A 138,985-nucleotide genomic window follows, 5' to 3' on the forward strand; every position below is an offset into this window, starting at 1 on the left:
TTCTCATCTTTAATATGAAGCATTCAGCTCTCTGGACACCAAGTGTGTTGTCCAAGTAGAGCCAACTTGTACCACACAAGCTATGTTCTCACAAGAATTTAAAGGCAGACAGACATACTGTACAGGTGTCTTACACCTAGTGTAGCATATAGGAGATTTTTAGAGTTCCAGTATGTATTTTGTGTTGTGCTGTACCTGATGCATGGGGAAATCTCAATACAGACAGGTAACAAAACCGCCTTTTTGGAAAGATGTCTAAGGGTATTAGAAGGATTATGACAAAAGAATCACATCAGTCTTCCTACTGAAAAGTGGAATGGCAAATTTTGCTTTCAAGCTGTACCTAGCGTACCTTAAATTTCTATCCTGATCTTTGTTTCCTCTTGCTCTCACGTTTTAATCTCTCTACAAGATGGACATTTTCTTGCTACTTAATTTTTATTCAAGGTCTATTTTGGTTTGACAGAATCCACTTTATCCCTACATTTCTTAACCTCTAAATTAAAGTCTTCTTTGAATTCCTGAATTCTTCCACTTAAATTCAGGCCTCTAAATGAAATGCTAAGCTAGATGTAAAATTATTTTGTGCTTCCCTTATAGTCAGTGGAGAGACAGGCCAGTAATATCTCAGCTTCTGTGTGAAGACATCCTTTTCAATTCATTGACTGTAATGAAGTAAACTAGATGACTATGTTCCTAACCTAGGCAAAATCTGTGAAACATCTAAATTTATGGGAGATTCTTCTTAGATTTAGTCAGTTTTCTGTCCCTTATGTATATCACCTCTCTCTTTTCTTTTTTTCCTTTTTTATTTTTAATGCAGTTATTGATATTCTATATGCTGAAGTACTTTTCTAAGATTTACTTTATGGAGATCTAGTTTCTTTTCACCTTTGACCATGCTTCATAATGGGGGCAATGATTACTGGTAAACACTGTGTTGATTATAATACGACAGTTCATCTGGATCCTACAACTGTTATTATTAATATTTAGGAAGTTAGGGTGAGATCCTTCTGGTGATATGCAAATGTTTAAACCCTTGCTAATCACCTTTAGTCTCATGATATAGTTAAGGCAAAAAAATAGATTTTTCTTATAAAGCCATATTTATGGATTTTAAGTGTGTACTTTAATGTGAAATGAATCACATTCTCAGTATGCATATCTTTCAAAGGGAGAGATTCAAAATTAAGGGAAATTCATTTCAATCCTGAAGATGACTTTCATACCTTTTATTTCTTTAAAAGCATTCAAAACAATATATACATAATATAGCCAGGGATCTTAATCAAATACTCAACTGCACATAATTTTGATCAAGAAAAATTGCTTTTCCTTTGAAATGACTTGCTTTTTTTTTAATCCATGACACCATAATGCTTAAGGCTAATTGATCTTTCCTTTCTTCCTTCTCACCTCTGCCCACAGTGTGCACACATAAGGAGTTATGTTCTACTCACATTTCTTGTTTTGTCATGTTATTTTTAACTGTCCTTGGATTCTTGTTCTGAGATACTGTCTAATATGTTTTGAAGCCTTCAGCATTTAAATGTTTTGTGTCTTTGTTTTCAGTCAAAAAGTAAAGATGAGTTGAGTTTAAAAAACTCAGAGTTAAAATTCAGGAATATTCTAAAAAAAAAAAAAGGATTGGTGAGAAAATGTGAAATAAATAATGTAAAATAAAAAAGGAAGAGAAGTAATATAATTGCTTATAGCAATTGTTTTGAATAAATGAATCGCCATTGTACATATTTTCAAATGATGCTTGGGCCCATAAAAAAATGATGAGGAAAAAAGATTCAGGAAGCCTCTGTGGTCAGTAATGCTCTTGGACAAATAATGTAGAAGTGTGGGAAAAGACAGAAAGAAACCAAATCCTTGCTGTTGTTGATAACAGAGAGGGGAAAGGGGAAAGAGGAAAGGCAGATCTCCCCAGGGACTACTGGATTCCACCTCTTTCAGCTTTCTGTCTTTTCTTATATAGATCTGGCTATTACAAAGCAATGAAGTTGGCTTTAGGATTGATATTTCTTCTGCAGAGGCGTCTGCTAAATAAAAAGGTGTCCAGATACACCAGTTAAATATCCTAAACTGAGACATCAGCAAATTCCAATTTAGCATCTAGGTCTACCTAGAGAGGGGGAGAAGGGCAGTGGTATCTCTGCCAAGTGCAACGAGACCACATGGGGTGGCATTCATTCAGTGATGAGGCTATGCTCCTGGGATGGGGACCGAATTGCAAGGCCCCCAGCACGGCATGGGGGAGTGAAGGGAAAGCTTTTTTCCAACTTCATTCAGTCCCCAGCTCTGACAGCTACTATGGCTTGTGGGAGAAATATTACCTGTGACAGTCAATATGCTGCTAAACTGACAGGCACAGGGCTTCAGCAGTGTAGAGTCATTGGCAGTGCTGTTCAGCTTTCTGCCCATTCCCAGTGCCAGTTAGCACACTGCAGGCAATGCCTCAGGGTGCAACCAGGCACTCCAGTTGACCCCATCAATGAAAGGTGTCTGTTTTGCATCAGGAAGGGCAAGAAAGCTTGGCCGCAAGAGGTCATGAGGCACACATGCTTTCCAGGACCAATACGTGCTCCTTTTTATCTACCTGAGTAGGTGTCACCAGGAGGATGCCATCACTCTCACCCTGTGGGTGCAGAGTTTACCTACATGCCACACAATGTAGTTTGTAGCATGGCCTATGTTACCTCACCTGCATTGATACCAGTGTCATTGTTTAAAGATGTAGAGCACCTCGGACTCCAGGTAATACATTCAATGCTGTCATTGACTCTATTTTCTCAAGGAAATTCTCAGAACAGTTAATGGCCTCACCTACTCCTTGGGAAGGATCAGTGCCTAGGCCTTCATTGAAGCACATGATTTTCAGAATATTCTCATCCTAGTTGTGTTTCCTCATTCCCATAGACTTCTGTCTTCTGGGCATTTGTTCATCGTCCATCAGAATAGTTCTGCCAGCAGTGGGAGTGTGTACGTGACTGTTGCAGGAACATGCAAATTCTTTCCAGTAGTCTTTGCTCAAGAAGAGAGCCTCAAGCAGATATTAATAATTGAATCACTCTGCTAAATAACTTGTAAGCACCTGAGTCATTCATCACATCAATGCTCTTAAGGAAGAATTCACTTCAATAAAACTGATATGGAACACTTAGTCAAAATAATTTTCCAACAATACAGTTTAGGTTAGATGTTCCTTCCCTGCAATGCCTACTGGGAGGAAATGAGATGTATTGGCACATTCTGCTTAATTTCACGACTGTAATATGGGAGCAATAGTCGGACTGGAGAATATTTTTTTTTCTAGAAAACTGTCCAGAGAAATTAACTTAATATGTATTGCCATGGGGACAAGATGTTATAGGATGGTGAGAATCCCATTGCACTTTCAGCATTATTCTTTGATTAACAGCAATCCATATGTTTTGAGTTTTCGCTATTATTTTTGTACCAAAACCAAACATTGCTACTTTACCTGATCAGATCGAGTTTTCTATAAATTGCAGACAAAGACACATAATGGAATGTATCTCATAATTCTTCAAAGACGTTCTCTGATTGGGTCTTAAGTTGAAATTAATAGTCCAAAGGAAAGCATTTAAAACCTCCTCACAAAATAGAGACCTGGAGATAAGAAAAGTAGTGTGAGAAGGCAAGAATTAATGAACAAAGAGGAAGGAAGGAAACATCTTGGTAAGCAAATAAAAGGTGCCACACTTAATAAGAAAAAGACCTCTCTCTCCTCATGCTCCATCTCCAAACTCTCACGTAGACTCTGATAGAAATTAGCACAAAACCATGGTACACGAAATGTGCATCTTCTGTGACCATACTCTCCCACCATCTGACAAGCTCTGAATAACCAGAGAATCACAGAACAGTTTGGGTTGGAAGCGACCTTCAAAGACCATGTAGTCAAATCCCCCACAGTGAGAAGGGACATCTTTAACTAGATCAGAGAGAGCCCCATCCTCCTGATCTTGAATGTTTCCAGGGATGGAATATCTACCACCTCTCTGGACAATCTGAGTCAGTGTTTTACCACCCTCACTGTAAAAAAATTCTTTCCTCTTTTAGTTTAAAAGTATTATCCCTTGTCCTATCACAACAGACCCTGCTAAAATGTTCCCATCTTTCTTATAGGCCCTTCTAAGTACTGAAAGGCTGCACTGAGGTCTTCATAGAGCCTTCTCTTCTCCAGGCTGAACACTCCCAACTCTCTCAGCCTTTCCTCAAAGAAGAGGTATTCCAGCTCTTTGATAACTTTTATGGCCCTCCTCTGGACCCTATCCAACAGATCCACGTCTTTCCTGTGCTGAGGACTCTAGAGCTGGATGAGGTATTCCAGGTGGGATCTCATTAGAGCAGAGTAGAGGTGGGAAATCACTTCCCTCAACCTGCAGGCCACATTTCTTTTGATGCAACCTAAGATATGATTGGCTTTCTGGGCTGCAAGTGCACGCTGCTGGCTCATGTCCAATCTTACATCCACCAGTACCTCTCCTTCTCCTCAGGGCTGCTCTCAACCCGTTCATCTCCCAGACTGCACTGATACCAGGAGTTTCCCTGATTCAGGTGAAGGGAGGCTGTAACAGAGAAGCATCGGAGTTTCATATTTTATTCTTTCATCATAACTAGCCATCTGTATGCCTGTGTTCACATTCACTGCATTGCTTGTGTATGAGGTAGTTTCATAGGCAAACGACATGGGTGGATGCATGTACCATCTGTGGCACCGCTGTATGTTTAATGGCTAGGTCTTGCAATTTCTGTGCACTTAGCTGAACGTTATTCTTTCACATACTGTGTTTTAAGAGAAAAACAGAAATTAATATTATGTTTTCCTGCTAAATGCAAAATGTGTTTTACAAGCAATATGTACATATTTGGACTTCATGCCTTAATTCTGATAGTGTAAAAAAAAAAAAAAAAGTGTAAAACCAGAAATCAGAACTTGCCAAGTTCACAAGAAACACTAACCTCAAATGTTTTCAGTGTTCTTTGCACTCAACACTCTCTCAATTTCATGTGGCTTAAAACTTTATTGCAAATAAGCTCTTTCCCTTTATTTGTCAGTGTCGTGGTTTAAACCCAGTCAGGTAACTCGTTCACTCACTCCCCCCACCTCTTCTTTCCCTCCCCCTACTCCTGGAGGGATGGAGAGGAAAATCAAAAGAATGCAACTTCCACAGATTGAGATAAGAACAGTTTCGTAACTAAGGTATAACACAGATCACTACTGCTACCACCAATGATAATAATGATAAAGGAAATAACAAGGGAAGAGCATACAACACCTCAGCACCAGCTGACCGATAACTCGCCCCCCCAGCCCGACCAAGCACTGACCCATACCTCCTCCAACCCCACAGTCTACCAGCCCTTCCGGCTAACTCCCAGTTACATCCTGGGCATGACGTGCTGTGGTATGGAATACCTCTTTGGTCAGTTTGGGTCAGGTGTCCTGTCTCTGCTTCCTCCCGGCTTCCCCTCCTCCCTGGCAGAGCATGAGGCTCACAAAGTCCTTGGCCAAACCAAAACATCAGTGTTATGAGCTCTGTTCCCAGGCCGAAAGTCAAAACACAGCACTGCACCAGCTACCAAGAAGGAGAAAAATGACTGCTACTGCTGAACCCAGGACAGTCAGCTTTGAGCAGGAAACTGTTTTCTAAATATATGAAGTAATAGGTGGTGTAGAAGTTTGGAAGAGCTAAAATTTACTCTGGGAAATTTTATGTTTGACTAGTATATTTTCTAAAAGAAAGAGAAACTTGCATGTGGAGGAAAGAAAACAAGGAGTTGCCAAGCATACTGTGTTTGAGAAATAATGAAAAAATCTTGTATGATTACTTCTAAGGCATATTCAGTGCCTAATTCACGTTATATGGAATTTCTCAAGTGGGTAGAAATTTATTTCATTATCTGTCCAAATATGATTTTTATTAAAACTCAATCATGTTTAAACCATTATTGCAACAATGAAATTTAGGGGATTTTTTTTTAAGTCTTCCACCTGTGACATTCTTATTAACACCACAGGGAATTCACACCAGATTCTCACTCACTCTACATAAAATGATCAATCTTTGAGGTCAGTTAAACTTTTCTTAATTTTATCCCACAGTAACGTGTGAATATGTTCTCAAATATTCATTAAAGGGGAAAAGAAATTCTTTCTTTGCAGGACTTACTTAGGAACAAACAATACACAATAAACGTTTTCCGAATAGAAAAATCATTAATATAATTGCTAGGTGTTTTATTAGAAGCTGGTTTCAGATGCATTGGGATGAACCATTCTTTGAACAAATCGGGGGTTTTCCCTACCTTTATTTTTTTTCCAGAATATAAAAAAAGACACACAATTGACATCATTTGTGTTTTCAGGTAAAATGAGCAGAGGATATATGGCACACATGTTAAAGGGATGAACCAGTGATACATTTTATACAGCATCCTGGCTCTAATAGAATAAAATTTGAATGTAGCAAAGACAAATTCCCTACCCCAATGGTGTCTTGTTTGAGAATACCACTGTCTCAAGGGATATTCCAGTGTCACCTGAGGCAATTCTGACCCTCTATTTTGCAGTGCAAGTCCAAAGATCAGTGACCACTTCAAGAAACACTAAAATATTAAAAAAAAAAAACCACAAAATATACATAAAATTTCACAGTCTATTTCCTGGGGTCTTTTCATATTTTAATACTAATTAAACTGTATCTGATTGCTATTTTTAATGTATGCATCCATTTCGTAAATAGCATAGATAAAGAATCATAGAATCATAGAATCGTTAGGGTTGGAAAGGACCTTAAGATCATCTAGTTCCAACCCCCCTGCCGTGGGCAGGGACACCTTACGCTAAATCATATCACCCAAGGCCTCATCCAACCTGGCCTTGAACACTGCCAGGGATGGAGCATTCACAACCTCCCTGGGCAACCCATTCCAGTGCCTCACCACCCTAACAGGAAAGAATTTCCTCCTTATATCCAGTCTAAACTTCCCCTGGTTAAGTTTTAACCCGTTACCCCTTGTCCTGTCACTACATTCTATTGAAGAGTCCCTCTCCAGCATCCCTACAGGTCCCCTTCAGATACTGGAAGGCTGCTATGAGGTCTCCACGCAGCCTTCTCTTCTCCAGGCTGAACAGCTCCAACTTTCTCAGCCTGTCTTCATACAGGAGGTGCTCCAGTCCCCTGATCATCCTCGTGGCCCTTCTCTGGACTTGTTCCAACAGTTCCATGTCCTTTTTATGTTGAGGACACCAGAACTGCACACAATACTCCAGGTGAGGTCTCATGAGAGCAGAGTAGAGGGGCAGGATCACCTCCTTCGACCTGCTGGTCACGCTCCTTTTGATGCAGCCCAGGATACAGTTGGCTTTCTGGGCTGCAAGCGCACACTGCAGCCGGCTCATGTTCATCTTCTCATCAACCAACACCCCCAAGTCCTTCTCCACAGGGCTGCTCTGAATCTCTTCTCTGCCCAACCTGTAGCTGTGCCTGGGATTGCTCCAACCCAGGTGTAGGACCTTGCACTTGCCATGGTTAATCCTCTTTTATTAGTTAAATTCTCATGTTAACAAACTGTGAAAGAGAAGCAGATGGCTTCACAGTCAAATATAATATGAGAATATTTATTTAGAGTTTAATTACAGGTGTATCAATTAATGTCTAGAGGAAAAGATAGTTGGCATATATGAGGCTGAGATGCTATTACTAAGAGACAGGTAAGGCTAACCAAAATTTCCCATGGAAAATAAAAAATTCCCTAGTTATCTCTGTAAGAAGAAGACAAATTTTGACCTGTGGACAGTAGATAGATTAGTGACTGGGAGGGAGATCATGATGTGCCATAACTGTGTGCATGCTGATGCTGTGGGATTTTGTATTCAGCACAGTTATGTGATTTAGTTTTCAACTTGTCTTTGAAAGGCATTGTGTAAATATCCTTTAGGTTATCCTACATAGCTACTGAGAGAATACATAGTGCACTGGGTGAAGTGTCTTCCACAGCAAGAACTTCATGTATGATCTGGAGATTATAATGGTTTTATGATGGGGTGTTTACAGAAAGGAGAGAAGAGGTACATTGGCAAGATTTATGTGTCTTGTAAATCCATGATCTAAGGAAAAATCAGTCATTACAAATTACACAGCAGCCTATTACTTCATTCCTCAAACTCGATGACAATCGACAGCACTTCCTTCTGTTCACATTCACCTGAACTACTTCACATACCTCTGGGTACAGTTTACTATATCCTCAGCATGTGAAGCATTATCCTAATGGATTTTGAGAGAAGACTGTGATCAACTCTTACAAAACTACAGTGAAGCAACATCCTGGTAGGCCTGCCCTGTGCTTTTTTAATTAGCTGGAGGTCACTGGATAATCATTTCCAACCAAGCCATGTGAATCCAATTCCTTGAGAATATTGTGAGCATGAAAAAATAATTTAATTTAACATCTGCAACCTAATCTCTGTCCTTGTTCATGACTGTGCATGCTTGGCTCTTGTGCCATCCTCAGCAGTGCCAGCTGAAGAAATGGCTGCTCACCAGTCCTTCCCTCTGCTCTACAGCAGAGCTCATGCTTCCCAGATATGTTTCCTTCAAATCATAGAATCATAGAGCCACAGAATATTTAGGATTGGAAAGGACCTCAAGATCATCAAGTTCCAACACTCCTGCCATGGGCAGGGATACCTCACATGAAAGCATGTCACAGATCACTTGAATTTGATTAAAAAATTAAATTTATGAAGGTTTAATAGTTCAACTTATTTTGGGTGGAGTAACGTGAATTCATTTGAATACCTCAGCTATATGTCCTCAGAGGACAGTAACCTCTGTGCAGGCAGCTAGTGGTGAGCTGGAGGAAGCCACTGTCAGAATGTGACATATTAATAACGTCTTTTCATCTCTTTGCTTTTGGCCTGAGTCTGTATTCCTGATCATGTGTTTCTCTGTTAAAACTACAAGAATCATATGCTCAAAACAATTTTTATATAAATTAAATAGAGTATGAATTTAATATTTGCAATATTCCAGAAAATGGCAAATCTCTTCCAAATCACTCAGTCCAAAGCATTGCAATCAAATTCATATGTTAATATATTACATGCTAACAATACGGTTTATGGAAATAGCTAAGTCAAAGCAGTTGTTAAGAGATGGGTTGACCAAGTGCACATGGGACGGAATTTTCTGTGGGCATGTTTTCTGTCCTACAAAACCAAGAAACTACAGTAAATCTTCTTGAGGCTAAATGATGATAACCTTAACTACCGACCCAGAGATATGAAAGCTTGTTGATACCCTTTATAACAGAGTAAGAATTGTGTGGGTTTAGGTTCTTGACCACTAAAATTGGTGTATGGGAAGAGAGAGAGGCAATATTTTACTGAGCATTCCCTTTCACAAGTAAAGGTGGGATCATGCCCACATTTCAGTTTCTTCAGTGGTTTGGTGTGATGGGACAGTGACATAGTCTGAATCTAGTAGAGACCAGGATGGGAAAGAGGAAACAGTGAATTAATTGTGTCTCACAACCACAGTGCTTTCTGCCTCACCATTGCTCAGGGCCATGTCTAAATTCAGAGTATGGCCCTGATAAATGAGGACCACTGATGAAATAAGCGGTCATCTGTAGGGTGCCAAAATTTCAAAATTTGGTATTCCAGTTTAATTCCTACAAACCTCAGAATTCTTGGGCACTTGATTCTGGCTTGTCTCTTGTTCACTGACAAGACGTTATAACACCAATGGACTGCAATTGCTTTGTGACCATGCCTTCGTGAGAAGCTACTAACTCAGACATTGCTGAAAGGAAATGACATGCAACTTAGGAAACTTGTTTATACACTAAACACAAGTACGGAAGTGATTTCAGCTTTGTTATTGTTGATAATACTCAAGGAGCGGATACAGACATCAAAAAAAATCTGAATTTCTGTTGAATTTAAAACAGCCATTGAGGCTGCCTCCACACACCATCTCTCAGCTTCAATGGAACCTGGACAAAATGCTCAAATGAAGCAGAAAACCTACTACCATAATTATTAGCAGCAGCTCTCTCTTATAAAACTAGAATGAAGAGATCCCACTGATGAAGGAAAGAATATGGAGATACAGGCAAAATTGTGAAATCCAAGTCAGTACTTACTTCAGGATCAGTTTCAATACTCTCAAAATACTATCTTGCAGAAACAGATTGAAAATGTTTCATTTTCAGTAAATATCTGATTTACCTGAGTTTTTCAATAGCAGAGCTTTTTTATTTTTTAAAATGTGGCAAATTTTCTGCTTGCTCACCTCCCCCAACCATGTCTTTGCTATTATCTAGCTGATAGCTAGCAGACTGGCCCATGTAATGGTGTAAAGGGCTTGTGTCTTTTCCTGTTCTGTTATTGTTCCTCAGGTCCCAGAACCTGCTTGTATAACTTTATATTCCAATCCCATTCACATGGAAAAATCCAGCAGCTTCTTCCATGTCTGAATATTTTAAACCACAACAGTCCCAGACTGTTATATTCCACCCTGCTTCTTTGGCACATGCAGGGCAGAGATGGAGAGTTTATAAACAGAATGAGGGAAGAGAAGGTGGGAAAGAAAGCATCCATAGATCCTTCTATAAATTTAGGAGGTGAAATCATAGTGTGTGTATGTTTATTTAGTTGAGGCTTCCTTTGACTTCATTTGCAATTGTTTATGCAGTTAATGGCAATTGTTTAGATGACTATGTTAAGTACCCTTCCATTACTTCTTTGCATAAGTAAAAACTGCCAAACAAAACAAACAGAATTGGCAGGACATTTCTGGTTGGAATTTCAACCATATAAAAATAAGAAATGGCAAAATTCCCAGGTAGGATTTTGACAAATCTGCTAAGAAGCCTGGCATCTGGACTAGACTCCACAGGATAATACGAATTACACTGTCAGAGGACAAACAGTTCTGTGGTAAAGTATTAGCCTGGATGTTGGCAGGCTTTCAGTAGAATGCTCTGTTTTACTGCAGGGGTCTTCCTGGGAAAGCACCCACTCTTGTCCCTGACTGAGGTGATTAAGGCACTTACCAGTGATATGGGATGTATGAGTCTGAGTGCTGATGAGCTGAGGGAAGAAATTAGCAGTACTCCTGGATCCATTCTAGCTGCTTTGCTGATCTATAAGCTGGCAAGAGTCATGGCTGCAGTCTGTGCAGTCTCCAACCCAGCTGGAGGGCAAGTGACCTCAGGGCACAGAGTGGAGCAATGTCCCAGAGCAGATGGGAAGGCTATCATCTCATCGGGGTTACCTAAACATGAAACAGGCACCTGCTCAGCCTTGTCAAAAATTAGGTGTTTCTGGGCACCCTTGAACCAGAACACACGGACCAATAGATCTATAGGTAAGACAGAAGTGCCATGTGAAGTCATCACTTCAGATCAGCTCACCCCATTTAAATCGGAGCTGTGCCTTTGCCAATAAATCTTCGAGGTGTCCACTGACAAGGTAATTTTCAAGCATTTCAAGCCTTCTGATTAAAGCAACAATACAGTTTCTGCTTGCATCTTGTAGAATCACAGAACCATAGAATAGTTAGGGCTGTAAAGGACCTTAAGATCGTCTAGTTCCAACCCCCCTGCCATGGGCAGGGACACCTCACACTAAACCATGCCACCCAAGGCTCTGTCCAGCCTGGCCTTGAATACTACCAGAGATGGAGCATTCGCAACCTCCCTGGGCAACCTATTCCAGCGCCTCACCACCCTAGCAGTAAAGAACTTCTTCCTTATATCCAATCTAAACTTCCCCTGTTTAAGTTTTAACCCGTTACCCCTTGTCCTGTCACTACATTCTATTGAAGAGTCCATCCCCAGCACCCCTATAGGCCTCCTTCAGATATTATATGGCTGCTATGAGGTCTCCAAGCAGCCTTCTCTTCTCCAGGCTGAACAGCCCCAACTTTCTCAGCCTGTCTTCATATGGGAGGTGCTCCAGTCCCCTCATCATCCTCGTGGCCCTTCTCTGGACTTGTTCCAACAGTTCCATGTCCTTCTTATGTTGAGGACACCAGAACTGCACACAATACGCAGGTGAGGTCTCACAAGAGCAGAGTAGAGGGGCAGGATCACCTCCTTCGACCTCCTGGTCACGCTTCTTTTGATGCAGCCCTGGATACGCTTGGCTTTCTGGGCTGCAAGCGCACACTGCAGCCGGCTCATGTTCATTTTCTCATCAACCAACAGCCCCAAGTCCTTCTCCGCAGGGCTGCTCTGAATCTCTTCTCTGCCCAACCTGTAGCTGTGCCTGGGATTGCTCCGACCCAGGTGTAGGACCTTGCACTTGGCATGGTTAAACCTCATGAGGCTGGCATCAGCCCACCTCACAAGTGTGTCAAGGTCCCTCTGGATGGCATTCCTTCCCTCCAGCGTATCAAGCGAACCACACAGCTTGGTGTCATCGGCAAACGTGCCGAGGGCGCACTCAATCCCACTGTCCATGTCAGCGACGAAGATGTTGAACAACACCAGTCCTAACACCGGTCCCTGAGGGACACCACTCGTTACTGGTCTCCAGCTGGACACTGAGGCATTGACCACAACTCTTTGCATGCAGCCATCCAGCCAGTCTAAACCTTGGACTCACTACCCATATTATTTTGAACTCTAAAAGCTGTTAATGTCTTTGCGGTCAGCTCAAGAAGGCAAGTCGTCTCTTAGATCCCCATGGGAAATCTTAGATCCCCAAGGGAAAAGCACATTTGCTCATACATCCCAGAGTATGCAGGCTGCCTCAGCTGTGAATTTTCCCCACTCGTGCTGCCAAATACGTTCATAAGGCAAGACCTAGCTCCCCCTCCCAGCACTCCCCAGCCACTTCATAAATGTCAGCTCAAGAATGAAAGCAATGGACTCTGGAAGGGGAAGCCAGCAGCTTTGAAGGAGCTGTAACATGCCCATCATCATCCATGCAAAAGTCAGTCAGAAATAATAGCTCCTTAAACATTAAGAACGGCTAACATGTTTGCCAGCTGGTGTGCTGCATCTCACCATTCTGACTGCTTTGCCCCAGATCCCCTGGACATGGCAAGCAGAGTGTTTACAAAACATTTAACTGAAAGCAGAGGATAAGTGACATATGCTAACTGCTGCTGCTAGGTGCAGAGATACAAACACAGAATTTAAAACGGTCCTGCTTTGTGTCTGTATTTCACTGCAGAAATACAGACACCATACCATACAAATGAAGTTTGGGGTGCTGTTCCATGACCAGCAGAGAGGTTTTAGTGTCATTCCTGGCTGCCTTCCTGCATCCCCATTCCTATCTGCAATATCCCACCCTTCCTTCATAATAGCTCAGCTGCTCTTCTTACCCCTTAAGGAGCCAGTGCAGTTGCTAACCTGTGCAAAAAACTGACATTGGTGGGTGTCGTGGTTTAAACCCAGTCAGGTAACTCGTTCACTCACCCCCCCCTTCTTTCCCCCCCCTACTCCCAGAGGGACGGAGAGGAGAATCGAAAAGAATGCAACTCCCACGGGTTGAGATAAGAACAGTTTAGTAACTAAGGTATAACACAAATCACTACTGCTACCACCAATGATAATAATGATAAAGGAAATAACAAGGGAAGAGAGTACAACACCTCAGCACCAGCTGACCGATAACTTGCCCCCCTCAGCCCGACCAAGCACCGACCGATACCTCCTCCAACCCTGCAGTCTCCCAGCCCTTCCGGCTAACTCCCAGTTACATCCTGGGCATGACGTGCTGTGGTATGGAATACCTCTTTGGTCAGTTTGGGTCAGGTGTCCTGTCTCTGCTTCCTCCCAGCTTCCCCTCCTCCCTGGCAGAGCATGAGACTCACAAAGTCCTTGGCCAAACCAAAACATCGCTATCAGCTCTGTTCCCAGGCCGAAAGTCAAAACACAGCACTGCACCAGCTACCAAGAAGGAGAAACATGACTGCTACCGCTGAACCCAGGACAGTGGGGTTTGGGTTATTTTTCTGGGCAACTTTCCTGTAGCTTCAGCCCTCTGAATCAGTTCACTGAGGGCACATTTGATATCAGAAGGGCACAGGGAAACAGCAGGGGTGCTGGCCAGTATGGGAGGAGCAGAAGCATACCGTTACAGAAGCAGTGAGCTACTGGCAAAGTCACCATCATCCTACTGCAGCCTTAGACATAAAAATCTGTGCCACTTACCTCAGGGGCTCAGGGACCTGGGCTCTGACCTAGGTCAGGCATGCAGTGTGACCCAGTCCAGTGGGGCAGTTCAACTCCAGTTTCCTTTGGAAGGAGGCTATCCGTCTTCCCCAGGCTACCTTACAGAATGCAGAGCTCAGCTGCTGTGGTGCTAGGATTGTTTTTTTGAAGTTTCCAGTATGTTTGCTCTCACTGGAAAAGTGTTTTTTTTCCCCTGCTTTTTCTCATGTTCAAAAAGAAGTAGGTTATTTTTAGCTCATATTTCTCCTTTTGAACTTTCATTTGGGACTAGGTCAACATAGGACAATTCTGTTTCGAAAGGTGGATGTCTCAGAAATGATAGGCAAGAAAGAGGCAGCTGACGGACAGTGGTTCTGCAACCCCTGCATTAAGTGTAATACACCACATTCAGAAAAGGACATAGTAACTGCAAATAGAGCTTCTGCTAAAGTGGGGAACTTGGAATATACAGCTCCATATCCACATCATCGTCCATCTGACTCCGGAGACATATATTAAAAAGTTCTGAAGACCTCCACACCGCTGAGGTGCCTGTAGTTCTCTAGGGCAATTTCTGCCATTTCTTCTTTAACTGTGAAAATTCCCTTGGATGATAGGCTATGCAGACCAGGATGTATGATCTGGGGTGCTCTACTGAGACCTTTACATTGTGGTGTGGGGGAACAAGGGGATGTGGCCATAAATATGTGATTACATGGGCAAGGTAGCAGCATAGGTGATGGTTCTGTAGCCATGCTGGGATAGCAGATTCAAGAAAAGAGATGAGTTTGTATGATCAGCTATGTCACTAAATTATCAGGGACAAGATGGGCTAAAGGAAGGGGTTCATCCCTGTCAGACTGAGGTCCTGCACAGGGAAAACTGAGGGGCAGTTTCTGGAGGTGGTTTTTGACCTAAACTGGTCCAGTTCAGGAATGAAGAAAAAAAAGTACTGTCCAATAATATGATTGCGAAATCAGGGTTTTTCAGGCAAGGTAAGTGTCATGTGTTAACTTGCTTCTAAAACCAAATTTGTTTTCTGGGTTCCTGTGGGAGATCAGAGGATGTTATAAACTGAGTCATGCAGTTTTTGGCTTTAGCAAGCACACAATTGATATAAATAGAGAAACACTGGTGAGTCTTGAACAGAAGGCAGAGATTGAGAGGTCTTCTTGCAAGGACTGATAGGAAAGGAAGGCAAAGATGAAGACAAAGATCCTTTCTTTGCTTGGGTTCCTGTATGTTGCATGTTCTTATGCTTTCCCAGTGGGTCTAGAAAAGGAAAATGAAGATACACAGTTTGCTAAGGTAAGGACTACAGGCAGAACTTAAAAATAACTTATTGTGAAAACGAACACAGTGATGTGTTAATGTTGTAGAATATTTTATTAACAACTCTCTGCATTTGAAAAGCAACATTTATGTTCTTAGCTGTTGCTTTTTCTTCCCATCAGAAATACCTGGAAAATTTTTATGATTTTAAGGAAGAGAAAAGTTCTCTCTTGAAATCAAAGAACTTCAATCGCATGGCTGACAAAATCCGAGAAATGCAGTCATTCTTTGGGCTAGAGGTGACTGGGGAGCTGAACCATAAGACAGTGGACATCATGAAGCAGCCTAGATGTGGAATACCGGATGTCCGTTCATACAGCACCTTCCCACAGAGCCCTAGGTGGAAGAAAGAAGATGTGACTTATCGGTAACACACATTAAAGCATGTTTGGCTGTACAGCACTGAAAAGTTTTGTGTACGCTTTCTGCTTTGTGGCAGAAGTGATGCCAACAGGTTCTTTATTATTTATTCCTGTATTTCTCCATATAAAAGCCCCATTCAGAATGAAATGGCCATGAATGTGAGGACTATTCATATCCTTTGCTTTAGGCTTCCAAACAGTGATGAAAATACCAAAATAGAAGTTTGCATTAGTTAGTTAACAGCCTCCTAAATAATATATTCAGTGCATATAAGGGTTATAACTGAGAGTGCATGTTTGTGTTTCTGAAAGACATGAAAGAAAACTGAAAACTTCCTCTGTTATGAAAGCAAATCATTGAAACCAAACAATCTGAGACACATAAATGATAATAACCACTGATTAAAATATTTGACCTTCATACTTTGTGCCCCAGCCACATGTGATATGGTTGCTTTTAATTCCTTCCTCCTTGTTTCACAGGATTTTGAACTACACTCCCGACATGCTACAAGAGGATGTAGAAGAAGCAATTGAAAAAGCCTTCCAGCTCTGGAGCAGTGTGACCCCTTTGAGATTCACCAGGGTCTACAATGGTCAAGCAGATATAATGATATCCTTTGCATCTGGATGTAAGGGAACTCTTTTGCCTGTGTATAAGCATTTTTCACTTTTTCTTACAGACGTGATGAAAAGCATCACCTTTTTTCCCCTTTATTTTTAGTTCACGGTGACTTCTATTCCTTTGATGGTCCAGGAGGAACTCTGGCTCATGCCTACCCCCCTGGCAGTGGGATAGGAGGAGATGCCCACTTTGACGAAGATGAAAACTGGACCAAATTTACTACTTATAGTGGTAAGTAATCTTAAATAGTACATTGTCTGGTTTTTATTATATGACGTGTCTTGAAGACATTGTAAAGTCATAGAACCCATGGTAATAGTTCCAGTACTTATGGAGATGTAAAATGCCAGTGAAATTTATTTCGACCTGGGCTGAAGTTGATGCACAGACTGCAATTAGAGCTCCATTGAAGGAAATGAGATTAGCATGAAACTGCTACATTAGGTAATCATGACATTGTAAGGCAGGAGATTTTCACTCTCAGGTAATGACTTTAAAAGTTGGAATATTGAGATCTCACTTTTTTTTTTCTTCTTACTTAAAGTTATGTAAAACTTTAACTTTTGCAAAAGAAAAAACAATCTTGAGTTGGTAAACATAATTAAATAAAACAGTGAATTGTTCTGGCTTCCAAGCAATGTCCAGGGATGATATTACATCCTACTGGTCTTTGTGAATTAGTTACCAGATTTTGCTGTTTCATTAAGATTGTGAACGATAAATCATGCATGAGAGAATGGAACCTGTATCCCACTATTATGCAGGAGAATTTATTTGTTCTTTGTGCTGCATTTTTTTTTTAGGGTATAACTTATTTCTTGTTGCTGCTCATGAGTTGGGTCACTCACTAGGTCTTGGTCATTCCAATGTCTTTGGTGCTTTGATGTATCCTATATATATGGCCACGGATACAAGGAACTACAGGCTTCCTCAGGATGACATTGACGGCATTCAGGCCCTCTATGGTAAGCAAGATATACATCATTTTTTGGTGCATGATGGGTAAACATTTCTAATGAATTTTACTGACCAGCTAAAATGTATTGAAATTTCTACTGCAAGGATACTGAGGTTTAATTTCCTGATACTTTTGGACAAATGTCTTGATTTCTTTGTGGCTAAGAGATTACACCGGCAAAATAGAATCTGTGGGCTGTATCCATGACAGTGAGCCAAAAGATAAAAGAGCCTTTCTACAATGATACTATCCTATGTCTGTAGTATTAAACTCATCTTCCACAAAAGGGTGGTCACATGCCTTTTGGAAATGGTCTTTGCTCTGCCTTAGTTCCTGAGCACATACAGTTTAATAACTTGTCAAGGCAAAACAATGCTAGAGACCATTTTAACAGTCAGCATCACAGATTAAATTGCCCAGGAACTTTCTCTGGTGTTAATTTCTTAGATGGGTCCTAACCTTAAGAAACCTATGCATTTGGCTCCATATGGCACATCCTGAAGCTCTGCAACGTGAAACTCTAATTCACCTTCCAATTCTACACTTATTTATTTCCCAAAGGACCCCCCAGGGAATCTTCTGCACTTCCAACTAAAGCTTTTCCCCCACAAGAACCAACTGAAATGATACCTGCAGAAGCACCAACTGAAATGTCACCCCGGGAAGAGCCAACAGAAATGACACCCTCCAAACCCCCCACAAGACCAGAGGACTGTGACCCTCATTTGACTTTTGATGCTATCACCACTCTCCGTGGGGAAATACTGTTCTTCAAAGACAGGTAAGCGCTTTCATTTCTAGCAACACATTTTTGTGAGATTCACAAAGGCAAAGCATAATGTTCAGTTCAAGGAATTTATCTTCCCTTGGTAATAAAGGCAGATATTTCTTTCTGAAAGTATTAAAGCAGCTTTGCAAAATTTTTCTAGCCCAGCCAGGCTAGGTGAGTAATATGGTTACTGACAGGTGAGTAAAATGTTTTAAGCCATCATACATCATCACCCATGTCTGTTAAAATTGTGCAAGGCTGAATAATCCCAGTGTCATTCCTGAGCCTGCAGCTCCTTTGCATGCAGCACTGTCCTTACCACACCATCCTGTGTGAGGGTCAGGGAGCTATGGAACATGTCAGACTTTTGGTGGCACTCTGACCTAGGGGTTTGCACTGGACCACTGTCCAGTATTGCCTGTAGGGACCTCCTGCTGCTAGAGGTGTCCATGTTTTGGGCATGTTCCTACACTGGGCACTGTAGCAGGTTGTTGGCTGGGCACATCCACCCTGGGGAGGGAGAACAGCATTTCAGACCAGGACTTCACCCACTTCTTGAGTTGGTAACTGTGTTTTGACTGAACAAGTTCCTTTGATGATGTAGGTCTGATTTCCCTTCTAAAACACATGATGAAGAACTGTAACTTTAAAACTTCATAATTTTCAGGGAAGGGGAGGAAGGAGCAATTCCTCCTTAAAATGGGTTTTAACATGTTTCTTAAGAGTATTTAGTGACCATTTATAGCCAACCTGAAATTAAGAACACAGCTGTGCCTATCTGCATGTGACATGGTGAAGAGAAAGCTGTAATTGTCAACACTACCACAGACAGTACATGTTGTTTTGGGCAAGCCATCAGGGTGCCAGTAAAGAGATCTACAGGGCCACTAGCTCTAGGCACCTCTGGTTGACCACAGAATTGGAATACATGACTTCCAAAGTTCCCTTCTAACCTCAGCTGTTTTGTGACCCCAGAGCAACCTGCAGTAAGGGTAAATATCTATGAGAGGGCAAGTCAAAGTAAAGCACTGTATCCCAAAATAGCTCTGCCTCATAGAGAAGAATGGCTCCAGCACTCAGAACAGTAGATTTAAAGTCCATTTCTGGGCTAAGACAATGAAACGCTGCTATTTTCATTTCTATCAGCTATGTTTGGCGTAAAAGTCCGTATTTCTCAAGCATTGAGCACGACACCATCTCCTCATTCTGGCCATCACTGGCAGCTGGCTTTGATGCTGCTTATGAGGTTGACAAGAGGGATCGAGTGATATTTTTTAAAGGTATTTGTCTTACATTTCCATCAGTCCTTTTTATGAATGAATAAGCTTATAGTAGTACCGCTAATGCCATGCAATAATAATGGCAGTAATGTTATATTACATAAATGCTAACGCTAATGCTAATGCTAATACTAATAGAAGATATTCTTAATATTTGTTTAAATCCATTTACATTTTGAAAATGCTGTTTCTGTCATTAACTAATGCTGCTTCACAACAGCCCTGCAAAATATATCACTCTTTCTGTCAGTGAGAAAGGTCACAGCTGAGACAATCAGTTATTTTAAAACATTTTTAAAGGTGCCAGACACAGACAGAAAATATGTTGAGTTCTAACTATTGAGTATATGACTATGAAAAGTGGAAAATCCAACAGCTCTGAAATTTTCAAACTTCTGTGTGCTCCAGAGGGTAATGTTCTCAGCTGGATATCTATGCTATTTAGTGGCTTTTACTCCACAAAAACTCTGCTGCCTTGATGAAAAGGAGCTCAGCCTTCTCAGGAATCCTAAGTTTTTCTGATTTTCCTGCAGGTGACCAGTACTGGGCTGTCAGTGGCTATAGCATAGAGCCAGGCTTCCCCAAGCCTATTCAGAACCTGGGCTTCCCCAGCAGCATTGGGAAAATTGATGCAGCTGTTCATGATCAAAATAACAAGAAAACCTATTTCTTTATAGGCAACAAGTACTGGAGGTAAGGCTCAGTCCTCTATTGTATAGCAGATTATCAACATAGATTTTAAAAATGCCAAGTTGTATTAGTATTTGTACTTAATTTCATGGCCTTTTGTTGTCAGCCTTCTCAGCCAGTATAAAGCTAAAATTCATGTCTTTTAATGCAACAAAGTCTGTAACACCTGAGATGATAAAAACAACATCCACTTGCTCTTACATTCTGTGATTAACAAACATATGAGCTTTGTTTACTCATCAGCAAACAGTATTACATGAACTTATTTTAAAAGACAATGTAAGTAGACTCTGTCATCATGTCATGCATTCATTCAGTGGCTTTTAAGGGGCCAGAAGTGCTCTCTAAAATTTATAAATAATAAATCTACCAAGAAAGTTATAGAACATTTACTTTTTAATAAACAGCTCAGCTAAGCAGATGTGTTACTTATATTAATTTGTAGTATTATCTTGAAAGAGTATTATTACACCAGAAGTTTACATTCCTCTCATGGGGTCACCTCCTAGATTGAATGTTGTAAAATTAAAATACTCTGAACAGTTATTTAACTTTATTGGTCAGTATAAACCCTGTCAAGCCTTATTATCAGTCTCAAAGAATGGAAGTAAACTATTTACTCTGATATTATGAAAACAGCCTTGCATAGGCCACTAAAGATATAAATATTCACACAGCCAGGATTTATACAGTTCTATGAGATCACAGAGGCTCACAGTTATGGATTTTCAGCTGAGAGTAGCCTTACTTAGTAAAAAATCCACCTGATTTCGACATTGAACATCACATGTTTCTTTCTTGTTTTCATGCAATTTTTTAAATTTAGTTTCAATGAAAATACCCAATCAATGGAAAGGGGATATCCAAGAAAAATACAGGCTGACTTCCACGGAATTGGCCACAGAGTTGATGCTGCCCTGCAGAAAAATGGTAAATAAATTAAAATGTAATTCAAAACAAAAGATCACCAACCAAAGCAAAAAAAGTGTGTTTCAAATACATACATATATATGAAATGTTTGTTCTGATATTTTTTTAATTGCTCAAGAAAATAGCAGATGTATCTCAAAGGGTACACAAAAAGGAAATATTAATTTGTCAATATTTTATCCTTCCAATTCTAGGACATTTCTACTTTTTCCATGGATCAAACCAGTATGAGGTTGACCTCAAGAACAAGAAACTCATCCGTATAATGAAAAGTAACAGCTGGTTTAATTGCTAGAAATACCAAGTGCAAGGCTGTATTTGTACCAGAAATGGTTTTCCATATTCCTTGGTTATAAACAATATTGTTCAGCTGTTACTGTGCACCTGAGTCTGATGGCCTTTGATAATTCTAATTTAAAAACCTTAAAAATATAAAACTTAATGTACAGTTTTAATTTATTTTGTTTTCCAACTATTTATTCATCAAGTTGTTTTTGAGTAATAAAGTGTTTTGCTTGAGTACAGCAGTGTTTTTGTGTCTGGTTCGGCCTGCTGGAGACAAGGCATCTGATATAACCACACACAAGCCTGAACGGTGCCAGGACCCCACCACCATTTTTATCAGGGCTTGTTGTCTGAAGGAGGAAAGTTAGATGAAAGCAGAAGCAGATGAGCAGTTTCTACAGGCAATAAGAAATGCCAAGAGAGGAGGGAAACAAATACACTCAGAAGCAATGCAGGAGAGGTAGAAGAGGTAGGAGAAAATACTATGCAACAGTGTGGGAAGGGCTGTGGAGAGACTGGTGGCTATGGCCTCACCTTCCGTGACCCCAGAGCACAGGGACAGAGGGGTCAGGGCAGGGATGGGGCTGGGTGCCTGCTGATAGATGGGCAACATGGACGTGGGCTGAGAGGACCTGTGTTCCAGAGCCACTGTGGGTGCTGGTGGTGGGCAGAGTCAGTGCAGCAGGACATGAGCAACCAGAGAGAAGAGCAGGTGTCCAGTTTGAGGATGGAGGCAGCATTCAAGCAGAGTGGGAAGTGACTGAGATATAGTCATGGGGTCCCAGGGAGTTAGGAGATTACCCATGCTGAGCTGTGACCATATGGCTTGGGAACGGAGTGAGGGCTGACCCTCCAGCTTGCAATGCTGGATGACATAATGCTGACAACAATCACTTCCCAGAGCAAACAAACCGAAGTGATATGAAAAATAACCCATGATTTTAATGTAACTACACAAGTAATTACTACAAATCCTCCAGAGGAAATTTGGTGAGACACAGACAAAAGCACGTGCCCTTCCTCTATCCACCTTGTCTGGGTGTCCCTCATAAGGCAATAGCTCAATGACTTAAACACCACTTGGGCTGTAAGAAACTTTGGCTGAAGTCCATCCTCTCTTTGAAAGGATTTAATCCCATCTCTCACAGCACTGCTCTGATACTGTGATTTACAAGGAGGTCAGCTCCTCACTATTCCTCTTCATGTGGAAGGATTGGCAAAGGCAGCAAGAAAGGATGGGAATGGCTGATGAAGATATTTTTCCAGTTGCCACATCTCAAACCCTGTTAGGCAGAGGTGAGATTTCCTCCTGGTCTTCTTCACAGAGCAGATCCCTCAGACATCTGGTCAAAACACCTGCCAATATCAGTTTTACGTTCCATCAGAGCCAGAGGAAGCCATGTGTATACCCACAGACCCCCTGTACCTCTTTAGTACATAAGACAGGCTGCTGAGATGCTGCCATGTCTTATTTTGGAAAACCTTTTCTCTGCCATATTCTGCTCTTCATGTATGATTTATACCACACTAGATATGCACTAAGCACCGCTAAAGCAAGGGCTAAAACCAACCTAAGTGAGAAATGAAGCCATGAATCTCAGCAGGGCTTAACAGTCAAGCAGGGACTTAAGAGCTCAGCATTGCCACAGGGGCAGTGGTATACCATGGTGAAGTCATGGACTGACAAGCGGGTGAGCTCACCTGGCGGCAGTTCAGGCAGGGCAGAGACACAGGAAAACTGATGCTGCCCCAATATCTTCCAGTATGTTTCTCAGTACTTGTGTTGTTACACAGCATGTCCAGAAGAAACTTCCGTCCAAGGACTTTAGATGCCCTCAGGGTTAGGCAGGGTGCTTGTGAGTACTGCTTGCATATAAATAATGTAGTTAATTCCCTTTGATTTTGAAAGTGCCTATGCACTGACATCCTAACTAAATACTTTCTTGTATGTGAAGCTTGCCTTCAGAAATCAGGCCTTTAGGCTCTTTCAGGTTGTTTGCTGAGACTTGAAAGTGGTTAAGAAGGAATCAGAAAGAACATTTCAGCAATGGTGATGCAGAACACTGACAATGTTTACAGTGACTCACCTTGGCAGTTATATTATTTCTTTTATATAAGGTTGGTACTGATTTTTAGTTATGACCCCAAGAAAACAGCTCAATAAAAATACTCTCACCACCTCCTGTACTAATTAGCTTAAGCTACTAGCATGTGAAAAATAAATTACATTTACTTGGATGTAAAGGAGAATCTAGAAAGTGTCCTGTGTTTTGGTCTATAACATGGACCATAAATGGAAAACAACATAGCATGGATAAGGGGACTAGTGAGATATGTTAACCATGGATTTTTCATCTGTATTTCTGTTTTGCTCATGTCTTAAACTTTAGCACTGAAAGAACATTACCCTTGGTTTAGGAAAAGAAATGAAATTGCTGTCAAATGTAATAATATGTAATTCAGATGGGTTTGGAAACAGGAGTGCTGGAGCTGCCTGTCTACACTTAGTGGTCAAGAGAAGATTCCTTGTAACCATGATTTTGTTAAAACTCAAATGATTTTTGGTGTTAGAGGTCTCTTGGATGCCAGCAGAGGAAATTTGCCCATAAACATAACTTCAAGTACTCATTCTCTATGAATATGAACTTTCTCTGGAGTCTGAAAGCAGTCATGCAAAAATAGAGACACAAAAATCTGTTAGGTCTGAAATTCTTGACTGCAAAGCTGTTGTCCCAAACTCGATCTCTTGCATATGAAAACTCAGGCAAAAATGCCTTAATGACTTCACTGACAGCTTAACAGGATTCTTACAGATTATTAGCTGTGTTAGCTTGTAACAGTGGATATTAACACAAAAATGTCAGTGGCTCAAGAAGCAAAAAGAGTCCAGGGAGCATCTGCTCTCCTGGCCCTTCAGTCACATATACCGGGCACTTCTAAATGCTACAGCAAACCAATGGGTCCAGACCTGGACATCCAACAGCTCAGTGACAAGCATTTGCTCTGCAGCTCAAAGTTTGCTCTAACCCTACTCCCATTAGCAGCAGCTGTTATATGTTGCTTTTGGGAAGGCAAATAAGTGTTTTACACAGAAGTCTTTGGAGATGTTGTGACAGAGATCTTCTCCATTGTCTCTTCCTGGCCTGATTTTCAAGGCAGTTGCTATGATTGCAGAGGAAATTTGGATATATATGTCTACTGATGTTCTCTGTGCCTTGGATTCAAGACCTTGATGGGTAGGTTTTGCGTATGAAGCAAGACTCTACTCAGACAGCATTGACACAAAAAGAAAATGAAGAATTAAACTGCCAGGAGGCCCTGAATGCTCAGCACTGGAGACCAAGGGTGACTTTGTGCAAGCTGACTGGGACAAGAGGAGCCCCATCAGTGAACCAGCATTGCTGTGCTGGAGAACAATGACTGTTATATAAAAGCTAGAAGTTGGACACACTCTTTTCATCTGCAGTATGGTATTTCTGAGCCTAGGTTTGTGCAGCCAGGTCTGGGGGTTTGCAGCACAGCCAGAAAGCTGCCGAAAGCACCAAGTTAAACACTGCTCAGCAGCAGCACAAGCTGAAGCTGCAGGTTTGCAGCACAGAAGCTTTCTTCCTGGAAGAAGGAAAGATAAAGTTAATATTATGGGATTATCCGAATAGTTATAAAGGTTGAAAGAAGGAGAAAGCAATTTTCACACTCACTTCTTTAATCCAAAACAAGAGATTGTCATTGTATGTTGCATTACTTCTGGATTAAGTCACCTCAAAGGCTGATATCAAAGAAGAAATCTGCAGTCATGAAATTTTCTTCATACAGCATATTCTAGGTGACTGAAAAATGCTTGAGGAGGTGATTGATCTTTTGAGGGCAATGGTATACAGTATCAAGAAAAGTGAGAAAGGTTGACAGAGTAGCAAATGGATGTATTTGAGAAGGCTGCAAATCAGAAAACTACAAATTTCTTCAACAGCTTTCTAAATGGTTTTGATGGCTTCTAATGGACTTTTCATTAGAGAGAAAGGTGAGTGAGGAAAATTTATCAAGTCCTATAAGCTTCAATATCACTTCCTTCCTCTAGAACCCTAGAGATGTGGGATGCTAGTGAGGTAAAAGACTCAACGGAGTCAACAGATCCTGCACTGCCAAACACCTGTGGCCTTGACTTAACTTTTGATGCTGGCACCACTTTCTGTGGAGAAATAATGTTCTTTAAAGGTAATTAAGTCAGTTTACTAAAGGTAAAATATCTGGGTACCTTTATTATGCCCTGCAGCATGGAAAAATAACTTTACTAAGAATATCAGCCATTCTAGGCAGGAAGCTGAAGCAGGAAATCAGGGTAAGAGGTGGGAGGCAAAAACAAAGAGGGTGGTCGAGAACTGTAGATAGATAAGGAGGAAGATGACCTTTGAAACAGGGCATGCTATGAATAGGATGGGGAAAGAAGCATCTTCTGAAAACATGGGCTGTTTTCACTTTGGCTGTAAACAAGTCCAGGTGTTTGACACCTGGAAGAGTTCAGCTTTGGCAAAATGCACCACCAAACCTGGGACACTTAGCACCTTCACTGATGTCCTTGCTTTGAGAAAGGGTTTACCAATCCTGTAATAATACCTACTTGAAGAGCCCCTGAAGAGGTGATTTAATATAATAAAAATAAAACAAAAGGATAATTGATTCAGTGCTAGATTCAGACAAAATGGCCTTCTCTAGGGCATGACAGTCCAAAGTCTCGAGAAGAAAGGGTAAAAGAACTGATTCCCTTCCTCTTCATGTGGCAGGGCTGTACTTCCCTGCTTCAGACCTTCTCCAAAATCAACAAGTTTCGACCTCATAATTTGGAGTCTACAAAGCCAGTAAAGTGTTATTTTGCAAAGATCATCAGGCACACCAACTGTTTCTCTAAGCTGGTGTTGGTAACCACAGGGTAGGGTTCTTCCTCAAATCTTACTGCGTACCAGCCATGCTAGGCAGGTCTCTCTAAGCTCCCTTTCTGCATAAGGAAAAAATAATAACTGTTCTAAGAAAACAGTTCATCTGACCTAGTTTAGATGTCCGCATCAAGATGAGAGGCATACCACTGTGGCAATCACTTTATTTCTGTTGACATTACAGGGAGAATTAGGGTGACTAAATAAGGATACATGGCTTGGTTTAGTCAGAAGATCCTACCCTGGTTGTCGTGATGTGGTTTCATGCATTAGTGTGTATGAATGTCTGATTTTATTTAAAACCTGTTTTCTATTTATGTAAGGCATTTTTGGAGCAAATATCCTGCAGACAGAGCAGCCGATTTCAATTCAGTATCTTCATTCTGGCCACGGCTGCCACCTGGTGTTAATGCTGCAAATAAAATTCCTAAAAAAAGGTGAAACTGTCATTTTTAAAGGCAAAATGTTGTCCTTTCATTTTCCTATGATGCTTTTTCAAGTAGCCTTAAGAGTTTGTATATGGTTTGAAAAACAGTAGATCTCTCTCTGTAGGATTCCACAAGCTTTAATTTAGTCCAGTAAGTTCTTGTATTTCAATTGCAAAGATAAAATACTATTATCCAACATAAGGAACATGTCCTTGCCAAAATAAATGTCATTATTTTCCTCTTTTTTTTTTTTTCCTGGAAAATTATCTATTGAATTTAAATATTATAATACATGTGTCTTTCTGGTTTGTGGAAAAATAACATAACTATAAAGGAAGCCTTCCAGTATCTGAAGGGGGCTAAGAAGGATGCTGGGGAGGGACTCTTCATTAGGTGACTGTAGTGCTAGAACAAGGATTAATGAGTTAAAACTTAAACAGGGGAAGTTTAGATTAGATATAAGGAGGAAGTTTGCTACTGTGAGGGTGGTGAGGTACTGGGATGGGTTGCCCAGGGAAGTTGTGAATGCTCCATCCCTGGCGATGTTCAAGACCAGGTTGAGCCTTGGGTAACATGGTTTAGTGGGAGGTGCCCCTGCCCGTGGCAGGGGGATTGGAACTTGATGATTTTAAGGTCCTTTCCAACCCTAAGTGTTCTATGATTCTATAAAGACTGAAATTTCAGTTTCCATAAAATGTGGTACAAAGAACTATACTTTTTTTTTTTTTTTTTTTTGACTCTAGAACTATCTATAGAATGTTTTCAAGTAACCATTTGTCCTGGGTTCAGTTATTTCCATGGTTTGGTTCTGAGTTACCATCTGGGCTTAAACCATGACACCATTATTTTCACTGCATTTTTCCATTAAAAAATTAGCTTTCATGAAAAGGATTGTGCGATTCCCAGAAGATCTTGATAAATGTTTTCATCAACTTTTCTTGATAGGGAATGAATTCTGGGTTGTGAGAAGAGATATCATACTTCCTGGATACCCTCAAAAAGTCTACACCTTTTTTGTTACCAAAATTGATGCTGTTTTTTAAAATGTAAATGAGAGGAAAACCTATTACTTAATAGTGGAAAAATTTTGGAGTTAATATTTCCTGTGCTACTTTCCTAAATAGGAGCAAACATAATCACATTATCAATATCCTGTCATGATTTAAGATGAATTAGTCACATACTTTGGCAATCTCTTTCAGTGTCACAATTGGCTATAGAAGAATATTTGAAAGGGAGTGTAACACTTCTTTTAGCTTTCCTTTTAACTGATTTAATTGTTTAACAATTTTTTTAGTTAGTTGGTTATTTTCATTTGACTGCCTTGAGGAAAAAAAGCCATCTTACAGCTCCACTAGTCAGCTCAGGTAATCAGTCAGAACCTCACCGTTTATACAAAAAAACACATTTCTGTGGGATAAGAAGGAGTATCATACCCTTTTTCCAGCTACCAACAGATAATTTCATAAAGTTGTTGATAAATGCCATGTACTGCAAAGAATTATCTGCTATGCATGGTTAGTATTTCCTCTTTTCAATCCAGTCCCTACTGCTCAGGTTTATGCTCAGGACACGTATTTCTGACAACTGAGTTGCTCTTATAACAGAAGCAGTAGATAACCTGAACTTTTGCAGATGAATGACACAACTTCTCTCTTTCCTGCCACTACAATGCCCAAGACATTGCACATACAGACATCAGACTTCCACATTTTAGTTCAAACTCTCATAGCTTGAGGAACTTCAGCTGAGAAGTTTGGCTGATCATTAAATCTCTTATTGAGCAAAGGTTTCAGAAGGAAAATGCTTTCAGAAGCCTTCTTATCGCAGCACTAATAAACTGCACTTCACTAAAAATGTAACAGCCTGCTATCAGTAACTTCAGTAAAATGACTTAAAATAACTCATAACTCATGGAATTTTTTTTCCTGATAAATATTTCTTACAAAGAGGGAACATGAATGCAATTTTTTAAAAATCTTGCAAATCTCAGTTATGTTTAAGATAAAGTTATCTACCTCTCCTTTAGGTACAATCTCTTAGAAAAAGTATTTAGCAGATTCATGATTATGGCTCAAATACTAGGCATTCTTAGATGTATCTTGAGTTGATATAAACAGAAGCAATTCTTGCAGTGCAACTAATAGAGTAATAATTATGTATAACACATCATGTCTGTCTCAACACTACCTAAATGATACTGAAAGTCTTCAGTGAACTGTTACCTGTTGGAAGGTAGAAGGTAATCAGGTGAGCTGAACTAATCATGAGCTGTTTGCAGTCTTCATTGACACCAGGTTGTTTATAATTTTTCTTAGTTATGACAACAGAAGTCAATCTATGGCCAGGAAGCCCATACTTATAAGAGATGCACTTCCAGGAATTAATGGGAAGGTCGATGCTGTTTTTCAGCATGAAAGTGAGTAACATTATTAATAAAGCCTGTATGAAGTGCTCAGGGTTACAGGGTCGTGAGAGTGCTCAGGCAGAGAGAGAAACTTCTAAATGCTGCTCATAGCCCTCAGGATGACAAATAAGACCTTGAAATAGTCACATAATACAACCATGCATCACTTTACCCCCTTGAAAAATAGTGACAATATACCTTTGGTGACAGCTTCACAGCTGGAAAGGCCAGTGAACATATTGGTACATCTGTATTAATGTTGGTGTGCACGTCACACCATGAAGGGCACCGCTCAAAACACAATGACATTTCAACAACATAAGGTCTACCTGCTATGAACAAAGCTACCACAGCCTGGCCCTCTGACATGAAATGGCACTGCTTTAAGAATAATAATTTGCATTAGCTTTTCCTGCACAAAGACGAATGTTACTTAGACAGGAGGATGCTGAAACAGATTCAAGGGTACGTCCACACTGCCAAATGGAAGAGCTTCTTGGTTGTCTCCTGGCTCCTCATCTCCTGATCACCAAAACCTGTGTATGTTAATTGTTTCCTAGCTTCCTGTAGAATGAGTCTTACACATGGTCCTGGGGATCCTTAACTACAGCCATCACTCCCAGAGCAGTGTTGGAGGCAGATGCCCCAGGCTGGATCTCTCCTTTGCTACCTAGCAGCACCCCAGCAAGCTTGTACCTACTTGTACCTTGCCATGCTCTTGTGCCAGGCTCCAGGCTGTGCAATACCTACTCACATGTGGCTAAAAGTACACCCTTCTGGAGGGTTTCAACATAGTCATTGCATAACAGCAGATATTTTAAACTGCAGAACACACAAGATAAATTTTTGTAGGGTTAGTTCATGCAATGCGTTAAGTGTATTATGCAGTGTGTTTGCTATGGAAGGTGACTGCGCTGCTCTGCACCATTTTGCAGAGGTTACACCTGGGAGAGGATGCTGTTGGCAGCATAAGTGTAGCCAAAGTTTTTCTGAGCTCTTGCCAGATGCTGTTAAAACACACTAATTAACTAATCTTTAACCTGCAATAACATAATTCATCTGTTCGTTGTTTGGTTTCTGTCATTTGTTTTGTTTTTTTCCTTTTTCTTAGACAACTTCTATTTCTTCCATGAACAAAAGCAGTTTGAGGTTGACCCTGGTAAGAAGAGAGTTACGTGCCTCCTAAAGACAAACTTCTGGTTTCCATGTTAAAAAAAATGAAATCTGTAATGGTGTTGGAAAGCATGTAGTACTGCACTAGAAACACTTCTTTTATTAATACATGGAATGTGTAGGTACTCCAGCATTAGTCAGCAAACCTAAGCCCCTGCATAATCTGTGTTTCTGCAAATGACAGAATAGTATTTAACATACTGATGTGTATATATAATAATTAACAGGATTGTTAGCTTAACAGAGAATAATGTAGTTTTTACTTTTGATACAAAATTGTGTCTTCTAGCACCATCTTCTTTTCACTTTCCATGTTGTACGTCACCCTATACACAGCCCTACAAGCCAGCAGTCCATGAGGAAGAGAATTTCTGTTCCTAGAGCCAGGACTAGGTTCAACCATTTTCAGGTATTTCAACGTTAACTAAGCAGGCTGACCGACACTACTGCTAATTACAGAGACAGATGAGAGCTGCAAAGAGCAATCCCTCCAGCTTGAACTGCACGCCTAAGGAAAAAGTGTTCCTTTTCATTACTGACTGGAGAGGCAGACTGAGCAGTTTAAGTTAGACACTTGATTATAGAAGGCTAAGCTTAAGTGTGATGAATCGGAAGCAGAGGAGCACTGGCCCCAGTCATCCCCGACCTGCATCTGCTCCTCTCCAGCTGTGCCAGGGCCACCATCACCGCATGTCAAAAGGAGAGGTTCTCCACCACCTCATAAACTGAGGGATCACTGCCAGGGTGACAAAGATCAGTGGCTAGGGGAAGAGAATTTGGGTCATATTTGAAGGAGACTGCACAACTGAGCAGAATTTAAGCATGTCCAGAGGGAGGTGATTCTCTCATCTGCAGTACTCTATTCAGTTCTGAGGACCCCAACACAAGAGGGATGTGGAGCTGTTGGAGCAAGTCCAGAGGAGACCATGAAGATGATCAGAGCATCTCTCCTATGAAGACAGGCTGAGAGAGCTGAGTTTGTTCAGCCTGCAAAAGGCTCCAGGAAGAACTTACAGCAGCCTTCCGCTACTTAAAGGGGCCTACAAGAAATCTGGAGAGGGACTTTTTATAAGGGCAAGCAGTGATAAGACAAAAGGGAACAATTATAAAATGCAAGAGGGTACATTTAGATATTAGGAAAAAGCTCTTCATTGTGAGGGTGGTGAGACACTGGCACAGGTTGCCCAAAGGAGCTGTAGCTGCCCCATCTCTGGAAGAGTTCAAGGCCAGGCTGGATGGGGGTTTGAGCAGCCTGGTCTTGTAGAAGGTATCCCTGGCCATGGCAGTGGTGTTGGATTAGAAGGTCCCTGCCAACCTAAAACATTCTATAATTGTAGGATAATAAGGAAAGGGCCCAGCAGATTTGCCCACACACAAAGACCACACAAAGCAGAAGAATCAGCCAATGGTTCAGGAATCAGAAAATTTTATTCCAGGTCAGTTTCACACAGGGAGGGTGAGTAGCACAGAGATCCCCTTATCCATGGCTGTGGGGAGCCTCCAGCTGCCTGTGGGAAGAAGACACGGTGCAGGCTGACACTGTCTGTGCTCCCTTGTCCGCAGGTCAATGGCTTTATGGAACCCTACAGAAATCTCTGGCTGTGTGGCTTCGGAGAGAAGGCAGTGAGTGTGCCATGGTCTGGTCTTGTACTTGTCTGGGCCTGTGTAGTTCAGGTAGTTAAATTTCAACTGTGTCATGTCACTGTCGATATCCTCATTCTCCTCAACAGCATGAAAACCAGCTGCTTATCCAGGCTCTCCGTCTGTGTGGCTGAGGACAGGAGCACACCATGGGCTGGTCCATGTGCTGTCAGGGTTTGCATCTGCAGAAGACAGAACAAACCACACAGCAGCCACACTGGCTCACCATGGGCAGCCCCTGCCCAGGGCTCTGCCAGACGCCATCACTTAACTTTGTGTCAGCGTCCCTATGGAAGGCAGCAAATCTCTCTGCTCGAGAGGATGAGGACCGGAGCACGCCGAGGTTCGATCCTGTCCCGCTGAGTGCCTGTGGCTGTAGAAGAGAAGAGAACTGCAGAGCAACCGCCACTGCTCACCACGCGCAACCCCTGCGCAGGGCCCTGCCACACGCCAAGACTTAACTTTGCGTCCGTGCAGCAGGAGGCGAGTGCCTGGCTGTGTGGCCGGGGTCAGGAGTGCGCCCTCTTCCGGTCCTGTCCTTGTGTGAGCTCCTGGCTCTGGAAGTGAAAAGAGGAGCAGCCGCCATCTGCCGCCCATGGGGCAGCCGCTGCCTCCCTGCCCGGGCCCAGCAGCCCGGCCCTCCCCTCCCTGCCTTCCTCCTGCCCTCTCACCTCAGCCCTGGCTCACCCACCTGCTCTCCTCCAGGCGGGTCTGGCCCTTGTCACCCCGCAGCCCTTTACGCGCCCGTCCTGGAACCTGGGCTACCAACCCCTGTGGAACGGGATGGCCACCGCCAACATTCCGTCACCTAGGATACAGTCACCAACATTCTCTCCCCTGGGACATGGCCAACACCAAAATTCTACCCACTGGAACACGGCCACCAGAAAACAGCCAACACGGGGAGCTCGCTGTCACTCCTGTCTGTGCTGGGACACAGCCTCTTGACCTGGGGCTGTGGTCACCTCACAGGTCCTCACTGTCCTGTTCCACCCCTGTTCCCCTGGGCCTCCTGCTTGCTGTCAGGGCTGGGGCAGAGCAAGATGGAGCTCAGCATGAGGGTGCAGGCAGCTAAATGTGATGTCTAAACACCAGGAGCAGTTCAGGTGTTTGACATCCTGGCCTAGTGCCACCTGGGCTGTCTTACATCCCAGCATCCCATGGATATACATGAAACTGGCAGACAGGAGACAGGACATGGGAAAAACGCATGCCTCTTGAGATCAGGCATGAGTGATACACAAGGGCATCTCTCATTGCACTAAATGCTTATTTTAATTCCATTTGTAACACCTAGAATTCCACTGTCACTTTGAGTTGCTCAAGGATATGGATTAGGTGAATCTCCATTATTTTTGTGGTTTCACATGTATAGCCTTGACTGAAAGAGAACAGAATGCAGTCTCCTGTGACCCAAAGTATTTAGAACAGGACGCAGAAGTAGAGGTTTCTCAAAGCATCTTTGTATCTAAGTCCTTAAACCCTTACAGATCTGTCCTAATAAAATTAAAAAAAAAAAACAAACAAACCTGAAAAGAAGATTCAGAATGGAATTCCATATCCACTTTTACCTATAACTTAACTATGACCACATAATCCACATAATCATAGAAATACCATAGAATCAACTAGGTTGGAAAAGACCTTTAAGATCATCAAGTCCAACCTTTATCCCAAGACTAACAAGTCCAGTACTAAACCATGTCACTGAGGGCCTCATCTGCATGGTTTTTGAACACTTCCAGGGACGGCGATTCCACCACTTCCCTGGGAAGCCTGTTCCAATGCCTGACTACCCTTTTGGTGAGAAATTTTTCATAATATCCAGTCTTAACCTCCCCTGGGAGAGCTTGAGGCCATTATCTCTTGTCCTATCATTTGTTACTTGGGAAAAGAGGCCAGACACCTCCTGGATCCATCCTCCTTACAGGTAGTTGTAGAGAACAGTCAGGTTCCCCCTGAGCCTTCTCCAGACTGAACAATTCGCTTTCAAGAGTACTTTCTCTCCCCAGAAAGAGTATGCAAAAGCTGCTACTAATGTTACAGGTGTCCTGGTGGACAAGCACTTTTATAAATCATGAAGCAGTACTGCAGTTCTGTAAGTCCCACCTTCAACCAGGACAACGCCATGCACAATCCCAACACACAGCTGGGTCTGTACACATGCTCTAGAAGAAGCTTTAATCCCTATTCTTTCCCAGCCTCCCACTGGACAGTTTGACCACATAGTCCTTCCCTAGGCTTGTCAAGAAGTAACAGAGTCAGTAACAGGAGAACAGCTAGCACAGATTAGAGCTTGATAGCTCTACATTGCACACAAAATGGCAGAAGGAAGTAGTGCTGCTTACAATGATTTGGTAAATGGCACTAACATCTACATGATCATCCTAAAAAACAAAAGCACAGCTTCAGCTTTGAAGTCTGCAAATAATACTGGGGAGGATAGAAGAGTCCTGATGTAGCAAAATTAATATGCTGTCTTTAGGCAAAATATTATTCTGTCATTGAACATGTTCTAACACAACAGCAAGTACAAATGAGATTACCTCAAAAATACACACTTCTGCATTATGAATAGGATTACACAGAATCATAGTATGGCTTGGGTTGGGAAGGACCCTAAGAGCATCCAACCCTCCTGCCAATCATCAATTGCACATTCAAAACACCAAAGCAATACAAGCTAAAGGCAGTGCTGCTAAGAAGGAATACAAGTTACACTCTGATCTGAATACAAACAGTAGGATCTTGTCCCATGGAACAGAAATTTTCTTAATGCCAGTACCTGGAAATGATGAAAAAAAAAAAAAATTATTACTCTTTCACAGGTTTGTTTTGTTGGTTGGTTGTTGTTTTTTTTTTTTAATGTGGAATGTGCATGAGGCTTTTAAAACAAAACAAGGTTTTCATACTCAAGAGATCTTAAACACCTGCTGTTAAGGACCTTTGAGCCTTGTGGAAGTCTACCACGGCTGCTAAATAAAATAATAATTTAAAACACTCTGGGAATTTGAACACTTTACTTACTCACTGTGTACTTACATCTGGGAGGCTCACTGTGCCACTTTACCATAGGGGCAAAAATAAACCATAATGCCAGTTTGACAGGCCTGTTAAACCACTCTTCTGTTCCTGCCCATATACCCAAATTTTCCTGTTGACTTTTTTTCTAAATTTCTGATTATGGCGTGGCTGTTGCAAGAATATAGTCAAAATACATCTGACAATCAACTGGGTACTTTGAACTTCTAGAACTTCTGGAAACTTCCTAGCAGAGTAGGGATGACATAAAAGGACTTTATTATTTTAGAAAACATTCTGTAATGTACTGACTTGTGAACTGATTTAAGTGGTCAAATCATGCTGAATTTCAAAGGAAATGGAATACAGGTCTTTCCCCTGCTGATGCTACTGCTGAACTCATAGCACAGCTTGTAGTGAAAATGCAGCTTGTAGTGAAAATGCAAGTGATTCCTATTGGAACGAGAAAAAATCTGTAAGGAAATCCATATAGTTTTGTGCTTTGGAGAGGTCTCTGAACAATAATCAAAACTACCTGCTTATACCTGAATAAACTCTGGGAGATAAGTGGATTGAGAGCAGCAACATGGAGAAGGACTTGGGAGTGTTGGTTGACAAGAAGCTGAACATGAGCCATCAGTCTGCTCCCGCAGCCCAGAAAGCCCACCACTTGCTGGCCCGTATCAAAAGGAGCGTGACCAGCAGGTTGAGGGATGAGTGGATTTTTGGATCTGTGAGACAGACATACAGCATCTGTCAATTCAGTACTGCTGACAATAATATCTCTGCTGCTGAAGTCAGGATTCACTTGGTAACCATGTGACAGGGCCCATAAGTATTCAGGTGGACAGCTAGCAAAATCTAAGGTCTTAGAGATGGTATGTTTTATGCATGTAAAAATCTCACCGAGAACCCACTGTCCCACTTCATTAGACAACTTCCCTGAAAAAATAAAAAAAAAAAAAACCCAGAGAAAATATAGTTCTTCTATTTGATTCCTCTTCTCCATGAATCACAGAACCACAGAAAACGGTTGAGGCTGGTTGGACCTCTGGAGATCACCTGGTTCAAACCTCCTGCTCAAGCATAGTCATCTAGAGTTGGTTGCCAAGGCTGTAGGTGGCTTTTGGAGATATGACTTTTGTATGTATCCAAGCAGGAAGACTCCATCACCTTACTGGGCAACCTGTGCCAGTGCTTGGTCACTCTCATAGTAAAAATGTGTTTCCTGATGTTTAAAGGGAATCCTCTGTGTTTCAGTTTGTATCCATTTTCTCTGGTCCTGTCAGGATAAGGCAATTGTAATTTTACATATAACTGTATTGTACAATTGCAATGAAATACTTCAACATGCTTTCTGGAGTTTTTTTCTGATGCATTTTTAAAACCCCTGGTAGCAGGGCTACTTAAATGAGGAACTCCAGGATGGATCTAGACATTGAGAAAGTTATATCTGAACTCTGCTCAGGTCCAAAACACTTGATGGCATTCTCAGTCTTGCAGGACAAATACTGCTGCCATAACCTCCTATGGAGGTGGCAACCAAGACTGTTGACCAAGCAGAACTTGAGTCAAAATTGTTGGTTTTAATCACAGTATCCCCAGAAAAGGAAATTAGTGGCCTACTAATTAGTAGTCTGATATTGCCAAGGTCAGTGAAGCAGGTTCAAGTCTTCTAACTTGAATGCTTCTATTGAATTTTGTACAAAATATTTCACTGCTAATATTTGTTCCTAATTATTCACCTCATGCTATTCTTGATTTCTGATTCTGGTTTTCCTTTATGTTTCTGATATGGCTTTTTTGAGTGGTCTCACAACTGCAACACTTAATCATCCAATGTCTCAGCTGTAATAGTAGAAGTAAAAAAGGTGCATAAATTGATTGGCTCACACATTATAGATTTTTAGTTCCTTAAGAAAGTCCTGTGTTTGGGTGTTTTTCTTCAGTAATTCCCACTGATGACCCTCCTCTAGAGTATCTGTGTCCTCCATAGCACTGTCATTGTGGTTAGTTCTGTTATTTTAAATGTGATGATCTTTCTAACTTTTTTTTTCTTAGTCTTACTTTTTCAGATGGGATAATAGTTCTCAGAGCAAAACTGGCTTCTTCTAGACCTTTCATGATTGATTGTTTTGTAGTTTTCTGGCTCCCAAATACTTATCTGACTAGTTCTTCCTTGTTTGTGATGACTTCTGATTAGTTGAAACTCCTTCCTATTTCACTAACACAGAAGATCATACCAACTGTTGAATATGAAGTCTTGGACGTGTAGCTAAGTAGAGCTTAACTGACGGTTTACTACTGTCTTAATATAATTTAGCTGGTTTACTGTTGGTTGTTGGTGTCTTTTTTTTTCTTCACAATTCTTGTTTTGAGAATCTCCGTTACTACTGACGAGTCAGCCTCATCATTTGAGTGAAAACAGGCTTCTGAATAGGGCATTGAGGTATTTGATATCCTGTGTTCTTCTGAGATACAGTTTGAAACCTGGACTCTGATTTGATATGTTCATTTTGTTATACTCAGTCCAAGCATTTAAGTTATGGTTTTCTCAGTCTTCTAAACACATCAGATTTTTCCACGCTATAGCAAATTTCTACACAGTTTATATGGAAAATTGGGTTAAGACAAAAGTCTCTTCTCAAGGAACAGGTTTATCATGTGACTCTTTTTGCTCTAGAATTCAGATCACAAGCGTTATTTTTTCTTCAATGTTTTATTTCTGACAGTCTTTCTTACTTGTTTTACCACTTACTTGTGGTTTTCACCATCTCATGTTGGAGGACATTTTGCCAGCATCTGAATGTATCTTTTTGCCTTTGTTTGCTAAGGACTCCATAGTGTGTCCATCAGACACAGTCCAGGAGGTCTAACATGGAAGACCCAGCACTACCTACACCAGGAAAAAACAGTTTGGTTTGGATGTTCTTTTTCTTACCATTTATTGGTTTTCTTGGTTTCACACACCCTGCCCGGAAGGAACAAATGCACTTTGAAATTATTCTTGGCCAGATTACATATCTATTACTGCAATAGGTAGGGCTGGTGTGGTAGTGAATCAAAGAACTATTGTGTAATGATTTAGACATGCAGAACTAGAAGACCAGAGAGTTACAACCTAAGTAGAACAGACAAAGGTAGCTGATATGTCCTGGCAGAAAAAAAAATAAAATAAAATTAGTCCACTACTGTTTGCACTGTTTGTAGTGAAATGCTTGCTTGGGTTAAGGAAATGCAGGAGGGAAAAAAACATTTTCTTGGTGACAGAAGCAGCAGATTTGTGGTTTCAAAAGTGCTGAAGGCAACTCAGAACTGCAAAGATGCATCTCTCAGCTGCCAGTGTTATTCCAGAGAAAATAATAAAAGCTGCCAAGGTGCAGACTTTGTTCCCAGATGATTCCCTGGCAGCCTCTGAACTGCCATCTGGCTGGTCTCCTATCAGTTCGTTTGTGTTTGCTGCCTGTAAGCAAGACAACTGCCCTTGTAGGTTCACAAACAGCAGCAGTCTGAGATGTGTTAGAGTTGATGCTGTGCATCTGACTGGGGGCCATGAGTCCGTAGCCTTGTATGCCCCAAATGGTCCAGAGTGCCAGAGCATATGCAGATTTGTTTTGTAGATTAGTGTGGAGACACTGATCTCTTCCTGCTGCCTATTTCAGGGCAAGTTTTACATCTGGACAGCTTGTATGACAACCACTAAGTTTAGAAGCAAAGGACTTAAAGCTGGTAAGGTTAGCTCTATAAGGTCTGTCTACCATCAAGGAAGTCATTCCTGGGACAGAGTGGAGCAGGCTCCCAGCCCAAGCAGCAGATCACCTGCCTAATGAAGAATGTGATTTGGTTTCCCTGTGCATTGAGAAAACAGGTGCTTGGCATGGAAAGTGGCACTCCTTCCCTTCTCCTCTTACTGAAATCATTGATGATGCCATGTCTGAGACTGTGCAAGTCACTGAGGTGTAACTCAGGTACTGCCCCAGTCTGTGACTTGTCATGTTGAATTGCTTTTCTACAATAGAATAATTAGGACTGATTCAGCACCTGATATCCTGAGCCTTATCACGGTGGATTTCGGACTTCAGCATGGCTTGAACTATACCACTGTGCTCCTAATAGTGCTCAGCACAAAACTGGCTCATAAATGGAGTGACTGACATTCTCTTGGAGCAATATAAGCAGCATCTCTATAAAGGAAATGTTTAACATTTGGTGTCATTAAGCCATGAACTTTTGCAAACTTTAAGACATCTGACTTGGAGGGTTGCCTTTGGCTTCCTCATCTCAGTATTAAAGTGTACTTGGTTCATTAAGAGAAAATTTCTAATGAATTCTCTAACTTCATGTGAATATCTGGCAACCAGATGAATGTTGCTTCACAGTAACATGATTTATATCTTTGACACTTCAGTCTTTGCATGAAAGTGACATCCTCCAAGGAAAATAGCTTGTTTCAGAATAACATTCTGGGTTTGGAGAAAGATTTTTATTTTGCTGTTTCAAAATAGATTGGAAACACATGAAGAGATTAAGATATGCATAAGAGAGTAGAATAGGCATAAAAGTGCTTCCTGCAAGAATGATGGTTGTACTTTGTAGGGCCAACTGCTGCTGAGAAAACAATTGTTAATGTAATTGTTACAAATTACAATATAAAACAATTCTTAGAATTATGAAGCACTGTGTTTATTTTATTTTTTTTATTACAGAACTACCAATTAAACTTCCCTTTTCTACAGTAATTCTGTAGTGAGAGACTTTGATTTAGGGAAATCCCACTACAATTCACCCAGTGAATTTATTTTTTTCATTATTTAGCCAGGGGTGTGGGTGGAAGTTTCTCCTTAAAGAGAGAAGGATGAAAGCCATTAGAACATTTTAAAATGTTATCAGATGTAACTAGGGGAAGAGGGAAATATCCTGAAGAGTCAGATGCAAGCCCTAGGTAAGTGGCGTACAAAGTGGAAATCACTGAAGCAAAAAATTGAGGCTGAAAAGCTCTTCTGGAGAAATATATCTCCTCTTATGCTTCTGCCTAAAAGTCCTTTTAACTCCACTATGTATTGCTAATACAGGGAGACACCAGCCTGTGTGTACAACAGAAAAACCCTTGAAAATGCTGGCGCTTTCTTAACAACAGTGTCAACCCCTCCTCTTTAGGCACCCAGTCTGGTTTTAGCAGTGACTTAGCAGATGAGTCCCAGACCTGCGGACTGATTCTTGGCAACCTCTGTGAGGTATTAATGCTTTTGATCCAGTCAAGAGCTGCCTCTGAAGAACAACTGGGGGTAGGTAAGGGTAAAGTTTCCTTCTTTCCATTGGTTACATGGAGATTTTGGGCAAACTTCAGGCAGGGCCAATGTGTTAGGAGTTGCCCAAATCTGGTAACCTGATAGAGATGAATCTGCACCACCCCCCTAGGTGCATTCCAAGTAGGCCCATGTACACACACATACACACATACACATGTGCGCATAGGTAAACACACACACAAAGATACTCTGGATCCCAAGCAGCTAGGCTTAGGCATTCCATCTATCCAGCAGATGCCCTGGGATATGCTGCTGTCCCCTGTTGACTCAGGCACACACACATAAGGATCTCTCTCCACTGACCCCAGTTCCCACAGCCTCCCTAGCTGCTGTTCATCAATGGCCAGCCCACAGAACCCTGGTCTCTCCAGTGTTCACCCCTGGCTTAAGGCCACTTTTGTTCCCAGCTCCCAACATCCTACCCTGCTCACTGGCTCATTCAACTACAGTGCTTGCACACATACATATGTACCCAGTTGACATGCATGCACCCCAGTCACTCCAGTCATAGCACCACAGACACAGGGGCCTCCAGCCTCTGGTCCCATCCCAGGGGCTGTCACTGAGATCCTCAACACACACCTCTGCACGCAGGACAGAGTCCTGGCCCTGGAAAATAGCTATAATTGAAAGGCCAGGACATACTGTGCCAGTCAGGTGCAGGAGCGAAACTAGGGTCCCACAAGCAAAGTATAGACACCTGTTGGCACTTAGTAAAAATTCTCATGTATTTTGAAGGGTCTCAGTTTCCTTTTGGCATATTCATATCTCCTTCTGTTGGGTTTTGAGGGTTTTTTGTCTGAAGGTAAGTGCTTGAAAAGGAGATGATGGCAATGTTCTAGCTGCTGTACCATGGGAAGAACAGATGAATGAAACCTCTTCTTCCCTCATTCAAGGGAGATGTGCCGAAGAACACGCAGTAGAAAGCCAAAGCAGATGGTGAAATGTGATGTGACTTTGCAGCCCAACACTGTGGAAATTCCCAAGAAGGAGAGAAGCCACTGCTTCTGCTTCCTCTTCCTGATTCTGTTTAAGTTTTTTCACTTGATGACTCTTCAAATGCATAAACAGCTCCCACTTTCTGTTCCTGCCTTGGAAAGTAATTTATTTAAAGTTTCCTGGAAAACAAGCAGATGTCCCCTCTCATGCTCTGCCTGACTCAATATCCTCTTGGTCACATTAAAATTTGGCCCTAGACCCCTTGCAGAACTGTGCAAAGCAGCAGAACCTCTCTGTGCAAGCCACCACACATGAATTCCTGTCTTTCCCATCTCGACCACCAGACACATTTGTTTAATCTGCATCTCTTCTCTTCCTGTGTGTTTAAACATGCCTATGACACCTTCAGAAAATTAAAGAAAAAAGGACAGAGGAAATAAGGAGTTAACTACTCCTTAGGAAAAAAAAATAGGAAGAAGAAAATTCAGGCATTGAATCAGGATCTATAAAAAACAGACTATAGAAACACACAAAGGAGAAATATTTACAGGGAAATAACACTACTTCAGAGACAGAGTTAGAGAAGTAAGGTAACAGTTCACAAATCTCAGGATCATGTGAGCTGTAACAGAGACTTTGGAGAAGTATTCAACACATGATTCTTTTTGTTCATATCCAAAAGTCCGGGTGGATTAAGAATAATCAACAATGAATCACAGAATCACAGAAGGGTTGAAGTCGGAAGGGACTGAGTACTCCAATGCTCAGTCGCTCTCACAATAAAGTTCTTCCTCATGTTTATGTGGAACTTCCTGTGTTTCAGTTTGTTCCCTTTGCCTCTTGTCCTACCACCTGGCATGCTCTCCTCATATATCTTGACACCCTCCCTTCAGATACTTACATACATTAATCAGATCCCCCCTGAGACTTCTCATCTCTAGGCTGAACAGACACAGTTCCCTCAGCCCTTCCTCATATAAGAGATGCTCCATACCCTTAATCATTCTAGTATCCCTTCACTGAACTTGTTCCAGGAGCTTCAGGTTTCTTTTGTAAAGGGAAGCCCAGACCTGGACACAGTACTCCATATGTGGCACTACCAGGGCAGAGAGGGAGGATTACCTCCCTTGACCTGCTGGCAATGCTTTGCCTAATGTAGCTCAGGTACCATTGGCCTTCTTGGCCAAAGGGCACGTTTTGCTCACTCATGGTTAGCTTGATATCCACCAGCACCCCCTAATGCTTCTCTTCAGAGCTGCTTTATAGCAGGTCAACCCCTAACCTGTAGTGGTGCTTAAGGTTATTTCTCCCTAGGTGCAGTACCCTACACTTGCCTTTGCTGAACTTCATTAGGTTCCTGTCCATTCACCTCTCCAGCCTGCCCAGGTCTCCCTGAATGTTAGCACAGCCTTCTGATGTATCAGTGACTCTTCATATTTTTGTATCAACAAGCCTTCTGAGGGTACACTCTATCTCTTCATCCTGTATTGAGCTCCTTCAGAGCAAAACTTGCTCATATATCAGAAAAAAAATTATAGTGGTACATATTTGTATTTCTCCCTAACATTTATGTTTTCCCTTTTAAGATTTCCAAGGAGACTTTACCTCCAACAAGAACCATGCCAAAAAACCATTCTGAAAAATGTCCTTGACAGCTTCCAGCACCAGCAAATATGCAGCCATTTCAGACCATCTCCTCTGGTACTTAACTGTCCTTCCAGTAAAAAACATTCTCCTCTATTTAGGGGTCTGCACGGCAGGTTTCCATATGTGTCTGGGGTATATAAACTCTTCTTACCGTTGGCAAAGGCCTATCCAATACAGTCAATGAAGTATAAAGAGCAATTCTTCTCATCTTCAAGTCCAAGTCATATGGTCAGTTGAATCACTCTGTAGAATCCATTGTCCAAAATGGGAGCTTAGAGACCTAAATAACTTATCTACATGATGAAACACTTAAAACTCATTCCAGCTCATTACTCATTTGCCTATACTTGAGACACCCACCTGGGACTGGCTGCCATGACACAGGAGCTATGCATTCTTCCAGGGCAGCTGGAGGTCAGGTAGGATTCTCTTCGGCATCTCAAATAGCACTAATGCTCAGGCAGCTGAATCCCAAGCCTCATGTCTAACCTTAATCACTGTTGTTTAAGATCATTCTAAAGTCTTGGAGACTGCTTCCCTTTAGGAAAAACCTTTCATATATGTAACAGCATTTGTCATGGTTCCACTCACTCTTCTTTCAGTGAACAGTCTACTTTAGTCTTCCTACTCCAGACTCACAGAAATTCCTGGAGTCCATCCAGCCACAGCTCATCCTCTGACTGGATCCCAACACCCTATTGCAGCTGAGACGCTATCCATTCTGACAAGATTAAAACCATTATTTTACTTACCATGCAAATGGGAACCCAGTTTATGCATTGCAGGAAAATCACTGAGTTTTGCTAGCATCAGTAAAAAAATGCTGAATAACTTTCATACTCAGTTTTTCTAGCATTGTAAGATTGTTTTAGATACAACTATAAGTTAGCTGATGACACCCCTCCTGGAGTTATGATACTGATTATTCCTAGATAAGATCAGCTTTCTGTACTAACTTTTACATTTTATTATTACATATTATGACATGATATGCTATATTTTGTTAAATAGTAAAAAAAAGTATCATGTCTATAGCATAAAGTTATTAATTATAATATAATATGTAATTTTACTGTTATGTGTTATTTCCTATCATTTTGCTAGTTTGTCAAGACTTTGTGCTATTAATAGTCTAAATTAATGAATAAAAAAACCCTGTGAAATGTAGCACCATGTTTTACCTGAAAAGCATTTCTTTATTTAATAAACAAACTACAAAATTGCCTGAAACAGAAGGTTCAGGCAAAATAAGGACAATAACATTAGTTAAACATATTGAGTCACTACCTGATGATGAAACTATCATGCATCATTTTTGCTAATCAGAGGATGTTATGCAACATGAGTCAGACTGTCACTGATCTACAAATTAGCTATATAAACAGAGCTGAGAAGTGTGTTCAATAGCTTAAGACTGAAACTGTGGCAGAAAACCTTAGTCGAGGATGAAGACCCTTTCTCTTCTCCTGTTGCTATATTTGGCTGTCTCTGCTGCTTTTCCTGTGGCTCCAGAAGCAGAAGATGAAGGTAAAACCCTACAGCTTGTGGAGGTAAGTATCTTTTAGTGCATTTCTAAGTTAAACATAAGGTAGTCTGAGAGACAACTACAATTGCAATTCTTGTCGCAGAATATGGCTTGAAAGTAAAAATCTGCCATTTTGCAGAGACAAAGCTTTTCCTGTCAGTCTAGAAAACACATGAAAATTATGTGGAACTTATTTACACAGAAGTAATCTGTATATTGAACTACTTCATTTTTGATGCTGTCAGTAAAGTAATAATAAAACTACCAAAGAATGAACTCTAGCAGCAAGGGTATGTGGCTGTGCAGAAATAGTCAAACTCAGCAGCAATTCACGTTTCAGAATGTGCTTTGAAACTTGTGACATGATTAGTCTCAGTAACATAAGGGGGGAAAGCTGCTTGAAGCAGGGATGTATTTCAACCTTTTGCTGAGTAGATCTTCTATGGAATAGTTTATAAAAAAGGACATTTGTGAGAAAACCTTACGTAGACACAACACTATTTACTGGAGACAAAAACGTTGAAATTTAGTAGGAAGACCTGAGTTCCTGATATCATATTTAGTAGCAAAAAATAAATGGCATGATTTCCAAATGCTGACTGTTAGGTAGTAGTCACTTGCTTTGTTGGGAGTCCTGGCTGTGTGGAGTCTCACTGCCAATCTCTATTTCCTTGAGTGAGACCAGCTATAAGTTTCCTCATAAGTTTTGTTGTTAGAGTAACTAGGCAACGTAAAAAAATATGGAATTAATTATTAATAGTAAATATTGGATTTTAAATACATTTTTTCCTATAAGTGAAACAAGAAATTCAGAAAACTGTATGACAGCTGTAGGTTGTGTCTGACTCTTCACACAAATTCCTGGGAAAAAAAGTGCTATTCTTGCTCCTGGTAAACACAGGACATGTTTATATGGGAATAGTTCAAGATCAATTTTAAGTGTGACTGAAGACAGTACTGATATGCCACAATGATCATTTTTAATCTTTCATTCAGAATTATCTACGGAATTTCTACGATCTTCAAAGGGATCACCAGCCTCATTTAAAAAACAAGGGTGAAAATCCCCTTGTTGCAAAGCTCAAGGAAATGCAGGCATTCTTTGGACTGCAAGTGACTGGGAAACCTGATCTTGACACTTTAGAGATTATGAAAAAACCTAGATGTGGTATACCTGATATAGGGCAATACGTGTTCACAGCAGGGAATCCCAAATGGAAAAGAAATAATCTGACATACAGGTAACCTTTCTTTTTCTGGTTCAAAAAGGTGTAAGTCTAGCATTCCAACTTTGGGAGCTCCCAAGTAAACACATCATGCCATATTTGGACATCTAGAGTGATTAACTGATTTCTGGAAGACAGACACTCTAGAAGGCAGCATCTAAAATGAAGCCGTTATTAATTTTCATTCATGAAAGATATATCTACGATTTTCAATTTTTACATAAGTTATTATTTTTTCAGCTAAAATGTTGTATTCCTAGCAATATATAGTATGTCGGGTTTGCCTTGAAGGATTTTGAATTACACTCCAAAGATGAGACGAGCTGATGTAGATGAAGCAATCAAAAAAGCTCTCAGTGTCTGGAGCAATGTGACACCACTGACATTCCGGAAGGTTGAGGACAAAGAAGCAGATATAATGATCTCTTTTGCTTATAGAGGTAATATTGGTATCTTTATGCATTAAGTTGACGTCTGCAGTCATAGAAGTAATTTAGGATTCTGAGGGATTTTTTTCTCTTCATTTTAGATCACCGTGACAACTCTCCTTTTGATGGCCCCAATGGGCAGCTGGCTCATGCTTTCCAGCCTGGTGAAGGTATTGGTGGAGATGTGCATCTTGATGAGGAGGAAGCCTGGACAAAAGATGGAAGAGGTAAGGACTTTGTAACTGGATCAGTTTACAGTTTCACCTCGTAAACTCTTAACTCATGTGATGCTTAGTTCGTGAGTCTGATTACAAGCAGAAAGTGAGCAAAACTAGCAGAAAGCAGAAATTGTCCTTGGATTTTTTTGGCCAGACATTTTTTAAGTATTCATATAGATGTTCTGCTACAATATTTTTGAGTTGTGATGTTGATAGCATTACTTACAGCCTCCCTTATACATGGAATGTATTTTGGGAGGATGCATAGATGTTTCCCGCTTAATCAACTGTATTCTGGGAGGATGCATAGATGTTTCCCGCTTAATGAACTGTGGTGAACACTGAAATAGATTTACCTTGTTTCATATGATTTTTATCCTACAGGATACAATTTATTCATTGTTATTGCCCATGAGCTTGGCCATTCACTCGGTCTATCTCATTCAAATGATCCTGGAGCACTGATGTATCCAACTTACTCCTACACGGATCCTAATGAATTCCTTCTTCCTCAGGATGACATTGATGGCATTCAAGCCATCTATGGTACGAAAAAAATATTTCTATTTAATATCTCTAACTGGGAGGCTGGTAAACACTAATAGGAATATATTTAAAATTTTCTTATTCCACCAAATGTGAAGTTTAATTGTTGCTGAACTATGAATGACGAAAGAGAAAATTCCTGGGAGATAACTTCAGCTGAAGTCCAGTCCTGCAAAAAACTTATTTTGGAAAGGATGAACACAACAGGTTTTATCAACATTAAAGGTCTGCTTTTAGTGACAGATTTTAGCTGAAAACCATATACCTTCTCATTGCCTGTAAAGAGGGCTCTTAGTGTGCTCATAGACCTTCTGAACACTATATTTCTTCATACTGAAAGATAAAATATTCTTCCTATAGGACAGTCAAATGCTGCTGTGCAGCCGACAGGACCCATAACTCCACAAGCTTGTGACCCAAATTTGACATTTGATGCTATTACTACCCTACGTGGAGAAATAATATTCTTCAAGGGCAGGTAACAACAACAAGCATATGTATTATTACATTAAAATATTCAGCAGTTTTAAAAAAATCTGTAATCCATGATGCAAAACTGTCTTTTTAGAATGTAGTGCAAAGAGAAGGGAATGGAGTAGAAAGAGTCGCTAGAAAACGTATTTAAACAAGCAAGAGATCTCAAATCATTAATCCTAAGAGCCTTTGCTGATGAGAGCAGTGAAGGAAATGAGGGCTTGTAGGCTGTTTTCCAGCTCTTCTGCTGCTGTGGCCACTGCTGCAACAGACTTGTCTCTGAGTGCATTTCAACTCATAGCAAAGCAAGAACATTCATATATCCCTTAGCAATGGGTTTGTGGGTCCCACACTTTAACCTTTCCACTATTCCCCAGTACAAGAGCAGGGATAGAACTGAAAGCTGTGTCACATAGAAAGACATCTGTTAGGCGGTTACTGAAACCAGCTCTTTGTCTGCTTGTCCTACAGAGAAACAGAAGGGCTTATATTCATTTTGCCTGATTTTAACTAAGGTGCTAAAATTAAGAGTGTGGTCACTGTAAATTTCCTTTACATTCAGTGGAGAGGTTTTTCACACTTAGGTACCCTTCTCCCTCTGTTATACTCCAGGAGCTCTAATAATTATTTTGCACTTATGATTGGATAAATTGCATAAATTTTGTTTAAATCAGATATATGCTGCGCAAACATCCCACAAGGACAGCGACAGAGCTCAATTTTATCTCACTGTTTTGGCCAAAGTTACCATCAGGAATTCAAGCTGCTTATGAAAACGTTGAGAGGGATGAAGTTTTACTTTTTAAAGGTAATGAAATCTGAAATCCTCTACTTTTTCTAACCGGTTACTCCCTGCTCCTTTGCAAACTATACAGTTGCAGAATTCAAGGTGTTTTTAAAGGAAGATCAGTGAAACAGAGAATCTAGTTCTCTTCATTTCTAGTTCCTCTTAAGCTCTAAAATATGTCACTTTATGCAGAAGAAATTGTGGTGAATCCAGTTAGCAAATACAGGCATTTGTACAGTACTGTTACTGATATGCTTATTAGTATTTTGTGATACTTTGACCAAAAAAAAAAAAAGCATGTTCACTGAAAAAACAGTCAATCCTTTCCTTTCAAGGTGTTAAATGTCTCAACTTCATTATGCACATATTACAGTACCTGATACATTACAGTACACAATATATTACTATTTCTGAGTATGTTAGAGTATCCAAAATTACAAAGCATTTTTATTAGATATATGCCCTTCTTAATCGCTTAATTTAATGCACATTGTCTAGTTTTCAAAATATTATATGGCTCTAAAATCAAATAATATTATAGGAATCTAGTAAACTCAGTATCCCAGACCAATATGAGTGGACTAGCTCATCAGCCTCCAGCCCTCCCCAGGTTGTTACCTAGACAAATACTTTATATTCATTTGGAAAAAAAAAGTGGTAAAAATACTATCCATACACCTTACGATTCTAATGTTTTACTCATAAAGCTAAAAGACATTTCCATTACCTTCATGATGTAGTTCCAATGAAAGAATTAGAACCATTTTCTAAAGTAATAAACTGAAAGGGATAATTCTGATGTCTAAGACACCCAACTCCTTATCTAATACACAATTAAATGCTCTTTATAAATAGCAAAACCAAATGAAATGTGCTTATATTTTTCAGAGGATAAATATTGGGTTCTCAGGGGATATGACATTGCACCTGGCTATCCTAAACCAATCTATCGTTTGGGGTTCCCGAAGACTGTCAAACGAGTTAATGCTGCTTACAGTGATGAAACCACAGGAAAAACATACTTCTTTATAGCTGACAGATACTGGAGGTAAGATTTTAATGTTCGTATACTAAAAGGTATATTTTCACTTGTCCCTAAGAACTGATGTATTACTATAAAATTCGAGTGTAGTAATGTTTAAACCAGGAATATTCCAGAAATGTAAACAGGATTCTCTGAAAGTTTAAAAATTGCAACAATTTGCTATGAAATGTAACTTTTTCAAAGGACATTTTTCCCTATATATTTGTGCCAGGAGTGTAATTATTTGCAATGGAATGAAACATATGCTCAACTACAGAGTGACTTTTCTGGTAAATTATTCCTTTTTTTTTTTTTTTTCCACAACAGTGGAGCTGCTTTTCAGTGCAATGTTGTGAAGGTGTCCATGTTTTATTCACATTTCAAACAAAATGGATTGGTAGTAAAAAGTGTTAGAATTTAATTTCTCTATGTGATTATAATTGTCCTCCAATTGTACAGTTGGTCATATTTATAATTCAAGTGTAGCCCGTGACAAATTTCAGAGATTGATTTTGTTTAACTATATGGTTGACACTAATACATGTATGTTTCAGGACTGTGCTACTGTCTTATACTCCCAAGTTATATGTTTTGCTTTTATACTGAACTGGATATCCATTACTCATTTTATGTGCAAGTGATGCACAAGGCTCTGGTCAGTCCAGAAAGGCATTAATGAGTTCCTGGCCTGCATTCCCAAGGTCTGTGAGACCCTTCTTTTAGCAAAGGCAGGTTTTTCGAATCTCAGGATACTCATAATGTGAGAACCTTAATACATAACAGGAAGAATCAAAAAGGTGCATTAACTATTCTTTATAAGACTTCTTAGTAACCATAGAGTTGCATACGTGTATGAATTTGCTTTGGACTTTCAAAATACTGTCTGCTTCCTCACAAATTGTAATGATGTTTCCTCTGTTAAGATATGATGAAAACAAAAAATCCATGGATCATGGTTATCCCAGGAAAATAGTCTCCGACTTTGGAATAACTGGCAGAGTTGATGCTGTTTTCCAGAAAGGTGGTGAGTAAAGCATACCTTTAATCTAGGTTTACTTGAATATTTGAGCCTCTGTAGGTAGGATCATTTGTTTTCAAAAAACCTGTTATTAGTCTTAATGAGAAGGAAATTAAAAATAACAAGCATACATGGGCTGCTCATCTTGGGTTTGATTTTTTTTCCAAAATATTAAAAAGAAGTCACCTATGAAATATAACTGTATTAAACATTATTTCTAGGCTATGTCTACTTCTTCCTTGGAACAACTCAGTTTCAGTTTGATCCTCGTTCCAAACGGATTGTTGGACAAATGAAGAGCATCAGCTGGTTTAATTGTTAATTGTAATGTTTTTCCATATGCACAGTGTATGTTTTCATTTGCTAAATTTTTCAGCGTTTCAGGACAATCAGCTCAGGATGAATTTCTGCCCAAACTGTTTGGGAGCATAGCCTTATTTATTGTATACCAAAGATATTTATATAATGTATCACAATTTTACCTGCTATATTTAAGTTTCCTAATAAATTATGGTTTTCATATCATTGTGTCATTTATGTCTTATTTGCATAGTATTTTTATTAATACTTAAGAGCCAAGTCTAGCTTCCAAACACTAGAAAATGTATTCAGGAAGGAAAAGTCAGACCTTTTTCTCAAAGCCAGAGAAAGGAGCAGTCAGCTGGCTCTGATGCCCATCATCTCACACAAGGGCTGGTGAATATTCTGTGGGTAATTAGGCCAGTTGTGGTTCATTAACATCAGTCTACAAATCACCACTTTCTGATCCTCTTTCCCTAGCTTCTACTCTTAGCCTTCCCCTCAGGATGTATGTCTTTGGAACTGGGCCTTTTTGCTCATGTTTTGGGGTTTAGGAACTGAGTTTAAGCCTGGGAACGTAGATTAGAAAGGACCCCTGTGATTACTGAAACAAGTTCTTTGCTATCACACATAGCCACATCATATAACAGACAAATGAATCTCTTTGCTCAAAGCTCTTTCAAGTGCTTAATCCTCCAGTAGTTAGTAAATTCCTCCTAATTTCAGTGGGTTAAAGAATGAAAGTTTTTCTTTAAAAATTAAAATTCTTGGCAAAAAAATATTTTTGACACAAATGGTTCACGAAAAAAAAGCTTGACTTCCCTCTTAACTGCATTATTTCAAATATCCTAAATTAAAATAGTGTTTGAAAGGTTATTCACTTTCTCTTTAGTCTTTGTAGCTCGGCTGATAACACTAAAAGTCATGTGACCAAACAAAAATGTGCTATCTCTTACAACATCTATATTATTCTGAACACTTCAGAGGAAGGTTTCAGCTTTCTGTAATAGAACTAACTGTATTTTGTGGAAAGAATGTGTAACCTTAGAAAAAGACATGTCTGTTCAGTTTTCTTCATTACTTAGCTGTCTGTATTAGAAGTCTGTTGAATTTGATTCTTCATAAAGAATAAGCTTGGTAGTTTTTACTTTTATTAAATTCAGGAGTAAAAATTAGTCTACATACTATCCAACGATAAGAAAATGTATGATTGAAAATTAACCTGAATAGATTATATTCTTTGTAAAACTTAAAAAATTATAAAATAATAAAAAAATAAATTAAATTATAGTGCATCAAAAGCTTTAATGAAGAAGGTAATTTATGTGAATCCTGTTCTCACAAGGTGATATAGATACCAGTTCTTTAATTCAAAACATTAGTAGCAATTCTATTTAACAATATTTTCTTGTGTAAGCCAGTGCTACTGAACTACCAATGATAAATCAAAAATTGGTTTAGAAGCATATAAATCTAAATTGATTATACTGTTATAGCAGAGAAGGTCTACAAACAGTAGACAGGGAAAGATACTATTTCTTATTAGACTAATTAGATATTAAAAAAAAATGAAAATTGAGGACACATGTTCTCTTCAGATATGAAGCAAGAGCAGAAGGTCTCAAGACAATGCCAAAACAGCTCTTCAGACTTAGAGTACATTAATCCCTCTCTACACAAAAATAGTAATGAGTACTCATGGAGCAGAAATAGTGCTAAATGGAAGAAAAGGGTTAAGGAGATGGTTATGTTTTGGAGGAAAGAGAGATAAAGTGTAATTTACAAACTATGGAAGGTGAAGAAGTTAAAGAGAAGATTAAGCTTATAATGGCATATTTTTAGTCCATGCTTTTTGGTATTCTGTGAAGCTCTGATTTTTAGTTGCCAGGAACACTTTTTTTTAGCTTATTTTGTGGGTTTCCCTTAAACAGGAAGACAGAAAGTTCAAAATGAGGTGATTTCTTTGTGAGAAGTATTCCCCATACTTATGTGAGTGAAAATTTCCTTTGTCTGGGTGAGCGTGGGTATTACATCATCCCACACCATTAGGAGGAGGGCATGTATAGTTCTGACAGCTCTTGCCTGCCTGCAGGCACAATCACCACTTTAACTAATTTGGAATCTAAGCGTTGTTTCCAGCTCAGTCCACACAGTCACCTGCTGTTTTCTTACTCCTTTTTAATAACTTTAAGGTCCTATTTGCTAATTACTGTACTATGGCAGAGTACTGTAGCACTCCCTAGTGTCTGGTAACTGGTTTTGTGTGTAGTCATAGCCAATACAGTTATTAACTAAGACAGATTTGCCCAGGCAGGAATCCAATTTCCTAAACATGTTCGGTACATTTGGGGTGCTGTAGGGAATCCAAGTCACCCATGCAGGTATGAAATGGAGAGACCAGCTTCTGTGAGACCAGCACTTCCCAAAGTCCCATACAGCCTGTACTGTCCCTCAGCACCTATGTTCAGGTGGTTGAATCCTGTCCTCACAGGCTGAATTATTTGCTAAAGGTTTGCCAAGAGTCAAACACGTTATTTGAACTATTTGCCACTGGACCATGTTTTTCGCCTAAGCTGAGTAATGATTTAGCTTTGTTGACTCTATGGCAGGATTGAGCCTACAAAGTAGTGGTTCAGTTCAGCCGCTTGAATAAGTATCTAGTGCTGTTAATGTCCCTGAATATTTCCAGTTGGCCTCCAACTACCAGTCTAGAAGCCACATGTCCTCTCTATGTCCTAGGTCACAGCCACCAGGCCTGTGTCATTGTCTCAGATACTCTAGACTGCCTCTAAAGCACAACAAATCACTGTTTAGTCAGCTTAATTGCAGCCTAAGTGTTTTCATGTGATCTCAGGTTTAAGCTTTCTTCGTAGTCTATAGTGTTGGTCAAAATATTTGGTGAGCTCCTGAGAGCTGCACAAATCATCCTAAGTTTTTTTCCTACATATGGTCAGATGAAATGCTCTCTAGATGCCACTTGACCATATTGGTTAGATTTCTATTGATATAATGCAATTTTAGGCAGTTAATTCACATGCAGACACCCATGTTGTGAACACTTATGAAAGCTGGATCCCTGCTGGTGGCGTATTAGGATCACCACAATGCAGCAGTGTAATGTCAGTTGGTACTAGAGATGTGATGAGGAGAGGCAGTGACCTTTCTGGGTTAAAACACAGGTCACATTACTGTAGTCTGTATAAACCAATTCTAGGACAAGAAAGGAGTCACGAGGTAGATCAACATCCACCAACTCTAACTTGTCAAAGACAAGCATTATGAAACCATAACCAGCAGCTGCATATACAGCTTCTTCTTTTCCCAGACCTCAGGGCCAATTATAGGTCTACTTATGAAACATCACTTGCAAAAAAATGTGTTTAGGCCTCTCCCCCACGGGCCATGGGACCTGGCCACTGTGCTGTGTAGGTGGTCAAGTTTCAAAACCCTAATTGCATTTTGAGTGATATAGGCCCCCATCATCTGACACTCAAATGTCTTCTAAGCAAACACTAATGTAGCATGAACTGTTAACTGAAATTAGAAATGTAGTCTAAATTAGCTGCTTAAGCTTCTCTACATTCAGTGAAGACAGAGAACACCTATAGAGGCCAGTTCATCCTATTCTAAGATAGCTGGTTGAATCACTCTCCAGAGATACGTATTTATCCATTTTTCTATAGAAGAATGCTTAGCTAATAAATGTATGAATTTAGGTGCAACTAAACTTAATGTAACTGCTCTCATTGTCTCTATCCTTCCACTGCAAGACAGCAGACAGCTATGGGGACCTGATGGCCAACCACAGTTGAAAAAAGACAACCACTTTTCCCAGTTCAATCTGGGAAATCAATGCCTTGATTTTTTTTTCAAAATTCAATTCATATCAGCCAAAACATGTTTTCCAAATATATGCCATTGGAAAATATATTTGGTGCAAAAGCCATGGAATGGGGTTTTGTCTTTTGTTATTGATACCATATATATAGCACCGTGATCATAACTTCTAGCTTTAAAAAGTTTGAGACAAATAAATATATCCATTCAAAAATATGAAGTGGTTCTCAAAAAAGAAAGTCTGTATTTCTGCATAAACACAAGTCATTCCCATTTTCAGTTCAGCTGAGCTCTCCATCTTAGAAAAATCATTGTCACAGTTTTTATCTCAGTTACAGAACTGAAGAGGATCCAGATCTTACCTTACAATAAAGTGATAAAAGCAAATTAAGGGAAGTGTTCGGTTATTTCGTTTTTTGCTTGCTTGTGGCAACTTTGGTTTGGGGAGGTTTTGGCGGGGAGGGGGGGTGTTTGTTCTTGGTAGCTAATACCATTAATGAATAAATTAAACTAACCAGGCTATATTGTGAAATTTGGGGTAGAAAATTCATCATTAACACCTCCAGCTGGAGAAAAGTTGGCTGCAAGTGACAACAAAAAAAGCAAAAACTCAGAAGCAAGGATTTCCTGAAAAAGCCACAGTCCAACATGAGGGTATTTCTTACAACTGTTTTGTAAAAGTTGAGTACATGCTGTCAGAGCTTCTCTAAGGCACCAAACACCTTCAGCTCCAATTGCCACCAGTGGAAGAGGAAGGTGCTTGCCCAGCACAGGGCGAAATCCCATAATTTGTCACAGTTTGTGTAAATCCTGAAACTTCCTTTATTCTGAATTACTTAAGACAGGAAATAATCACATCCCCTGTGGCTAATGTGGTTAAACTGAAGAAACCTTTTGTAATGAAATGGCAGATAGGTAGGTAGGTAGGTAGGTAGGTAGGTAGGTAGGTAGGTAGATAGATAGATAGATAGATAGATAGATAGATAGATAGATAGATAGATAGATAGATAGATAGATAGATGCATACATAAATAAGTACTTTAGGTAAATGCAGACAGAGATATAAGATTATCCACATTCCTTAGGCTGGATTTATAGGGCAAAATCTTTTTAGTTTATCTGTATCTTGTTTTCCACCAGTTCCACCAGTATAACTTAAAGGGAACACACCTTTTCAAAGAATTGTAGGTAAGAGTTGGGGAGTGATTTGGAGTTGTCATCAATTTTCTGAAACACCAAGTCTCACTTGATGGATCAATTTAAAAATAAAAGTTTCTGCTTATAGTAAATTCTCCCAAAGTGATTTGTTTTGGGTTTTTTTGTTTGTTTGTTTGTTTGGGGTTCATATTCAGTGCATAGTTCCTATTTTCTAGGCTGAGAATTCTGAGGAGTCCCCATACATTTGTGGGCCGCATTTCAAACAGCTGGGTCTGGACAGCTTGGAAGGTTTTGCATTTGTCCATTTGATCTTCCATGAAATTGCTGAGGATCACTAAAATTCAGTCTCAAATAACTAAAACTGAGTGTCGGTTTTGAAATAGTAACCAAGCAGCTTGCATTATTCAAGTGCTAACTGACTTCAGATGTCTGCGAAATTGGATGGGTTTAATCAAGTTTTATTGTGTCAGCCAGCGCAGCGTTATAGGATGTGGGAGGTAATCAGAACATGATAAACTCTGAGTCACTCTACAGCTGACTCTATAAAGCACCCCATAACTATATAAACTGGGATCCAGGAGAGGATGCACGTGGAGCAGAAAGCAGACTGCTCACCTACCAGGATAGAGATGAGAATAAGAATGAAGGATCTTTCACTTTTGCTTTTAATGTGTGCAGCTGTTTCTAACGCTCTCTCTGTACACTCAGAGAAAGACAACAAAGAAGATACAAAGCTTGTACAGGTAACTACATTGTCCATATCAGATCTCTTGAGCCCTTTCTTTTTAGATATAAGCTGCATGTCCCAGATACACAGCAGTTTGCTGTCTTTCTGAGACAATGCTATTACACAAAACTTTACTAAAGTGGGATTAATCTGTACAAACTATAAATGTCAAATAAATAAGAGAGATAATGTTGTCTGTTTCTGTTTGGCTATGATCCTCAGGAAAACATCTGTTTTGCTCCAAAATCACGAGCAGATGCTTTTGCCAGCAAAGCACACAAACAATACCAGTCGTAAGGTATTTGTTTAAGAACATATCAAAATGTGAAATGCAACTGCTTTACTTTTTCACTAGGACTATTTAAATAAATTCTATGCTGTTGAGCCTGATCCAAATCAGCTTGGATGGAAATCAAATGCTGAATCCACATCTGAAAAACTTCAGAAAATGCAACAATTTTTTGGTTTGAAAGTGACTGGAAAACCAGACACTGAGACATTGGAAATGATGAAGAAACCCAGGTGTGGAGTTCCTGATGTGGGTCTCTATGGAATTACTTTGCCAGGATGGAAAAAAAACAAGCTGACATACAGGTAGTATTTCAATAATTGCTTTTTTGAATTAAAATTTTGCTTTTGTGGGTATTCACATGTGTTACAGTTAAATACAACTTCTATAGCAATTGTGTCCAGTTGGGAACACAGAAAGGTTTCTCTTTCCCCAGCTCTTAGCTATGCGTATTCCTGAGAAGGATTTCTGAGATTTGGGCTAGTCAATCACAGTATTTTGCTTGTCATTTACCATTCCTGACAAACATTCTGTGACCGAACAGAAATACCCACTGCACTTTGTACAAGCCCCATTATCTTCAAAATTTGCTAAGACCAACAGTTTGGTAGTCACAGGAACCTGAGGGCATGACTTTCCTCACGCTCAAGAGATGGCCTCCTGGTTAAGGGCTATTTTGAGAAAATCTGATATCATGTACATAAGTATTATTATGAAAAAATATAATTAAGTATTGCATGATTGGTTACATCATGTAGCCTTCATGTATGGTTCTGGAATCGGCCTTAGAGCAGAGACAAAAGTGTAGAAAATCAGGTTTGGGGTTTTTTGTCAACTGACTTCAGACAAGGCTAAAACCGTACTGTGATGCAGATTTTTGAGCAGCTATTTTGTCAGGTTATCACATTCCTCGAACTAACTCAATCCAAGATGAATCTTGGGAGCTACTAGACTGTAGGTTAAGTTAGTTACCTGAATCTCTGTTCATCATCATGACAATATTAGAGATTTTTTTTCTGCAAACACTAAGTATTATTACTTGAACTCTCATATCATAGAATTGTTAACCGCACACCAGATATGACCAAAGAGGATGTGGATAAAGCAATCCATAAGGCATTTGAAGTGTGGAGCACTGTCACCCCACTGATTTTCACTCGTATTCATGAAGGAATAGCGGATATAATGATTGCTTTTGGGACCAAAGGTAATATGCTGACTGCACAAACTATGTTAAAATTAATGTGAAGATTTTGCAGTAGTCATAACATAAACTTTGTATTGTTTCAACATCACCTTATTTAGCTCATGGACGTTGTCCTCGTTATTTTGATGGCCCCCTTGGTGTCCTTGGTCATGCGTTTCCACCTGGCAATGGTTTTGGTGGTGATGTGCACTTTGATGAGGATGAAGATTGGACCATGGGCTCAGCTGGTAGGTAAAAAGGTCTTCTGAAGTGTTATGCAGATGGGTAAATCCCTTTCTGATTTTATTTAACTGAAGATATAGACTGAGATGAAACACAACATTAACCATAAGAGCAGTCTGAGGATACTACAGGCCATCCTCCAACCAGGGTATGTGCAAAAATAACAATTGCAGTGATGTAAATCAGCTTGATCTACTTTAGTTCTTATTTAATGATGGTAAAGATACCAACAGGACAACCCTTTTCAAATATGAATGCTACAGACATGGGCCACTCTTACCTGGGGGTTGCTAGGACCCATGCCCACCAGAGTTTCACAACCTATGGTAAAAGCTTTGACTTTGTCCCCTCCTGACACACACGCGGACACCAAGCTGTGCACTACCACACACTGCAGAGGAAGCACACCCTGCCTTGTGGAAGTCCTCAGAGGAGATTCCCACTACCTAGAAAACATTACAGAAACCAGTGATAATGAAGAGTCTTCACTGATAATACAATAGGTCCAAATATCAGCTAGGATAAGCTTATACACAAAAGAGTTCTCTAAATAATTTCAGCATCCTACCAGGAGCTGGGAGTCTGAACCTGCTGTTCAGGCCTCCCATGGGCTGAGATGCAGTGTGTAGAGCTGACTACAGATGTGTTACACCAGGCTAGAAGAGAAGGGAACACAGAGTGCTCAACGGCCTGTTCCCTTCAATCTCCAGGCTAGCCAAGCAGAACATGCTGCCTCTGACAGATCTGTCAGTACACAATGACACATCTGTCAGTACACAATGACACAACTGTCATTGTATTTAAGTACACACCCTGTTGTACTTTAGACCCTTATCTCATCCCGTTTGGGGGATGGAAAATTGCATAGGATAACTGCAGCAGGCTTGAGGTTACGCAGCATGAAAAGCAAGGAGCTAGCAAACAGAAAGGTTCTGTAAGAGCACTGCATGAGGAGAAAAGGTCTGGGTTTATTGTGGTGGGAAAAAAGAGAAGGATGAGAAGTGGACATGTCATGCTGATAATATGTAGTGTTTTCCCCACACTGGAACTGGTCAACCTCAGTTTTGCTGCTGTTTCTCAACAGCACAGCTCCAGAAGCCAGGCATTGCAGAAATCGGGAGAGTGTGGAGGACTTGTGAGAGGGGAAGACTGGAAATATGTGTGGAAAAATTGAAACTTTGTTTGATTTTTTGAGAAATGGGTATCTTGGCTTCAGCCAGCCTTTCTTGGGCAATCGATGACCAGTCCTCTGCTCTGCCACAGACTTGTGATCTTCACTAAGTCTGTTAACATTGTTGGCTCTTGGTCTGCAGGGCAGATGATCATTCTTTCCTAACTGAGAAAGGCGTGTTACTTAGAGGGATGTATGTTAAAGGAAATTCCATTTTTATCTATTTACTATGCTAACATATTTCACTGGGAATAAGCATGCATAAGCATATTTTAAAAAGCTATTTTATTTTACAAAGCTATAAAGAAACTATACTCTTTCAAGTCCTAATGATAAGAAATTAAATTGTTCTGCTAACATTATATTTTCCCTTGCCTACTTATGATCTCACCTTTCTTTCTCAGATTTGTAGGAGGAAGGCTGATATACAGGGTGACACTTCAGCACCTCAAGTGAATACAAAGTGCATCTTCCTATCCTTGCCCTGGAGAGCTCTTATTTTGTTTTGACTCACTATCTAATTTTCTAGCTCCGCCAGAAAACCCTGCCAGGACATTCCTCAGAGCTGCACCCACATTCACCCCCAGACACTACTCATGCCACACACACATTCAGTAGCTAACAGAAAGAACAGCAGGAAAGAAGGCCAAAAGTCACTCCCTTCTATTGGGGAAGAGCACAAGCCTCGCCTATACAAAAAATATGTTTACGTATATCCATACCCTCATGAATTTCAATATATTCTGTGAACACTGTCACTGAGCAATAGTTCTGCTCTGCTCATATCAGCCGTTTGCAGACCAAACTTAGACTGATCTCATCTCTCTATCTGTTTTTAAGGGTTCAACTTGTTCCTTGTTGCTGCTCATGAGCTTGGCCATGCCCTGGGTCTCTCCCATTCTAATGACCAGAGGGCTTTGATGTTCCCCAACTATGCCTACATCAGCCCTAGCGAATTTCCCCTCTCTCCAGATGATATAAATGGCATACAGTCCATTTATGGTGAGTAAAACTCATGCCTTGAAAATAGAGTAAGCAGGAGAGAAATAATCTCCATCACAAAGTTTCGCTGTAAAAGTATTTCTCTTCTCGTATTATCAAAAGTACAATTATATATGAAAACCTGAATGTTTCTCTAAATTTGGTGTATTCTTCCCATAATGTCTCCTTAGGATCTCCACCAAATGCCCCAGATAAAAGGCCAGCCATCCCTACCCCACCTAAGACTTGTGGCTCCCAGATGTCTTTCAACGCTGTAACTACACTCCGACAAGAAGTCATTTTTCTAAAGGGCAGGTAAATATTGCTATGCCATTGGTCTCCATGAGGTTTTTTTTTCCTTGGTTTCTACAAAGACTGAGTGGTTTGAATGATTATGATTATGGGACTTATGAGACAAATGGATAGATTTCTGTTCATGGAAATAAAACTTAAGAAGTTATGAGTTATATTCATATTTTTACAGGATGCCCTGAAAAAAATGCTTAGTTTTTTCCAAAAAAACATCTCAGTCACAATAAAGCTTTATTCCCAGGTGTATAAATGGTTACACCAAGTAATACATAACTAAATGATGCAACCATTTTCTAAGAAGGTAGTATGTTCTACCATATAGTTGGGCTAATCTATCCTTCAGTCACCTGATCAAGCCCAAAGTCATCTGGGTAAATCATATAGGGAACAGCTTACAGTCAAGCTTATATGGGACCCTGTAACTGTCTTACTATAGGGTACAGAAACAACCTGAATTTTTCAGCAGCTTGTAGCTGATCCCATAATCAATCAGTACCAACAAGAAGGGCAACTCCAGAAAGAAGCCAGAATAAAAAATAACCTTCACTTCCCATTGAGGGGAGTGTTTTCCTTTCTGATGCATCAACCTAGGTAGCTCCACTGACAAGAAACAGCTTGCAAGTCATGACGTCGTTCACATTCTTATACACATATAGAAATGTCTGTGGTTAATGATTTACTTCAAAAACTCTTCCATATTTCAATCAGGCACTTATGGCGAGTCTATCCTGATAACTCAGAAGTTGAGCGTGAATTAATTTCTACCTTCTGGCCAACTCTGCCACCTGGTATTGAAGCTGCATATGAGAACATGAAAGATCGGATCCTATTTTTCAAAGGTGAAGTATGAGACTTTCTTCAAATTTTTCTTACTTTTAATTTTGAGGGAGGATAGGAGGGAGAAAAGGTAGCTATATGTGCATAAAATTAACTTTTCAAATAAATAAATAAAAACTCATGACATTTAATTTGTTTTTCCTACAACCTACACTAAGGGAGTGAATTTTTCCTTTTAGTTTCTGAAAATCACAGGTGAAAATAAATATTTTTTTTTTAATAGGCAATAAATTCTGGGTTATCAGCGGATATCAGGTGTTGCTTGGTTATCCACAGAATATCCACGCATTGGGCTTCCCTAAAGGTGTCAAGAAAATTGATGCAGCTGTTTGTAATAAAAATACAGGGAAGACATACTTTTTCATAGGTGACAAATACTGGAGGTAAGAGGAACTGACAAGTGTTTTCTTATGATTGACTCCAATGTAGTCTGAATAGAATTAAAATTGTCTATGTGATAAAAGAGAAAGTAGACTTTTAAGTAATTATATGTAACTACATAATTATAGCAATCTTACTTTTCATAGGAATTCTTTGACTCCTGCACAAGGAGAAGAATATAGATTTGACTTTTGAGAGCTTAAGGGTGTCCTGAAATAGCCGTTCCAGATATGGACCCATTTTGATGCATTATGCCTGGAAGCTAAAAAAACTCTGGCATGTAGAGAATTTTTACAAATACAATAGACAAAAGTATCTCTAGGAAATAAAGATCTGAAAACAAACCTACTTCAGCAGAGGGCTGGCTGGGGTGGCTTGTGCAGAATTTCTGTGATTTCTGAAAACTCCTAGATTATTTTATCTGGTTTAGAGAGACAGAAGTGATAGTTCATTTTCCTTTCTTTGACCGGTTAGCATTGGAATTGCAACATGATTCTTCTAAACGTTATTTCGACTGTGGTGAGTGATTCCCAATACCCAAATACCAGTCAAACTGAAGCAAAAAAAAAATTTTGGGGAAGCTGATAGATTCCCTCTGAGTGCAAGAACTCCTGTGAATGCCTTCTCCAGGCAACCAGGAGCATATATGGGTCAAACAGACTTTATTGTGACTAATTGTGGGGGTTCTTCAGTGAGACATAAAGTGTTAGCTAGATTTTGTGCTGCATGTCATTTCCTGTCCTTTGTTTTTGATAGTTTTGGAATGAGTATTTACAATATACTTAATTGATACTTTACTGCCTTGGTCACAAGACAAAGGCATGCAAGAAAACCACAGCACGGATTTCTTACTTAGTAACTCCTTATCTCAGTCTCATGTCCCTGTGAAAAGTATTTCTTGTATCCATGGAGAAGTAAAACAAAGGCGTGTTTGTTTGCTTGCATGTTTTTCCAGAGAGGGTTCCTAAAAGCACCCAGATTCAGACCTATCTTATAAAAATTGTCCTGGCTCACTTAGAAACAACTTGATTGTATTAAGAGTTTCCTTTCCTCCATCTAAATCTGTCAGATATTAAAGGACTACGCACAATCATATCAAAGTCTAAGAGGAGTTTAAAATTCATGCAATAAATATGTGCAGTCCTTGTAGCAGGAATCAACCCAGCCAGTTTCCATGCACTGTCTGTCACACTGCTATCATTAAAAGGAGGTAAATCCCATCCCTGCTGTCAAAAATTTGGTATCTTCCTTCACTTTCTCTCACTCCAAATGCTTCCCGGGATCTGTGCCTGCCTTTATCAGTGAACAAGTATCCTCCTTGTTGAAAACCTGAGTAGATAACTTTACTCTCTGTAACCCCATTCAAATCAGTCAAACAAACTACAGATGGTGGATACTTTTCAGCAGCCGATTAATTCTTTGCAGAATTGATGTCTAAACTCTAAAATTACATGTCTCCCTTCATATGATTTAGGTTTGATGAAAACAGCCAGTCCATGGAGAAGGGTTATCCTAGACAGACAGTCAATGACTTTCCGGGAATTAGCCAGAGAGTTGATGCTGTTTTCCAACAAAAAGGTAAATGAAATGAGCTTTTAAGTAAAATGGGTGTACTTGTAAAGGACTTACTTGAGTTCTGGAGGACATTCTGGATGAATGGCATTATTGATATGTCCTGCAAAAGAACTGAGGAGATGCTCTCCTGTGTGTATAAGAGTGATGTTCTCTGCTTTGTCAGAATGAACCTGTTTCTTTTATTAATGCCGTGATGCCTTACTTTTTTATTTCCAGGGTTATTCTACTTCTTCCATGGATCAAAGCAGTGGGAGTTCGACCCTACTGCTAAAAAAGTTATCCGTGAAACAAAGAGTAACAGCTGGTTTAACTGTTAATATCATTAAGCTTTTTTTACACACAACAATTGAGAATAAAAATCATTCTAGATTTCTCAAAGGTTGTTCATATAAACACTACTATACAAAAGAGGCAATAGGACTAGTTTTCCTATGTATCTACTACTTTAATATATCATCATGTCAGTTCTAATGGTACCTCCAAAGGCTAGAATAAAACTGCATTTTTTCTCCTGAGTAAGTGTAATATATTCAACATAATATATCATTTTATACTTCAGATGGGTTTTCAAATATTTTGGCAATAAAAGGTTTTAGGTTGATGTCAACTGTATTCTGCTTCATTTGTTTGAAGGTGTTCCATATTTCTGAAGTGTGAAAGACTTCAGGTTAATATGCTAATATTCTTCCAACATACAATGTTTGTATTTTTATTCTTTGATCTCCAAACAACTTCAGGAGCCAGTTTTTTCATAAATCACTTGTTTTTCTGTCCTCTCTCCTGTGTCTTCCTGTGTCTTCTCCTGCTTTTCCTTGCCCATTTCAGCCTTCTTCTTTTCACATCATATCAGTATGTTGCCACCAAAATCATTCTCAAGCCCCAGTGCCTAAATACATTAGCTCACAGTCTATAGCTATATAAAAACTAGTATTTCATCAGTAACCATTTTTGTGAATCTATGAATGGCATCCTTCAGAAATCAGTTGTGTCCTATTCAAGAAATATAGTTAATTACCAATGTCATGAAGCACAACCTCTGCTCCGCTAACGCAAAGCCTGTGTTTCAAGTGCACGTATATCTGACATTTACTACATATTGCCATTGTGCATGAAGCAAACTCCTTGCAAAATCAGACCTATAAAGTCACAACTATATCCTCTCCAAGTATTTCCTTTACATTTAATTCTGGAAACAGGCCCAGAACCTGCTGCCTGCATGGCAGGGTGTATCTGAGAACATGATCTCATTAGAACTGGCTTGTCCTTCTGCTCCCTAGCTCTCACATATCTGGCTGGTTTACACACCTGTTGCATGTTAGAGTAAAAAGTTCCTTTTTGCTATGTATTCTTACAGTACCAGGCGAACAATGCATTGATCCCAACCTGATCCTTACCTATTTGATTTGGCTGTTTGGTACCATTTGGTACTGCTACATTGCTGATATTGCTATGAGAATCGCACTGGCTTGGTTTCCACCAGAAAGTCAAAATAGAGGCTCAGATATGCTGTTTCACTGATCTACAAGACTAATCAAAATTTAAACTTAGAGTGGAGTGAAATGGCAGACATTTGGGTGAGATTCATCTGACTTAACTGTAGCTTTCTGTCTGTCTTCACATCTAGTCACACAAGTTATAGAAGATGCCTGTACCTAAAAAAGAGGTAAAAGTTCTCTGCAGTGTTACATATCTCTTCCTAAGACTGTGATGGGGCAAACCAATATCTTCAGTCCCTGAAGAAAACATCTCTTTGCAGAGAAAGGCTATCCAACTAGCTTAGAGCAGCTAACTTTCAGACAGCTAAAGTCTGGTGAAATTTATAGTGTCTTTGCTGGGTGTCTGTTAGTTTTTATGTGACATGAAAGAGAAGGACATGCTACTTTTATCCTCTCTGATACTCAATTTTTGGCAAGATACACCAGCAGTTTTTTATGTCACCACAAGCCAGGGATGAAGTTGTTTGAAAGCACCTGATTGGATTGACACTGCCTGTGAAGTGACCGCGATATCCCTTAAGACAAGAGTAGAACATGCTGGAGGCAGGCAGGATGGAGACACTTCCTTACCTATTATTTATTTCCAGCTTCCTTAAACTCTTACCCAGCATTCAGTTCAGTTGTTGGCTGTGTAGAAAGCAGAGTTTAACAGCACAGTCTCAGAAGCTGCCAAGTCACACCCAGGTGTTTATACTCAGATTACTCTTTCACACACACTTTGCTCAATGTTTAATACATTAATTAATTAAACATTAATACAATGTTTAATACAATTGTAGTTTTAGCTGCAAGAAAAGTTTAATCACTGAGTCATCAAGGGGATTATTCAGTCCTTTGTCATACATAGTCAAGGTCCTCTGTCTTCAGATACATAAACAAATATCATAGCTACTCTGTGCTCCTTCTTTTCTCAGGTGAAACCTTGTTTCACACTTTATATGAAACCTTTGTCTTAAGGAAAGTTAATCTTTACCAATGAAATGCTGTCAGTGAAGTTCTCTGACTGGCAGCTTTGATATTCTCTTAATCCAGCATGGGGTGCGTTTTCATGGGTCCCCTGCAAAAATAAAGAAAGCAATGAGCACTGCTTTCCCTGTTTTTTGCAAAGAAGGCCTGAAAAGGCATTCCCTATGCAAAAAGGCTTGACTTTTGATTTGTGATAACAGCTTGGTCACTTAGTTTTCCCTCTTCACTTCTTGTCTTGAAGGAATAAGAACCAGAATAGGAGTGACACAGCAGAAATCCAGTAAATACTAAGTATTTACTGGTGGTCTTTTCCCTCATCTCTGCCAGGAGCCTGGCTAACAAAGGGAAGGGCCTTGCATCTCACCATATCCTCCCACAGCTCTAGACAGTTCCTGGTACCACCTCCACTCTCTTCTGCCACCTATAGCCCCTCATAATGCATATCCTCATACTACATTTAGGTTACTCATACTACATTTAGGTTACTAGCTGAGTAAACACTGTGCAGCTACCCATGGACTGACTAGCAACTGGCCCCCACAGCCCAGCCATTAATAAGGTTATTTCTCTTTTATTGAGCTGCTATTTTCCACAAAACCTCTAGGAACTACACTGTCTCAGTTTGACTTGGCTGAAGTTGGCCAGGACCTTCAGTTAATGTGAGATCAGATGGACACACAAACAGATACACAAAAAAAAAACAGGATCCCATGTGATCGAGCTAAAATTGTTTTCTTGGTGTTTTCACTAAACATCCTTCTTGCCTTCCACTGCACATTTTCATTTGGTTTTGTAATGTCATATTCCTCCTACTGTTGACCAGAGCAGTTAGGAAGGGCAGACAAGGCAAGACAGGAAAGATATATAAAAACAGTGTTTCCAGTTGTTTGATATCACAAAGAAAAAATGCTCATTTGTTTCTTGGCCAATTAATGTTTTTTAGCAGCTGTTTTTCAAATCAATCATAAGATACTGATGATGAGATTGGATTAGGAAATGAGGAAATTATGCATCCTGATGTCAAATGTTGCTGAGACACACAAGTACAGCATTCTCGGTAGATTGTCCTGAAAAGTCCGGCTCGCTTCTCGGACTGCAAGAACCTGGTCTTCTAGCACTGGCATGGGAGTGCTTTATGGACCAGAGTGGAGCAGGAGCTGTCTATAGTAAAATACTTGCTAGAGCAGAGCTTAAACCCCAGCTCTTTCCTTTATGCTTTCAGGTGAAAGCTACCCTGTGCTCTTGGGTAGCAGACAAATTCTCCAAAAGCCTTGAGAAAACTGATGCTGAATCTTTCTGAGGGTTTGCTACCTTAAAGGAAGTAAAAAGACAAAGTGTGAGAGCTTATGTATGGAGAAAGAACTTTTTGTTATATGGATGTACATAACCACTCTTCCCTGACCTTGCTCATAACTCCATGCCTCTTGTGGCTAATTGTCCAAGTTCTGATAACAGAAAAGGAAGCTGCAAGGCCGGTATTTAAATGTTGGTAGGCAACACAGTTTTTGAACAGCTTATAAAGTTTGAACTTTTTTGAACGCTGAACCTTCAGACATGCCAGAACCATACCCAGAGCAGTGTACTAAAACGCAGTGTAGCCACTGCAGGTACCAGACAGTATGCCAGCAAGGACTGCAGATGAGCTGCACAGTGTGCCTGGGTAAAACAAAGAAGAGCACTTCTCTGAGGGCTACAAATACCCCTTGCAGGGTGACAACTCTCAGTGACAGCCATCTCACTGACATTACTGAGTGTATCCTGTGCACATACTTTGTAGAGAGGACCTAAAGGTTTGAGACGTGGGTTCTGTGGTTCTGGCTGTGAATCAGAGTTTTTCATGGTCTGGCTGTATTCATTCATTAAATAAGCTTATGGGGGTGGGTATTGTCTGTTGGGGTTTTTCCTTATGCATCATGCTCTTCATGTGTTTTAATGATGTGCAAGCACTGTGTCTTGCTACCTTCTAGTAAATGAAAAAACATAGATATGTGTGTGTTTGTGTGCTCCAATAGAGGTACCTTGCCCACAGGTGCATGTGGGTCTGTACGGTCTCTCTGGGGCTCTGCAGGCTGCAGGGGCTAAAGGAGTAGGGAATCCCAACAGCTGCACAGAAATTACTTTGTGTATTTTACATTAACAATGCTGCTTGTAGAACCGAGGGCAATACAGCCTTCACACAGCTGAGCAACACAAGGTTTTCAGCCATCAAGGAAAAAGCCAACATGAGCTTTTAAATATTAGACTTTATCAAAGAGTGCTAGAAACTATGTCCTGAAGGACTGAGTCCCCTTAACTGTCAGCAACTATTATGGGAGGTGGTGAAATCTGCTTTACCCCAGGTTGAGAAGGTTACACTGGTTAAGATAAAAAATCAATATCTAAACATGAAGGTGGTTTTGACAGCAAAATAGCTTACAGGCATATGATAAATGTCATTATCAAACAGAAGAACTTTGCAATAAAGATGAAAAATATGGAGTTTACAAAAAGCACCAGAAAACATTTTTCAAATGTGTGTCTGTGTATAATACATATATATATGCATATTTACCTGTAGCTGTGTTTCAGACTATCATCATTACTTTTATAAGCACTGCTTTTGATTTTCACCCAAGATTATAGAGGAAGTGATTTATACCATAAATATATGAACTCTTTTCTTTAAATCATGGTGTAATTTAGCTTAGGTTATTATATTTCTCCAAGCAGCTGAAAAGTGTACTTATCACTTCACACTACCGCAAACAGGATTATTGTGAACAAAACAGGCTTTAAGAGCAAAAGAAATACACATTGTGTAAGGAAGCAAGGAAGGCTTCTCAGGAGAAAACCAAACTCCTACAGGTATGTTCTGGAGCAAAATTCTACAAGTTAAAAAGTGTATGTTTACAGAGATGTACATAAACGTCACCTGGACATGTGTTTTAACGAGCATAAAATATGGAAGTAGAATGGCTATTATTAAAGATGTGTTTTTCATTTCTTAGAGTAATAAACTCTTTCTTCATTTCCAGGATCACAGCACAGCCTGTGTACATTATGAGCTAAAAGACAGGCTTTAATTAGAGACAAAGCTGCTGATTCAGCAAAGCCTTCAGGCTTATGCCAAAATTCAAACATGTTTAAGTAATACTACTTTTGAAATCTTTGACTCAAAGTCCTAATGAAGACATCTGTGCTTATTGTGACTATAGAAGTGTACTGCCATAACAGAGTTCAGACAAAGCATTCAGACATCAGCCATTCCTCGCGCACTTGGCTGTAGAAAGGAGCATTCATACTGTTACATTCAAAATGATCTGCACATGAAACAAGAATGGACTCCACTATCTTCCTTCCCCTTGCAGTCTCCTCAGCTCTCATCCCCAGAGCTTAACCTGCCACCTTGAAAATCTTTCTGCTTCTGCCTCAGGTGCAGGTTATCGGAGGTCTTAATTTTGGGAATCAGTGGGAAAGCAGAAGCCTAAATAAAATGCAAATTGTACCAAAGGAAATACAGAGGTCATTCATTGATTTCTGAATGTGCTGCAGTATATTTTTTCACACATGATATTTCTGTAAGAATTTGGTTAGACTGTGAAGGTCAAATTCTAATTACCTAATTTCCACCTATATCCTTGTGTCTGGGTGTCCTACTGACTGGATTTGAGACTTCAAAGATGTTTAAGCATCAGGAAAATATAAGCCCCTGCAATTTATGGAGAATTTGACCATCATGACCCCACCCTTATGGCAAGTGTGAAACAAAACATTCATGGAAGAAGGATTCTGAGCTTAAAGAACATACTGACAACAGGCAGGAATAAGGGTTTTCTCTCTCAGCGCATCTGTTTGGGGCAAGGGACAAGGGAACTGTAAATTTTAATACTAGGATAAGCATGCCTAGAAAGGCTGATTGTACATTAGCATTTTGGTTCCGAGCAGCGTGGTTTTGAAGTCAGCGTCATCGTCCTCACTTGCCATACACGGGTTTAGTTTGTGTACAAAAAAAAACAAATTTCTGTTGGAGGAAGCTATCTGGGGGGCTCTGCCAGAGCTGTCCACACGCCTAATGGAGAGAGATCGGAACTGAGACCAGAGAATGATCCACAAACCCTGTGGCCAAAGGAAAGTGTTTTAGCACCAGAAGTCAGTCCCAAGTCTCCTACTGAAAGCTTTGCCTGTGTAGCTAACAGCAGGGAGTTGTAAAAAAGATGGATTTAGCCCTCAGGTAATGTTTCTCTCAGCAGCAGTTGTAAAAATGTAATTGTACATGCCTTGGATCATGCTGGAATGTGCTTGTGGTATTCAAAGCAAATAGATCAATACCCATCAGGGTAAATTTCTCTGACAAAACTGTGTTTACGTTTGCTGGCAGTTACCACAGTCACCTGAATTGATAATAGTGTATAAGCCTTTATTCTCTTGCACCTTTTTATTTACTTAGAAATTACAAAATCAAATTCAGCTTTGTTGCAACATGATCCTAAAGTGTCTGGCAGGAGTAAGCATTTAGTTTAACACATCGATTCTGAGCAGGTAAGTGCACTGGGAGGAGAAATCAGGAGACCTGATGTCTGCATGCACAGTCAGGTGGTGTAACTACCCCACATAGGTTGCCTGTCGCTATCTGAAATCCCATAGCTTCTTTTCAGGGCTGTGCTTTGCAAGGTTATTCTCTGTCCAGAAGAACAACCACTGTGTCATTAACCAATCCTCTCTTATAACCCTGCTGGAAAATCAAGAGATTGCTCAGTTTTACACAGAAAGGAACAGAACCAAAGGAAAGAGAAGCTGCTTATGGAACTCTGTGTAAGAAACTTTCTTGGAAATCCCTATGTAGGTTCCACATTCTTGTGGCCGTTCCTTCATCCTATGTTATCAGACCTGTATCTAGAAGTTATTACTGCATTGTATGTGTTATTACTGTGTTATATGTATTACCGAGTTATTTGTGTGTGTTTAAAAATTGAATGTTGGAGTTTCACATTTAAAGAAAAAGCGTCTTGTAAAGCACCAAAAGGGCTGCTTGTAACATAGCTTCAGGCCCTTGCCTCTGCCTTGGGGCAGCTGGGCTTCCCCATCACCACCAGGCAGAAGTGTTCCCTTCTCTGCGGTCTGGCACAGAGACCCCCCGGCTCATGTCATGCAGCAGCTATTCTTATTCACACAACTCAAAGACTGCAAAACAGAGCCCTTTCCCTCCCCAAAATCACCATGTAAAGCTGAAAAATTAAACCACAGCATTTTTGACCTGGCAAGCACACAAAGCAGATCTCTGTTATGATCAGTGGATGGCTGATATCCTTATCCGTTCCAGGGACATGGATAGGGGAACTTTACAGAGTTTACATCCACCCCAATTCATAACCAATCCCTTCTCTTTCTCAAGATTTGAGTGTCACAGTGATTAGCAGCACTTTCCCAATTGGTTTAGATTATTTTTTGTTGTTGTTTTCCACTGCAAACCTAACCCACATTTCTGGGAAAGCAGGAAGATGACAAAGAAGGGAATTGGGGATTACTGCAGATGAGGGGCTGAAGGTGTGTTGCAGCAGGACAAGCATACATATCTAAATATAGGTATTTACAAAAGGGCCTCACTTAGGACCACTGTTGCAGGATGATTGCCTTTAGTCATCAGTAAATTTCCACCCTGGCCGCAAATCAGGTTAGTAGTTACTTCAGTTTTCAAGGTTCCAGTAACAGTGATACTGTTCCACACAAGCTACAACCAAGGTGCAGAATGTTCCAAGGCTGTCAATGGTGACTGATTATTTCCACTCTTACTTCCCACCTTGGCCAAGCAACAGAATTTCCTGGTACAGTCAGTGCTGTTCCCACCTTAGCCATGCATCCTAGTACAGTCAAGGGACATTTAACCACCAGCTCATTACCCAAAGGACAAAGCCTAATGCGAATTGCTGGAACTGTAGAGTGGCCCAGAGGAGGTGGGGTCATAATGCACCCCCACAGTAACTTGCCACACTCTGAAGCTCCTTCAGTAAAATGTGAGAAGTGTTTCAGTGCAAAGGGCCTCATGCCACCAACCTCCTTTTCAAAGATCATAACTGCACAAGTTCTCCCCGTAAGAGAAACCTTAGCTACATGCACAGCAGATTAATCTAACTTGAGTATGGGTCAACTGATTCTGTTGCCTCAACATAAGCATTTAGTGACACTGACTACAGGGTATCCAAGATATCTGAACACATCTGGCAGACATAATGCTTCCTTTGAAGATGACTGAAAGACACAGGTTCTTTCAGATGATGATTCATTTGACCATCCTAGATGAAGATGCTTTTCACAGAATGCCTGTCTTAGGATAAGGTGAGTCATTCCTGGGGGTACCTTACCTCAGTCTTTAGATCAGACCTAAACATCTGAAGAAAGATATCAACAGGACTGCCTATCATCATGAATGTTCTAGTGTTGTGGTCCAGCTATTCTCAAATATATCACATGCTTCTTCCATGTAACCTCTTTACTATGCCCTTGCCTTTTTCTTCAGTAACTCCACAAATACCCATCAATTCCCTTCCATCTCTCCATCTCTATGTATTTGAAATAGAAATCTGTCTATAGACTACAGTGAAGTTATTGTTTAGACTTCTTTGCCAAATTTCTATTTGCCTTAGAGAAAATTCATGCAAATACACTAAACTTGTCAAAACCTAAGTGTTTGATACCGTAGAAAACTCCAGAATTACAATTTCCTTTCATTCTGAATCAAACCTCAATTCAGCATAAGATCTAATTTCAAAATAAATATGCTATGCTTTTTTTATGCTAGTAACTGCCCAGTTTCCATTGCCAAACTTTACTGTGTTCAGCAACACTTTTATTTTTAAATCAACATTTTACACTATACAAACCGTGGGCGATACTCCATTTACCTAAATCAAAACATTGACATGTCAATGAGCAATATTTGCTTGAATTTTTCTGGATTTTTAGAAGAGCCTTGACAAGTATTGTATGCAAAAAGGAAGGCGGCAGGCTGTGGAGATGGCAGCAGCGGCATGACAAGGAATCTTAGAGACATACAGGCATTCCAATGTGTTCAGGTGACCAATGATGTGGACTACAACACTATGAGAGTGACTCAGAGACCGTGGTGTGATGTTCCTGACATAGCAAACTACCAGCTCTTTCCAGGAGAGCCCAGACAGGTAAAGAATACATGAATGCACATGTGTACATGAGGCGATGAGTTGTGGGGTTTCTGTCTTTGGAAATGAGAAGGCATCACATGGGTGATTTAAAAAGGACTATTAGCTTATTTTAATTTATATCAGTATTGCCTCCTATTTGTATTTCAAATCTTTTATCTCCCTTATAAAGTCAGTGGAGACTTTGCAATGAATGTCTGTGATTTTGGAAGAAAGTGCCAGTACTTAGAATTAAGAGAAGACTGCATTATCAAAAAGCATGAAGTAAGTTCAAATGCACATTTCTTCACCTCTTTGAGAAGCACAAGCTTGTTACTGCACCACTCAGTGCGTTGCCTTACATTAAGAAGATTACAAAGTTTAAATTACAGGTTGTCTATCACAAAATTAAGTTATCTGATTACACGTTAATGGCTAAAATTTTCCCGTGGTGCGACGTTTCTGACCTTCTCTGGCTGTCGCTTTATGTCGTTGCTATTACAGAACGCTGCCACTAGATGTCAGACTATGAAAAGGTCCCGCTAGTCCCCACAAACGCGGATTATAAATTTCAGTGTTTTAAGAACTTCCTGTGAAACAGTCCTTGAAATTTACATCCAGAAATCAGCCTATTGCTGAGCTACCTTGGGGAGAAACCATGTGGGATGTCAGTTTAAAATGTGGGAGTGTGAAATGTGAAACCCCACATTACGGGATAAATTTGAGGTCAGTTTGGAAAGTGAATGCTACATGAACAGACTGATAAAACTTGATCCCAAGCAAACTCATTGAAACAAGTATAAAGAAAAGGATCTAATATTACATTTTCAAAACTGGACTAACTCAATAAATCCTGGAAAAGTTATTTCTGGCCTATCATTTTGTAACAGGAAGTGGGAGAACAAAATTTGATCCATATTATCTGTGCCAATAATTTAATAAAATAGCACAATCCACAGTTTTACTGCACTAAGGATCAGAATACATATAGAAACACGTTGCTTATCGTTGTGCTTTACTAAGGAGCCACTGGGTAGCAGTCTTGCTGTTGTTTGACAGGAGGCTATATGACCCTAAAATAGGTGATTGCTGGTTTAATGCTAAGCCCGTCCTGAAGAAATTTGCGAGATCAACACTGGAACATTTATCAGCTTGTAGTGTTGAGGAGAAAAATCCTGAAATGTCTGGGGGACTTACTGGCTCCATGTCCTCAGTAGAGTAAATTAAGCAGCATCAGAGAAGTAACGATCTATACTATAAATTATTAACTTGGTCCCTGGCACAGCTTTGTCCTGGACAAACTAGGAGTTGGACATGATTCTGGAGTCAGTACAGTTCGAAGACTTCCCTCAAGAAGCAATCTGCATGTACCTGCCCTCTTTTGAAATGTAATTTTACAGAACAGGTCTATTTATTTTATTAGCTCAGCAATGGTCAGTGCTTGCTCTTTGCATGTTGATGGCTTGGAACACTCACATGGATAAACTTGACATGCCTGACCATCTTTTCTGTTTATATCATCAGATTTTCTTCCCATCTGATAGGTTGTCTGTCATCTACCTGGATCTTATCCAATCCTTTCCCCTTCAAGGTGCTCTGATAGCATACCCAAGTTTTCATTACCTTTTTTTGGGGAGCTAATAAGGAAAACAAACCTGATTCTTAGAGGTCCAACCTTAAAACCCTGTAAAATATTGCAAAAGTACCAAAGATTATCTCTCAAGCAGACTCTTCAGTGGCTATGGGGGGTGAGAATGGATGCACATTCTTTCTCTTAGATCATCAATCAAATTTTTACTTAAAAGAGGGTAGCTAATGATTGCTAATGATTGGATCCATTTCAGCCCAAGTATACAGTAGAAATCCCAAAATTAATTCTGCTGAGCTAGGACAACTTCTCTCTCTTTGCTGGCCTGCCACTCCAGCTGCTGTGAAAGTAGGGACCAAGGAGACTGAGAATTTATTCTGCAAAAGAAATGAAAGTTCTTTCAGATATCAATCAATCAATCAGCATTCTGCTTAAAGCTCTGACAATCACTGTTTCTCCTGGGCTTTCCAGACTTAAAGTGGTCAGCATGTTTGTACCGTTTTGGAGCAAGACCATTGAAATCCCACATATTGCAGCCAAACTTCACCACAGCCTACCATGAGCTGCTAGTCATGAGGGGAGTCATGCAGGATTTCACTGGACTTGTGCCTTAATAGCACTTTGCTAAAAATAATCAGTCAGCAAAAAACTTTAAAAAACAAAGAAAACTTCCAAACGTGAAATTTAATTTGTGTGATTTTCATTTTTCATCAGGAACTGAGAAATGCCCCAGATTTCATAAATTGGTTGCCATATCCTCTGTGGCCTGTGAGTCATTTCCTAAACCCGTGGCACAAAGAATTATTTTTTTTTTAAGCTTTTTATTACCACTCAGACTCTCATTCTGAGACTCAAAGAGGAGCTACCGCCTGCAAAAATGCCTGGAAGACCAAAGGTAACATGATTGTAGCTGGACTAACGCATTAATCAGTGCTGGGGACTGATCTCCAGCTGTAGATATAGCCAGTATAACTAGATCAAAGATAAATCATAAGACTGATATGACGAAGATACTAGGTTGAAGTACATAAGGCAGCTTTTCAGATGGAGCCTAAATCCTATGGCTAGATCTGTAGCTGGAAATAAAATACATTTGGGACCATTCTCTGACATGGAGGCCAACAGGCATGAAGCAGCTCATGCCCACGCTATTGAATAAACTTAAAGTCCAATATAGTCTTGCTACATCAAACATGGTTATTGAGAATTGTCCCTGACCCATGACATGTCCTTGAATTGTGCCTAGAACCATTCAGAGGGCTGACCTGAAATGAAACCATCCAAGAGCCACTCCAGCAATTTGTGCAAAGGACTGAGATCTAGTGCCTGGGAATTTTTCAGTACCACAAAATTTACTAATAGCAGCAGTAGCCTGAGCAACCATCCATCTCTCTCAAACTCCATCAGACAACAGGCTCACAGATGACAGTGCAGCAGCTTCCCGTGAGGCCCACAATGCAAAATGCTTTCTGCTCATCTCACCTAGTCTCCTTCCTTTTACATCCATTTAGTTAGCTCCTATTTAGTTTGATGCCTGGCAGTGTGACAAGAGAATTTAGATGACTTTGACAAGAATTTCAATGAGGGTTGCAGCCGCTGCGACCATTTCACAAGAGGCAACATAGCAGTGGTTTATAGGCAGCCACAACACCACAATAAAAAGGGAAAAATTATAAAGCAGGATATCCTTTGGAGATTGCTACTGATCCTTCAAAACAGATGTGAAACACATTGTTCTAGTGGTAGGATGAGCAGACCCAAGATTATCTTGGAGATCTGGCCCAGTAATATAGCACAGAATCTTTTTAGACACACGCAAGAGCACATGCATATATATGTACACACATGTGTAATTGTATATAACTTTGAGGAGAATCCAGCCAACATACTACACTTCACAAATCTCTAGTTCTTTAATTCTGTTCTGTTCCTCTTCCCACCCCACACAGCTTTTATCAAAGCTGTTATGGGTTTACTATGACCAAGGCAGCAGCACTTGTTGCAGTGAATTCAGTGCAAAATTCCTATGGCCTCTTCTCGATAGATTGTCTATAGATTAAACCTGCTTTCTGCCAGCCAGATGAAAGTCCTGCAACATCCATCTTTTAAGTATGTTCCACGTATCACATATTCGGATTCAACCATGGAGGAGGTTTGCAGACGAATTAAAAGCATGGCAATGGTCTGACAAAATGTAGATATCTACAGTGTATGTGGTATATATGAATATTTCAAGCAAGACTCCCATTATACTCAGTCTTTACCTGTGATTTACTCCACCCTCTGAATACTAATTCAGACAGTACCTCTTGAACAGAGCTAAAGCCAGATTGTTCTGCATCTCTCCAACCTCCCCAAGCCTGCAGATTTCATAAGCAGAATGAGATACACTCTCACGCCATGCTTAAACACAACGCACAGGCATGGTTCATCAATTCTTGGCTCCTCCAATTTCAGAAGTCTCAATGTTTAGAAGAGCCACAAAATACTTATCACATATTCCAAGTAGTACAAGGCAGAAAATAGTCCTGAAATAAACTGTTCCACTGAAAATCTTCTGTAAATACCAAACCACACCAGAAGAAGAGGTATCCTAAGTCCTAAGCTCTTAATCAGCAGAGAAACTGTTAGATATGTGTAACAGATCTCTTCCTACCGCAAGCACCTTTTCCAACTTCACTACTACTCGTTCTCTCTCCAGGAGGTTGCTGGGGAGAAATAAGCACAGCCCAGAAGCCAGTCTAATCAAACCTGCATTTAAAATAGAATTAATAATCCTTACAATTTTCTAGCTTTTTCTAAGTAGAAGTGCAATTTTAAATACTTACAGTAATTAAGAAAATAAAGAATAAAAATATCTTAAAATTGGTAAATTCATAAGAGAATCAGTGAAAACACAATGAAACATTTTTAAATCTTTGCTTTCCTACATGGTTTTGATTATTTATCTCTCTTTTGTAACATATGGCTTTTATTCTGACATGCCCAAATTATTTTCATTTGCTTTCTTTGTTTTTCCTAATGAAAGCAGAAAATGGTAACTAAAAATTGAAGAAAGAGGCAGTTACTCAGAAAAAAAAAAAAAAAAGTCCATGACTTTTTCCGAGAAAAGATTTCTGGAAAATTCTGACCCACCTGTTTAAAATCTGCTCACACTTGCTAAGGAAATGAAATAAGGATGCATAGTGTGTGCAATATTGTTACAGCTGTTCAAACTGCTGAGCAAACACATTTATTCATTCTAGAGAAACCACATTCAGAAAAGCTATAAAATCTTCATAAGAGGTATTAAATTTATTTTATTTGGTGAATACAGAGCATGTGTATTTTCTGGCATAGGCATGGATAATAAAATAAATATGGAAGAAGTAAACCAAATGTCTGTGCTACTGTAGTTAGTACTTAGCAAAGTTGCTATGGAGATCATCCAAATTTCCTTAAAGACCAGCATTAAACATAGTATCAAAGCTTTTAGTCTGATTGTCTATTTTTTTGACAGTGGGATACTACTCTTAAAGAAAACCAACCATGAACTGGTTTTCATGAGCCTTTCCTACCAGTCCTAGAAAATTGCCGTTATCGTAAATCTAATTATGTTTCTTACTTGCAGTGTCTATTGCTTTCTTTTTAGATCATGCAGTCCCTTACGGCTCCCTATAGATTTTCTATTTTGCACATTTAACTGGCACTTTCAAACATTTCCTTTTCTGTCCTATGTAGTCCATTTTTCTTAAGGTGTGAGAATGTCTAACTGCATCCATGCAGACTATATTATGTAGACTGCACAGTCCAAATGAGATTGCCTAAAGCCAATTCCATGGGTGAGGAGTAGTTAGGTAGCCATAGCAGGGCTACTGGGAGTGAGCAACTGTAAGGCTTGCATGCTTTCCTAAGGGAAAGACAACAGGAAGAGGCAGGAAGGGGTTCTTCATACACCACCAATAGGCTGAAAAGAGCTGCCTCTGCCCACTTTCTAATATTGCATATTCAAAGTTCTCTATCAAAGGCACTATTTAGGTCTCATTTCTTGATTGCAGTGAAGAAGTCTTGCCTTTCCAAAAACATTTTCAAAAAATACAGCATTAAAGCTGGCCCATTTATAATAATTGTTTCCATTTTCAAATCTATGATGAAGGGAAAAGAAAGATGGGAAAAGACTATCCAAAAAGTATTCATAAGGAGTTCAGAGGAACTGGTAGCAAAGTAGATGAAGACCTGGAGATGAATGGTGCGTTTTTAACTACACAGCAAAAAGGCCTGATCCAGCCAGTCTGTACTCCGTGGAGGTAAGGAAGTTACTATAAACACAGTGTCTGTTTCCAAATATAGCATATTTACTGATTTATTTCTGTGATGGAGCTGAATGTGATTTCCTGTCCACCTGCTTTAACAAAGACTGGAATGTATCAGCTACAGATCGAAGCTGTGAAATCATCAGATGATTTCAAAACCCAATTTTAATTCAGCATTTAATTCATCATTTTCCTCCATTAGTTTTAAACTCTCTTCAGTGTTCTACTGAAAAAGCCACAGCTCACAAACCCTGTTTCGATTAGTTGCAAAAAAGTTGCATACATATTTACTGCACAAGTAAAAAAATTACCTCTTTGAGTCTTAAAAGATTACTCATGAAAAATTATCTCATGAAAAATTATTTCATGTAATTATAGCTCCAACAGAAAGCTTTGCGTCTCAAATACCGGACTCTATAGAGATACCATACTGCTGTGACAAGCAAGACTGGGAAATATTCCACAAGTTTGGTTGAGATAATTTCTTGTCACAAGTAGTCAATAAGCCAAATAAGAAAGATACCCTCCTAGACCCTTTATTTGTGAGTAGAGAAGGACTCATCATGCGAGATGTGATGGTAGGCAGCACTCTTGCCCATAAATAGCTGAGTTTAAATTTTTCAGGATAATGAGAAAAAGGGTCAGCAGCACTGCTATCCTGGTTTTCAAGAGGACATACTTTAAGCTGCTTAGGGAGATAGGTAACAGTATCCCCTGGGAATCTGCTTTTAGGGGCTTATAGGTCCACAAGTGCTGGTCAGTCTGTTAGAACCACCTGTTAAAAGCACAGGAACAGGCAATTCCACTGTGTCCTAAGTCAGTCAATCAGGACAGAAGACCAGCTTGGGAGCAGTGAACCACTCATGATGCTCAAGAGGAAAAAATTGCATGATCTCTGGCAGCAAGGTCAGGCTTCACAGCAAGAGCTGTGGTTTGCATATGCAAGGAGAAGACATAAAAAGCTAAAGCTCAACTAGAGTTGAAACTGGCTAGTGTTATGTCAAACAACAACAAAGGCTTTTTTAAGTATGTCAGTAGCAAGAGGAGGTCCAAGGAAAACAACAAACATGGTGCAAGTGCTGTAAGGCATCTTCTGTGAGGGGTGGCTAAGGACTCTGGGTTTGTCTGCTTTGGAGAGGAGGATGAGGAGTGACCTTATTGCTCTCTACAGCTTCCCGAGAAAGGGAAGTGGAAAGGGAGGTGCTAAGTTCTTCTCCCTGAGATCCAGTGACAGGACACATGAGAATGGTTCTAAGCTGCACCAGAGGAGGTTCACAATTGACATTAGGAATCATTTCTTTACCGAGAGGGTAGCCAAACACTGGAACTGACTTTCTAGAGAGGTGTCCAATGCCCCAGACCTGTGTCTAAGAGGCATTTGGACAAAGCTGTTAATAACATGCTCTAACTTCATGTCAGCCCTGAAGACATCAGGCAGTTGGACTGGATGATTGTTGTAGGTCCCTCCCAACTGATATATTCTCTTTTTTGTTCTGCTCTGTTGTGTTCTGTTTTGTTCCATTCTGTTCTGTTCTGTTTCATTCCATTCTGTTCTGTTCTGATCTGTGTTTATTTTGATGTCAGACCTACCATAGCAAAGTGAGTGGTCCACGCTGAACCTATGAATGCTAATAACAAGTGGCAATGTTAATTTGCACTGACATCAGTATTTTAGATTTTTTTTGACAATGAATTTGAGTTGGTTGACAATTGTCAACTGTAGTCAGCTGACTGACTACAGTTAGTGCAGCCCTCATAACCAAGCCTGTGCTACCTGCGGGCAGTAAGTGTTAACAGCTCTGGTATTGCTAAAATCAGATTTCAGCACTGTCTAATGGTGTCACCTCAGTCTCTGAGGCATGCTAGTGGGGTCATAGCCATAACTGCAATGAAGAAAGGAAGTTGTAGCGAGGTGGGTGTCAGTGTCTTCTCCCAAGTAGCAAGCAATAGGAGAAGAGGAAGTGGCCTCAAGTTCCACCAGGGGAGGTTTCAGTTGGATATTAGGAAGAATTTCTTCACTAAAAGAGTTGTCAAGCATTGGAACAGGCTGCTCAGAGAAGTGGTGGAGTCACCATCCCTGGAAGGATTTAATGGACATGTAGACATGGCATGTAGGGACATGGTTTAGTTGTGGACTTTGCAGTACTGGGTTAATGGTTGGACTTAATGATCTTAAAGATCCTTTCCAACTTAAATGATTCTATTTTTCTAAATAGTTAAGGAAGTTCCCATAAAGTAAACAACTTTCAGGAAAAAAAAAAAAAGGTATTAAACAGCTAAGAGCAGAAAGATCTTTTTTAAAAAAAAATATTAATAACTTGTCTAGAGCATGAGAAAACCAGAAAGAGAATTGGTAAGAGCCAGGCAGTTTTTCCTGTGGCAGGTAGCAATAGCTACTGACAGGCATTCAACATAAAACATGTTCTGCAGATGTTCAGGTGTATCAGTCTACACTGTGAGCTCACTGGGGCTCGTATCTCATACTCTCCAACAGAAGGAACAGCTTCTGGAACCTCTGTCTAGAGATGATTGTGAAATCCAGTGGCTCAACAACAAATACACACATGTGGTTTGTCAATAGACATTTTGGCCTATAGATAGCAGTAGGGGCATTTCATGAATGCAGACAGGATGTGGCAAGCATGAGGTCTGAACCCCAGAATTCTTCATCAAGATTTTCCTTCGTGGCAGCAAGTTAAAGATTCATGAGAATAAATTTGTCTGTTCTGTCGGAAACATGTCATTGACATTCAGGCTACATTTAGATAAAGCACTTCAGGAACAGCCTAGATTTGCAGGAGCACAAAGCTCAGCACATACTATAGGAACAGGGTAAATCCTCAGCTTCAGCAAGTTTTGAGGTTCAACAAGGCAAAGTGCCGGATCCTGCATTTAGGCCACAACAACCCCATGCAATGCTGCAGGCTAGGGGAATTGTGGCTGGAAAACAGCTTGGCAGAGAAGGACCTGGGGCTGTTGATCAACAGCAGCTATACATGAGCTAGCTTGCTCCCAGGCAGCCAAGAAGGCCAATAGCATCCTAGCTTTTAGCAGATATATGTTGGCCACCAACAGGAGTAGTGCATTGATCATTCCTCTGTACTCAGCACTGGTGACCTTAAATCCGGTGTTCAGTTCTGGGCTCCTCACTACAAGAAAGACTTCAAGGTGCTGGAGCAGGTCCAGAGAAGGGCAACAAAGCTGGTGAAGGGTCTGGAGAGCAAGTCTGCTGAGGAGCACTTGAAGGAACTGGGGTTGTTTGACCTGGAGAAAACGAGGCTCAGGGAGGACCTTATCACTCTCTACAACTACCTGCAAGGAGGTTGTAGTGAAGTGGGGTCAATCTCTTCTCCCAAGTAACAAGTGATAGGACAGGAGGTAATGGCCTCAAGCTGCACCAGGGAAAATTTAGATTGGATATTAGGAAAAATCTCTTCAATGAGAGCATAATCAGGTATTGGAACAGGCTGCTCAGGGAAGTGATAGAATCACTAGTTGATTCTATGATTCTGTGATTCTATGATCAGTGTTAGCATCTGAGCTTCAGTCTCACCTTAGAAACTCCTGGACCCAGAATATATTTCTAATGAAATTCAATGAGAACCCCTTTCAGACCACTTCCTAAAGACCTGCATTTCCAGAGAACAGTGTGATATAGGGGAAACCATTACAGAAGCTATGACTAGTCAGACCCTTTCCTGATAGAACCAGCAAAATTATTCCAGACAGAGCAGCTCTATGAAAGAAAAACGACTCTTGTGGTTTAAGTGGTCCTATGCAAGACAGATGAGCAGAGCAGCAAATATTCACACCCTCCCAGTGCCTAATTATTGGAGTTCAGTCTACAGCATCTTCAGTCTGACCTTTCATCAACACAATCTGTTTTCATCAAGGAAAACGTGATGACAGAGCAGAAGCTAATCGCCACTTTTCTGTTTTAGTTTGAAACATGGTCTTACAAATGAGGCCTGACACAGTAACTACACAATTATTTGGTTGAAAACAGTGATAAAGGATTTGCATATCACTCATTAAAACAGTGGGGAAGCATAGTTTAAAGTACAGATATTCATGAAGTCTGCTTTTTGATGTCATCATGTTATCACAGTTGTTTGCACTAAAATAAAAAAAAATATATTTAAACATATGTAACTTTTATTCCTTCCTTTGTGCCTTTATATGACAATTACAAATTTTCTTGACCAGAAACTGTTCCAGGCAGGACTCTTTAGATGACTATTGATAGGCTGCCTAATGGATCCGCCTTATAGAGAAACTGCAAACGTGTAAAACGTGTAATTGCACCCAAAGCAATTTAAGCAAGAGCTGCTCTGCTTCTATTCCATTTACTTATATGACAGAAAAAGCCATTCTAACACCCAGAAGAGCCTGAGACCAAGGTGTAAGTGGGCCATAAAGCTGTTATGCCTCCCTCCCTCCATAAGTTCCCCTGTGGAACCTATGCAAAAGACAAATATATTTCATTTCAGATATCTGCAATAGATTGAATGTTTTTTAGTCTTCTGTCCTACTTCTTTTGAATGGATCTTCCTTTCTGTCTACTTCAGAGCAAAGCCAAGTGGCAAAAAGACTAGGATCCAAAACTAGCACAAATTTGTGCCTGTGTGGGGCTACTACAAATACCCTCCAGTTTTGCACATCCAAATGAGAGTCCTGCATATACATCCCTTTATTTTCTACTGCATCAGTGAAAAACTTTTTTCATCATCTAGCACTTTAAGCTAAAAAGTGCAAGCAAGACTCGCCAAACTTGTTCATAAAATTTAATATTTATTGCTGTTATTGAATATAGCAGACATTACTGAGCAATCCTGAAAATCAGCATGTACACACAAGGAAATAGTTGTAATAAATTTAAGAGGCTTGTTCAAGCCACAAAGCTATGAGAAAACACAGTAGCTCTTTGCAACAGTGTTCACAAAAGAATGACTAAGATGAAGGCAGGTTACTTTTCCCGAGATAAGAAATGCAGGTGCCATTTTAACAGATGAATTGTCCATGTCATCAAAATCCTGGATTAAGAGTCTGATTTTTTCAGCAATACACCTAGTATTTACCTAGGCAAATGGAAAACCGTGCCACCATTTCTCCACTGGATCAGAACCCTCTCATACAAGGAAAGCAGGACATTTAATCAGATTTTGGCCTTGTGGATAAAGAAAGGAGAGGAGGAAATAAAATTACTTCTGGGATCATACGCACTAAGGAACTGATTGCTTTGATTTTTGCACATATTCTAGGCTATTGAGTAAAAACATTTTAAACCACAAAAATAACTAAATAATTATACAGAAAATGTGTGTTATAAATTATTAAAATAGAGCTTCTAACTGACACCATTGTAACAGTAGAAAACAATTTTATTTGTGGACTTGTAAGTTAAGAGTTTATATCTTGTATATCAGGTAATTCTTGTAGTTAAATATTTTTGCATGGACTTGTAAATATTCCAAGACACTTGTGAGCTAACTGCATTGTAATAAATCTAGAAAGAGATACGCACTGATGTTCTATCAGCAATGGTAATTTTCTAATTAAAAATTAATTAGGAGAGTAGAGGCTATCTCTTCTTGTTATGTAATTTTTCTTGTTGGGATTTTCAGTGTAATTTTGAGAATTTTAGCATTACATATTATATCTGGGCCATCCAGATGCTATTATTTTCCAATTATTTTCATGCCAAACTTTTTTAATCAAATTAAAGTTTTCAAAAGATTTAGACTTGCACAACAGGATTACATCTTTCCCTGATATTTTGGTTTGTGGCTATGCACAGAGAAGGGTTGGGGTTTTTAATATTCATGACTTATAAAATTGACAACAAGCTTATTTCATCACATCATCAGTGAAAATCTTTTGCAGTATTAGGTCAGCCGTCTATAAATAAGAATGCTTCCTAGTTTCAGTGTGAAAAAAGGACTTATCTACCACTAAATATGTTCAGCAAGATACTCTTCTTTTGCTTTTTGAAAAAAGTACTTCTTGTTCTTGATTTTCTCTTCTGAGAGAATGCCTCAAGGGGTCAGAGTTTTCACCCTGAGACATCAGACTTAAATGCTAGGATTGCAGAGCCGTGCTCCCCCATATAATTTAAAGTAATTTGAAGCATGTTGTTACATGCTTATGTAATAAAAAAAAAATACTGCATAATAAACCCATTATTCATGTATTTCCCTTGTTTTGAAGTTCCTCATACCCTGTGGTTTCTAATCACAGAATCATAGAAAAGTTAGGGTTGGAAAGGACCTTAAGATCATCTAGTTCCAACCCCCTGCCTTGGGCAGGGACACCTCACACTAAACCATGTCACTTAAGGCTCTGTCCAACCCAGCCTTGAACACTGCCAGGGATGGATAATGGCTCTTTTGTTATTCTTGCATAGTACAAAGTTGTATAACTCAGAGAAAATGAAGAGAGCACTGTGTGATTGTCACATACGGAGTGACTTCACTTATAAGACAGAAAAACTGCTTTTGCTGGACAAAGCAGCTGACATCCATCTACCCGGACTTGTGCTAAGCATTCAACGCTGTCCCGCACAACATCCTTGTCTCTGAACTGGAGAGACATACATTTGATGGATGAACCACTCAGTGGATAAAGAACTGGCTGGATGGCCGCACACAAAGAGTTGTGGTCAATGGCTCAATGTCCAACTGAAGAGGGGTAACAAGTGTTACCTCAGGTGTCCCTCAGGGGTCAGTGTTGGGACTAATCCTGCTCAACATCTTTGTCAGTGACATGGACAGTGGGATTGAGTGCGCCCTCAGCAAGTTTGCCGATGACACCAAGCTGTGTGGTTCGGTTGATACGCTGGAGGGAAGGAATGCCATCCAGAGGGACCTCGACACACTTGTGAGGTGGGCTGATGCCAGCCTCATGAAGTTTAACCATGCCAAGTGCAAGGTCCTACACCTGGGTCGGAGCAATCCCAGGCACAGCTACAGGTTGGGCAGAGAAGAGATTCAGAGCAGCCCTGTGGAGAAGGACTTGGGGGTGTTGGTCGATGAGAAAATGAACATGAGCCAGCTGCAGTGTGCCCTTGCAGCCCAGAAAGCCAACCGTATCCTGGGCTGCATCAAAAGGAGCGTGACCAGCAGGTCAAAGGAGGTGATCCTGCCCCTCTACTCTGCTCTTGTGAGACCTCACCTGCGTATTGTGTGCAGTTCTGGTGTCCTCAACATAAGAAGGACGTGGAACTGTTGGAACAAGTCCAGAGAAGGGCCACGAGGATGATCAGGGGACTGGAGCACCTCCCATATGAAGACAGGCTGAGAAAGTTGGGGCTGTTCAGCCTGGAGGAGGGAAGCTGCGTGGAGACCTCATAGCAGCCTTCCAGTATCTGAAGGAGCCCTGCAGGGATGCTGGGGAGGGACTCTGCATCAGGGCCTGTAGTGACAGGACAAGGGGTAATGAGTTTAAACTTAAACAGGTGAAGGTTAGGGTAGCTATAAGGAGGAAATTCTTTCCTGTTAGGGTGGTGAGGCACTGGAATGGGTTGCCCAGGGAGGTTGTGAATGCTCCATCCCTGGCAGCGTTCAAGACCAGGTTGGACGGAGCCTTAGGTGGCATGGTTTAGTGTGAGGTGTCCCTGCTCATGGCAGGGGGGTTGGAACTTGATGATCTTAAGGTCCTTTCCAACCCAAACCGTTCTGTGATTCTATGATTCTACGATTCTATGATTCTATGATTTAAGGGGAGGGCATACTTTTGTCCTCGCTCTGTAAACTTACTGATTTTTCCATTCAGTACTTCCTAAGCATATACTTCAGATAACTTGGTGTATTACTCCACTGATTCAAGAGTATAGTGAGCATACTGCATAAAGGAAAGCTTGTTTTTATATATACCTTCAGAGCTTATGAGGGCTTTTGATGGTCATGGAGACAACTGGCTCATGTGTTTGTACCTGCATTTGAAGTTGACATACACTGTGATGGGAGTGAAAAAGAAATCTTATTTGTAGTGTGAAAAAGGGGGAACTCTGGTTCTTGAGCCTGGTTAGAACAAACCTTGATCACATTTTATTCAAAAAGACACCCTCTATCAAAACAAAAATTCCCTAGCTATTGCTTCATATTTCTTTCTGACTGTAGGCATGTTCCACTTCTCTGTGACACACTCTTACTTCAGCTTTGGAAACTTCTGTCTCTCTTATTGATCAACTGCATGGTTCTTTAAAGATGTTAACTTGCACTTCTTTGCTGTGCAAGAGTTTGACTACTCTGACTTCCCTGTTCAAAGTCCAAGCACATCTGAAGCACTCACATACCAAAACACAAAATACCTGTGCCACCACTTTCCCTTGAGGATGTGCATGAATGAATGACACTGAAAGATATAAGCTACAATTTGCAGTTCTGTACTCAGTGTTTTGAAGCACATTTTACATTACCCAACAGGGCTCCCTGCCAACAGCATCATCTGGTTTAATGCAGAAATTCAAGTATGAGTTAAGGGGTGGAGGGAACACAAATACAAAGCTAATGTTTCTGAACCCAGGTTTTTAACTCCGAAAGAAAACATGAAGTTTGAGGAAACTATAAAGGACACCAAACCCAGCAAATATCTCCTGTTGCATATCACTTTATAGATGCACTCCCAATTAGAGGAGTGTTCTTCCTGAGACTTCAGCTCTGGAAATGCTCATACACAGAAAAAAAATATTTCCTCACAACAGCCTTACTGTTTTCCCTGAAAATGCTTTAGTTTGCAAAGCTAAATAAGCATGCAGGATTTTCAAAAATATGGATCTTCCTTTTAAAAGCTGTCCTGATTCTTCCTTTCTTTATGGCGCTGTAAATTTCATGCAGTCCCACTGGAGCTGAAATAAAACAAGTGGAAGTGACCAGAATAATAAAACCCACCACAGAAAGAAAATAACCTTTAATAGACAAAAATGACTAATTCAATGAATGCAGTTTCTTCTCAAAATCCTCAACACCATAGATCCTCTGCATAGCACCTCAAGCTGCAAACAGAACACACTTTATTTAACATTAGCATGAGAGATACTGTCCACCCTTCCTGGCTGCTGTGCATCGTCAACAGGAAATGTGTAGTCAAGAAATCTTTTTCTTCTTTCTTAGTAGATCTTATGAGGAATTACATCCACCTTGTGTTAAAATCCTGGCCCCATTGAAAATCTCCAGCAAAGCTACTCCTGACTTTAAGAAACATATGATAGCACCTTACTAGATGAGATTCAAGGTCCATGACAGCCAGCCGCAGGTGCTTGGACAGTACAGGGCAAAGCAATATACAATAGGCCTTTAACTGGCAAATGCCTTTAGTGTTTGGACAAATATGCTCATAATTTTATTCATTTTATATCATCTAGGAATGACTAATCCAGGTCCTCAGGTAAAACTAACCTAACATTCAATCTTGTCAGGAGTTCAGGAGAAGTGCTGTGTTCTTCAGAAATGGGAACATAAATACTGTACCATATTCATTTTGGGAAACAAGAACAAATTTTGTAATTTCAGCAGAAACAGGACTTTCTGATTAATTCATATCAGCGGTGAGGAAGAAAAAAGTAATCTCTACCTAAACATGCTTTATGAGAGAAGTGATTTCCTTCTTCTGCCTTGGACTTTCCCCTGAACCCAGAATCCTAAAGCCAGGAGAAGTCTGCAGAATACCTCTTCAATTCTAAATAATGTTCCATTTGTATCTGATAAAGATTTTAAAGAAGGAAAGCAAATTAACCTGTGCTTCTCTGATCTTTATATAGTTCATTCTATGGCTTCCAGCAACCACTGAAAGTTTTCAAATTCATCTGTTTTCAAATCAGACGCAAGAAAAAGGATGTAAATTTTTTTCTTCTTATCTGAGACTTTAAATAAACATACATGATCTGTCTACTGTTTGAATCATAAACTCTGTTAAGAGTGACCTTCAATGTACCGTATTGAAACTTAAACTGTCTGCAACATATGAAGGTACATGGATTCTTTCACATGCTTTATAACCCCTGCAGCATAGAAACTATCAAGTAATGCAAAAGTTTTCAAAATTTCATGTCAAAGAAAAATGATTGAAATAAAATGCATAATTTAAGAATTTCAGTTGTGCTTTCCTCCATTATTAGAAAGAAATCAAAACTGTAAAAATTCAGGGGCTAGCTCAATTTAACAATGTGACTACTACTGTTAATTTTCATTTCCATGATGACATGTTCTAACCGCAACAGAACATTGCAGTTGAAGGCATACTAAATCACCATACCTTCTACCTTTCTATTTACTCCATTGCTTATTAGCAATGTCAATAATTAGGCTATCAGAATAGGCATGATACAGAGAATGGGAAACATGAGGAGAATGCATATTTGTTAAGGAGCCTGTGGCCAATGTGGAAATTCCTAAGAGCTCCTAGGAAGCGTGTAAGAGAAGGGATTAATAGTGAGCTGAAAAAAGGAAGAGACTAATGTGAGCTGGAGGAAGGTTGGTGAAATGGCATCTAACAGCAGTTTCTAGTGAACGGGGATGAGATCAAAAACATCAGATCAGTAAGCTACTAACTTACCCAAGCTAGAGGTTTGGGGAAGAGTGGCTTGAAAGCCCCTCATTACAAGAAAGATATTGATGTGCTGGAGCTGGTCCAGAGAAGGGCAAAAAAAGCTGATGAAGGATCTGAAGAACAAGTCTTATGAGGAACAACTGAGGGAACTGGGGTTGTTTTGCCTGGAGAAAAGGAAGCTCGGGGAGACCTCATTGCCCTCTACAGCTACCTGAAAGGAGATCGTAGTGAAGTGGCTGATGATGTCTCCCAAGTAACAAGGACAAAAGGAAATGGCCTCAAGTTGTGCCAGGGCATGTTTAGACTGGATATTAGGAAAAATTTCTTCACCAAAAGGGTTGTCACGCACTGGAACAGGCTGACCATGGAAGCAGTGGTCACAGTCCCTGGAGGTATTTAAAAGTTGTGTAGATGTGGCATTTAGGGATAGGATTTAGTGGTGGACTTAGCAGTGCTAGGTTAATGGCTGGACTTGATGATCTTAAAGATCTTTTCCAACATACATGATTTTATGGTTCTATGACTCAAACATCTTCATGTTGCCATTTTTGAGATGCAAGGGACTTCCTAAAAGAAAAAAGGACTAAAGCAATATTTGCAATTTGTTGAAGGTCAGATGAAGACATTTTGGAGCAAAGTGAGCAAGCAAAGAGGTTTGCCTCTCATCATTACATGCATGAAGACCAGGCCTGGTTCAGTCCTATGCTGGTCCAGAGCTAATATGTTCCCCAGAGTTTTAGGGAATAGCTGATTCTGTCTGCAAAGAATATTGTGGAATCTTTTTGCTACCTTTCATCCTGGTGTTTCAATATCTGATTGTTCCTGGAGGCACAGAAAGGCTATAGGAAAATAATGGTGTCTGTGGGAATGGATGCAGAAAGACTTTCTTACACCAAGTTGAGCAGGCAAGTGGGAGGTGCCTCTTTCTTCCCATTAACCACAAAAAGAGATTCAATAGTTATTCTAAATTGGACACAGTGTAGATGTCTAAGTGAAACCCACACCCTAACTAAAGGTTGACTTCTATGTATGGCCATAAACATCTCAGTGTTGACTATATTCAGCAGCTAGGTGCCTCTCTGGTGTTCGAGGTGCATAAGGTCTCTCACTTAATCATTTCTTTGGCTAGCTCTTCTAGGTCTCCTCCCACTTAGCACATACAGCAATCTCTTGGTTAAACAATTGTACCCAGCTTGTCCTCCTCCTCTCAAAGTGTGGCCTCAGTAGTAGCAGCTGAAAGGTGTCTCAACCTTGGAATAAGTTCTGAAATAAGGATCAGAAATTGATCCTCCCCATTACAGAGGAAGGTATGACACATGACTTAACATTGTCTACCGTTTGTTTCAGGCGACTGAAGCATATTGCCTATTTTAGGATAGGATTGATCACTTCCTATGGTGTTTGTCATTCTTGCCAATAGAGAAAGTACATGTGACCAGCTAACATTAGAGGAGCACCTTACTCATGAGCTTGTAGACGCTGATGTAGCAACTGGGCAGGGGGAAGTTCCCTATCTAACTGATTCATGCTCATCTGCCAACTCCACTTATGTAGCCACAAAAGAAAACAAACAAACAAAAAAAAAACATGAAGACATGTAAATCTAACTGGCATAATATTAAACGTCTGGGGTCAGAATACAGAGAAGAAAAATGTGTTTTGAAGAATAAAAATGGAAGAATACTACAATAGCCAACAGGACCATTGGGTAAATATAAACATTCTAGCAATTTCTGAGTTTGTATATCTTGTAAGGATCACAGACTTTGTCCATGAACAACTAAAATAAGCTTCTAGGAGAAGAAAGTGCGGATGAACTGCTAAGAATAGAGGTGTAACATCAAACCACACAAGATCAAGGGCTCACTCTCTGTTACTCATTTCACTGAAGAATATGAAGAGTGGGAATAAAGAAATTTCCATGTTGCTTTGTCAGTAGGCTTAACAAGAAGACAGAGAATTTGAAGATTAGTGACCCTGCAGATCTGCGTTGAAGTCATGATAATTTGTCATAAATAAGAAATTACATGTTTAGAGTTAAAATGGTAATTTCCACTTCAATGTTATAAATTTGGCAAAAGGCATTGTTTTAAATTTTAATTAGCATTTCTAAACAGCTGCTTGATTCCTCCTTTTACTCAATGCAAATCAGTAAGTACCCAGTGACTATTTAATTGCTGTTCATTTTGTAAAAGATTACCTGAATTCACATGCAAACAAGCATACATATCTGAAGAATAAAACTAATAAAATGTGACTTTATGTGAAATGGTCTGTGAAGCAGGGAACAGGAAAGAGTATCTCTCATCATTACCTTTGAGTTCAACAAAGTTCTTATCAGATCCTACACATAATTACACTTGTGTATCATCTTTGAACACAAAACTCAATATAATTTGATCACTGTGTTGTTCAAAAGCTTCACTGTTAAGTCAGGAAGCACAACCCATGCACTATGAGCAGTGTGACAAATCTCACTTGACAAACTGAGATGAGTCAAAGTAAACCATTTGGAAGCAAACATAGTTTGTAACTGCATCTTCAATAAGTCTGTGAAGAATGAGCACATTCATTAGCAATGTAATGATCAAATCTAAGTACACTGCAGGTTTGTAGACAGATCATTTCCATAACAAGGTCACTTAGAAATCTCTAGTCTGGGCATATTTGTGTAACTCTTGTCGAATCTGGAGTTGAGGAACTGGGCTGGAAAATTTGATTGGGGAACATGACTAAGATTCAGACTGGGAAATTCAACCCAGAACTCTTTTCCTTTGACCACAGAAGTCTGTCATCCTCACTAAGTGTTGGTTAACTTAAGAAGTCCTGGGATTCTCAGTAGGGAACTGGGGCTTTGCATGATTAGGTCCTAATTGGAGAAAGTGCTTGCTTCACTGTTTCATGTAACACAGCTGCACATCTATTGAATTTTCTGGACCGTATTTCAATGAACAGTTCATTTGTTTCCTCCTTGCTGGGTTTTTAGGGAGGGTAGAAGAGAAAGGATTGTTATTTTTCTCCCATTAAATTTCACTTAAAACCCACTGAACTGATGTGTCCTAATTTCTGTAGATTACATTCTTCTGGATACAATCCAGAAATCAGGGAATAAGATTGTTCTGGGTCTACTGAATAGGGGGGCAGTTAAACAAAACCACTTAGTTTACCATGAAACACATTTGGTTGCAGTAAGTTCATCTGGCACAAATAGTAAATGCAAATATTTTAACAAAAATTGCTATGCAAGGGAAAGTGGGTCAGTGCATCCAATGGGTTGAACTGCAGAGACTACAAGTTAGGGCCAACTGTCTAGATACATCTTGAAGTTGTCATTTTGTGTGGCGTTGGTCTTGTATATACTATCCTTTAATGCACGTAGATAAGCCTATGAAACCACAAGGACTTAAGCATTCAAGCCACATGTTGACATAGCATCTTGAAGTTTTGACAGTCATATTACCTCATTTCAAAGACAAGGAACTGATTATACAAACCTCAATTTCCCAGTCAAAATATCCGACGTTCCCTTATCATTTTCCCAGTCAGGTGCCCTTGGAAAAACCTTACTTTTCAAAGCATACTTTTCCACTTCCCCACTCAGTTTGGCAAACTTTGTCAAGGTACACTTGATCCCATCCTCCACATCATTTAGGAAGATATTAAACAGTGTCGGGCCCAATATTGATCCTGGGGAGCCCACTAGTGCCAGGTCACCAGCTGGAAAAGGAACTGTTTACCACCGCCCTCTGGGTGCAGCCTGGCAGCCAGTTCCCCATCCACCATACAGTTTGAAGCAATGCTTCACAGGTATCCTCAATGCTTGTCTGAGTCCTTACTCAGACAACCCAGGTGGAATACGAATTTGCCTGCAAGTTGGAGGGGCCTGAACTAGTTCCCAGGAATTGATCTGACTATAGAAGATTTTTTTCTTTTTTATTAAAAAGAGGTTGAAGCCCATGTAAGTCAAAGTCTACAGTTAGATTACAGAAATGAAAAAGTAGAACAAGTGTGTCAGCTTCAGCCTGAACCACAGCAGTATGACATTTCTGGTCATCCTTTTACATGTCATGGCTTTAGAAAAACCAATGATAAGCACCGTGTAATTTTTATTTTATTTTATTTTGTTTTCATGATTAACCTTAGATACTATACTAGCAGGAGCTGCATCAAAAGAAGTGTGGCCAGCAGGTCAAGGGAGGTGATTCTTCCCCTCTGCTCTTGTAAGACAACACCTGGAGTACTGCATTCAATTCTGGTGTCCCCAGCATAAGAAGTCCATGGAGCTACTGGAGAAAGTCCAGAGGAGGCCATGAAGATGATCAGAGGGCTGGAGCACCTCTCCTATCAGAACAGGCTGAGAGAGTTGGGATTGTTCAGCCTGGAGAAGAGAAGGCTCTGGAAAGATCTTAGAGCAGCTTCCAGTACCTATAGGTGCCTACAAGAAAGCTGGAGAGGGACTTTTTACAAGGGCAAGTAGTGACAGGACAAGGGGGAATGGCTTTATTCTTAAAAAGGGTAGATTTAGATTTGATATAAGGAAGAAATACCTTGCTACGGAACTGGTGAGGCACTGGAACAGATTGCCCAGAGAAGTGGATCCCTGAAATGTTGGTTGCTCAGAGAGTGACAAAGATGAACAGTCTCAGTGTGGAATCCCTGACACGATTCTGCAGTTCTCTGTCTCCTCTTGGTTTCAATTTTTATGAATGTGAGAGCTGGGGTTTTGTCATCCTTACACACTGGCCACAGAACTAATACTAATTCCATTGCTGTAGAGATGTAAAATGGTAACACGGCAAAAAGGTGTCCTCTTTTGATAATACCTTAAATACTTCACTGCACTGAAATATCAATTTTAGAAATAGAAAATGTATTCATCAAATTGAATATGGTATCATACTTCTGCACTATTACTGGGATTGCCATAGTTGTACACACATAAGCTCACATCTTTCAAAATCTTAAAGAAACATTAATATATGTTCAAAATGTATTTGCACATTAATAAAGTGAAGTGTGAAAAAATGAATAATCATGGTACATAGATGAGCCCTATATAGCTACTACCTGTTCTAGCATGATAGCAGTTTGATGCTGTCACATCATTACCATACTGGTATATCCAGTATAGCTTTCTGCTTGGACCTTTCTCATTCCCCAGTGCATTTGCTTCTACTTGAACTATTTCCTTTGGAATCAACCTGAACATCAGTTTCTGGTCCTGCATTGTGAAGGCACATGTTCCTTTTAGCACATAATATTTGAATATATTTTTTGAGTCTCAGAAGTGCTGATCAGAAGAGAGATGATGAAGCTCTAAGAATGTCACTGTTTACTTTTTGTGAAGACATAACATGATGACATCATTCAAAACATCTATAAAGTGACACAGCTGGGCTTTTTCAGAATTGGCTGAACAATAAAATACCACTGGATGTAGTTCAAAAGCAAGGACGCTTTTGCTCTGTTAGAACATTTCCATTACTATCATCCATAGTAAGTATATGAAATAAATCTGAGTATTTTGCTTCTACAGATAGAATAATAGGAGACACGGGTAGTGAGCATTTTTGGCCAGGGGGAGTGGTGGGAAACGGTTTCTGACAAGCTAGTCTTACAAACTGTTTCCTGAAGCCATGTAATCGAAATCCTTCCTGGGTTATCCTTCAGTGATCAGAGTGATCAGACCATCAGGCAGCGCTGTTTTAGAACAGTCAGTTTCATGGTCACTACACAACAGGAGCAGGGTTTCAAGGCATGTTGCTGAATGCTAATGGGTTTTTTTTTGCCTGTACATTAAGCAGCGTAACATTTTCTTTATATGTGTAGACTCTGAGCAGTGGTCCATTTGTTTGTCACCTTGATTTTAGATTGAAATGCACCATTACCTTCAGACCACAACGAATTCATAGTAAGGGAAAACCTAAACAAGACATTTTGTGCCAGTGTGTTTAAACAATACCTAAAAGTAGAGGACGGTAACTCTTCAGGATCTGATGAAGGAGGGAAAATACTTGCAGCTTCCTTATGTCTGCAGACTCCTTCCCCCACACAAAGGGAATTTCCAGTGTCAGTTTCTAGTTCTAGTGTCAACTAATTTGGATGTACTTACTACCACTTGTATGAGGATATAAAGAAAGCAGAACTTCCAAGACCAGATATAAAATATTTGTATATCATTACTGATATTTTTGGAACTTCCCTTGTATGCAATGATACAGACATGCACCAGGAAGTCTTGAATCAAATAGTCAAAGCACCTCTAAGGAATTCAAGGGACGTGACACCTCTGAACTCTGTGTAACTGCAAAGTGAGGACAACGATACCAGAATAACCACTGTTTCTAAAGGTGTTTGCTTTTCCTGTGTGTTTTAGTAAACAACCTGTCCAAAACACATTTTGAAGTGAGAGGTTTTCTCCTAAGAAAAGTGACAAGAATATTCAACCTATGTCACATTCTCATACAAGCACTGTTGAGGAAGGACAACTTGTTTCAGTTACACAAGGCATAAGCTCCAAAGGAACTTCAAGCACCACCTGTTGTAAAATATCAAAACCCAAACCTAAGTGAACTAAGAAAAGCAGTGCACACAAGTGCTAGATTGCACACAGTGTGTTTCATTTACACAGGCACCTTAAGATGCCTAGTGTTCATCATGAATTTCACCTGTGATTCTTTGGTGGGTAGCAAATAGGCATAACACTGAACCACTTCCCACTGCCAAAGCAGTGTCCCCAGCATGCCAGCTTTAATAGTGCCTCTCTTCTCCCTCCAGCTGCTGTCGTCTCTCCTGTTGTGTCCTGCAGAGCAGGGAGGTCAGCAGAACCAGGCAGGGGATGCTCTGCCCCCAGGGCCTTCAGATACACACATCATCTTCCACCACAACAGGGGAAGAGAACAGATTGGCTTCTGTCTGATATTTTGATCTTAAAAGTGCAATTCTACCAGGATAGAAAGGAATCTAACACAAGCGAGCAGCTTAACGGGAAGGCATTTAAACATGTTACCTAATTCTTGAACTCACACAAATTCTTTTCAATTTTTAGAAACACATATGTTCAACATCTATGAAACAAAACCCTTTAAATGTTGAAATTCTTATGAAGAATCTTAATAAGAGATTCAGACGGTCCTTCAGCCCAGGTATTGTGCCTCTTATAACAGGATTATTTGCTTCTTGCGAGTGACTGCTGCTTTATACTTGACCGTACAGAAAACCAGATGAATGAGATACGATGGGTTTCACATCACACTAAAGTCTGATAGCCAAAATATTTAAATTACATGTTTCTGGTTCACTTCTCCTGAATCAGTTGAGTTGGTTTGAACAGCACAAGGCAAGCAAAATGTACGTTAAGGAAAAAAGCAAAGACTCCTTTTGTAAATATGATTGGGCATTAAAAATAAAAAAGCAAAGATTCCTTTTGTAAATATGATTGGCATAAAGAAGTGAGAATGAGAGAGAATCTGAGAGGGGCATGTCATGAGCATGCTAAACCATGATGAATTCTTGCAATATTTGCTAGGAGACAGACACTTTAGGAGAATCTATTTACCACTGCTTTTAATTATTAACCCATGGCAGCTCTCTACATTGGGTGAAAGAAGTCTTTAATTAGCCCAAAGAATTTTAATTCCCTGCAACACTAGATATTGCTCTTGACGTAAGTAGGAACCTGTTGACTTAACAAGTACAAGGTATTTGAAAGAAAGTCAATTTAACAGGGAATGTAAATCCAAGGGTTAATATCCTCTGGGTTCAAATTACAGTATTTTCTGGCTTTACTGTTTACCTGAGTACAAGAACTGCCAGCTAAAATCTAATATGCATTTTGCTAAAACAAAGGAACTTTTTCCCATGTGACTGATGTCACGTTGTGCTAGGTCACGTATGAGGGTCTGAAGGAGAGGAAATAGGAGGTGATACTGAGATGAAGAGGAATTTTGGACAATGGATTATGTTCCACAAGCTCAGCCATCTACCTCTTACCAATGAGGTGTTTCTGCTGATTTCCATGACCTTTGGATCCTGCCCAGAATGATGACGTAGCAAACCAGGAAGTGTGAAAATCCAAAACTGCTTGTGTGCAGCAGCTAACAACCCGGACACTGAACAGGCACGTTCACATCAACCTTCACTTAAAACTGGTTTTTTTCCACCAAGGATTTGTATTCTGATATATGCCAAAACATTGAAGAAAAATCAGTTTACAACAATTGCTTTAGGCAGGCTTTTTACTGCTTCTTTCCATTTCTTAGCTCAGGCTAGGAAGAAGTTTATCTGCATTTAGGGTTATTTCACATGTTCTCACTAGCTGTCATTTATTAGCCCCTCTTAGCTCCCCATCCATGGTGCTGCTGCTTCTGACCAAAACCTCACATTTCCTTTGTAGTACCCACCATTGCAACATCCTTTCTATCAAACTTTTTTTCCAGTTGTGGTTCTGATTTTAAGACAAATTTGCCTTTCCTTCAGGAAATGTCTGAAATGACAGTACCCCATGAAACTGCAGTCAAAACTGTAACAGAATTCAAGGACAAATGTTTCAGAAACTCTTTTTTTTTGTGTGCTATGAAGAAATTCAAAATAGATCACAACTGTACCTTCTTGTCTAAACATCCTAAGTTCCCTATGTTTGCTTTATTACAGTATATCAGAGAAGGCAGAAATTATTTATCTGTCAAACAATGTAAGTTTCTTATGAAAGCTAAACTATACTTTCAAATGTGATATCAAGCCTCATGGATTTTTGAGCTTTGTCAGGACATGTTCTGTTCAGTGGGGTAGAATTTGACCACTTTCTTGGACAAGTTCACGACACAGAAATTTTTCAGCTTGGACGAATTCTACACTTTCTCTTCTACCTTTGGGGAGAATACAGCCCTTGTACGGCAAGTTCCATTTGAAATGGCCCCCATGTGAACAGTCTCCTCCCCTGTAACACATCATAGCATAATTACATTGAGTCTAGTCTAAAACTGAATGAATAACTTGCTGAGGCCTGGAGGGAATAGCATAATTATAGGTAAGTGGAATATATGAGTGTCCTTGAGCAATATTAGTCCTAGTTAAAACAAATAAATAAATAAAAAAGAGAAAAATCATTAAAGTATGTTTAACTAGTGAGAAAAAAATACATTTCATCTGGAAAATTAGCTCAAGAAACGCATATTTCACTGCATATCCTTATGGAATAAATCCAAGTATTTTAGAATATATGTAACACATTGAACAAAAATCCAGAATGAAGAAGAATGAAGAATTTAGATATGTTAGCTTTGCTCCAGCCCCTCCCCAATAATCCCATTGTTCAGAGTACTTGCACAATGACCTTACTGAAATCCTCTCAATTTTAAGTTCACGCTCCCCTTTACAATATTACTTCCTTCTACTTCCCGTTTAGATGAGAATGTTTAATATTTCTTGTTGTAAATAGTTCAACAAACTGCATGATAAGCAATCTATCATCTCTGCAGGCTGAAAGTACTGAAATTTAACAAGATCTAAAAGAATAAATCTACATTCTGCATTTGGTTCAAGTGCCTCAGACTTACAAAAAGGTGTGAGAGCTCTGGCCTATTCTTTTCTAGTTTTAACACAGATCAGTGTTTAGTTAGTGGATTTTCACCCCTGTTTCACATCCGGGATCTGTCTCTGCAGGCCTACTGTGCACAAACCTTTCCTATGAGCCTCCAGCTCTTCAGGACTCTCTAACACTGCAGGAATGTTCCCAGCAATGTGTTAATGAAGAATTCAAACTAATGAGCCAACTTAGTTTTAGACAAAGTTTTAAGACAAAAATGAAGTGAATGATATTAAGGTCCCTTTGCTGATTTGCTAAAAAGTAACAGCTTGGGAATAGTTAACAGACTGCTTATTTGAATCAGCTGTTTCCATGAGATTTTGATCCAGTTCTTTTGAGAAAAAATAGATATACATAGAATCATAGAATCATAGAATAGTTAGGGTTGGAAAGGACCTTAAGATCATCTAGTTCCACATATTTATTGTTCATATTTATCTAGTTCCACACATTGTTATTCAGTTTTGATGACATTCACAAAGTAATGTGAAGTAAACAAATTAAGTAAACAAATACAAGAAGTTTTTTATATGAATAAAATGCAGAAAATGTAGGATTTGAAAGAGGAGGTGGGTGGCAAATGTGATGTTGAGACAAAGGAAAAGGTTTAAATGTAGTATTGTTTCACATGTACACTTTACTTTGCAGAATATACTAACTGACTCCACCAGTCAGCCATAAATATTGCCTGTAAATGATTTCCATTATGCTTGAAATAAAATCATGGTCATTTTACAATGGCTATAGAGTCACAAAGTGAAAGCAGAGCCTGCTGAGACCACTAACATGCTGCAATCATTACTACAGAGCATAAAGAAGGAAAAACAGAAGTTCCTCAGCCATTTACATTGCCTTCACATTGGTCCAGAAAATCAATGCTGGCCATGGACCAGCAACCCCATTCTTTTATTAAATTCAGCAATGCTCATATTCATAGTTCATAGGAACTATGAGCAAATAAAATTAATTTTTTTTTTTTTTTTCCTAGACTTCATTTACCTTTTCTTCTGACTCTCAAGAACATGCTAACAACTATAACTAGGAAAAAGTCCTGCCTGGATGTTAATGTACAGGGTCATCAAAAGGACACTGTCAGCCTGCAGTTGTTGATCTGAATATTGAGCACTCTTTTGCCTCCATGCAACATGTGTGTATGTATTCTAGAGAAGGTCTTTCACTGTGGCAGCACCTGTGGTACTGCAAGAAAATGCTGCGTGCAATGTCTATTTGGTCAAATAGGACAGTACCTGAAAAATCCCTCACTTGCTTTTGTACCTCAGATCTAAAACTCAAATACTGCAATTCTGGTTATCTTGCTCCTGTCTTCCTAAAATCCAGCTGGCACTTAGAAATGCAGCACCAGTTTTCCAAGGAGAGTGGTAGATAAATGAATGATATCTTTTAACCTGCTGTTCTTAAAAGTTTACGAGTGATATCTTTTAACCTGCTGTTCTTAAAAGTTTACTGTAATAGAGTTTCTGAAGCCTCACCAAGCAACCTGCTGCAACCCCAGATATTCTCGTGTTAGAGCATTTTTCCCATCAGCGAAGATAACTCTGTTCACTGCAGACACTTACTTCCCCTCTGCCACTATGACCCATGTAGCTGTGGAGCAGCATCATGTCTCCCTTCAACCGCTCTTCTCTAGACTTAGCAACCCCATTGCCTTGAAGTTTCCACAGAAGTTACATTTTAAATCACATTCTCATGGCTCACCTCTGCGCTTCCTAATGTTGGTCCCCACCTTTCTGAATGCTCAGTGCACAAAACTGTACGTGAAACTCTCCCCAGGCACATAGCAGCAGAACAATTATCTCATTTGTTTTTACTTCCGGGATGATGTTTGCCTTTTTTAAAAGAACAAAACATTGTTTCTTACTCCTATTCGGCTTGTGATCAACTATTAACTAGTTCCTCATCCTCATGGTAATGATGTGCAATGTTTAACCACAACCACAGCACATGATTTCAATTCCTTTTTAAACTGCAACAGGTTTTGCTGGGTCTTGGAGATCAAATGATATGTTTCCAACTTAAACATGCATCACAGTCTGATTTAATGTGCACCTACAAATTCCAGAAGGCTTCACCAATTCTATACATGGTACCTGTACCTTGAATGAAAGGCTTCACTGAAAAAGTCTCTAGCTGGCTTTGTTTCCTAACTCTACTATTAAAATAATATTTATCTTTTTTGTGTCTTTGTTTATGTCTGTGAATCCTTATGTATAATCTTAATCCTTTACATAGCCCATAAGGACCTGGTATGTCCTTCTATTTATTCCGAAAAGGTACTTAATAAACAATAACTTACTAGGCAAAGCCCCAACAAAATAAATACTGCCTTCCATGTATTTAACTTTCCTTAGGTTATCCTGTGCAGGTTGCTGACATGAAGCCCCTGTTTTCTGCTCAATATAGAAGAGTAAGCTGGGGGCACTCAAGATCTTGTGAGCTCCCACCACTTTGAATGAGACACTAACGTAAATCATTCCAGTTTTTAATAATGTGGCCATATGGAACTTGGCTAGGTGTGTTTTGTTAAGATTTGATACCACAGGTAGGTCTAGTTTCTCACCTGCTCATTTTAAGCATTTTCCATAATTGTCACAACAGAAGTTAAGCATCATAAAAGAGCAGCATTTAAATTCACAATACCAGACTAAGCCAAGGCACTGAGGGAGGGAATGGGTGGTACTACACTAACATCTTAACAATAACACAGTCTAGTTAATGGTTTCTAAAGACAAGGCAATGTGCTTTTGCTGGTAGAAGATAATCTCTGTTCATGCAAATTCTTTCACATAAGGCACCTGTGGGTAGTATCTTTTGCTTACTACTAAACTTCTCCCATCTGTAATGCTGAAATGAAAGCTGAATTTTATTTTCCTTGGTAATATTCAAAAGTTAGTGGCAGCAATGTATCTTTGGCTAGTACAGATGAAGTAAGAAAACCTCTCCTCCCGCTGCAAAGAAGATATACTGCAGTCTCATTGTGTGACATTGGCTAGAAAATTGCTGAAAAAGGTACAGTCATATTCAAGTGGGTTGGCTTCCCAATTCACTGGGGAAGTGGGGATTGTTGCCTTATCTCTGTAAGGATGGTTACATCACATGATGGCTAAACCAAGTGAGGCCTCCACACAGTTCAATCAGTAACTCAGTAAAGCTGCATGAGGTTGCATCCCTAAAATGGAAACAGACACTTTTCAGGCAGATTTATCATTACAGAAGTTTTTCTTCCACAATTAACTACTTTTTTTTTTTTTTGCCATTGAGTGCAGGCAAGTTCTAATCTTTTCTCTCAACAATTTCTGCTCCTATATATATCCAACCATTAAAGTCTCACTATTAATGTAGCATAATATTCCCTTAGCTGCTTAGTGAATTTTTTTACTGCTTGTTCACCATATTAAAAAGTGTATTGCCATCCTGAGGTATACTCATGTCCCACTATTCCATTCATAGCATTAGCCTTCATTCTGGTGTCACCAAGAGCATGATGCACTTTCTCATTTAAGAACTGGCATTATTGTCTGCATTAAGTGCAGGAAAAGCCACCTTTGCTTGACAAGAACATTGACATTATTGAAAGGACTGGTTTTTTTCCTCAGGATTTAGGAAGCTGTCATAATCCATAGTGCAACAGGTACAACAGCCACTACAGAAAACATCCTGCTGTGACCTAGGTAGAGAGCACATCCCTGGTGCAAAACCTCTGGTTCTGATGTACACAAGTGATGAATTTAAACTAATTGTAAACTATAAAAAAACAACTGCATTGTAATTGTGGAACACATACTGGGTTTGTTTTTATGGGGTTGGTTTTTTTTTTTTCTCCTTGTCATGCTAGGTCACTGATCTGTAACTAGTGCAATACAGTCAAACTCCTTTCACCCTTCACAGAGCAATTAATGATCACTACCTCCAGAGCAAGATAGAGAGACAGCAGGCTGGAGCAGGTCATGTTCAAACAGGATGCTGTGACGAATAAATTCTTACTGCAAAGGGCTGTTTGTTTGTATCAAACCCCCCCAGGCTAGTATCATCCTTCCATAAAAATTTATATTTGCATTATGCAAAAATGCAAACTTTACCTGCAACAAACTTTTGGGACACGAAGTGAGGACTGGAGAAAGTCTTAATGTGCAATCATCTTCTGTTGCACGCTAATGTGAAGGAACATAAAGGATTAAAATACACAAAAGCCTATTGTTCCTGACCTGTGATCAGCCATAATCACCTGGCAATGAAGAAAATGTAATGACTTCAAGTTGGTTTCAAAGGCCAGGGCACTGGGTATGCCTCCGGGAGTGTTTCACTCCAGACCTGAGTATGTTTCAGAAACCAGTCCACTGGGATCAGCTGGACATTAAAAAAACTGTCCCCCTTTGATACGGTCTTGAGCCAAAAAGCATGCCACCATGTGTGCGTGTATTAATGCATCTATTAAGCTTTTTACAAATTAGATACTGTTAAACTGCTATAATCAGCTGCAAACCTATCAAGTCTATATGTATTATATAAATTTTGTACACTGTTATAACATGCTCCTTTTCAAATATTTTTTTGGTTGGAAGTAGCTGTAACAATTTGGAAAATTGCATATAACCTAGAGAAGACACCTTCTGAGAGAAAAAAAAAAAATAAACTGAAATGTAGAAAAGTAAAATATTAGACCATAAGGAAAAAAAGCAAATAAAAACCAAAGAAAAAGTAGAGGGGGTGTTCTCATCTCTTTGAGGCAATGATGCAAGAATCTATTGTCTTCACAAGACAAACATTTTTAATGACCATTTTTCTGCCTTTAAATTATATATTCATCATTACAGAGTAAAGACAACAATTAGAGGTCTTGTGGCTGTATCTGATTGTATTTCTTCCTGTAGTTTTGCAGAAAGATCTGAGATAAATGCATCCTAGATAGAGTCAGGAGTACTATTAAAACATGCAGCAACAATAAGAGGGCTCTTTATAACAAAGGATAACAGTCAGTGGGGTGGGAAATAGCACACATCAGGTAAGTAGCAACATCTGAACTGCTCAGTTAAGTGCTCCTGATGGCAGACAGTGGTCAATAGGCAGTCAGAAGCCATAACTAACACAAGCAATTTTAGGAATCCAGTTAAATGCAGTAAAGGTCAATGTTATCCTTCAGTTTCAAAGAAATGGAGTGAAACATAGTAGCTCACATGGGTTTGATTAAGCAACCACTCGGGCTAGTGAGCAGCTATGTGAATAAGTGTTCTAAAGTTAGAGAGGCTTCTTCATGACTCACTCTTCAGCACCCAAATGCAAGTGGTCCTTATTTGGTTATGCAGATTTTTTATGGTTGTATTGCTTTTTAAAGGTGCAAAGTCAAAATCTACCATGCTGGAAAACTGGGCATAACTTAACTTTGTGTGAAACAGGCTGCAGCTCTGTTCAAGGAAGGAAACTTTTGGTGAAAGAATATCTCAGTGGTATAATCAAGTTTACCAACAAGGTGATGTTATTATCTTTGTACTCAGTTACTGGAAATCAGACACAGAAAGGACCCACCCCACACCCAGAGGACCTGTCTGACCAGCAAAGAGCTTCCAGCATGAATTAAGAACCATTTGAATAGAGACAACAGCATGATAATACTTCACAACTTCTATGGGGAAAAAACAAAAGGTGTAAAAGATTTCTTTACCAATGTGTTCATGTATGGCTAATTTCAGTGTTTTGCAATCCTCCTACCTCCAACACACCTAAGGTAAACCAAGCTTCTGCACCAGTCTTATATTCACCGCATTCAAATTCAATCTCACACCTTTTATACCAGAGCATAAACCCCCAGTGGTAGGTAAGTCTGTAATTCTTCTTGAATTGTTTACTGCATGTCAGTTTACAATGAAGTCTATCAGCTCTCTGGTGTTTCAGGGCTGTTTATTTTTTTACAGAAACAGGGTTTTGCAAACCAAGCAAATGCAATATTTTGGTTAATGTTAATTTATGCTCCCAGCACATTTTCCAAAGACATGTAGAGGTTTGTTAGGCCAAGCACAGGTAAAAGCACAAGAAGGTAAAGTCCTGCTGTGTCTACCCTGCCTTTCAAATCCTGGCCTTCACCATCACCAAAGCCCAAGCTCACTGTGCTGGCCCAGCATGTGCAGACCTCAGGATGAGTCAGGAAGAGCTTCAGACATTAGTTTAGGTTACAATTAGGGTGGACAGACTGAATGCAACATGCCTCTCCATGCTGTCACGGCTTCTCTGCCTGCCCTTGAAACACCATTATATGAGCAGTCTGATTCAGAAAGGACTTTGCTGCTTATCAAAGAGATCTGCTGCAGGGTTAAAGGCAGTCAGAGGTTGCCTTAGTCCAAGTACTAAGCTAAAGGTTTTCTACATGAAGGGATATGGTTTTGTCAAGACAGGATGCACAAAAGGCTTTAGATTGCACCTTGGCTCAGTCCTTTAAAGACAGTGTTGAGCCAGACGTAAAAATGAGCAGGGACAGCCAGCTACAAAAAGGGAATTCACAAATGAAAGGTGACTATCGGAGGTTATGCCACTGCTCTTGACCATCAAACTGTGGATCCACAGTGCAGTGAAATGCAGCTGGTGACCTCCTGCCCTCTTCCCTTCCTGTACATGCACTTCTGGAGGAAGAAACAACTGAATGCACTTAAATGTTGTATCTAATGACTTCAATTTAAATTTAATAAAGCAAATTATTGCATGAAAAATTTTGAGGGTTCCACATGTATTTGTTAGCTGGAGGAAAGAGAGACCTGTTCATTGGCCAAAGGAGAAGACAAATTAAAAAATGGAGGATGTCAGAACTAACACAGATATTTACAGGAAGGTCATTTCTCTGGTGGTTTATTGCTCAAGATTATTATTGTAAAAACTAATCTCTATATTTACATCTTTTTCCCACACAATGTCCCAATTAAACTGCTGTAAATACAAAGTCATTAAATGCAAAACAATTCTAGATACTATAAGAAGATGGGAAATTCCCAAGTTGAGATACATTGTTTGATTGCTTAATTATTAATGACTTGGATGTGTTAGTTCTCACCACATCATTTCTGCTGAATTTGAATACCTAATCCCTTCCTCAGGCCTTTCATCCACTAGAACAGTGGGATGTGAGCTAGATCCTGCTGGGAAATAGCTCTATGCACATTGATCCAGCCAAACAGGAGGCAAGAATTGGATTGACTCTCTCCAGTGATGGGCTGATCCAGGGCCAAGGGACCCCAGTAGGATCTCGGTTCCTAGGCAGGGATGACTGGAGGTTTTTACCCTCACACAGCCTGCAAAAGGGATATGTAGCCCTGGAATCCAGGTACCAGAGGACTGCTTCAGGTATAAGATTTATGCAAACAGAGTGCAGAAGCCATAGAGTTATCTGCAAAATTCACAGAGCTAAAGCTGAAAATCAGCATCTGTTTCCTTTTGATAATGGTCTTATTAGAATTAGATTGATTCCTGATGATTTTGAAACTGAAGAAATTAAAATTCTTTTCACAGAAAGTTTTTTATTGTAATTCAAGCCCAAAGTTCATTGAAACCCTCCTCTCTTTTTTGAAAAAAAAAAAAAACAAAACCAAAAACCAAACACAAGCAAACAAAACAAAACAAAAACCAAAAAAATAAAAAACCCAGGGGGGGAGCTGACAAATTTCCATCAGAAAATAAGATGGAGCATGACACCTGTCCTTTGTCAGCAAGCTATTGTGTTTAAACTCTCCTTTTCAGTTTTGCCCACGCCCTGGTTAAAGATACATGTGTGTTGCACAATAGTCTGTCAACTGGAATGGTGCTCTGGTGGCTTTCAAATTCCTCTTGTGTAATATGAGGAAATAATCAGTACCATATGCCAGAGTCATGGAGTTCAAAGTGGTTTAAACACAAGCTCATCTCCTGCCTCCCACCCCCGGGTCCAGATCCTGCTTTACTGCCACAGTCAGACATACAGTCAGTTTTTGAGGAAGATGAACCTGCCTCTAACAGTAAACCAGCTTTTTTTCATTAAGCTTTAAAATTTGGACATTGATGGATTTTCCATAAGCCTACCTAAATGTACAGAAATGATTACAGTGGATATCTCAGCTGTTTTCAGTATCAAGTGGAAGCATCATTCCTTTAGCAATTGTCTGAAAGACACTACTGTGTAATGCAGTCCTCTCGTGTAATTCAGCAGTGTTTTGGTGTAGATAATCTCTCTGAAATCAAAGTCTCTTTGAAATCAAATGCCAGTCAGAAGTACATTGGACTTAAGCTAGTAACCCACAGACTTTTCCACACATGCTCAGCTATATCCATACAAGCTGTCTTACTGTGAGAAACAGTAATGCTGTTTTCCCATTTATCTGCTTTTTCTTTTAGATTAAAAGTAATATGGTCACAAAACTGCACAGCCTGAAAAAATTCACAAGCCAGACTGTGGACTAGTGTTTCCAGGCCTCAAAAACTCACTTCTAGTGGGGTTTGGTGGACTGAGGCCAAGACCAGTGTTGCTATCAGAGGACCAGGGAGGTTGTAGCTGCCCTGCTCAGCTGCCAGTGCTTCTGACACTGTCAGATTGCACTGGTACAACTGGAGGTAGAAGATATCTTCACCTTTGTTAGGATAAACTCCTCTCTTTTCTCCTGAGGGCTTTCACCTGTAATTGTAAATTATGTTCTATATCTAGTTCTCCATTGTAAAAAGACTCTCCTGAAAGGCCAGCTCATTTGGGAAGAAAGGGACAAAGGCTTCCCATGGCTTCCTGTTTCTAGAGGGCATATTTAAAGAGCTCTCTTCTTAACTATGTAAAACCAGCAGAAACCTCTTTAACGTCACTGAACTGGATTTCCTGCAGCATAGGATAACTCACAAGAGAATTTTGATTAGAAAAAAATACCTGAAGAGTGTTGTGCATGCTTCCTAGGAAATACCAGTAGTTTCAGTGAGTGCCCTTATGCATCGCATCTCTGACTCTGCATCAATTAATACAGGCAGGCTGTCTGGCCAACAGGCTGTTACAGAATGACTTTGTATATAAGGAACTTGGAAGAAGCCAGTGATTATACAGTAACTGCATTGATGAAGTTACAGAAAGTGAATTTCCCTATGACCTTGTGGTTTCACTGCTGGAATAATATGAAAAGATTGAGCCAAAGATGTCTTCGAGCTGTGACATGATATCAACAGGGAAGTCAAAGAAAAGATTTGTTTAACATGCTTTCATTTACTTCTTAGAATAGTGATGACATACCATTAACACCACCAAAAAGTGAGTCACATGTAACTGCCTCTTCGAGCTATCAGGATCTATATAAGCAATTTAGCTGTGGTCTTGGGAGACAGAAAGTCAAACCCTTTCTGCTATAGCAAGGCTCCTTGGCAAGCTGGGCACTATGCAATATGTCCTACTCTGTGCTGCCATCCTCCTACCTGAGAGTCTTGCTTTTCCAGCACAACTTCAATCAGAATCACAGAGCAACACAGACTTTGATAATGTAAAGGTATGTTATTAGGGGGGCAATGTAACTGTATTGTGAATAATCTGATTTTTTATTCAGCTTCTACATTCCTTTCCTGTCTGTTTATATTATCTTCTTAAGTTACCACAATAGTTTTTGCAGAGATGACATGAAACAATTTAAACTTATTGACTAGATTAGACATCCCCCCCCAGTCTAACTTACAAAAGAGATCAAGTTCCAACTGGTAAAGGGGAGCATGTCATTTTTAAAACATTTCTAAAGTATTTATGTAGACTATGTTGGAAGGCAGAGGATTTGAATGCTCAGTAAATTGTGTTTACTTAAAAAGATTGCTTCCTTACAGTGTTTCACTACTATTACAATTCTTTTTACATATACTAATCTATACTACGGGGAGAACAGCATTTTGTAAACTGAAATGTAACAAAAAAAATCTAAAACTAACCATGATGACAAAACAATTCAACCAAATGTAAAATGCAATTACCAAAAAGTCCACCGATATACATATTGATTTTTATTTTCCTTTTCTTCTTTCAGGCATATCTTGATAAATTCTTTCCACTTCTCACAAAAACACAAAACCAAAGTTTAGAAGACAGGATTAAAGAAATGCAGAGGTTTTTCCACCTGACTGTAACTGGAAAATTAAATGCAGAAACAGTAGAAACAATTAAACAGCCCAGATGTGGAATCCCTGATATAGCGGATTACAAAACATTTCCTGGAAGTCCAAGGTGGAACAAGAGACATTTGACTTACAAGTTAGTGATGTTTCAGGTTTTAAGGGGAAAGGGGTTGCTTTGTATTTAACTATGTGGGTTTCCTTCACAACATAAGTGACATTAATCTCTTTCCTTTTTCTGCCAGGATTGTCAATTATACTCCTGATCTACCCCAAAAGAAAGTGGATGATGCAATTAGAAGGGCTCTCATGGTATGGAGTGATGTGACTCCCCTGCGGTTCCAAAGAGTATACAACAGGCAAGCAGACATTGTGATTGCATTTGCACGTCGAGGTGAGAATACCTGTCATTTTTAAGATGCATTGGTCCACATTTAACTCTAAGTATTTTTATGGCCACAGCTTTAAGAAAGAAAAAAGAGTTTCAAATTATTCCAAAGTCTGCATGAAATTTATCTTCTCTTCATCTAGCCACTACATTTATAAATTGTGATTCATCTTTTATCCCTATGAAACCATTAAAAAATCCTGTCAGAGTTAAAGCTGTGAAATGGAGGGAGAATTCAGGTCCATGAGAAGACACCTAAATTTAGGTGTTCAAGTCTCTGTGTGCCTTGACAAATAGTGCAAACTAATTGGAACAGAGCTGTAAAGCAAATCAGCTGGTCCTGAAGATGCAGCCTCCACAGGCTGGATTCAGGCGGGTTTACTTTGGTCCAGATCTAGTCTGGTTCCCTGGACTAAACAGTCTTTGGCAGCTGCGGTGCATGAAGTTTTGCCACAGAGAGTATCTTCTGGTTGATTTTCTCCTAGAAGGAATTCCATTGTTGAACTGCAGGATTACAGCAAGGTGCAAGTCAAAACATGGCAAATACAGATGATCAGTAGAGGCACTTCAGAAGTTCACCTGGGATCCAGACTAGTACATGAATGTAGCCATGCCTTTCACTTGAGCCTGTCACCTAAACTGACTCAACTTAGTCATACTAAATGCCTACTTTAAGATTACCTGACTTGTTCTCTAGAGCCATTGACAGCATTTACTAGGTCTCTTACTAGGATTGTGAGTGAAGATCAGACACGTAGCTTACAAATAGATTACTGCATATAAACACCAAAATGTCAAAAACTCATGCTTCACTGATGGGAAGCATATTATGTTTCCATTAAGAGTCAACTAATGAGCCAAAGTGAAAAAAGATCCTGCAAGCTGGAATGGGTTTTAATTCTTTGTCATACACTACAACTAAGTGTCTTCTCCTGTGCTAGCCCTGTCTCAAGGACCGTCCACATGGTCGGGGGGAAAGGACACAGAATGGCATTTGAGTCCCCAGATACCCCTCGATCAACTCGGAGGCTCACCAAGGGGTACAGGGAAATTTTCACAGCTGGTACAAATATGCCATCCTGTCAGCGCTTGCACTTGAGGCAGGAAACCGTACCATTCCACATGCACTGTGAGAGAAGCAGGTAATAGACCATACCCCAAGGCTGGGGTAAATGAACTTAACTCCTCAGGAACATGGTTATTTATCCAAAATCACTGTCTTCCACTAAAATCAGTACAAGTGAGAAAGTCTACAATTAATGTTGCTTGGTACTTTCCAACATTAGAAGCCATTTGGGTGCTTATAATGTTGTCAAGCATTAAGTATTTATTCTGAAATAATCCCTGATTGCTGCCTTAGAACCACATTTCTGACAAAAGCTCAGAAAAATATTCAGGTCTTTCTGAAACTTTGCAAGTTTACAGTCTGAATTATCAAATATAAGTTTTGAACTTAAGTCATGAACTTGAAGAGTATTTCCTAATCCTTGCTCCTCAATTTTACCACCTTGCTGCTATCAAAGGACTTTTTATAAGGACTGACAATCAACAAAATTAGCACAAGCAAGCAATGTGCTTCAGTTTTCTGAATTTAAACATTACAGTTGATGTAATCTGATTACATGTTGTTCTTGTCAAATGCAGAGCACGGTGATGGATATCCTTTTGATGGAAGAGGTAACACACTAGCTCATGCATTTGCACCTGGAGAAGGGCTTGGTGGAGATGCTCATTTTGATGATGACGAAATATGGTCAGAGTCCAATCAAGGTAAAACCTACATGTGTGTATGAAGGGGAAAGACAAACATTGTACATCTTGGAAGAACACAGCCATAGAAAACGCCTTCCATAACACTTCATGTTTTGGTACCATTTCAGTGCCAACATTTCTGTTCTTTTCAATTACCTTTCTAAGTACTTCTACTTCGTTATCATTAGGAGTTACATAATGCCTTCCCTCCATATATTAAATCACTTTTCACAGGCTGAACAGGGACTATGAGCCTCTGCTCTGTACTTACATTATGAAAAGGTAGAATGATTTGCTTGTAGAAATAAGGTTGTTCAAAACCGGAGTTGAAAAGAGACTCAAGGTCTCTATATGCATATGCAAGGGATCAATAATGTCTTTATTTAAATATTACAGTTGTACAACAAAGTTTAGTAATAACCAATGAAAACTTCAATGTTTCATTCCAAGGGAATGAAAGATATAAATTCTCCTGCTACTTCGATTCTTTGTACGCTAAAAAGAAATTGCATACCTTTAACAGAACTTTTCTATGCTTCTATGCTGCAGAAGTTAATTTGTTCCTTGTTGCTGCTCATGAATTCGGCCATTCTTTGGGACTTGCTCATTCAAATGTCCGTGAAGCTCTGATGTACCCTATCTACTCATATGTGAACCCAGCAACCTTCAGGCTTTCAGAGGATGATAGGCGAGGAATTCAGAGGTTATACGGTAAATTCATTATGAGATTTGATTTTCAAGATAAAATTTACTGGGTTACAGGTTTCATTACTCTCCCTAATTGCAAGGGCCTTGTCGTATTACCAAAAAGAGAGAAGGGGAACAGATTTGGAAAAAACATTCCTGTATACTCCATCCACTATGCTCCTTCTGCAGAATGTCCCCACTACAACCAAGAGGTGATGAAGCAGTAGCGCAGCATTCTGGCACACTGTCTTTCTGCACAACTACATATTGCCAAACAAATCTGTGCACTGTGCTCTACAAACAACTTGTTTCAGTGAGTGGGACTACTGACAGGGAAATGTGAGATACTGTGTCACTTACAAAGCCAAGGGACAGTTCAGTGAAGGCAGAAACTACTCAGCAGTAGAAGTGGAGCGTAACCAGAACTGACCACACAGGGTAAACTTTGCCAGGTTTGTTTTTCTTTAGGCACCACCTTCTTGAGGGCATGCTAGAGGGATACTAGGATTAAAACACAATTGTCTGCATTATCCATTTTCAGCACACTCTCTTGTTTTGTGCTTCTTTCCCACAGGGAAAAAGTCATCAAACTCTTGAAGAAAATGCTTCAAAAAGACCAAAGAATTCACATCTGGCTGCTTTGATGTTCCAATTCAATTTTAATTCTGGTTGGCGTTCTAAAACTACTTTAATCCTCTAGCTAATTAAAGTAGTAAATTCCTGAACTGCACTTTTTCTCCCTGAATTTTTATATTGATTTATAGTGCACTTTATACAATTAAAAAAGCCCTGAACTTGTATACTCTGTTGTCTAATATTTGTTTTTTTTTCTCTTTTGGAATTTCAATAAGGGATTAAATAATTCCTGCCTGTGTGATAGGCAGAGAAAAAAATATCTTTCTAATCAGTTACTAGCGGTTTCTTCCACATGAAACTCACAGATGAAGTTGCTAGTGCTAAGTGGATATCATTCTCAGGGCACAGGTGTCTTGAGGTATGAGAAAAATAGGAAATCCCAGAATAGAGGGTCAGATCCCAGACTGCCTTAAAGACTATGAAGAATGGGACCAGCAAACTCCACATCCTGTGTGGATGCTCGACCAACTTGGGTCAACCTGCAGGACCCTGGAAAGACACAATGTTGACAGAAAGTACCTTGTTCTCATGACCAAAGTCCCCACAGGGAATACAGCATGAAACAGAGACACACCATGGTCTTCACTGAGGTCCTGTTCCACTTCCATTCACATACATGATCTCTGCTTTGAGAAAAACGGCTGCCGCTGTCATACCTCACCCAGTTTTCTAGATGTGAACCATGCAACATCTGCCTCCATCTAGTGGTAAAACTCGGCAAACTGCGCTGGCGCCACACACTGTGGTAAAATGCAGTTTACCTGTCCACAAGCCCACAGCAGTTACTGCTATACATCCCACCAGTAGGGTAAATTAGGGACAAGAGCAAATTTAGCAAGGGTGCTGCTGCCTCATCCATCTTCACTTTATTCTACTGCATTCTGTGTAAATTTCTACATGCTCTCTCTAGTACATATCTGAGGCCATCTAAATAGTAGGGAATCCTAGAAATGGAAGCATTTAATTATACAAAGAAAGCCAGGAAGAAAGTTATACTGGGCATAAAGACACTTTCCTCTATCTTTTAATTTATTCATTCCTCCAGTGCACAACATGCCAAAAATAGAAAATAGTAAAAAACTCTGAAGAAAGTGCATCAGGAATGAAGTAAGATGGCTGTTTTAACATTGCAAGGGTAGGCAAAGAGCAGGAGATAAAACATCTCAAGGTCGAAAATACACCTTTGTTTTGAGCTTCTAACTACAGTAAATTAAAAAAAAAAAAAAAGAAAAAAGACAGAAAAACTCTTTATTTTCTGTATCTTATTGTCTGAGATTAAAGAAATAAAAAAAAAAACACAGGACATGCCATGCTTTGGTTTGTTTTGCAGTGAGGCATTTGGTATTTCTGCACACAGTGTTAGCAGTGACATTCAGTGGAGTTTGTCTGATTTTACCACATGAGAATCCACTCCTGGTACTGTTCTATTTGTAAGCCTTCATTTCCAAAAGTGCAATCATGCTTTAGGAAATTCCTTTTATTTTATAACCTATGTACATAAATTTTATTTGGTTCTGGACAAATCCATGGGGAAAAAAAAAAATCCATTAAATGATTCCTCATGAATTCCTACTCATAGACTTTCTGACCCCAAAATAGCTAAAAGCTAATGTTATTCTTGGGAATTACTAATCCATGTTTCTTCTATTATATTCTTGTCTAGATGGTCCTTATGGGGGACCAAACACTGAGCTATGCAGATATTTTTTGATCCAGTATAGCCATCCGTATGTTTTACTTCCCCACACACACACACTTTCTACAGGATATATCCTTAAATCCAACCTGCTTTTCCAAGCTTTGCAATCTCCCCAAGTGCTCTCTTTTACACTTCTTTTACAAAGTTATTTTGCGAACTCTGCAGTATTTAAATACTGTCAATCTCCCTGCTTTCTGAATATTTCTGTTTTTTTTTCTCATTCACTTACAGTTCCATCCAGGGCCCTTGTTCCTTCTCAGATGGATAACAAAAACACGTATTTGCCTTTACTGGTTGCTGTTCCTAAGAGAAATGAGGGTACTGCCCTTGGCACCCTGATGCCTGTAATGCATTCAGCAGGGAAATCCCTGCCACTGGGCAGCTGAGCTCTCATCCCAGCTCCATGCAGGAACTTGGCTTTGCACAAAGGCTCCTGTTGTTTCAGCTTTTAATTCTATAATGGGGCTTAACTGCTACACACTCTACATGAGGGCCAGTGATACCTGGCATTAACAGGGAGTAAGATCTCTGGAGAATAAATTTAATTATATCAGCAGCAATTCCAACCTTAGCAATGTACATTAAAGCTGCCACAGATAAAAATATGTTATGGGGAAAGAGCTGAAAAATTATGAAGCAAGGCCTGCCACAGTACTGTCCTCTTAAAATGCTTTTGGTTTTCCCCCCTGGTTTTCTAAAATTATATTTTCAACAAAACCCACCTTGAACAGGATGTTCTTAATGCTATCATAATTATGTTTTCAGTTTCAGCCATGTCAATCTGAAGTAGCTCCATTGACGTCAATGGAATTATTTTGGATTTATCTATAAGAGTAAAAATGTTAGCAAAGGACTAGAGAGAATATTATCTGTTTTGATTATTGTTACAGTAGGAACAGTCACAAGCCAGGGAACTACAGATAATCACTGTTGGAAAAGACTGAGGAAAATTATTTGGGGGTGGAAACTGTGACTGTTTACTGTCCCCCCTAAAGTTCACAGGCAATAAAACAAGAAGCATAAAGAAAAGCAGCAGAGTGCTAAAGGGATAGAGGAAAATATGGAAGCCCATCCACATCAGAAAACCAGAAAACACTAGACGTCTTCAGCCTGGCCACATGAAGTGACTGGACAGAGACAAATACTGAGCATAGTGAGATGTTCATTATTTCTTGTAAGTCAAAAAAAGTAAAGTACTCCAAATTAACTTATGTAGGAGATTTTAAACAAGGGATGTATTTTTTTTTACACAGCAAATAACTGTTATGGAATTCATTAACACAGGATATTCACTGATAGTGGAGAGCCAAATTCACAAACAAAGGTTTAGATATATTTATGTAGCCTAACAGCTATGAGGGCATGGTGAAAAATAGTGGCTCACTGTCTTGCTGAATACCAAAAGAAGAGCCAACCCAAATTTATGCAGTTTTGCTAACATTACAGACCTTGCTATAGGCAAAAGGAAATACCTTGTCTGCAAAGTCAGGAATTGTTAACTTAGTTTAATCCAAGAATTACTATTATTCCAGAAGCAATCATTATAGGGGAAAGAAAAAGAAAAAAAAATGGATTGGGGGGATGGAGAGAAAAGAACAGTAATTAAGAAAAAGTCCCAACAAGGATGTAGCCAAAATTATTAGCACACTTCCTATTTTTTACCCCTTTCTCTCATGTTGTGCTTACCCTTCCCCAGCCCCTCTGCATCCTACAGTTCTTGGAATCTTCTGAGAGGAGTGTTTCAGTGAGTGCCCAGTGTCCTGAGTCCTTCCCAGGAGTTGATGATGTTGTTGATGGTTTCTCTCCCTTCATTCCAGAGCTCATCTTTTGTTCAGCTAAACAAAATAAACATTACTTTTAATAAGAATTCTAGTTTTCTACTCAATCTACTGATTCCTCTCCCATTCATCAATATCCTTTTTAACTTGTAGGCTCCAGAAACTGATATATTCCAGCAGTCATTTATAATGTCAAATAGGGGTGGGGAAAAAAAAAAAAACAACAGAAAACCCTCATCAATTCCTCCTGCTCCTTTCTCAAACATCCTTTTATATTTACATAAGGATTGCATTAAACATTTTAGTTCCTGCCTCACATTGGAAGATCATGTGCAACTAGTTATCTACCAAGACTTCTAAGTTCTTTTCAGAATCGTTGTCCCATCATACAGGGACACCATTCTGTCCTAAAGGCCATGCGAGGGGGAAAGGGAGTGGTACTACTATGGGCTTCCTCTAGACGGAGCTCTGCACTCAAAGCAGAGATACCTAGGCATGAAGTAAGGTGATGCTGAAAAAAACACTCAAAGCCCAGTTTGGGCATGAATTATAGAATACAGAACATCGCCAAAACCATTCTCCCATTCCATTAACTGCTGTTTGCGCAAAAATTCTGAAGATAAAACTGGAGTCCTCCAATGTTAAATATCTTTTATTTTTGATTACAGGACAGTGTCATGGTGGCACTCCTGATTACATATTACTTTTCCCAAATGGCTCTCTCTGAGTTCAACCATTACTCTGAAATCAATAAAGATAAAGAAAGAATTTATTCTTAAAAAAGAAGAAGAGCTTTGCAAAAGATCAAACACAATATTCTTGTCATTCGTTAATAGATGTGGAACCGGGAAGAGCCTGAATCAGCAATGTCCCATCTTCCTGAAGGGAAACAGCCAAATGATACCAAATGATTGAAATCACTAGAGGCAGGCTTCACACAACATAGTATAAATAAAGGCTGCATTTAAAGAATGCAACCAAGGGCACATTCTCTCTCTATTTGGTACTTTCAGCAGCAGTTAATCTCATCCTAATGCAGAGGTCCAGCAGAGATCAGAAAACAATGTCCATTTCTCACTGTTGGCTAGGAAGACTGACAGCAGCTATAAATTCATTCTAGCACATTCCAGTCAAACCTGTCATTATCTCGAATGCCCTGGCTCCATGTTGGGTGTCAAAAAGGACTGTTGTGATTTAACCCCAGAGGATTCCCAGGAATTTCTATCAGCAAATGACTTAAATGGAAAAAAAAATCAAATTAAGAGAAGATGGATGTACGGGTAACAATAGTGAGAAGTCCAAATATTTGGAAAAGCTTTCTTAAGGTACCAAGTGTTACTGACAGAAAACAGTTTCTGTGATATTGAATTTGCTCTCTTGAGTGCTGCAGCACATTTTTTTCAGTTTTGCCCTCACTGATCTATGAAAATGTGTTTTCCAGCTACATTACCACATCGTTATAGTATTGATCCATGTGTGTTAATACTGTGGTGCTTACTATGAGCACCTCAAATCAGCTTGCAGGTCAGAAACTGTTAATTCCCCAAAAGGTAACCCAATCAGAAAACAAAATGACCACCTGATTGAACTAATTCCAGTGTAAATACTTACTTTTACTACTAAGGTAGATTCTAGCAGAAAAAGAAGCAGAATCCTCTGGAATCTAAAACATTCACAAAAAGATTTTCTTTACTTTCTTCTTACATAGGGAGTTTGCAGTTTCAAAGTAACTACAGACATATTGCTAATCTTTGTTTAAAATATATTAATCATATTTATAATCTGGATATAGTATCTATTAAAGTGGTATTTGTTAAAGTGGATGAAAACATTTTAAGACCATTAATAGTGGCTGAGGTGTTGGTTGCCTTCCGGTACAGTGCTGAAGGGAAGTCATGGTTAGAGGTAAAACATCTGAAATTCTGGGATTCTCTCTCCTGTCAGTATATCTAGAAAAAAGCATACAACAGACACACCAAATGCATTTACTCGGACTTGTGAATTGTTGATAGCTTCTGTAAATTATGTTGCAGAGAAGGATTTCAAAAGCTAGGATACTTTCAGTTTCTGTTCTGCCCATTGACAGCTACCAAAAAAAATCTCAGCATGTATGAACCAGGGATTAGAGACAGGCATAAACGTGGACATCAAACATAAATAAAAACTCCAAACTCTCCTCACACACCCCTTATTGTAGGTGCAGAACATCCTGCAACTGTAGGGGTGGTTTATTCCACTCTATGCATAAGTCTGCAGTTCTCTATTTCCTCCTGAGATAGTGTGCCAAAAAGATATACGTTTGGGAGAACTGTAATTGAAGGAATAAATCACTAGGGTGCATCCAAGGACCTCAGTAAAGGACAGCATTTGGAATCAAGTACTAGAATCACTTTCCCTATTAGTCAGCTCTATTTCTTTTCAAACTCACAAGTCCACAGAAAACCACTCTTTTCCACTAAGCAATTTATTACTGATCAGGAGACCCAAATCCAATAAAGTCAGTGCACAGTATAACGTGGTTTTATTATCAAAACCTCATGCACACTGATATTCCACATGAAAAAAAAAAAAATCCCCCCCACAAAAAAAAACAAAACAAACCAAAAAACAAACAAACAAAAAAAAAACAACCAACAAAAAACAACAACATGTAAAGGAGTACTAATTGTTTTTTGGTAGGTATTTTTTTTTCATTCTGAGCATGTCAAGGGGATAGAATGCTGGTGGTGACTGTGTCACTGTGGATAGAAAGTTCGTGGTGGCCATTCCACAGGATCCGGTAGATCCAGGATGGGTATATAAAGGGCTATGTTACACTGGGGGAGGGAGGAGGGAAGAAAGAAAACCATAAAAAACTGTGAAAGAGCAAAAATATTTTATTATTTTCAGCATTTCCTGGTACAGGCATGAAGAAAATCCCTGTTCTGTGGGACAAGATCCTACTGTTTGTGTCCTGATCAGAGTGTAACTTGCATTCCTTCTTATGTGGTCATCACTAAGTTATAGGCAAAAATGGATATTGACTTCCATTCTAAATCTTATCTTCAGCGTCTGTTTTTTTCTGTGTTACACTCAGATCTGTAAGGGTTTAAGGAGTTAGGTACCAACTGCTTTGAGAAACCTCCATTTCTGTGTCCTGTTGTTCTAAATGCTTTGGGTCACAGGAGACTGCATTCTGTTCTCTTTCAGTCAAGGCTATACACATGAAACCGCAAAAAATAATGGAGATTCACCTAATCCGTATCCTTCAGCAACTCAAAGCGACAGAGGAATTCTAGCTGTTATATTTGGAATTAAAATATGTATTTAGTGCAATGAGAGATGCCCTTGTGTATCGCTCCTGCCTGATCTCAAGAGGCATGCATTTTTCCCAGGTCCCGTCTCCTGTCTGCCAGTTTCTTGTGTATCCGTGGGATGCTGGGATGTAAGACAGCCCAGGTGGCACTAGGCCAGGATGTCAAACACCTGAACTGCTCCTGGTGTTTAGACATCACATTTAGCTGCCTGCACCCTCATGCTGAGCTCCATCTTGCTCTGCCCCAGCCCTGACAGCAAGCAGGAGGCCCAGGGGAACAGGGGTGGAACAGGACAGTGAGGACCTGTGAGGTGACCACAGCCCCAGGTCAAGAGGCTGCGTCCCGGCACAGACAGGAGTGACAGCGAGCTCCCTGTGTTGGCTGTTTTCTGGTGGCCGTGTTCCAGTGGGTAGAATTTTGGTGTTGGCCATGTCCCAGGGGAGAGAATGTTGGTGACTGTATCCTAGGTGACGGAATGTTGGCGGTGGCCATCCCGTTCCACAGGGGTTGGTAGCCCAGGTTCCAGGACGGGCGCGTAAAGGGCTGCGGGGTGACAAGGGCCAGACCCGCCTGGAGGAGAGCAGGTGGGTGAGCCAGGGCTGAGGTGAGAGGGCAGGAGGAAGGCAGGGAGGGGAGGGCCGGGCTGCTGGGCCCGGGCAGGGAGGCAGCGGCTGCCCCATGGGCGGCAGATGGCGGCTGCTCCTCCTTTCACTTCCAGAGCCAGAAGCTCACACAAGGACGGGACCGGAAGAGGGCGCACTCCTGACCCCGGCCACACAGCCAGACACTCGCCTCCTGCTGCACGGACACAAAGTTAAGTCTTGGCGTGTGGCAGGGCCCTGCGCAGGGGTTGCGCGTGGTGAGCAGTGGCGGTTGCTCTGCAGTTCTCCTCTCTTCTGCAGCCACAGGCACGCAAGGGGACAGGATCGAACCTCGGCGTCCTCCGGTCCTCAGGCACTCTTGCAGAGAGACTTGCTACCTTCCACAGGGACTCTGACACAAAGGTAAGTCGCTGAGCCTGGCAGAGACCTGGGCGGGGGTTCCCCATGTGAACAGGGGTGGCTGAAGCCGTGGCTTCCCCATCTGCCATTTCACCTGCAAGCCCTGACAGGAAACAGACCAACAATGGAGCAACCCCTTAAGCACATAAACAAACCTCTACAGGGATTCTTCATGGGAAACTCTGATGGGAACCGCATAGTTTGTTCTCCTACCTTCCACAGATGCAGGCCCAGACAATCAAAACAAAACACCATGGGGCACTCCGGTGTTCAGCCACACAGATAGAGATTTCATTCCTTCTACAAAGGAAACTGACACAAAGTTAAGGTATCGAGCCTGCAGAGCCCTGGGCAGCATTTGCCCATGTGAACAAGGGTGGCTGATGCCATTCCTTATCCTGCCATTTCAGGTGAAAGCCCTGACATAGAACGGACCAACCATGGTGCACTCCTATCCTCAGCAGCGCACCACATATTAAATCTCTTCTACAGAGACACTGACACAAAGGTAAGACACTGAGGCTGGAAGAGTCCTGGGCAGTGCTGCCCACAGTGAGTCAGGCTGTCTGCTGCCTACATTCTTATCCTGTCTTTAACAGCTGCAACCCTAACAGGGAATGGACCAGAGCATGGTGCACTCCTGTCCTCATCCACACAGTCAGAGAGTCACTTCCTTCTACGGAGGACACTGACACAAAGTTAAGTTGCCGAGACCTGCAGAGCCCTGAGCAGGGGTTACCCATGTGAGTGACTGTTGCTGCTGCTTAGTTTGCTGTCCTGCCTTTTACAATTGCAGGCCCAGACAAGGACACAAGTTAAACACCTTCCACAAGGACAAAGACCAAAGATAAGTCATTCACTGCGGCAGAGCCATGCGCAAGACTCGCCATGGAGAGTCAGGGTGTCTGATGTCTACATTCTTATCCTGTCTTGAACAGCTGCAAACCTGACAGGGAATGGACTAGAAAAATGGTGCCCTCCTGTCCCCATCCACACAGCCAGAGACACTTCCTTCTACGGAGGACACTGACACAAAGTTAAGGCATTGAGCCTGGCAGAGCTCTCGGCAGATATTCCACATGAGAACAAGGGTGGCTGATGCCATCTCTTGTCCTTTTTTCTTGTCCTTTCCTCTGCCATTTCAGCTGCAAGTCCAGACAGGGAACGGACCAACCATCGTGCAACCCTCTACGCAGCTACACTGACAGAGTTTAAATGCCTTCTACAAAGGACACTGACACAAAGTTAAGTCATTGAGCCTGCAGAGCCCTGGGCAAGGGCTCTGAACAAGGCATGTGAACAAGGGTGGCTGATGCCATTTCTTATCCTGCCATTTCAGGTGAAAGCCCTGACATAGAACGGACCAAACATGGTGCACTCCTATCCTCAGCAGCATACCACATACAGTGTTCTCCTACAAGAACACTGACAAAAAGGTAAGGCACTGAGGCTGGCAGAGTCCTGGGCAGTGCTACCTATCCTGAGTCAGGCTGTCTGCTGTCTACATTCTTACCCTGTCTTCAACAGCTGCAACCCCAACAGGGAATGGACCAGACCATGGTGCACACCTGTCCTCATCCACACAGTCGATCTGCGGAGGACACGGACACAAAGTTAAGTCGCCAAAACCTGCAGAGCCCTGAGCAGGAGTTACCCATGTTGCTGCTGCTTAGTTTGCTGTCCTGCCTTTTACAATTGCAGGCCCAGACAAGGACAGGACCGAGCAATGGCGCACTCTTCTCCTCCACCACACTTCTAGAGATTAAATGCCTTCCGCAAGGACAAAGACAAAAGATAAGTCATTCACTATGGAAGAGACCTGGGAAAGGCTTCTCCTTGGGGAACTCCAATGGGTAACACATAGTTTCTTCCTCTCCCTTTTGCAGATGCAGGCCCAGACAAGGACAGGACCCGACAATGGCGCCCCCTTCTCCTCCACCACGCTGCCAGATATTAAATGACTTCCACAAGACCAAAGATAAGTCATTCCCTCCGGCAGAGCCGTGGGCAGGACTTGCCATGGTGCGTCAGGGTGTCTTATCTCTACATTCTTATCCTGTCTGAAACAGCTGAAACCCTAACAGGGAATGGACCACACCATGGTTCACTCCTGTCCTCATCCACACAGAGAGTCACTTCCTTCTATGGAGGACACTGACACAAAGTTAAGTCTCCGAGACCTGCAGAGCCCTGAGCAGGTGTTACCCATGTGAGTGACTGTTGCTGCTGCTTAGTTTACTATCCTGCCATTTCCAATTGCAGGCCCAGACCAGGACAGCACCCGACAATGGCTCACTCTTCTCCTCCACCACACTGCCAGATGTTAAATGACTTCCACAAGGACAAAGACCAAAGGTAAGTCGCTCACTCCGGCAGAGCCATGGGCAGGACTCGCCATGGTGAGTCAGGGTGTCTGATGTCTACATTCTTATCCTGTCTGGAACAGCTGAAACCCTAACAGGGAATGGACCACACCATGGTGCGCTCCTGTCCTCATCCACACAGTCAGAGTCACTTCCTTCTACGGAGGACACTGACACAAAGTTAAGTCGCCGAGACCTGCAGAGCCCTGAGCAGGGGTTACCCATGTGAGTGACTGTTGCTGCTGCTTAGTTTGCTGTCCTGCCTTTTACAATTGCAAGCCCAGACAAGGACAGGACCCAGCAATGGCGCTCTCTTCTCCTCCACCACACCTCCAGAAGTTAAACACCTTCCAAGAGGACAAAGATTAAAGATTAGTCATTCACTGCGGCAGAGCCGTGGGCAGGACTCGCCATGGTGAGTCAGGGTGTCTGATATCTACATTCTTAGCCTGTCTTGAACACCTGCAACACTAACAGGGAATGGACCACACCATGGTGAGCTCCTGTCCTCATCCACACAGTCAGAGTCACTTCCTTCTACGGAGGACACTGAGACAAAGTTATGTCGCCGAGACCTGCAGAACACTGAGCAGGGGTTACCCATGTGAGTGACTGTTGCTGCTGCTTAGTTTGCAGTCCTGCCTTATACAATTGCAGGCCCAGACAAGGACAGGACCCAGCAATGGCGCTCTCTTCTCCTCCACCACACTTCTAGAGGTTAAACACCTTCCACAAAGACAAAGACCAAAGATAATTCATTCACTGCAACAGAGCCATGGGCAGGACTCGCCATGGTGAGTCAGGGTGTCTGATATCTACATTCTTACCCTGTCTTGAACAGATGCATCCCTAACAGGGAATGGACCAGACCATAGTGTGCTCCTGTCCTGATCCACACAGTCAGAGAGTCACTTCCTTCTACGGAGGACACTGACACAAAGTTATGTCGCCAAGACCTGCAGAGCCCTGAGCAGGGGTTACCCATGTAAGTGACTGTTGCTGCTGCTTAGTTTGCTGTCCTGCCTTATACAATTGCAGGCCCAGAAAAGGACAGGACCTGACAATGGCGCACTCTTCTCCTCCACCACATTTCCAGAGGTTAAACACCTTCCACAAGGTCAAAGACCAAAGATAAGTCATTCACTCCAGCAGAGCCATGGGCAGGACTCGCCTTGGCGCATCACGATGTCTGATGTCTACGTTCTTATCCTATCTGGAACAGGTGAAACCCTAACAGGGAATGGACCACACCATGGTGCGCTCCTGTCCTCATCCATACAGTCAGAGAGTCACTTCCTTCTACGGAGGACACTGACACAAAGTTAAGTCGCAGAGACCTGCAGAACCCTGAGCAGGGGTTACCCATGTGAGTGACTGTTGCTGCTGCTTAGTTTGCTGTCCTGCCTTTTACAATTGCAGGCCCCGACCAGGACAGCACCTGACAATGGCGCTCTCTTCTCCTCCACCACACTTATAGACGTTAAACGCCTTCCAAAAGGACAAAGACCAAAGATAAGTCATTCACTGCGGCAGAGCCATGGGCAGGACTCGCCATGGTGAGTCAGGGTGTCTGATGTCTACATTGTTATCCTGTTTTAAACAGCTTCATCCCCAACAGGGAATGGACCAGACCATGGTGTGCTCCTGTCCTGATCCACAGACAGAGAGTCACTTCCTTCTACGGAGGACACTGACACAAAGTTAAGTCGCCGAGACCTGCAGAGCCCTGAGCCGGGGTTACCCATGTGAGTGACTGTTGCTGCTGCTTAGTTTGCTGTCCTGCCTTTTACAATTGCAGGCCCAGACAAGGACAGGACCCAGCAGTGGCGCTCTCTTCTCCTCCACCACACTTCCAGAGGTTAAACACCTTCCACAAGGACAAAGACCAAAGATAAGTCATTCACTGTGGCAGATCCGTGGGCAGGACTCGCCATTGTGGGTCAGGGTGTCTGATGTCTACATTCTTATCCTGTCTGGAACAGCTGCAACCCTAACAGGGAATGGACCAGACCATAGTGTGCTCCTGTCCTGATCCACACAGTCAGAGAGTCACTTCCTTCTACGGAGGACACTGACACAAAGTTATGTCGCCGAGACCTGCAGAGTCCTGAGCAGGGGTTACCCATGTGAGTGACTGTTGCTGCTGCTTAGTTTGCTGTCCTGCCTTTTACAATTGCAGCCCCAGACAAGGACAGGACCCAGCAATGGCGCTCTCTTCTCCTCCACCACACTTCCAGAGGTTAAACACCTTCCACAAGGACAAAGACCAAAGATAAGTCATTCACTGTGGCAGATCCGTGGGCAGGACTCGCCACTGTGCGTCAGGGTGTCTGATGTCTACATTCTTATCCTGTCTGGAACAGCTGCAACCCTAGCAGGGAATGGACCAGACCATGGTGCGCTCCTGTCCTCATCCACACAGTCACAGAGTCACTTCCTTCTACGGAGGACACTGACACAAAGTTATGTCGCCGAGACCTGCAGAGCCCTGAGCAGGGGTTACCCATGTGAGTGACTGTTGCTGCTGCTTAGTTTGCTGTCCTGCCTTTTACAATTGCAGGCCCAGACAAGGACAGGACCCAGCAGTGGCGCTCTCTTCTCCTCCACCACACTTCCAGAGGTTAAACACCTTCCACAAGGACAAAGACCAAAGATAAGTCATTCACTGTGGCAGATCCGTGGGCAGGACTCGCCATTGTGGGTCAGGGTGTCTGATGTCTACATTCTTATCCTGTCTGGAACAGCTGCAACCCTAACAGGGAATGGACCAGACCATGGTGCGCTCCTGTCCTGATCCACACAGTCAGAGAGTCACTTCCTTCTACGGAGGACACTGACACAAAGTTATGTCACCGAGACCTGCAGAGCCCTGAGCAGGGGTTACCCATGTGAGTGACTGTTGCTGCTGCTTAGTTTGCTGTCCTGCCTTTTACAATTGCAGGCCCAGACAAGGACAGGACCCAGCAATGGCGCTCTCTTCTCCTCCACCACACTTCCAGAGGTTAAACACCTTCCACAAGGACAAAGACCAAAGATAAGTCATTCACTGTGGCAGATCCGTGGGCAGGACTCGCCACTGTGCGTCAGGGTGTCTGATGTCTACATTCTTATCCTGTCTGGAACAGCTGCAACCCTAGCAGGGAATGGACGAGGCCATGGTGCGCTCCTGTCCTCATCCACAGTCAGAGAGTCACTTCCTTCTACGGAGGACACTGACAGAAAGTTAAGTCGCCGAGACCTGCAGAGCCCTGAGCAGGGGTTACCCATGTGAGTGACTATTGCTGCTGCTTAGTTTGCTGTCCTGCCTTTTACAATTGCAGGCCCAGACCAGGACAGGACCCACCAATGGCGCTCTCTTCTCCTCCACCACACTTCCAGAGGTTAAACACCTTCCACAAGGACAAAGACCAAAGATAAGTCATTCACTGAGGCAGAGCCATGCGCAAGACTCGCCATGGTGAGTCAGGGTGTCTGATGTCTACATTCTTATCCTGTTTTAAACAGCTTCATCCCCAACAGGGAATGGACCAGACCATGGTGCGCTCCTGTCCTCATCCACAGTCAGAGAGTCACTTCCTTCTACGGAGGACACTGACACAAAGTTAAGTCGCCGAGACCTGCAGAGCCCTGAGCAGGGGTTACCCATGTGAGTGACTGTTGCTGCTGCTTAGTTTGCTGTCCTGCCTTTTACAATTGCAGGCCCAGACAAGGACAGGACCCAGCAATGGCGCTCTCTTCTCCTCCACCACACTTCCAGAGGTTAAACACCTTCCACAAGGACAAAGACCAAAGATAAGTCATTCACTGAGGCAGATCCGTGGGCAGGACTCGCCATGGTGAGTCAGGGTGTCTGATATCTACATTCTTACCCTGTCTTGAACAGATGCATCCCTAACAGGGAATGGACCAGACCATAGTGTGCTCCTGTCCTGATCCACACAGTCAGAGAGTCACTTCCTTCTACGGAGGACACTGACACAAAGTTATGTCGCCAAGACCTGCAGAGCCCTGAGCAGGGGTTACCCATGTAAGTGACTGTTGCTGCTGCTTAGTTTGCTGTCCTGCCTTATACAATTGCAGGCCCAGAAAAGGACAGGACCTGACAATGGCGCACTCTTCTCCTCCACCACATTTCCAGAGGTTAAACACCTTCCACAAGGTCAAAGACCAAAGATAAGTCATTCACTCCAGCAGAGCCATGGGCAGGACTCGCCTTGGCGCATCACGATGTCTGATGTCTACGTTCTTATCCTATCTGGAACAGGTGAAACCCTAACAGGGAATGGACCACACCATGGTGCGCTCCTGTCCTCATCCATACAGTCAGAGAGTCACTTCCTTCTACGGAGGACACTGACACAAAGTTAAGTCGCAGAGACCTGCAGAACCCTGAGCAGGGGTTACCCATGTGAGTGACTGTTGCTGCTGCTTAGTTTGCTGTCCTGCCTTTTACAATTGCAGGCCCCGACCAGGACAGCACCTGACAATGGCGCTCTCTTCTCCTCCACCACACTTATAGACGTTAAACGCCTTCCAAAAGGACAAAGACCAAAGATAAGTCATTCACTGCGGCAGAGCCATGGGCAGGACTCGCCATGGTGAGTCAGGGTGTCTGATGTCTACATTGTTATCCTGTTTTAAACAGCTTCATCCCCAACAGGGAATGGACCAGACCATGGTGTGCTCCTGTCCTGATCCACAGACAGAGAGTCACTTCCTTCTACGGAGGACACTGACACAAAGTTAAGTCGCCGAGACCTGCAGAGCCCTGAGCAGGGGTTACCCATGTGAGTGACTGTTGCTGCTGCTTAGTTTGCTGTCCTGCCTTTTACAATTGCAGGCCCAGACAAGGACAGGACCCAGCAATGGCGCTCTCTTCTCCTCCACCACACTTCCAGAGGTTAAACACCTTCCACAAGGACAAAGACCAAAGATAAGTCATTCACTGTGGCAGATCCGTGGGCAGGACTCGCCACTGTGCGTCAGGGTGTCTGATGTCTACATTCTTATCCTGTCTGGAACAGCTGCAACCCTAGCAGGGAATGGACGAGGCCATGGTGCGCTCCTGTCCTCATCCACAGTCAGAGAGTCACTTCCTTCTACGGAGGACACTGACAGAAAGTTAAGTCGCCGAGACCTGCAGAGCCCTGAGCAGGGGTTACCCATGTGAGTGACTGTTGCTGCTGCTTAGTTTGCTGTCCTGCCTTTTACAATTGCAGGCCCAGACCAGGACAGGACCCACCAATGGCGCTCTCTTCTCCTCCACCACACTTCCAGAGGTTAAACACCTTCCACAAGGACAAAGACCAAAGATAAGTCATTCACTGAGGCAGAGCCATGCGCAAGACTCGCCATGGTGAGTCAGGGTGTCTGATGTCTACATTCTTATCCTGTTTTAAACAGCTTCATCCCCAACAGGGAATGGACCAGACCATGGTGCGCTCCTGTCCTCATCCACAGTCAGAGAGTCACTTCCTTCTACGGAGGACACTGACACAAAGTTAAGTCGCCGAGACCTGCAGAGCCCTGAGCAGGGGTTACCCATGTGAGTGACTGTTGCTGCTGCTTAGTTTGCTGTCCTGCCTTTTACAATTGCAGGCCCAGACAAGGACAGGACCCAGCAATGGCGCTCTCTTCTCCTCCACCACACTTCCAGAGGTTAAACACCTTCCACAAGGACAAAGACCAAAGATAAGTCATTCACTGAGGCAGATCCGTGGGCAGGACTCGCCATGGTGAGTCAGGGTGTCTGATATCTACATTCTTACCCTGTCTTGAACAGATGCATCCCTAACAGGGAATGGACCAGACCATAGTGTGCTCCTGTCCTGATCCACACAGTCAGAGAGTCACTTCCTTCTACGGAGGACACTGACACAAAGTTATGTCGCCAAGACCTGCAGAGCCCTGAGCAGGGGTTACCCATGTAAGTGACTGTTGCTGCTGCTTAGTTTGCTGTCCTGCCTTATACAATTGCAGGCCCAGAAAAGGACAGGACCTGACAATGGCGCACTCTTCTCCTCCACCACATTTCCAGAGGTTAAACACCTTCCACAAGGTCAAAGACCAAAGATAAGTCATTCACTCCAGCAGAGCCATGGGCAGGACTCGCCTTGGCGCATCACGATGTCTGATGTCTACGTTCTTATCCTATCTGGAACAGGTGAAACCCTAACAGGGAATGGACCACACCATGGTGCGCTCCTGTCCTCATCCATACAGTCAGAGAGTCACTTCCTTCTACGGAGGACACTGACACAAAGTTAAGTCGCAGAGACCTGCAGAACCCTGAGCAGGGGTTACCCATGTGAGTGACTGTTGCTGCTGCTTAGTTTGCTGTCCTGCCTTTTACAATTGCAGGCCCCGACCAGGACAGCACCTGACAATGGCGCTCTCTTCTCCTCCACCACACTTATAGACGTTAAACGCCTTCCAAAAGGACAAAGACCAAAGATAAGTCATTCACTGCGGCAGAGCCATGGGCAGGACTCGCCATGGTGAGTCAGGGTGTCTGATGTCTACATTGTTATCCTGTTTTAAACAGCTTCATCCCCAACAGGGAATGGACCAGACCATGGTGTGCTCCTGTCCTGATCCACAGACAGAGAGTCACTTCCTTCTACGGAGGACACTGACACAAAGTTAAGTCGCCGAGACCTGCAGAGCCCTGAGCCGGGGTTACCCATGTGAGTGACTGTTGCTGCTGCTTAGTTTGCTGTCCTGCCTTTTACAATTGCAGGCCCAGACAAGGACAGGACCCAGCAGTGGCGCTCTCTTCTCCTCCACCACACTTCCAGAGGTTAAACACCTTCCACAAGGACAAAGACCAAAGATAAGTCATTCACTGTGGCAGATCCGTGGGCAGGACTCGCCATTGTGGGTCAGGGTGTCTGATGTCTACATTCTTATCCTGTCTGGAACAGCTGCAACCCTAACAGGGAATGGACCAGACCATAGTGTGCTCCTGTCCTGATCCACACAGTCAGAGAGTCACTTCCTTCTACGGAGGACACTGACACAAAGTTATGTCGCCGAGACCTGCAGAGTCCTGAGCAGGGGTTACCCATGTGAGTGACTGTTGCTGCTGCTTAGTTTGCTGTCCTGCCTTTTACAATTGCAGCCCCAGACAAGGACAGGACCCAGCAATGGCGCTCTCTTCTCCTCCACCACCCTTCCAGAGGTTAAACACCTTCCACAAGGACAAAGACCAAAGATAAGTCATTCACTGTGGCAGATCCGTGGGCAGGACTCGCCACTGTGCGTCAGGGTGTCTGATGTCTACATTCTTATCCTGTCTGGAACAGCTGCAACCCTAGCAGGGAATGGACCAGACCATGGTGCGCTCCTGTCCTCATCCACACAGTCACAGAGTCACTTCCTTCTACGGAGGACACTGACACAAAGTTATGTCGCCGAGACCTGCAGAGCCCTGAGCAGGGGTTACCCATGTGAGTGACTGTTGCTGCTGCTTAGTTTGCTGTCCTGCCTTTTACAATTGCAGGCCCAGACAAGGACAGGACCCAGCAGTGGCGCTCTCTTCTCCTCCACCACACTTCCAGAGGTTAAACACCTTCCACAAGGACAAAGACCAAAGATAAGTCATTCACTGTGGCAGATCCGTGGGCAGGACTCGCCATTGTGGGTCAGGGTGTCTGATGTCTACATTCTTATCCTGTCTGGAACAGCTGCAACCCTAACAGGGAATGGACCAGACCATGGTGCGCTCCTGTCCTGATCCACACAGTCAGAGAGTCACTTCCTTCTACGGAGGACACTGACACAAAGTTATGTCACCGAGACCTGCAGAGCCCTGAGCAGGGGTTACCCATGTGAGTGACTGTTGCTGCTGCTTAGTTTGCTGTCCTGCCTTTTACAATTGCAGGCCCAGACAAGGACAGGACCCAGCAATGGCGCTCTCTTCTCCTCCACCACACTTCCAGAGGTTAAACACCTTCCACAAGGACAAAGACCAAAGATAAGTCATTCACTGTGGCAGATCCGTGGGCAGGACTCGCCACTGTGCGTCAGGGTGTCTGATGTCTACATTCTTATCCTGTCTGGAACAGCTGCAACCCTAGCAGGGAATGGACCAGGCCATGGTGCGCTCCTGTCCTCATCCACAGTCAGAGAGTCACTTCCTTCTACGGAGGACACTGACAGAAAGTTAAGTCGCCGAGACCTGCAGAGCCCTGAGCAGGGGTTACCCATGTGAGTGACTGTTGCTGCTGCTTAGTTTGCTGTCCTGCCTTTTACAATTGCAGGCCCAGACCAGGACAGGACCCAGCAGTGGCGCTCTCTTCTCCTCCACCACACTTCCAGAGGTTAAACACCTTCCACAAGGACAAAGACCAAAGATAAGTCATTCACTGAGGCAGAGCCATGCGCAAGACTCGCCATGGTGAGTCAGGGTGTCTGATGTCTACATTCTTATCCTGTTTTAAACAGCTTCATCCCCAACAGGGAATGGACCAGACCATGGTGCGCTCCTGTCCTCATCCACAGTCAGAGAGTCACTTCCTTCTACGGAGGACACTGACACAAAGTTAAGTCGCCGAGACCTGCAGAGCCCTGAGCAGGGGTTACCCATGTGAGTGACTGTTGCTGCTGCTTAGTTTGCTGTCCTGCCTTTTACAATTGCAGGCCCAGACAAGGACAGGACCCAGCAATGGCGCTCTCTTCTCCTCCACCACACTTCCAGAGGTTAAACACCTTCCACAAGGACAAAGACCAAAGATAAGTCATTCACTGAGGCAGATCCGTGGGCAGGACTCGCCATTGTGCGTCAGGGTGTCTGATGTCTACATTTTTATCCACTCTGGAACAGCTGCAACCCTAACAGGGAATGGACCAGACCATGGTGCGCTCCTGTCCTCATCCACACAGTCAGAGAGTCACTTCCTTCTACGGAGGACACTGACACAAAGTTATGTCACCGAGACCTGCAGAGCCCTGAGCAGGGGTTACCCATGTGAGTGACTGTTGCTGCTGCTTAGTTTGCTGTCCTGCCTTTTACATTTGGAGGCCCAGACAAGGACAGGACCCAGCAATGGCGCTCTCTTCTCCTCCACAACACTTCCAGAGGTTAAACGCCTTCCACAAGGACAAAGACCAAAGATAAGTCATTCACTGCGGCAGAGCCATGGGCAAGACTCGCCATGGTGAGTCAGGGTGTCTGATGTCTACATTCTTATCCTGTTTTAAACAGCTTCATCCCCAACAGGGAATGGGCCAGACCATGGTGCGCTCCTGTCCTCATCCACAGTCAGAGAGTCACTTCCTTCTACGGAGGACACTGACACAAAGTTAAGTCGCCGAGACCTGCAGAGCCCTGAGCAGGGGTTACCCATGTGAGTGACTGTTGCTGCTGCTTAGTTTGCTGTCCTGCCTTTTACAATTGCAGGCCCAGACCAGGACAGGACCCAGCAATGGCGCTCTCTTCTCCTCCACCACACTTCCAGAGGTTAAACACCTTCCACAAGGACAAAGACCAAAGATAAGTCATTCACTGCGGCAGAGCCATGCGCAAGACTCGCCATGGTGAGTCAGGGTGTCTGATGTCTACATTCTTATCCTGTTTTAAACAGCTTCAACCCCAACAGGGAATGGACCAGACCATGGTGCGCTCCTGTCCTCATCCACAATCAGAGAGTCACTTCCTTCTACGGAGGACACTGACACAAAGTTAAGTCGCCGAGACCTGCAGAGCCCTGAGCAGGGGTTACCCATGTGAGTGACTGTTGCTGCTGCTTAGTTTGCTGTCCTGCCTTTTACAATTGCAGGCCCAGACCAGGACAGCACCTGACAATGGCGCTTTCTTCTCCTCCACCACACTTCCAGAGGTTAAACACCTTCCACAAGGACAAAGACCAAAGATAAGTCATTCACTGAGGCAGATCCGTGGGCAGGACTCGCCATTGTGCATCAGGGTGTCTGATGTCTACATTTTTATCCACTCTGGAACAGCTGCAACCCTAACAGGGAATGGACCAGACCATGGTGCGCTCCTGTCCTCATCCACACAGTCAGAGAGTCACTTCCTTCTACGGAGGACACTGACACAAAGTTATGTCGCCGAGACCTGCAGAGCCCTGAGCAGGGGATACCCATGTGAGTGACTGTTGCTGCTGCTTAGTTTGCTGTCCTGCCTTTTACAATTGCAGGCCCAGACAAGGACAGGACCCAGCAATGGCGCTCTCTTCTCCTCCACCGCACTTCCAGAGGTTAAACGCCTTCCACAAGGACAAAGACCAAAGATAAGTCATTCACTGCGGCAGAGCCATGCGCAAGACTCGCCATGGTGAGTCAGGGTGTCTGATGTCTACATTCTTATCCTGTTTTAAACAGCTTCATCCCCAACAGGGAATGGACCAGACCATGGTGCGCTCCTGTCCTCATCCACAATCAGAGAGTCACTTCCTTCTACGGAGGACACTGACACAAAGTTAAGTCGCCGAGACCTGCAGAGTCCTGAGCAGGGGTTACCCATGTGAGTGACTGTTGCTGCTGCTTAGTTTGCTGTCCTGCCTTTTACAATTGCAGGCCCAGACCAGGACAGCACCTGACAATGGCGCTTTCTTCTCCTCCACCACACTTCCAGAGGTTAAACACCTTCCACAAGGACAAAGACCAAAGATAAGTCATTCACTGAGGCAGATCCGTGGGCAGGACTCGCCATTGTGCGTCAGGGTGTCTGATGTCTACATTTTTATCCACTCTGGAACAGCTGCAACCCTAACAGGGAATGGACCAGACCATGGTGCGCTCCTGTCCTCATCCACACAGTCAGAGAGTCACTTCCTTCTACGGAGGACACTGACACAAAGTTATGTCGCCGAGACCTGCAGAGCCCTGAGCAGGGGATACCCATGTGAGTGACTGTTGCTGCTGCTTAGTTTGCTGTCCTGCCTTTTACAATTGCAGGCCCAGACAAGGACAGGACCCAGCAATGGCGCTCTCTTCTCCTCCACCACACTTCCAGAGGTTAAACACCTTCCACAAGGACAAAGACCAAAGATAAGTCATTCACTGCGGCAGAGCCATGCGCAAGACTCGCCATGGTGAGTCAGGGTGTCTGATGTCTACATTCTTATCCTGTTTTAAACAGCTTCATCCCCAACAGGGAATGGACCAGACCATGGTGCGCTCCTGTCCTCATCCACAGTCAGAGAGTCACTTCCTTCTACGGAGGACACTGACACAAAGTTAAGTCGCCGAGACCTGCAGAGTCCTGAGCAGGGGTTACCCATGTGAGTGACTGTTGCTGCTGCTTAGTTTGCTGTCCTGCCTTTTACAATTGCAGGCCCAGACCAGGACAGCACCTGACAATGGCGCTTTCTTCTCCTCCACCACACTTCCAGAGGTTAAACACCTTCCACAAGGACAAAGACCAAAGATAAGTCATTCACTGCGGCAGAGCCATGGGCAAGACTCGCCATGGTGAGTCAGGGTGTCTGATGTCTACATTCTTATCCTGTTTTAAACAGCTTCATCCCCAACAGGTAATGGACCAGACCATGGTGCGCTCCTGTCCTCATCCACAGTCAGAGAGTCACTTCCTTCTACGGAGGACACTGACACAAAGTTAAGTCGCCGAGACCTGCAGAGCCCTGAGCAGGGGTTACCCATGTGAGTGACTGTTGCTGCTGCTTAGTTTGCTGTCCTGCCTTTTACAATTGCAGGCCCAGACCAGGACAGGACCCAGCAATGGCGCTCTCTTCTCCTCCACCACACTTCCAGAGGTTAAACACCTTCCACAAGGACAAAGACCAAAGATAAGTCATTTACTGTGGCAGATCCGTGGGCAGGACTCGCCATTGTGGGTCAGGGTGTCTGATGTCTACATTCTTATCCTGTCTGGAACAGCTGCAACCCTAGCAGGGAATGGACCAGACCATGGTGCTCTCCTGTCCTCATCCACACAGTCAGAGAGTCACTTCCTTCTACGGAGGACACTGACACAAAGTTATGTCGCCGAGACCTGCAGAGCCCTGAGCAGGGGTTACCCATGTGAGTGACTGTTGCTGCTGCTTAGTTTGCTGTCCTGCCTTTTACAATTGCAGGCCCAGACAAGGACAGGACCCAGCAATGGCTCTCTCTTCTCCTCCACCACACTTCCAGAGGTTAAACACCTTCCACAAGGACAAAGACCAAAGATAAGTCATTCACTGAGGCAGATCCGTGGGCAGGACTCGCCATTGTGCGTCAGGGTGTCTGATGTCTACATTTTTATCCACTCTGGAACAGCTGCAAACCTAACAGGGAATGGACCAGACCATGGTGCGCTCCTGTCTTCATCCACAGTCAGAGAGTCACTTCCTTCTACGGAGGACACTGACATAAAGTTAAGTCGCCGAGACCTGCAGAGCCCTGAGCAGGGGTTACCCATGTGAGTGACTGTTGCTGCTGCTTAGTTTGCTGTCCTGCCTTTTACAATTGCAGGCCCAGACCAGGACAGTACCCAGCAATGGCGCTCTCTTCTCCTCCACCACACTTCCAGAGGTTAAACACCTTCCACAAGGACAAAGACCAAAGATAAGTCATTCACTGCGGCAGAGCCATGGGCAAGACTCGCCATGGTGAGTCAGGGTGTCTGATGTCTACATTCTTATCCTGTTTTAAACAGCTTCATCCCCAACAGGGAATGGACCAGACCATGGTGCGCTCCTGTCCTCATCCACAGTCAGAGAGTCACTTCCTTCTACGGAGGACACTGACATAAAGTTAAGTCGCCGAGACCTGCAGAGCCCTGAGCAGGGGTTACCCATGTGAGTGACTGTTGCTGCTGCTTAGTTTGCTGTCCTGCCTTTTACAATTGCAGGCCCAGACCAGGACAGGACCCAGCAATGGCGCTCTCTTCTCCTCCACCACACTTCCAGAGGTTAAACACCTTCCACAAGGACAAAGACCAAAGATAAGTCATTCACTGCGGCAGAGCCATGCGCAAGACTCGCCATGGTGAGTCAGGGTATCTGATGTCTACATTCTTATCCTGTTTTAAACAGCTTCATCCCCAACAGGGAATGGACCAGACCATGGTGCGCTCCTGTCCTCATCCACAATCAGAGAGTCACTTCCTTCTACGGAGGACACTGACACAAATTTAAGTCGCCGAGACCTGCAGAGCCCTGAGCAGGGGTTACCCATGTGAGTGACTGTTGCTGCTGCTTAGTTTGCTGTCCTGCCTTTTACAATTGCAGGCCCAGACAAGGACAGCACCTGACAATGGCTCTCTCTTCTCCTCCACCACACTTCCAGAGGTTAAACACCTTCCACAAGGACAAAGACCAAAGATAAGTCATTCACTGTGGCAGATCCGTGGGCAGGACTCGCCATTGTGCGTCAGGGTGTCTGATGTCTACATTCTTATCCTGTCTGGAACAGCTGCAAACCTAACAGGGAATGGACCAGACCATGGTGCGCTCCTGTCCTCATCCACACAGTCAGAGAGTCACTTCCTTCTACGGAGGACACTGACACAAAGTTATGTCGCCGAGACCTGCAGAGCCCTGAGCAGGGGTTACCCATGTGAGTGACTGTTGCTGCTGCTTAGTTTGCTGTCCTGCCTTTTACAATTGCAGGCCCAGACAAGGACAGGACCCAGCAATGGCTCTCTCTTCTCCTCCACCACACTTCCAGAGGTTAAACACCTTCCACAAGGACAAAGACCAAAGATAAGTCATTCACTGAGGCAGATCCGTGGGCAGGACTCGCCATTGTGCGTCAGGGTGTCTGATGTCTACATTTTTATCCACTCTGGAACAGCTGCAACCCTAACAGGGAATGGACCAGACCATGGTGCGCTCCTGTCCTCATCCACAGTCAGAGAGTCACTTCCTTCTACGGAGGACACTGACATAAAGTTAAGTCGCCGAGACCTGCAGAGCCCTGAGCAGGGGTTACCCATGTGAGTGACTGTTGCTGCTGCTTAGTTTGCTGTCCTGCCTTTTACAATTGCAGGCCCAGACCAGGACAGGACCCAGCAATGGCGCTCTCTTCTCCTCCACCACACTTCCAGAGGTTAAACACCTTCCACAAGGACAAAGACCAAAGATAAGTCATTCACTGCGGCAGAGCCATGGGCAAGACTCGCCATGGTGAGTCAGGGTGTCTGATGTCTACATTCTTATCCTGTTTTAAACAGCTTCATCCCCAACAGGGAATGGACCAGACCATGGTGCGCTCCTGTCCTCATCCACAGTCAGAGAGTCACTTCCTTCTACGGAGGACACTGACACAAAGTTAAGTCGCCGAGACCTGCAGAGCCCTGAGCAGGGGTTACCCATGTGAGTGACTGTTGCTGCTGCTTAGTTTGCTGTCCTGCCTTTTACAATTGCAGGCCCAGACCAGGACAGGACCCAGCAATGGCGCTCTCTTCTCCTCCACCACACTTCCAGAGGTTAAACACCTTCCACAAGGACAAAGACCAAAGATAAGTCATTCACTGTGGCAGAGCCATGCGCAAGACTCGCCATGGTGAGTCAGGGTATCTGATGTCTACATTCTTATCCTGTTTTAAACAGCTTCATCCCCAACAGGGAATGGACCAGACCATGGTGCGCTCCTGTCCTCATCCACAATCAGAGAGTCACTTCCTTCTACGGAGGACACTGACACAAATTTAAGTCGCCGAGACCTGCAGAGCCCTGAGCAGGGGTTACCCATGTGAGTGACTGTTGCTGCTGCTTAGTTTGCTGTCCTGCCTTTTACAATTGCAGGCCCAGACAAGGACAGCACCTGACAATGGCTCTCTCTTCTCCTCCACCACACTTCCAGAGGTTAAACACCTTCCACAAGGACAAAGACCAAAGATAAGTCATTCACTGTGGCAGATCCGTGGGCAGGACTCGCCATTGTGCGTCAGGGTGTCTGATGTCTACATTCTTATCCTGTCTGGAACAGCTGCAAACCTAACAGGGAATGGACCGGACCATGGTGCGCTCCTGTCCTCATCCACACAGTCAGAGTGTCACTTCCTTCTACGGAGGACACTGACACAAAGTTATGTCGCCGAGACCTGCAGAGCCCTGAGCAGGGGTTACCCATGTTAGTGACTGTTGCTGCTGCTTAGTTTGCTGTCCTGCCTTTTACAATTGCAGGCCCAGACAAGGACAGGACCCAGCAATGGCGCTCTCTTCTCCTCCACCACACTTCCAGAGGTTAAACACCTTCCACAAGGACAAAGACCAAAGATAAGTCATTCACTGAGGCAGATCCGTGGGCAGGACTCGCCATTGTGCGTCAGGGTGTCTGATGTCTACATTCTTATCCTGTCTGGAACAGCTGCAACCCTAACAGGGAATGGACCAGACCATGGTGCGCTCCTGTCCTCATCCACACAGTCAGAGAGTCACTTCCTTCTACGGAGGACACTGACACAAAGTTATGTCGCCGAGACCTGCAGAGCCCTGAGCAGGGGTTACCCATGTGAGTGACTGTTGCTGCTGCTTAGTTTGCTGTCCTGCCTTTTACAATTGCAGGCCCAGACAAGGACAGGACCCAGCAATGGCGCTCTCTTCTCCTCCACCACACTTCCAGAGGTTAAACACCTTCCACAAGGACAAAGACCAAAGATAAGTCATTCACTGAGGCAGATCCGTGGGCAGGACTCGCCATTGTGCGTCAGGGTGTCTGATGTCTACATTTTTATCCACTCTGGAACAGCTGCAACCCTAACAGGGAATGGACTAGACCATGGTACGCTCCTGTCCTCATCCACACAGTCAGAGAAAAACTTCCTTCTACAGAGGACACTGACACAAAGTTATGTCGCCGAGACCTGCAGAGCCCTGAGCAGGGGTTACCCATGTGAGTGACTGTTGCTGCTGCTTAGTTTGCTGTCCTGCCTTTTACAATTGCAGGCCCAGACCAGGACCGGACCCAGCAATGGCGCTCTCTTCTCCTCCACCACACTTCCAGAGGTTAAACGCCTTCCACAAGGAGAAAGACCAAAGATAAGTCATTCACTGCGGCAGAGCCATGCGCAAGACTCGCCATGGTGAGTCAGGGTGTCTGATGTCTACATTCTTATCCTGTTTTAAACAGCTTCATCCCCAACAGGGAATGGACCAGACCATGGTGCGCTCCTGTCCTCATCCACACAGTCAGAGAGTCACTTCCTTCTACGGAGGACACTGACACAAAGTGAAGTCGCCGAGACCTGCAGAGCCCTGAGCAGGGGTTACCCATGTGAGTGACTGTTGCTGCTGCTTAGTTTGCTGTCCTGCCTTTTACAATTGCAGGCCCAGACAAGGACAGGACCCAGCAATGGCGCTCTCTTCTCCTCCACCACGCTTCCAGAGGTTAAAAACCTTCCACAAGGACAAAGACCAAAGATAAGTCATTCACTGAGGCAGATCCGTGGGCAGGACTCGCCATTGTGCGTCAGGGTGTCTGATGTCTACATTTTTATCCACTCTGGAACAGCTGCAACCCTAACAGGGAATGGACTAGACCATGGTGCGCTCCTGTCCTCATCCACACAGTCAGAGAGTCACTTCCTTC

At 41.6% G+C, this 138,985-nt stretch overlaps 4 protein-coding genes and 1 long non-coding RNA gene across 7 annotated transcripts; 4 read left to right on the top strand and 1 right to left on the bottom strand.

Moving 5' to 3' along the window:
• The first annotated feature begins 15,376 nt into the window (after nucleotides 1-15,376).
• On the top strand, nucleotides 15,377-21,593 carry LOC133271772 (stromelysin-1-like). The gene is made up of 10 exons (XM_061458189.1): nucleotides 15,377-15,525; nucleotides 15,672-15,916; nucleotides 16,395-16,543; nucleotides 16,636-16,767; nucleotides 17,340-17,501; nucleotides 18,056-18,275; nucleotides 19,410-19,543; nucleotides 20,077-20,236; nucleotides 21,060-21,163; nucleotides 21,358-21,593. The coding sequence occupies exons 1-10, from the start codon at nucleotides 15,421-15,423 to the stop codon at nucleotides 21,456-21,458; spliced, it is 1,512 nt and encodes a 503-aa protein (XP_061314173.1). The 5' UTR covers nucleotides 15,377-15,420; the 3' UTR covers nucleotides 21,459-21,593.
• Nucleotides 21,594-43,558: 21,965 nt separating this feature from the next.
• On the top strand, nucleotides 43,559-50,523 carry LOC133271597 (interstitial collagenase-like). Its single transcript, XM_061457836.1, has 10 exons — nucleotides 43,559-44,491; nucleotides 45,463-45,707; nucleotides 45,984-46,132; nucleotides 46,222-46,347; nucleotides 46,723-46,884; nucleotides 47,245-47,362; nucleotides 48,033-48,166; nucleotides 49,034-49,193; nucleotides 50,093-50,193; nucleotides 50,409-50,523. The coding sequence occupies exons 1-10, from the start codon at nucleotides 44,387-44,389 to the stop codon at nucleotides 50,507-50,509; spliced, it is 1,401 nt and encodes a 466-aa protein (XP_061313820.1). The 5' UTR covers nucleotides 43,559-44,386; the 3' UTR covers nucleotides 50,510-50,523.
• Nucleotides 46,126-100,594, bottom strand: LOC133271599 (uncharacterized). 3 transcript variants are annotated; one of them, XR_009744196.1, is made up of 4 exons: nucleotides 63,239-63,268; nucleotides 57,795-58,008; nucleotides 46,695-46,879; nucleotides 46,126-46,327 (listed from the first exon to the last, which is right to left on the bottom strand). It is a non-coding gene; the product is annotated as an uncharacterized LOC133271599 (long non-coding RNA). The 3 variants fall into 3 exon arrangements; XR_009744195.1 differs by lacking the exons at nucleotides 57,795-58,008; nucleotides 63,239-63,268 and adding an exon at nucleotides 100,507-100,594; XR_009744197.1 differs by lacking the exons at nucleotides 57,795-58,008; nucleotides 63,239-63,268 and adding an exon at nucleotides 83,738-84,043.
• Nucleotides 55,295-63,791, top strand: LOC133271596 (matrix metalloproteinase-27-like). Its single transcript, XM_061457835.1, has 10 exons — nucleotides 55,295-56,225; nucleotides 56,565-56,803; nucleotides 57,557-57,705; nucleotides 57,804-57,932; nucleotides 59,939-60,100; nucleotides 60,271-60,394; nucleotides 61,100-61,230; nucleotides 61,452-61,611; nucleotides 63,084-63,187; nucleotides 63,401-63,791. Exons 1-10 carry the CDS (start codon nucleotides 56,067-56,069, stop codon nucleotides 63,499-63,501), a joined length of 1,458 nt encoding a protein of 485 aa, XP_061313819.1. The 5' UTR covers nucleotides 55,295-56,066; the 3' UTR covers nucleotides 63,502-63,791.
• A 7,352-nt stretch (nucleotides 100,595-107,946) lies between the features above and the next one.
• On the top strand, nucleotides 107,947-112,849 carry MMP7 (matrix metallopeptidase 7). Its single transcript, XM_061457811.1, has 6 exons — nucleotides 107,947-108,278; nucleotides 108,801-109,024; nucleotides 109,131-109,279; nucleotides 110,918-111,043; nucleotides 111,575-111,736; nucleotides 112,287-112,849. Exons 1-6 carry the CDS (start codon nucleotides 108,171-108,173, stop codon nucleotides 112,307-112,309), a joined length of 792 nt encoding a protein of 263 aa, XP_061313795.1. The 5' UTR covers nucleotides 107,947-108,170; the 3' UTR covers nucleotides 112,310-112,849.
• Nucleotides 112,850-138,985: the final 26,136 nt, after the last annotated feature.

Source organism: Pezoporus flaviventris, unplaced genomic scaffold (assembly GCF_033815535.1).
Source record: "Pezoporus flaviventris isolate CSIRO_AGI_PZ_B2104156 unplaced genomic scaffold, CSIRO_AGI_Pfla_v1 ptg000025l, whole genome shotgun sequence".
Classification (NCBI taxonomy): domain Eukaryota; kingdom Metazoa; phylum Chordata; class Aves; order Psittaciformes; family Psittacidae; genus Pezoporus; species Pezoporus flaviventris.

Bases quoted from the DNA above. Each gene is read 5' to 3' on its own strand.
- LOC133271772 (XM_061458189.1), top strand. From the start codon at position 15,421: ATGAAGACAAAGATCCTTTCTTTGCTTGGGTTCCTGTATGTTGCATGT. The intron at 15,526-15,671 runs GTAAGGACTACA...TCTTCCCATCAG, and splicing joins AAGATACACAGTTTGCTAAG to AAATACCTGGAAAATTTTTA. The intron at 20,237-21,059 runs GTAAGGCTCAGT...TTTTAAATTTAG, and splicing joins ATAGGCAACAAGTACTGGAG to TTTCAATGAAAATACCCAAT.
- LOC133271596 (XM_061457835.1), top strand. From the start codon at position 56,067: ATGCACGTGGAGCAGAAAGCAGACTGCTCACCTACCAGGATAGAGATG. The intron at 56,226-56,564 runs GTAACTACATTG...CTTTTTCACTAG, and splicing joins AAGATACAAAGCTTGTACAG to GACTATTTAAATAAATTCTA. The intron at 60,395-61,099 runs GTAAATATTGCT...TATTTCAATCAG, and splicing joins GTCATTTTTCTAAAGGGCAG to GCACTTATGGCGAGTCTATC.
- MMP7 (XM_061457811.1), top strand. From the start codon at position 108,171: ATGCAATATGTCCTACTCTGTGCTGCCATCCTCCTACCTGAGAGTCTT. The intron at 108,279-108,800 runs GTATGTTATTAG...TTCTTCTTTCAG, and splicing joins CAGACTTTGATAATGTAAAG to GCATATCTTGATAAATTCTT. The intron at 111,737-112,286 runs GTAAATTCATTA...TCTTTCCCACAG, and splicing joins AGGAATTCAGAGGTTATACG to GGAAAAAGTCATCAAACTCT.
- LOC133271597 (XM_061457836.1), top strand. From the start codon at position 44,387: ATGAAGACCCTTTCTCTTCTCCTGTTGCTATATTTGGCTGTCTCTGCT. The intron at 46,885-47,244 runs GTACGAAAAAAA...TTCTTCCTATAG, and splicing joins TGGCATTCAAGCCATCTATG to GACAGTCAAATGCTGCTGTG. The intron at 48,167-49,033 runs GTAATGAAATCT...TATATTTTTCAG, and splicing joins TGAAGTTTTACTTTTTAAAG to AGGATAAATATTGGGTTCTC.